Here is a 144,179-nt window from a genome sequence, read left to right on the forward strand (position 1 = left end):
AATTCTATACCAAGGAAGTAAATTATAATTATTGAAAGGTAGAAGGCAATTGACTAGTAATGTGCAGTACTGGATTATCCTAGAAATAGAAAGAAAATTTACATACTCATAATCATTGATGTAATTAGAAAAAAGCTACAGACAAATATAAAATAATAAAAGAGATCAATGATGCCTTTACATTTAGATTTTATCTAAACTTTAAAGAAGAATTATTCATCATTTAAAAGGTTGCAATGCCTCAAATTTGCTTTGTTCAGTTTATAAGTGTTTAGTACTAAAACCTAACTGTTTAGAGCACTCCAGTATCAGCTAGTAACATCAAAATAGTATCATACCAAGGTGAAACAAGAACTCTGACAGAAATAGGAAGTTTCTAAGATTATTTGAATATGTAAAATGCCAAAGTGTCCTGTAATTTGCATCTAAATTATGTGATGAAAATGATAAATATTTATATAAACTGCTAATACAAGTAATAATTAAAATTGTTTACTAAAAGTAAAATCATGCTGTAGGAGACAGAAAAACTTAAGATTATTCTTAATAGAAAATCTCGAAAAGTAAGATTCTAGTATCTCTTGCTATTTGAAATTTTTATCTAATAAAATTAAAACTTTTAATGATATGAAAACAAAATAAGTTAAAACAACCTCCATAGTTGTGTGTGTGTGTGTGTGTGTGTGTGTGTGTGTAACCATCTTTAACAAATTAATATCTACTTTATAGTTTTTCATCAAAGTTCTGTCATGGCAAGTAATTACATATTGGGTTTGCCATTCTTAGATTTCTTGGAAAAAGACCAACTGGTGCTTCACAATAAATACTCGCTAGCACAGTGCTCAGACAGTCTCACATTTAAGTAGATCCTCCAGCCTTAGTCTTCTTCCAAAGTTACAGACACATTAGACACACATTAGAGATGTGTTACAGACACAAGACCCAACAGCCAATTGTGAACAAGTATTTGAAAAAGTATTACTTAACCTATGCCAGTAACTTGAGTAATAGCACATCACTGAGACACTCATGTCTCTGCTTCTGTCCACATAGCCCCACAAGAGCTCTGTCTTGTGTATGATGTAAATTTTAGTTATATGGATAGCAAAGGGAAAATAGTAAACAATTTATAACTGTGCTTCCCATTATAATTTCATAAATGGTTAAAACAAAACTAAGATTTGACATAAAAGACATGGACACCATCAAAATGAATACAAGGTGTGTTCAGGCACTGTTTCTAACCAATCCCTTTCTGAAAAACAGGATCACATGTTATCAGTGACTCTGAAGAGTATGAGTTCAAAAAGATCAATTTCAGGGCCATCAAGACAGCTCAGTTCATAAAAGCACTTGCTACTAATATTGACAATTTGAGTTCAGTCCCTGGAACCCACATCCCAGAAGGGAAGAATTGACTTCCCCAGGTTGTGTCTGATGTCTATATGTGGGCTGTGGCATGTGTGACTGCCAAAACAATAAATAAAATTTAAAGAAGAGGTGGAGGAGGGGTTGGGGTTTAGCTCAATGGTTAGAGCGCTTGCCTAGGAAGCGCAAGGCCCTGGGTTCGGTCCCCAGCTCTGAAAAAAAGAACCAAAAAAAAAAAAAAAAAAAAAAAGAAGAGGTGGAGGAGAAGGAGGAGGAGGAAGAAAAAGAAAAACAATAAGAAGTTTAAGTATAAAAATCACAAAATGCAATATATAATTCTCGATTTTGGAACAAACAGTTGCATGATGTAGGGCTAAATTGCTAGTATTACTGATGCTAATTCTTTTAGCTTTTAAAAGGATTTATTTTTATGTACATGGGTGTTTTCCTGCATGCATGTCTCTGTGAGGGTGTCAGGTTTCCTAGAACTGGAGTTACAGACAATTGCAAGCTGCCATGTTGGTGCTAGAAATTGAATGTTTACCTTCTGGAAGCGCAGCCAGTGCTTTTAACTGCCAGATGTTAGTTTTAAGGCAGCAGTATTGAGATTTTAGGAGAGAGTTCATGAAGCAAGTTGTTCATCCACTGACATGCCTTTTCTCTGTATATTTCTGTTTCATGCTTTTTATACATTACACATATTCATTGCCATGTCTTCTACAGTCACGCTGATTGCCACCCTTACTGCTTCAGCCTTTTAAAGTATCAATCCTTGCTTTTTGGTTCCCTGTCTACAATGTATCAGTCCTACCTCCTTCTGATTTTCAAGGGTTTCCTTTTGGGGTCTGTGGGTGAGATGGGTGAAGCTGTGGGTAGACAGCTCTCTCCCTTATCTCTGTGAGAGCTGCCTATTATCAGCGAGATCTTGGGTGTGAATCAGTTTCCTGTTTGCCAGCTGAGATCTTCTACTATGTACCACAGCTGAGTCCAAGGTACAAGGGGGTTTCCTGCTTTCCTTCTAGAAGCAAATGTCCTTAACTGCTATCAGATTAGAGTTTTGGGAGCCCAGGATTCTGTGTTTTTTCCTAAGAGCAGCTGAGTTAAATTTCCCATGGATAGAAAAAATAGGGTAGCTTGGGTACAAGGCCCCAAAGTGGTGTTGAAGAATCATCACGTTTGAATGTTTTGCCATTGGCCTCTTGTCTTTACCTTGGTCCTAGAATTAGTACACTACATTGTTTTGTGTCTGTTCTCAAAGAGAAAGAAATCACTATCCTATACTCAGGAAAAAACATCAGGGGAAGAAGACCCTGGCCTTCTCAGGCACTAAGTGGCTAAATATATTCTCTTTCTGATGCTATCTATCTTGTTTCGTTTTCTTGGTTTTGATCTCTCTTGAGCTGCTGTTGGTTTTTTGTGAAAAAGAATCTCACTGCGTAGCCTTTGCTGGTCTTGAATCACTGTATGGATGAGGCTGGCCTCAAACTCATAGAAACCTGCTCCTTCCTGTCCCGACTGCTGGAATTAAAGGCATACGCCAAGCCTGGACTTTTATTTCCTACAATTACTTGTAGGAAACAGACTCTTAATATTGTTGAATATTTCAAGATGAGAGAGGGAGCTCAGCAACAGACATCTTCTTTGCTTTTGCCATAGCACCATATGGAGGATTCTGAGAGAGGTCCAAAGTAGTATCAATACAGACAAACAGACCAAGACGACCAGGACAGATAGCATAAAATACCCCCACCCCAACCCTTGCATTGTTTCTCTTTCCTACTCTTATAAGCACTTTGAAGAAAGATGTTAAATCATTAGACTTCTCTTTTTGCTGTTTTGATCACGCTTTAGTAAATCTCCCTTTTGCCTTCAACATTGCTGGTCCTCTGAGTGACTTTCTATGACCAGCAATGATCTCTGTGCATCAGGTCTGTTAGATCCAGGGCTTTTGCCTTCTACAGAATGAGAGGGTCCTCTCTAGAGTTACCCTGCATACTCACACCTTGGCAGGCCCTGTACTTCTATGATATACAGAGGGTAGATATGATCAGTGTCAACTCTTCCTTTCCAATCTTCCCTTGGAACCGCTGGTGGGAACTCAGGAGAACATGCTTGGCAAGTGAGTATTTGCTCTCTTGATCTGGGCCTATAAGAGGCCCTAACATCTCAGAATGGCTTGTTCACATAGTGTTGGAAATTGAGTAAAGCTTCAAACTGTTCTAATGGCAAGTGTCTTTATGCTTGTGAGCCACTTATCTGGAACTCTAAAATATTTAAACATAACCACTAATCGTTAAGTTGCCTTTCCCCTGGACACTGTGGAATCTGTTTACATTGCAAAACTAATTCCATTTCTTGACCAAGTATAACACTCTCTGCACTAACCTGATTACCACAGAAATATCACGTGGTTTCCTAAGCACACCATGCAATGTATCTAAATTAGGGACTTTTTTTCTCATGTTTTCTTTATTAGAAATGTTTTCAAAACCTTTGGTTCTGGTAAAGCGACTCACACTGCAATCAGAACAAGAATTTCCTTCCCTGTGACCTGTCGCATCAGCCTGCCTTACATTACTAGTCTGGATTTTATGTTTTACATTGAGGTCTATATTGAATTCTGGGAAGCAAGTGGGATTTTATTGATTTCCTTTTGCATTTTCAGAATGAATACAGGGTCTGGAACACAGGAATGCCCTACATATTTTCTTGTTCGTGTACGGCTAACTTTATTATTCAATGAAACAGAATATTACCCCTCACCCAGGTCCCCTGGATACTGAAACACTGACGTTAGCTAGCTAATAGGCCCTCTCAGTATCATCATTCTGCAATTTCTGTTTTAGAAATAAAGAGTGGGAACTCTTTTTTTTATTTTTATTAACTCGAGTATTTCTTATATACATTTCGAGTGTTATTCCCTTTCCCGGTTTCCGGGCAAACATCCCCCTCCCCCCTCCCCTTCTTTATGGGTGTTCCCCTCCCCATCCTCCCCCCTTGCCGCCCTCCCCCCAACAATCTAGTTCACTGGGGGTTCAGTCTTAGCAGGACCCAGGGCTTCCCCTTCCACTGGTGCTCTTACTAGGATATTCATTGCTACCTATAAGGTCAGAGTCCAGGGTCAGTCCATGTACAGTCTGTAGGTAGTGGCTTAGTCCCTGGAAGCTCTGGTTGCTTGGCATTGTTGTACATATGGGGTCTCGAGCCCCTTCAAGCTCTTCCAGTTCTTTCTCTGATTCCTTCAGCGGGGGTCCTATTCTCAATTCAGTGGTTTGCTGCTGGCATACGCCTCTGTGTTTGCTGTATTCTGGCTGTGTCTCTCGGGAGAGATCTACATCCGGCGAGTGAGAACTCTTTAAGGACTGAGTTGAAGTTCTTTTAAAACAAAACAAACAAAACAAAAAATCCAAAGCATTGTTGGGTGTTCCTCTTGCCCAAATGGATGTACTCTAGACCTATAAAATAAAGTGTTGCAGGTAGAGTGTTATTTACCATGGACTTCTTAAGATTTGGTTTCCTGCAAATAGTGCTAGCTGGACATTGGGTTGTAAGTTTAAGGGAAGCCCTTACATAGCTGAAGAGGCATCGTGGAGATTTCACCCCACCCCTCCCATCTCATTAAAGATAAAGATAGCAAGGATTCTTGTTGCTACTTACTAAAGTGTGGGTCTTATTTGTTATTCCTTGTATTAGTTTATAGCTTTTGGGGAAATTCCTCATTCAGATAATCTCAAAGCTAAGTCTCATGTTTCTACTGCTTCACAAAAAAATCTCAAAACAAAAATCTAAAGCTCCCCAGTTTTGCTATAACCCCTCAGATGAAAGCCAGTTTCTACGGTCGCTTTTCTGTTGTGATTCCCTGTTTTATTTATGTGTGATATTCTACAGGCTATTTAGCCTGCCTATTGGTTTATAATATCTTCTATGTCGTGAACTAGTATACAACAACATTATAAAACTTTCCTTTTAAAATTTATGCTTAGTTTGTGTGTAAGTGCGTCTTTTCTTGTATCACATGACGTGCACGCAGGTGACTGCAGAAGCCAGAAGAGGGGTTTCAGATCCTCTGGAACTGGGGTTGCAGGTGGTTGTGAGTTGTCATATAGGTGCTGTGACGTGAACCCAGGTCTTATCCCCTTAACCAGTGTTCCTAACCTCTGAGCCACCTTTCCAGTCCTCCCTTTAAAATTTTCCAGTAAGACCTAATATCTAGCTTTCTTCCCTTTGGTCTCACGTTATTTGGGGTTCTATTATAAAATACCACAGACCAAGCTGTAAACAACAGGAATCTATTTCTCACAGTTATGAAGCCTGGGAATTGATGAGCATGGTAACTACATCTGCTGGGTTTTGATGAGTGCAGGTTGCATATCAGAATTATCCTGTATTCTCTCATAGCAAAGAGAAGAGAAAGATGCCTCTATGATTGCTTTCTTAAGAGACAATTCCACTTAACAGCTTTACTCTTATAACTTAAAACATTATGTTTCAATGCCTGTCTCCTAATGTTAATACTGGGATTTAGGATTTTAAATATAAAATTTGGAGGTACAAAAACACTCTGTATAATATGTACCTGTGACTCCAGGAACCTGCCCTAACAACCACAGAGCTGGAAACTCCTTCCAGAACCATCTTTCAAACTTTAAGTCCGAGGTCTGATTAAAACATGATTGAAGTCAGATGTAGGTGAGAAAGTCAAAAAAAGTTTTTTTTCTGATTTGTAAAGTGAAACAAGCTATATACTTTCAAAAGAGGGTGATTTGCGTTCAAGAGACACTGTTACCTCAAGTGGAAAACATATGAAAGGGGGGGGGAGTCCTCCCCTCCACAAAGTGAGTTCCATGAGATCTTCAAGTTCTGAAAGCAGTCCTGCTTGACCTTACTCAGACAGTCCCTGTTGTCCCTCCCAGACAGAAGGCTGCTTTCTTGGATCACTAAGATGACAACCCTGCTGGCCACAGCTGACAATCTGTGGTTCCTACTGTGGTCCTACCCAGCCAACAGTTTCCATAGTGCTGGAGTTTAAACACCCAGTGCTATAGGGCTGTCTTCTCCTGTTCTCACAGTTCCTTTATGTGTTGGTTCCATCTTGAAATCGAGGCTCCTCCTTTTCTTTTTCCTCATATCCTAGAAGCAGCACAATCAGTCAGCCAGCCACCACAACAGCAGAATCTGAGAGAAGTGAGGCAAGAACTGCCAGGAGTGAAAAGAACTCAGAGGACAGTGAGTTCTAGAATAGATTCTAGACGCTCTTGAGGCATCTTGAATAAGATAGGTCATTTAATTGGGGGGAAAGGGGCTATTTAAACTTTTAGGGAGTGTGTAGGGGATATCTTGGAAGAATTCCAGGTGTTGATAGACTTGATCTTATAAGGGAGAGTCTACTGGGCAACAAGGCCTCCTCCAGTAGGGCAGGGCCAGATTTCCCGGGTTTGGATAGGCCTCAACCAAACTCTTAGTCCTCTTGCTCCCTCCATCCCCTGCCTCATAGTTCCTTGGCCCCACAGGCTCCCCTTGTTTTACCGGACACGATATGTCCAACTATTAGTTCTGTGGAGGGCGCAGTACTGTTCTTTTATGTTTGTCTTATGTTGAGTCTCATTAGTTCCAGTTTCTCCTGGGACAATTCTCTTGTCCTGGCTGTTTCTGTGAGACGGTTAATGAAATCTTTACACTGCCCTTTTCATACAGATGTATGTGTTTGGATTTGAACAGTCTTCTGTGTAGGCCTTAAAGCTTGAGCCATAGACAGCACAGGTTCCGCTTGGTGTTTTCACCAGTGTTAACCTGGAGTAGAGAGAGAGGCATGCGATGTCAGACTTGGTTAACCAAGGATATAAACATGGAATCTTATTTAGAGGATTTGAATGTGAGAATTTCAAATGTATTTCAAGTCATTTTAGCACCATTTTTATTCCTCCTAACACATATGCAAAACAGAGCCAACCCAGATGATAAAAGTAAAAATATTGTTCTTAATGTGCGCCTATCAAAAATTAATCACCTCGGAATTCTAAAACCTCTACATATGTACCCGAGTAAAAAAGCTTCAAAGTGTTTACTTAACATTAAGTATTTACATTTAAAATGGATGGATAATTAAACTTCAGGTTCAATTGCTGGAGTGTTTTGTGCAAAACTTAGTGACCTTCCATAGGTAAATAGATTATCATTGTCAGATACTACTGACTATAGATAACAAATAACCAAACAAAGCCCACATCCATAATGGACATGTACATTTTATCTTGTCCTGATTTCTAAATAACGCAGTGTGAGAATTGTTTATACAATATTTACCTTCCACTTGGCATTATGCTCAACATAAAAATGACTTAAATTATATAGAATTGTTCATATGCATGCAGGTTCTACACCATTCTGTATAAAGATGATAATCATTTATGGAATTCAGTATCTGTTGAGAGAATAAGTTTTGGAGCTAGTCTCCCATCGATGACTTCATACACAATTTTACATGGCAAAGAAACCAAAGTAATTGTAAGGTTCATGCATATGCATGAATAACTGTGAATGTACATGCATGCATGTGTGTGGTATATATGTGTTGTGCATGCACGTGTGGTGTATTTTATATGATGTGTGTGCACACACTGGTATGGCGTGGTATATGTGTGTGCATGTGTGTGCACGTGTGTGTATGCATGTGAATGTGTTTTACTTTTGTCTTAATGTTTGGAATTCCATGATTAATTTAATGAATAAAATTCCTCCTTCTAAGGAAAAAGTCAGAAATAGAAGACACAAGGAAGTGATCATGCCACTATAGTGTAAAATTTAAAACCTAAAAAGAGAAGGGTTTTACGTTAACCTTGTTTAAAAGGGCAAGGTACAGAATACCATTCGTACAGAAACAAACATCTGGTACTTACAGGGAAAGGTTTCAATGTAAATACACTGAAGCATCCTTTTTAATTTTTAAGTTGAAACTATGATTGTATATTATTTTGGGTGGTACGACCTCATAATGTGTTACATGTGAATGCTGTATATTGGTGAAGTAGAGACATTTAGCCTTTCTGTGGCCTCATGAATTTGTTATTTCTATTGTGCCACTGTAAAATAGAATGACCATAGCCTGCCATATGTTACTTCATATTTGAAAGTACCTGGAACATAAAAACAGACAAGAAGCTACTAGGGATGAAGGCTACAGATGATTTCGTGTCAGTGTTATCTCCATCGTTTGAGTCACAAATATACAAAAAAATGTGGTGCTTCAGCCCCCTATCTATAAAATTGATATAAGATTTGATAGATCTTAGTTCTTAAGAGGTGGCAACTAATTTATGTCATTTGTTAATGTTCATATTGGCTACTCTACCACTGTCTGTGTTCTTTAGATTTAGAATCTAGGAATTTTTCTAACTCTATTAGAATATGATCATGTGTCAGATTGTGAAAAAGAAACTGATAAGAGAGTGCTCATAGGGACAGCTGAACAATCCACTTGAGACCTGGTGGGCGGAGACTTACTCGTTGGGTGATAGAGAGGAGCCATCTTCCCACTGCCAGGAGCCATTTGCTGGGCTCTGGACTAGTCCCATCCAGTGATAGGACTTAACCAGCTTTAAGAAATCCTGTGAGAAACCACAGAGAAAGACAGATGAAACTCAGGCCTAGAACATTAGAAATGTATCGCCAACTTCCCACTCGAGCAAGGAGGCATTGTTCCATGGCCTCTGTAAATCTCATTTAACTGTAGGCACTCGAATATCTTTGCACTCTTAAGTTTTCTACCTTTGGAGGTGTTCAGTTGTGTGTATATTTGCATATGAGTATGCAGTTGCTCACCCTGCATACAGAAACTAGGACAAAACATAATGTATCTCCCTCTGTTGTTCCCTGTCTCATTGTCTTGAAACATGGTCCCTCACTGAAGCAAAAATTCACCTTTTCAGCTATGCTTCCTGTCTGGTCAGGAGCTTTTGGGTTCTACCCATCTCTGACCCTAGAGCTGGGGATACAAACATGTGCAGCAGTGCCTAATGGGAGCTGTGGAGTGCATGTTCAGGTCCTCAACTTTTAAGAAAAATGCTTTAGCTCACTGAGCCATCTCCCCAACTTCTACTTTCTTAATTTTTATCACTATTGTCTGGAATGGGTGTTAGGAAACCTTGGTGCCTGCTGTATGTTCCAGGTTTATGCCACAGTGACCTTCCTCAAGTATTAGAATGAAATGGAATTAAATACTGAACCTGTTCTTCTTTACTGTATATCTTCAGCAGGCTGGAATTTTGAGACAAACAGGAAGCTTGGCTCTGGTTCCAGGCTTTGTTCTCATTAAAAAATTGGTAACAGTTGTTTCTGTGACATATCCAGTCGTTAGGGCATGGGCCACAGTAGCCCTCTAGAAAGAGATTAGATAAATCCTGTGCACACTTGACTATTGAAGCAGATTTCATCTAGGCAATTAAAAAATACCTTTCCTGTTCCAACTCTAAAATTATAAATAATAGATTAATTACATATAAAGGAAGAAAGGTCCCCAAACTAAAGACTTCCTTCCTTCCTTCCTTCCTTCCTTCCTTCCTTCCTTCTTTCCTTCCTCCCTCCCTCCTTCCCTCATCTCCCTTCTTTCTCTCTCTCTTTCTATTTTTTATTGAAAATAGCTTTTTCCTTATGCAATATAGCCTGATCATAGTTTCCCTTCGTCTTACTCCTCCTAGTTTCTCCCCACCTTCCCTTCCCTCCAGATTTGCTTCCTCTGTTTTTCACTACAAAATAACAAGCTTCTAAGAGAGAACAACCAAATATGACAAAATAAAATGTAAGATGAAACAAAAACTATCCTTTATTTATTTACACTTTCGCAGCCTTCACAGTTAAAAACAATAAAATTTACAGAAAACTATGCACAAAATCCAACTATGCCATGCCTCTCTTTTGAATGCCTTTGAGTATATATTAAATCCTGATATACATAGCTATTTGCAATTTGTGTTTAATATTAAAAAGATTCACTTACCTCTTGAGGAAACTGAAACTTCCTTGTTGCATAACACTATCAAAATAATTATAATTGGTAAGAGTTAGTAACTTCTACTATAAACAAATGTGACTTGCATGTTTGTCAAACAGCAAAGCTACGGTTTAAAATACTTTCACTCTTACTACTCTGTGCATGCGTGCATGCGTGCATGAGTGCATGAGTGCATGTGTGTATGAGTGCATGAGTGTGTGTGTGCCCACATGCATGTGTATGCAGGCATGAGGGTGAGGATACCCATGTGCCAGTGAATGAATATGGAGGTCAGAGAACAATTTTGTGGAGTCAGTTCTTCCTTCCACTTTCCTGTGGTTTTGGGGGATGGAATTCAGGTTGTGGGCTTTATGTAGTAAGTATCTGAACCTGGCTGAACCATTGCTCTGATTGCCCACATGCTTCTGAAGGCTAATTAAGGTAACACATTACACCCAATTGATTAACTATCTGCCTCATCACTTACAAGTTATGAAAACAGCAAGCCATGTCAATGTGATAACGGTGAAGCGAATGGTCATGGCTGCAACAAGGACTCGAACAACGAACAGTGGAGATACTGTCAAAGAAAGACAGGAGAGGTCAGAGCGAAAGGAAAGCTAATGAACCACGGCAGCTTTCTATTTAGTATAAATGTGCATCTTTATGAGAAGGTAGAGAAAATGCATATCCTTAGACTGAGCAGCATAAACAGTCTACAAGTGACTCAAACATAAGAGTACAAAATGTGCTATCCATTCCCACCCATGAGCCTTTGCAAGTTTTCTAAACTTTTCCCCCTGGTTACACAAAATTTCACTATGCAGCCTCAGTCTGTACACAAATTTTCAGTCCTTGAGCCTCAGATCTTGACTTCCGGGATTACAGGTTATGCCTCTACTTTCTGCTCCCTGAATAAATCACACTTCTCAATTTTATTTTCTACGTAGATTCAAGAGCTATTATGTATGAAGGCTTTTATGATCAATGTTTTAAGAACACTCATTTCCGATATTAGTAAAACATTCTGTATCTTTTTGTTAGGACAACATCCTATTATTATGCCTCATTTTGACATATAATGAAGTCAAATTGCATAAATTCTTGTATTTACTTTCATCGATAGCTTTACAAACTCTATTAACAGATTTTTTTATTAACTTGAGTATTTCTTATTTACATTTCAAATGTTATTCCCTTTCCAGGTTTCCGGGCCAACACCCCCCAACCCCTCCCCTTCCCCTTCTATATGGGTGTTCCCCTCCCCTTCCTCCCCCCATTACCGCCCTCCCCCCAACAATCACATATTAACAGATTTTTAATTTTTCCAGTAGACATTTCAATTGCATACTAAGCTTTGGCATTAGAAATAGTAGTAGTTTTCATACTCACTTTTGAGTTCTTCTATAGAAGACCTTCGTCTTATGATACCTAGTGTGTAAAGAGCACAGGTGTCATGTTCTCTAGTGACAGAAACTTTCAGTGCATAGAAACTTTCAGTGCATATGGTTACACTAATTTAATAGAAGCACAAGTAAATAAAATCTCCTGGCTCACTGCATCTTCCTCAACAATTAATATTATCTACATGTTTTTATCTATTAGTATGAAATATTTTTCTGTTTTAATGATTTTATTTCCTTTCATGATAAGGTTAGAAATTTTCATTTACATTTAAATAATATATATTTTTTATGAGACTTTTCTTGTTTTTGTCAGAAAGTTGTTATGTACTTCTCAGTTGGTGACTAGGACATGCATATATTTTGCGTGCATATGTTCTAGGAGATATTCTTTCTGTTTTTTTCATGATACCCTCAGATGAAATGACTTATTTTTCCCATATTGATTTTATCAAGCTTCCCTTCATGGCTCATATTTTAGTTAAGGATAAAATAAAATGAATTTACAATAATCTCACATATTTATTTTTATTGATCCATTTAATTGTGTGTGTGTGATATTTGGAAGAAACAAAATTTACAGAAGATATACTTTGTTGAATGTACACTGAATTCTTATCTCACAACTTACAGAATAAACCTGCATCCTACCACTGTCCTGTCATTTGCATATAATGGCTCCACTCCATATGCATTAGCACTTTTCATACCTATGCTAATTAGCTTGCCCATTTCCTACCAGTATAACTTTTCCTACCTTCATAAAATGCTTGAATATTCAATGGTGCCTGCAATATTGCCACATATTTCATTTTTAAACTAGAATGGGTATTACAGCACTTTATTTCTTCCTCAAGACTTTAAAATAAGGCTCATGATAGTTTCCTCATCAGTTAGGAATGAGTAGGACTCTTTCAGAGGCCCTGAGTTCTATTTCCAGCTCACAATAACCTGAGCTTCCAGCTACTTGGGATTTGGCTCCCTCTTCTGGTTCCCATGAGCACCTGTACACACACACACACACACACACACACACACACACACACACACATACACACACACACTCAATCTCACACACACACACACACACACACACGGAGAAAGAGAGAGAGAGAGAGACAGAGAGGGAGACAGAGAGAGACAGAGAGAGAGACAGAGAGATGAAGTAAAAATAATTATTTTTAACAAAAACTTTAAAACGAGCTCTTCAAGAATAGAACATTCTAAACTATGGTGTATTGGCATCCTGAAAAAAATAACATTACGTGCACACACAAATATTTTATCAGCAAAGTACTGTATTTATAATTCAATAGTTTCTATTTTTATAATGTGTGTTTTATTCTTTATTCATTAGCAGTTCAAAGTAAGTAATAAAGTAATTTCTAGCTTACTTTTAATATAAATGTTTATTTTATCTTTTTAAAAAAATTTGGCCATAAAATTTTCTTCTATTGTAGTTTGTTGATAGTTTTAGTTTTGAAATAAATATATTTTAATTTATGTATTAATTTTGAATCAAGTCTACATTTAAATTATATTACTAATTTTAACATTATTAAGTATTTTTGCATGTTTTCAAATATTTTGATTTATATCATTTTGTTTTTAAACTCTGACTTGACAGATATCACATTTTTACCTTTTCTTGGGTAATCACTTAGCAATATCAAAAACTTAACTGTGGCAATAATATTTTTGCATTTTAATTGTTACACTGAAAAATCCTCATAGCATTTAATAATATAATTAGAAATTTGCATATATTCTATGTGTGTATACATTCATATATATTAAAGGCAGCATTTATGTTTATAAAAATTTGAAAATTAAATTTTACAAAATAAAAGGTTTTATTGAATTTTATTCAATCCCTCTTCAACATCATGTACACATTTACATAAGCATTCACCTTTGGTTACTACATATATCATGACTGAATTCCTAAAATTAACTTTTTAACATAGCTTTTGCTAATTTATTTCTTTGGTTTTAATAAAAATTTATGGATGAATTTATTGGCTTTCTTTTTAAAGTTACTTTATTTTGAGATAGTGTCTCATGTAACCAAGTTGACTTTAAACCCTTTACTGCTGAGGATAACCTCTACTCCTAAATTCTCCTGCTTCAACTTACCAAGTCATGTGATGGCAGACATGTGAGAAGACAGCAGGCTCAGGTTGCCTCCTTTGTATAAATTGTTGCAAATTTTAATATTGATAATACTCTGGTTTGAAATGGTTTGAGTACAGATTATCTCCACTACATTTAGAAAGGTTCCTAAAAATTCCCACAATTTATTGCTTCTATCATGTTTAAGAAGATAGTTGGATAATTTTTAAAATTTATTTTCTATAGTCTACCATATATTCTTCCTTAAAGGTAGATTCCCAAAATTCTTGGTTCTGTTGTCCTTATGATAAATTGTCTTATCACCTGTAACTTGATTACACATTCTAATGTGTAATTTTAGGGAAATACAGCTTACCTCCTTGGGGAGGTATAACGAACAAGGGTTGCCACTGACAATAGCAAGGTTTCCACATTTAAATCAGTCCATCATGAGGAGACAAACATAAACCAAGACCTACCATTCTCTCCAGGTCGGCTGGTAGGGAGTGCAGATCTTTGTTTCTGATGCTCTTGAGAAGTATCCCACTTTGCTGGCTTGAGGTCATAATTATGGCATTTGCTCATCTCTGGAGGAAGCAATTCAAGTTGACACAAGTCCATGGACTGCCTGCCATTTGAAGAATATGTTTCCGCCCTTGACCTTGTCTTTCCATGGATATACTTCCTATGAGCATTTTTCTAAGAGGAAGCACACGTTTCCTTTGCTTTCTGTTACCTGATGCTCACACCTCCTAACACACATAACCATGCTCATTCCTTGGAGGGTTAGAGTTAGCAAAAGAGTATTGACTTTTGGAATAAACCAGTTCATAGTGTAAAATGAAATCTAATATCAAAGCGAGCTTTATATAGTGGAAGGAAATAGTAGAGGAAGATGGACCTGTAATTACACTATACATCCAGAGGTAATATTGGTAAGCAGAAGTAACTTAAAATCTCTATTCAGACCTCTACAGTGTAGAAGAGAAAAAACATCAACAAAATAGTCTATGGACATGATAACAATGAAATGACATGTGATCACCTTGGGATGAAAATGGCAACTGCCTACAAATAGTATATACTTGTGTGCCAAATTCCTTGAGAGTCAGGGGCATACAAAGATCTGAATAGTAGATTCCCAAGTCTCAGAATAAATATGGCAGTCTTGTCTTTGAACAAAGCAAGTTGGAAAAAAAAACATTGTTCTTTTCTTAAAATTTCCATCATTAATTTGATTACTGTGTAAATGAAAAGATACTATCCATTTTATTTTAGCCTTAAATATTAACCTTAAACATTGTTTGCATATAATTCAATTACAGTACCTGAAGAGTACAGGTTACTATTTTTAGTGAAAATTTTAAATACCAGAGATATTCAGCATAGTATGTATGAGTAATTCATAACACTTTTAGAATAAGAAGCACTTTTAAATTCTTTACTCCATGAGTTGCATTAGTCTAGAATTCCACTTAGGTAAACACAGCATGATTTATTTTTCTATTGGTAAAAAAATAAAAATGCAGAGACCACAGACTGCCCCAATTTAAAGAAGGAGAGCTAGAAAAGTTGGATTAAATCTCAACTCTTCTGATTCCAAGTCCTCAGGTCCTTTCATTATTTCAGTTCATCGTATATTATAAATGATTTCACAGTGGAGTAGGTAGATGGCGATCGAAAAGGAAAAAAAAATCTTTTCACAATCTCAAAAACTAAAGTTTAGGTGCAATGTAAGCACAACAGGAAAGGAACATAATGAGAATAACAGTAAGTGGGTTTCCATGCCTTACGTTGCCTTGGATAGATGCTGGTTAGGTTATCATTACAGAGAAGTGGACATACATTCACATGGAAAAAACATACCTGGGTGATGAGACTTTCGATCACGAACCCATGCCATCATGTGATAATTATGAGATTTACTTTAGAAACTGCACCAGAGTCTAGTTTTCATCATTTATGAATTAACCTTTCTAAAGACAGTTTGTCTCTCTGAAGCCCTGGATATCTTAGAACTTCCTGTATAGACCAAGCTGTCCTCAGATTTGCAGAGATAGCCTGTCTCTGCTTCCTGAGTGATGAGATTAAAGATAGGTGACACTGCTTCTGGTTCAGGCTCAATTTCTGTAATGCACACAGGACTCTTAAAGAGATAAGTCAAATTCTAATGGAAATTTTCTGCTATCTCTGTGGTGAGAGGAAATATTTGCATGAGAGAAGTATAATCTAGAAAAATTTTCCTTACACATGAAATAATGGAAATACCAGCTTATCGAAAACAAGGGGAACATTTTTATGGTAAAATAAAGTCACTTTCAAAATACCAAAAACACCCCCACAATTAGGGATTTTTAATTTATTTACATTGTAATAGTTAATAAAAATTTTGGCCTCCTGACATCAAATTTCAGCACATAAAATTTTCTGTTTGCAGTTTTTAATGGGTGATGAATGTTTTTTGTATGATTAAAAACATGTCAGATACATAAGTTTCTGTTGTACATTTTCTCATCATCTTGTAGTAAAACTTCTGTCCATCACCATCAATAAAATGTTACCATTTTCATCATGTCTCATGGTTACATTGAATGATATAACATCAACTTTAAAATAATGTTATAGATGTACTTATTGTAACATTTGCATTGTCTAGCAGCATTTCCAAAGAGTAGCTGTTTAGTATATAGTACTCAGGTCTTTAAAATGGGCACAATTCATATGTGATTATGACAATTGAATGAAATACATACAACTTGTGTCTTCATGAATGTGCAATTGTGTTATCTCTGAAACAAAACGACCTTCCATAAGATTCTTTCATTTGTGTGTTCTCATTCAAATTTCAGCCTTCTAATACCAAAAATATATTTTGCTTAAGAGGTAGGGCTTATTATCCAGCAACACAACCTCTTACTCTTCAGCAGGACTGCCCTGATTATAGACACTGGATCCAGTGAAACAGAGTCTATTAAAACATCAGAAAAGCAAAGCACTATTTGCCATCAGTATTTCCACTCAAATATATGAGTTCGAATTATCTTACATGTAAATAGTTATAGAACTTTTCTAACTTGATATATAACTCCTATTTGCAGGAAAACAGTTGTTAGAAACAGATACATAAGTATATACACTCACAGACCTGAGCAGAGAAGGGAGGTCCTGTTTCTTGTGAATCAAAGCCTTCTACTCAACTAGAAAATGTGGACTTGTCCCCAGAAAAGAATTGGAACTGAAAGTAGAGATGTTTGAGTAATTTAATCTCGGAGGCGGATATGATAGGATTAGTTTCATTTTCCTGTAAAGAAATACCACACAGCCACAACTGCTATATTTCCTGTCACACACAATTTGACTTATTTCGTGAATGAGGTTTGATCACAGTTTGTGAGTAAGTGTCAAGTCCTAAGAGCATTTCAGGACCTGACAATGATGATTTTAATGGGAAAAAACTGCATGGAGTTTTTAAAAGTAAATGATGGCATTGTATAACATGGGAATCAAAAGGGTAAAATAAAAAATATTGTTTTCAATGTCTGTTTGAAATTAAATAGAAGAATTTGAATGCTTTTTTTTTTACTCTGTGATGGTTATTTTTTTTTTATTAACTTGAGTATTTCTTATATACATTTCGAGTGTTATTCCCTTTCCCGGTTTCTGGGCAAACATTCCCCTCCCCCCTCCCCTTCCTTATGGGTGTTCCCCTCCCAACCCTCCCTCCATTGCTGCCCTCCCCCCAACAGTCTAGTTCACTGGGGGTTCAGTCTTAGCAGGACCCAGGGCTCCCCTTCCACTGGTTCTCTTACTAGGATATTCATTGCTACCTATGAGGTCAGAGTCCAGGGTCAGTCCATGTATAGTCTTTAGGTAGTGGCTTAGTCCCTGGAAGCTCTGGTTGCTTGGCATTGTTGTACATATGTGGTCTCAAGCCCCTTCAAGCTCTTCCAGTAATTTGAATGCTTTTATTCACTCTCTGCATTAGGTTTGACTCATTTTACTGGAATCGAGCCTGCTGCACTGTGTAGGTGGGAACCATGGGAACTGTTTTTCTTGACATACACAAGCTTGCACACATATATGCCATATATGCTATAAATATGCTATATATATGGAAATGAAAATGAATAGTAATAATCCTATAAGGGTTGATGATATGTTTACGTGCATAGAAAATAAAAATAATTTAATAGTCATTTAATAGGATTTGTGTTAGCATAACAGTATAATATTACTTTGCGAGTGTTACTATATTGTTAAAGATGAAGGATTAATAGCAACATCTTGTTAAATGTACAGTTAAGTTAATAATGGAAGCATTGTGAAACATTTTTGAGGAAGCCCAAAGCTTATGAAATAAAGTTGTCATGTATTCCTAGCACACTTTAGATATTTGGTTCAATTTTAATTAACACTGGATTTCGTTGTAGAAAAATCGTAAATATGTATTATGTACATAGCCAAGATCTAGGAAGCCATAATTGAAGAAACCAAAGTTGGTGACATCACTTTTATTATTTCCTATTTTGTTATCCTGGAGAGATGGCTCAGCAATTGTGAGCACTTACTGCTCTTTCAGAGAGGACTTTGGCTTAACTCCCAGCACTCAAATGATGGAGCACATAATTACAGTTTGGGGTGGGGGGAAACTGTCACCCTGTTCTGGCCTCAATCACACATCAGGTACTCACATGGGGCACATACACACATAGCTTCAGGTAAAGTACTCAGATACATAGAATTTGAAAACATAATTTTAAAAGCCATTTTTTTAATTTAAATTAAAATATAATTAAATTATTTCTCCTTCCCCTCTTCTTTACTTGAACTTCTCCCATGACCCCATATACCCCTTTATTCCCTCTCAAATTCATGTATTTTCTGTATCCTTAAGCGCTTCTTTGACTGTTATTCTTGAACTGTTATCTATTTATCCATTTATTTATGTATCTATCTAATACATATATATACATATGTATCAATGTATAAATACAATTTGATCAGTTTATTTAGTGCTACATGTATGTATTTGATTTCAGGACCAACCACTTGGTATTTAATAATGAATTAGGTGACTCATTCCAAAGAAGACTATTTCCTCTAAATCCCAGCACTTCTTAGTTTTCTGTAGTTCTTTGTATATGGTGGAGTACCATGAGATTTCCCTCTTCTATGTCAGCAATGTCTATAGATGATGTTATACTTTGTCTGTGTCCTGTGTATGCAGCCATATTTGTAAGATATCATGACTGAAGATTTCTGTCACTTCTATAATCTCACAGCAGCTCTACTGGTCCTCTAGCTCTTCAGTCTTGACCTCTCTTTCTCAGTGTTCCCTGAAATATGAACCAGAACAACGACCAGGATAGCACCATATCCCTAAGGGTAAAACGGTGCCATTCATATATTGGCAGTAACTAACAGCTGTATAATTAGATGTAAGGTCTACTCAAGAGGAAGGATGTTGTGCCTAGACTGGAAATATATCCAGCTGGTTTTCCTAGGCTAGGGAGTTCATGGTTCTTAAAGGAGTACATAGTGTTGCTGCTTTCTATACCAGCACCATTCCTAACTTCAGCCTAAATGCATATTCTTACAGGTAAGTGGAGATCTCACCTCTCATGAAAGTACCTTTTCTTTATAACAGCAAAGCTATTTTAACTAAGAGAAACAGATAAGAGAGCAGAGATGGCAAGTTGAAACCCAGTAGCATAGAGACAAAGGCAGTTATACGAATAGATAAAAATAGGAAGTCATATTGCACACGATGTGAGAAATATGAGGAAGTGGCTCCAGCAAGGGGATTGCACCACACCGACAATTATTGGGTGCAAAGCCTTCAGGCTCAATGCTTGAAGCTTGCAGAAACTTCATAGGAGGCAAAACTTCAAATCATGTCCACCAACTTAACATACGTTTTTATAAAGAATTCTGTTCCTTCAGATTATCAGTAGGTCATACTAACCTCGTGCTTCCCCAGGACTTCTGACAAGAGCAGAGTCTATCTGTATCGGGGATTGCTCCTGAGCTGTAGACAGTGATGGCTTGAGTTTTATGAGTTTGAATAGATATGAAATGTTCAGTAAGGGCTCATATTCTGGGGCCACGTTTTGGGATTCTATATAGATCCATGGCAGTTCTGAATCTTGCTGCTTCATCAAGCCCTCTGCTCAGCACAGCTCACTGCACGTGGCACTCCTGATGGAAGTATTTATTAGGTCACACATCAGTTGGTGCTTTTTACTCAAGTATTATTGTGTGTCTAAGCTCAGGTAAAACTAGACATGCCCGGATGCTTTGCTTTAGCGATGCTGATGGCCGGACTGCTTCTGTTATAGTGCCTCCAAGTAGCCCAGAGTATGACTCTGAGGAGTGACAGCTGGATTTTACCTGCACTCCCGAGGCAGTTCCATGGCCTACCTTTCTTAGGGTTATGCATTTACTTCAAACAGTCAGTTAAATACACTGATAGGGAAAGTTTTTCAAAATAAATCCCTTGGTGAAGCTGAGGACAAGCTGAACACTGAGCCTGTGGTGTTGTAGTATAAGCATCCCAAACAAGACGGTGTGGGAAAGAAGTTTTCCAACATAGCTCTATAGATTTTATTTACATGTGCCAGTATGAGTACGCATATATGTTTGTGATTGTGTCCAGAGGGCTAAAGAAAACATCGAGGGTTTGGGGATTTAGCTCAGCGGTAGAGCGCTTGCCTAGCAAGCGCAAGGCCCTGAGTTCGGTCCCCAGCTCCGAAAAACAGAAAAAAGAAAAAAAAAAAAAAAAAAGAAAACATCGAATCTCTTAGAGTTAGGGTGCCTTTGCCAGGACTCCCAATTTGTAAATGTAGATGCTGGATGTGACCTCCAATCCTCAGATTACACAGCAAGAACTCTGCCTATTGCATCATCTCTCCAACTCCAGCAAGGAATCTTAAAGAGGAGCACAAGAAGATGAGTCCTGTGTGGTGGGTTAAAATATTAATTAAATAAAGAAACATCGTGTTCAAGAAAATTCCCCCATTTTTTTCAGTACTGAGCACAAGGTCACTCTACAACTATCATTCGTGAACCATCACAGAACATTTGGGCAGCATTATTCTTTGTGAAATTGCAAAAAGATGCAGTACAGCCATTGGAAGATATCCTTTCATATGAATTGAATAAACCAAAGAAGAATTTGTGGATAGTAATAACTTGACTATCTAAGCTCATGTATGATGGGTATTGTAAGGGCAATGTGGTATGCTTTGGGAAGTCCCTGGGATCCGGTCACTTGAAGAAAAACATCAACACAACAAACTATAAATCTCCCCTATTAGTTGAGATTAACCGCCAAGATGTAACTAATGGTTACCTTGGCCACTAACCTCCTGGCACACCAGTTCTTCCTGTGCACACCAGTGAAGCTAATGTGGCCTTTGAGGTGAGAAAGAAAGAGGCGGGTAGGATGCTTACCTCAAACCGTGAATCTAAAACTGGCTGTTATCAGAGGTAGTCACTGGACCCTTGCTCAGAAATGAAACTAACAGATATGTGGTTATGGCCAAGTGAAAAATTCTCAACCTTTCCAGAACTGTGTTTGAACTGATGAAAGACAAGAAAAAAGGGCAGACACTTGAGTATATATGAGCAAAACATAAGAAAGAAGAGGAAAGTCAGAGCTGGGTTGTTGAATATGTGTGGCATATTGCAGTAAAAGTAAAAAGGTGCATAACTTTTAAAAGAGAAAGACGATTTGAAGAAAGGTGTATTCATTTCTTCTCTCTGACTAAGACTCCAAACGCCAGGTTAAATAGCAGTTGAAAGGACAATCTTGTCTTCTAAATTAAATGAAATGCTTTCAGCTTTTCATCATCTAGTATAATGTTGACTATAGGCCTTTATTCTGCTGAGTATATTTCTTCTATGCTGTCTTTCTCTGTCTCTGTCTCTCTGCCTGTGTCTCTTTGCTTCTGTCTCTGTCTCCCCTCCCCCTGTCCATCCCCTCCCTCCCTCTTTCCTTTCCTTCATCCCTTCTTCCCTCCTATTCCCTCTTCTCTCTCTCTCTCTCTCTCTCTCTCTCTCTCTCTCTCTCTCTCTCTCTCCTCTTTTATTGTTAAGGAATGTTGACCTTTGTTAAAAAGCCTTTTGCTCATCAACTGAGACAGTCATGAGATTATTCTCTTATAGTCTGTTTGTGCACTCTGTCTTACTTTTGGCTTGTGTATACTTAATTATTCTTGCATCACTGAAATGGATCCAGCATGATCATGTTGTAGATCTTTTAAAATGTATCATTGAATTCAGTTTGCAAAAAAAATCGTTGAGATTTTTTCATGTAAAATCATGTAATAAACAATTAGAAAATTTTGTGTATACTTTTATTTTTTGTTGCATCTGTATCTACTTTTGGTATCAGGGTTCTGGTTTCATGTATGAGTTTGGTAGATTTTTTCTTCATTTTTAACATTTAAGTTTTTTGGGAATTTTGTACTCTCCTGATTCCCCTTTCTTCCTGCCCCCCTACTCTCTCCCAGTTCAAGACCTTTAATTGTTACTGTTACACACATATACATATGCACATATACATATGTATGTATAGATATATCCTAACGAATCCATTTAGAGTGGTATATATGTTAGGGCTGACCACATTAGATAATCTATTAGAGAATTCACAAGCAAAGAATGATTCTTTTTTTTTTTCTATTTTTTTTCTATTTTTTTTTTTTATTAACTTGAGTATTTCTTATATACATTTCGAGTGTTATTCCCTTTCCCGGTTTCCGGGCAAACATCCCCCTCCCCCCTCCCCTTCCTTATGGGTGTTCCCCTCCCAACCCTCCCCCCATTGCCGCCCTCCCCCCATAGTCTAGTTCAGACTTAGCAGGACCCAGGGCTTCCCCTTCCACTGGTTCTCTTACTAGGATATTCATTGCTACCTATGGGGTCAGAGTTCAGGGTCAGTCCATGTATAGTCTTTAGGTAGTGGCTTAGTCCCTGGAAGCTCTGGTTGCGTGGCATTGTTGTACTTTTGGGGTCTCGAGCCCCTTCAAGCTCTTCCAGTTCTTTCTCTGATTCCTTCAATAGGGGACCTATTCTCAGTTCAGTGGTTTGCTGCTGGCATTCGCCTCTGTATTTGCTGTATTCTGGCTGTGTCTCTCAGGAGAGATCTACATCCGGCTCCTGTCTGTCTGCACTTCTTTGCTTCATCCATCTTGTCTAATTGGGTGGCTGTATATGTATGGGCCACATGTGGGGCAGGCTCTGAATGGGTGTTCCTTCAGTCTCTGTTTTAATCTTTGCCTCTCCCTTCCCTGCTAAGGGTATTCTTTTTCCTCATTTAAAGAAGGAGTGAAGCATTCACATTTTGATCTTCCGTCTTGAGTTTCGTTTGTTCTAGGGATCTAGGGTAATTCAAGCATTTGGGCTAATAGCCACTTATCAATGAGTGCATACCATGTATGTCTTTCTGTGATTGGGTTAGCTCACTCAGGATGATATTTCCAGTTCCAACCATTTGCCTACGAATTTCATAAACTCGTTGTTTTTGATAGCTGAGTAATATTCCATTGTGTAGATGTACCACATTTTCTGTATCCATTCCTCTGTTGAAGGGCATCTGGGTTCTTTCCATTTTCTGGCTATTATAAATAAGGCTGCGATGAACATAGTGGAGCACGTGTCTCTTTTATATGTTGAGGCATCTTTTGGGTATATGCCCAAGAGAGGTATAGCTGGATCCTCAGGCAGTTCAATGTCCAATTTTCTGAGGAACCTCCAGACTGATTTCCAGAATGGTTTTACCAGTCTGCAATCCCACCAACAATGGAGGAGTGTTCCTCTTTCTCCACATCCTCGCCAGCATCTGCTGTCACCTGAGTTTTTGATCTCAGCCATTCTCACTGGTGTGAGGTGAAATCTCAGGGTTGTTTTGATTTGCATTTCCCTTATGACTAAAGATGTTGAACATTTCTTTAGGTGTTTCTCAGCCATTCGGCATTCCTCAGCTGTGAATTCTTTGTTTAGCTCTGAACCCCATTTTTAATAGGGTTATTTGTTTCCCTGCGGTCTAACTTCTTGAGTTCTTTGTATATTTTGGATATAAGGCCTCTATCTGTTGTAGGATTGGTAAAGATCTTTTCCCAATCTGTTGGTTGCCGTTTTGTCCTAACCACAGTGTCCTTTGCCTTACAGAAGCTTTGCAGTTTTATGAGATCCCATTTGTCGATTCTTGATCTTAGAGCATAAGCCATTGGTGTTTTGTTCAGGAAATTTTTTCCAGTGCCCATGTGTTCCAGATGCTTCCCTAGTTTTTCTTCTATTAGTTTGAGTGTGTCTGGTTTGATGTGGAGGTCCTTGATCCACTTGGACTTAAGCTTTGTACAGGGTGATAAGCATGGATCGATCTGCATTCTTCTACATGTTGCCCTCCAGTTGAACCAGCACCATTTGCTGAAAATGCTATCTTTTTTCCATTGGATGGTTTTGGCTCCTTTGTCAAAAATCAAGTGACCATAGGTGTGTGGGTTCATTTCTGGGTCTTCAATTCTATTCCATTGGTCTATCTGTCTGTCTCTGTACCAATACCATGCAGTTTTTATCACTATTGCTCTGTAATACTGCTTGAGTTCAGGGATAGTGATTCCCCCTGAAGTCCTTTTATTGTTGAGGATAGCTTTAGCTATCCTGGGTTTTTTGTTATTCCAGATGAATTTGCAAATTGTTCTGTCTAACTCTTTGAAAAATTGGATTGGTATTTTGATGGGGATTGCATTGAATCTGTAGATTGCTTTTGGTAAAATGGCCATTTTTACTATATTAATCCTGCCAATCCATTCTTTTATTAGCCATTAGTTGTCTGCACATCCTCACCTAAGGTTGGAGCTTTCTAAAATGTCCCACATCTGCTTTGGAGACCATATTGTTGAGAGTTTATGAATGAAATTCTTTGTCATATATAGATGACATTATCTCACAGTAGACATCCTGGTCCTCTGGCTCCTAGAATCCAGAAGACTCTATTTTGATATTATATTAATTTCTTTTCCTGTTATTGTGCTAAAATAACCTGACAAAAGAAATTTAAAAGGGTAAGAACTTATTGTAGCTTGTAGTTCAGAGAAAAGTCAAGATAGCAGGAGTTGGAAGTAACTGGTCACACTGTACCCACAGTTAGGAATCCAACATCAATGAAAGCATATTGCCATTCCGTTCACATTCTCCATACATACAATCCAGAATTCCAGTAAGCAAATGACCACTGAGAGTGGGTGGGTCATGCGATTTTAATTAATGCCATTAAAGTAAGAAACATGTCCAAAGGCTGATCTGTCAGGTTATTCTAGATTCTGTAAAGTTAACAATTAACACTCTCCATCACAACTCCACCCTTTTGCACCTTGAGACCCAAACACTTTAAGTTCCAATTTTCCATTAATTGTCCACATATTTTCATGACTGTGTTAAAACATAAAATGCACTTGATCTAACTTTAAAGTTCTCTTGGTCTTTAACAATTCCAACACATTAGAAGTCCAGCATCTCTTAACTGTGCGATCCTATGATTCAAGATGTCTCATGTGTGGATCATTTATGAGCACAACACAATTGTAATTTTCAAGTGTTCAAAATTCTAGAGCAGTTAGAGAATGCTTTTCCTGTCCTAAAATTTCAAATCTTCATCAGAGGTCTGGCTATAGGGTAACATTTAATACTTATGTTTCTGTTGTGAACCATGTGAAGAAGGCTGCATTCAGGGACCTAGCAGAGCAGAGCCACTGGTTGCCTGGACTGCCTACTGCCTTCTTGCAGAAACCACCAATACCAGTTTTTAACTGTACCCAAGAAAATTGATTCAACAAAATCATATGGAAGATAATACCTGTCACACTGGGGATCCTTGTCTGGCAATGACACACACGCTCTTATTGAGTATGGGAACATCTAACCTGACTCCTTGTCATCATTGAACAACAGAAATGGACAACCTTGAAAATATGTAGACAATTAATTTCACAGGTGAAATTTCACTCTTTAGGATTTTGAGTTAATATTGGGATAAAAGACTACTATCATCTACTGAGGTAGAATTTCAGTGTCTTGCCTTATGGGAAAAACCATTGGAAGGGCAGAGCAGGGCAGAAATGCAATGCTATGGTTTTATGTGTTTCTTCTTCAAAACTCACATTGAAATGTTATCTCTAATGCAGCCGTAAGAAGAAGAGAAGAGGCCTTTAGATGGCCTTTGCATCACTAGAGGGACTACTTGTTCAGGGAAAGCTTGAAATCAAAACTAATACTTTAAAGGATGTACTAGCATACATGCTTAGGAAGTTCTACAAAGCAGGACTTAGCTAAAGGAGTGGGCACTGTCCCCAATAAGATGAGACTTGTTAAAAAATAGTAAGAGAGAAAATTTTGACAGTATTGAAGTTTGGAGTTGCTGAGAAAACCACTTCTGTTAATATTTGTTCTGAAGATTAACCTCCTGTTAGGCTTTATTAATAATACAAAAGGAGATAACCATGACGTAGAACTGGCCATTATGTCAATGTTCATATCAAGGTACCTTCTATGGGCAGTTCAAGAGGGCAGCAAGGCTCACAGCCATCATTATGACCTAGTCTGCCCCTAAGCCCCTGATGCGTTTCTTGGGAGAAGCATAATTCTGGATGTGGACAATATGAATCTGGATAACAACTATTCAAAAGAACAGCACTACCTGACAGGTCTTTTGCTTATATATTATGGCTTGTGATTTTGTGTTTCTAGAGTTTTCTGTTTGGCCAATGTGAGTGTTTTATCTATCTATAATATTTCATGTGATTAATTTATTAGGTGAGAAGTTGGAGAAGATCTTGAAAGAATTGAGAGAGGGTGGACCACAGTAGGAATGTATGAAAAAATCCATTTTTGGTCAAATTTCTTAATTGTTGAGCTTTCAATTAGTTTTATAGGAAGAGGGAAATGGATTGTGTTTCTTTGTAATTGGTAAATAAATTGCATTTGCTCATTCATAAAAATTAGAATAATAAAAAGGAAAACATATGTGCTTTAAGCCTGGAACATTTAGACTGTATCTGTGTAGACTTTGCCAGTGTCATAATAGAATTTTGCTGCCAAAATAAAAGTGATTAAATGGTAGATGATGTAGAAATATAGAACAAAATATTGATCTCTAGCTAATAATTCAGAAAAGGAGGAGAATGAGGAGGAGGAGGAATAGCAGCTGCTGCAGCAGCAGGAAGGGGAGGAGGAAGAGGAGAAGGAGGAGGAGGAAGAGGAGGAGAAGGAGGAGGAGGAGGAGAGAAGATGGTGATGAAAAAGAAACATCAGAAGCAGAAGCAGTAACAGAAGCAGAAGCAGAAGCAGAAGGAAAAGGAGAAGCAGAAGCAGAAGCAGAAGCAGAAGCAGAAGCAGCAAACTGGTGTATTTAGAAATAATCTCATCTATTTATTTTATCTTGTGTAAATCTTCTACCTGCTTATGTGGCCAGAGTAGCAGTCTCCTGTCTCTGCATACATTTTTTAAAGTATAGCCTAAACTATACCAGAACCTAAAGAGATTTAAGGATGTCAGCATAAGAGAGGATGGGGAGGGGAAGCCCATAAAGAAGGGGAGGGGGAGGAGTTAGGGGGATGTTGGCCGGGAAACCGGGAAGGGGAATAACAATCGAAATGTAAATAAGAAATACTCAAGTTAATAAAGATAAATGAAGAGAGAGAGAAATATATTAACCTAACTTCTATAAAGGTAAAATTTTTGTTCAAAGCAGGTTCCCTTCTGTGCATGCTCTGCCATTAAAGAGCTTTTCCTTTACTGATCTCTATGTGTGCAGCATGATTTCTTACTGAAAAGACAATTTAAGTGAGCAACACTACTGCCTTTCTCACAGAAGTGGTTCCTAACTGCTTCTTTTGGGAGCACATGTTTTGTTTTCCTTTTTGTCTCAGCAGCATGACACCTCTGGGGTCCCATAATACAGAACATAAATGAGTATCAGCCTTTTTCCTTAGAGATTGACTAGTTTGAGGTATTGTGTGTGTGTGTGTGTGTGTGTGTGTGTGTGTGTGTGTGTGTGTGTGTATGTGTGTATGAGAGAGAGAAGAGACAGACAGAGACTGAGAGACAGAGACAGACACAAAGGACAAAAACAGAGACACAGGCAGACAAACAGAGAGACAGAGACAAACAAAGACAGAGACAGACAGAGACAGAAAGAAAATTTGGAAGGAAAGTCTTTTAGTCTCTTCATCTTTCATAAGAGTGGGCATTTTTTGATCTGGCACTAAATTAGAAGGGGCTAAATGCTATATTGCTAAAATGTGGGCTTTGCAATCCAATTGTCTTTAATTCCATATAAGATCGCTTTTATGTCTGAGTATGTGAAGAATACATGAGGGGAGGAGATTGAGAATTTTGAGCACTAAGAACAAAATTATAAATTTTTACAAAGAGAATTTAGTAGCTAAAACATTTACTATTTATATATGAAAAATACTAAAATTAAAATACTTCTTTAGAGGTCTTATATATTTGATATTGGATGAATTAGTTAAACTAGATTGATTTTTGATGTCTGAATTTTAGGAAGTAAGAAATATCTGATGGGTTAAAAGAAAACTGTTTTGTAGAACTTTAATTTTCTTAAAAATTAAATGTGTTGAATATTTGATGATTTAAGTACTTAAGACTTAGCGAATATTTTATGTGCTAGTTCATGTCTTTTAAAAGCTTTTGTAAGTGTACTTCAATCATCTCAAATAACTTTATGAATAAGATGTCTTTTCTGTCATTTTGTAGGTAAGAACAGGTGCTTGACTGGTTACATAAATAATACAACACTGCTTGGGTTAACAAAATGAAGTTAGATGAGTCAAGGAGAATGACTGTGGATTACAGAAAACTAAATACTGTGACACCTCTATCCATGCTGCTAAACTTAACACGAATCTTTTGATTTTAAATTACTGAGTGGTAGGCTCTTTTCATGTTGAGTTGGTATTTTATATAGTTTTGTCTTTGTAACTCCTTCCATTCTGAATCTACTGATAAAATATTTTATACTTCACTTCATCCTCTCTGTCTTATTTTCTTTTCTTAATTCTGTGACAATCCACCTTGACAAAGTCAACTTAGTAGAGAATAGGTACAGTTCATTTTGTGTGGAAGTGAAGGCAGCAGGAGCATGAGGTAGCTGGTCATATTACAACCACAATCAAGGAGCAGACAGTGATGATGAGTGATGAATGCAGGAGGTTATTCAATTCCATCAGTCTACCTACTCATTCCAAGATCCTGAACAGAAAATTGACACTACCCACACATTGGCTTTGTCTTCCCACATCAATTAGCCTTTATATTCTCCAAATATATATTATGAAACAACCCTGGTAAATATGAATGACTTTTGAAATACTTAATATGGGACATAATGAAATGGAGTGGTGTTTTAATCTCTGAGGGATAGTAGCCTCTGTGAAGATCATGTGCCAGGTTCTGAGGATAAGATATATAAAACAGAGTTCAGCTGAAACTGTAGGCTGAAGCCAAGTGCATTCAAGCTCATCTTAGGTCATCTGAAATCAAAGAGATCACAAAGGCTGAGTAAGAAATAAATCTCTATATTTAAACATCACTACAAGCTTGTGATTTTTATTCTCCAACTATTATAATTGGGTTTAGAAATAATTTATGTATTTTATGAAATTTACTTTGAATCCATAGTTTCTATTTGGTTGTCAAAACTTTGAGTACATTGATCCTATTTGGATATCAAAGTTAAAAGAGACAACAAAAGATGTATTTCATATAGAACCATAAATACATTAAATTATTCTTGTCAATAATCTTTTCCCTGTTTTAAACTACAGTTCTCTAATCACTAAGATACATGCTCATTTTTCTCAATAATAAAGAGTCTTGACTCAGGAAAACCATTTTATCTTTTTAATTTTTATTTCTTCATTATTTAATATGTACTTTTTCAGCCAAATTACTTTTCTAAGCATCCGAATTATGATAGAAAAGGGAGACATATAGATTTTAATTAAATCAACTCTCAAAGCATTCTAAATACACTGGTAGAAAGCTCATAAGTGTAAAATATGCATAAAAGGTTGATTATTTATGAAATTATCTAGGGCTGAAGTGCTTAAGGACACTTCATTATTCTTACAAATGACCTGGGTTCAGTTTGCAGCACCCATGTCAGGCAGCTAACAATAGCCTGAAAGTCCAGCTCCAGGGAATTCAACAGCCTCATCTGTCCCCTTTGAGAAGTTTCTTTGGTCTCTTCATATGAATTCTTGAATAAATAGGCATTTCTGTGTGTCTTCTGAGGAAAATTTATGCAACAAATTGATGCCCAAAAAGATTTAACAGAACCCAAATAGATGGAAGCATGCTCATTGTATAGTTAATAAAACACAGCTGAGGTTAAACTATCTTAGAATTGTGTGTCTATGAAGACAATTCCAAAAGGATAATACTTACCTTTGTGGGATGGAATATGATCCCTAGCTGTGGTGATGATTACAAAGACATGCAAGAGACACCCTCTGATTCATCATGGAAATTTGATATGAAGGTGGGGTGGCATAATGGGCAGGAGGGGAAAGGTTATTTTCAGATCATTTAAAAGCTGATGTGACAAGGTTTTAGTTGAGCTTGAGTTCCTAAGAATAATTTTGACAGAAAGTCAAATGTTATGCTTAAGGAACTGGTGGGCTTCAAAGACTGAACAACTATTTCTTAGTGGACATTGAGTGCATATGGTTCCCACTGCAATTATTGATCTAAAGCAATGTTTTCTGGGAAACATTCTTAGCCATTTCTATAATGGCAAGGCCAAAGTTGTCCACAGATGAGGATCATACAGGCTGCCTAGAGGCCCCAGGTTCAATTGTGGATTTATTGGTCTTCTACTAAGGATCAGATCACTGTTTCAGGGTGGAGGCTGGGTTCAGGTACTCCTTGGATTCTGATGTGTCCTAGTAGCTTTATAGGAAATGGGCAGCAGAGTATAGACATCTTGATAGAATAGTACAGTTAGAAAGGTACTTGGTTGCCCAAACACATATACTGTGTTTCTTTTTCTGAAGCAATAGAATATGGTAGGAGTGCATATGTGTCAAGAAGTACCCTCATAGCACTTTGGGTAACTCAAGGAGAAAGACTGTGGATTGCAGAGATCTGGATATTACAACAATGCCACCCATCTTGCTATACCTGACATTGTTCTTTTGATGTAAAATTGCTATAAGAGGTAGGATCTTTTCATGTTGAGTTGCAATTTTATAAAGTTTTGTTTTGTGCTTGTATGTCCTTCCATTCTGAATTCCAAGCTCATTTGTTAGTGCCTTGGAGTGTAGATCAGTGGTTGAATATTTTAAAGATTTAGAGAAACATGTCAATTAAACTGTTCATCTACACAGAGAATCCAAGACTGAAGAAAATCAATCTGCGCAGGGTACAGGACCCAGTCAGTAGAAATTCTTTGAAGTTTCATGGTTGGATCTTAATTTCGATGATACTTGACAAGATGGTTGAGAAAAATTCTTTAACATGTATCTGTGAAAATAAAAATAGCAATTAATACATGTAAACACAGAAGAGATGGTGTCCAGGGGGGCTTAGAAACATTCGGTTATGGAATGGTAGTTCCAGTGAAGTGGAATTACCTCACTTCACATTATTGGATAGAGAGGTCCCTGAGGACTGACACATTATTCAGGTTATTGCAATTGATATTGGGTACACACCTGAACTAGATGATAACTTCATATTTCTGAAGACCCCTAGAGGTAGGGCATATGGAAATCAAGCTGGGGTTCCTGTAAACTTCTTTTTTTTTTCTGGATAGCATGTAGTTCTGAAAGGCAATATGCAGGCCACTGGGTAAAACTCTCACTAGTTTATCTATGAGAACTCTGTGTTAATGATATCATCATGATAGGCAAGGTGTGCCCTTTCAGGCAACAGTAGCATGAGTGAGATAGATATAACCAACTGCCTTTTAACTTCTGTAAGGTGCCCTATGACCTCTGTGCATGCTCCATGATGGCATGAGCATGCACTCATGTTGGTGTGTGCAGACACAGAAACATGCACAAAACCAAAAAGACATACATAAACAACATGTGAGAGTTTAAAAAAATAAGAAACAAAAGACACATGAAGATGATTAAAGGTCCTTGAAAATGTATTAAGAAGCAGTAATATCTTATGCCTATATCAATTAAAACTTTATTAATTTTACATACCTTAGATATTGAAACTATATTAAGAAAGCATTTAAATATGTCTCTGAGACAAAAGGGTCTTAGAACACATTTGTATGTATATACAAATACACACACATATAAAAATGTAGGTGACAAGTGAGTAACCTAAATGTACTAAGAAGCTGAATTTGCAAAATACAACTGGCAATTCTACAAAACAGTTTTACAAACTCCTACGGCAGTTCATTGAAATGTAAGCTTGAAATATAAGTGATTCTGCACAAAATCTCTTGAGATGTATGTAATCTGTTAAAAATTAATATCATGAAGAATATCTTGAGCAAAAGACTCAGATACAAAAGTAATATTTGTTACTTTTATGTTCTTACTTGAGTGATTGTTTTTGAAAGAAATGTATCATTAGAACAAACAATATAATTCACTCTAACATGTAACCAATCACAAGTCTATTTTCAGGTTGTGAAATGTAACATTACCTGGCAGACTTCAAATGCAGGTGTTTCAGTTGGTGAATTTGCACTTACAAACATATGGATGTAAAGTTGTACAGTTTTCTGCCGTGAGACCAGAAGTTGACATCATGATACAGTTATATTCATCATGCAGCATCTCTGTTATCCTACAATAGTGGAAACACAAAATTCACTTATGAATGTATGTCTATATTCGGCTAATCTACCAAATGAGTGACTTCTATAAATCATTGCAAAAGAAGTCTCACAAAAGTCATGAAAGTCAGCAATGACGTCTTCACTAATAGTGGGGTAAGAGGTAATTGTTATGAAAGTCAAGCAGCCCATTCTTCAGAGTTACATGAGCAGCTCATTCTGCCAGTCTATAATTCAGCTTCATTTGTTGACAACATTCTTCTAATGCTTTCTTTGTATATTTTTCTGGTCTATTGCATCCTTCATGAAAACTTACTTTGGTTTGAAAGTTGAGCCATTTTCCCAAACCCAGGGCTGACTTCTGCTCTTTCGAAAGAATCCAGTCCATGAGACCAATGAAAAGGACTGCAGAAAAGCCTACAAGAGAAGCAAGGGATTTTCATCATTATGAAGGCTTTTACTGTTTTTAAAATGTGTTAGTGTATCCTGTCATAATATGGTTATTATGTAAACTTATTAAAGTTGACCACACATCTTATACTGCCAAAGCATTCACATGTGTGGATTTTTGACCTAGAATTAACATTTAAATGCTTATATTTAGAAGTTTTATTCTTCTATTAGTGGGAACTATTGTGACTGATTTTTGAAATTTAATATTCATGCTAACAATACACAGATAAGAAGGATTTAAATAAAATTTCAGATAGTATACATGAAATTCTCTGGATGCTGTGCTCAAATCAATCTATTTTTCTACTAATCCTTTGAATTTTGTTTTGGAAGAAAATTAATGGGATATTATTGAAGAAATGATTGACATAGCACATGAATCTTTGTTTTCTTGTCATTGCATTATTCTATAGTGAAGGCCCTGCTGCTGTCCGTGAGTGTTCTGATTGATTAATATACAGCGGTATTAATGTTTCTCTTGGCTACTGCGCTAAAACAAGGTTAAACTTAGAAAATAATCATGAAAAGAGCAAACAACAGATTGGGAAGTCCAGAAGTAAAAAGGTGGAAGTGTTTTGCATCTTAAAATGAGGAATGGTAGAGAGTCGGGCATCTCCTGTCCCTCACATGACAGAAGGAAGTGACCTTACCTACTGTCCTCGAGTGCTCATGTTACAGCAGGTGGGTCCTCTAAGTTAATGCCTCCTCTGTGTGGAATGTAGTCTTACCAGAAACCACGGATAAGCCTAATAGTGCTAGACTGTGGTATCTGTCATCCAACCTGAGTCATCGTGACATTTTACAAGAACTGGTAAGCATGGTTAACCAGAGGTTGTGGATTATTTTCTTACTAAAGGACACCAGGGTAGGGCTGTGGTGCATATAAATGTTATGTGTAGAAAAACTGTGCCCAAGAGCTCTACTCTCACTGCTGGCACACAGGAAAATGGGTTACAGAATGGAATGCTCATGTAATACAGAAATGATGGCAAGCTGCAGATATTGTGGCAATAATGTGGATGGACTACCCCAAAGATCATCAAAAAGGCAAACGGAGCAAGATAAAAATGTTGATTCTACTTACATATAGCTCAGCAGCAAAGACAATTTATGAAAGCAAATGTAAAGAAAATTGTCTTTGGCAGAAAGGCCTGATGAGGGCCATGGAGGAAATGGATACATCTGCCCTGTGATCTGACTATCATTACCTCCACCTATCACTCTTATATAGATTTTTATGAATATTTTATCTCATATAGATTTTATATAGTGATATATATTACATATCCTATACATTTTATGTCCTTTTATTATATATTCATATATTATTAAAATTATATATTATAATTACAGTATTATATACCTTGATTATTTAATATTTTTTATTATATATTTAGAAGGTATTAAATTATATAATATATATTGTATTATTATATTGCATATCTTATACATTTTACATCTGCTCATTATATATTTATGTTATTAAAATTATGTGTTATTATATTAGTAAATTATATATCTTATATAATACATCTTTTTATATTACTAAAATTATATCATTATATTATTATATTTTATATTATTAATATATAATTATGCATTGTATTATATATAATATATCATATATTATATCTCATATAGATTTTATATAGATATTTTCATATTTAGATTTTTTCCATTTACAGTAAAACTAAATGGCAAAGTTTATTTCAGACTAAAAGCACCTGTACAAGGATAGGTTTCATAAAATAAAAAACTGGAAATAAATATTTGCTACCAGCACGCAAATACAAATAAAACATTATAAAATAAAACTATAAAATACTATACAGTGTTGTAAATACATGAGACATGAATATAAATAGGAACGAGCAGGTTGGTGGTGCCACACGCTGTTAATCCCGTCACTCAGGAGGGCAAGGCAGCCAGATCTCTGTGACTTTGAGGACAACCTGGTCTAAAGAATGAGTTCTAGAACAGACAAGGCTACACAGAGAAACTGTTTCCTAAAAACAAAATGACATGAATGGGCTCTATGAACATCACATTGACAGGAAGAAAGGTTAAGTAATGATCGACACACGTCACCTCTTACCTGCTCCTCTTCACTATCTATGTGAAGCAGGCTACAGTTTTTGGAAACGCAGGACGTCAAACCATCATTCCAAGATTTTCTCTCCACACTAATGTAATAACAGTTGTGAGAATATGACATCCAATCATCTGGGCAACGAGTACAAGGTCGTGCTGAAAAGAGATTGTGGTTTATATCTAGAAGCAACATGAACCTTATAATGAAAATTAGTTTACATGTTTGTCTAATTTTAAACATCCATGTGTAGAGTACTCCTATGTGCCCTATATGCTTGTACCTAGAAAACAAAATGCACACTCAAATACACTCAGAGTCAACTGCTGGCCCATAGTTTATGTGTCCATCTAAAGCACATAAACTCAAACAAATTCTCTTTCTACAGATTTTTTTCTTTTAATAATCACTGATTTAACCTCTTTTCTTAAAAGACTGAGTTCATAGTTTCGTAGTAGAAATCTTAAGTCTATTATTAAGATTGTTGATAGCTATTTTATAATTATTTATTCTTATTGCTCAACACAAATCATTACAATCCTTTAATATTTTAAGAGAATATAGTGTTAGTGCTTCCAGATTATTCTCTTCCTAGGAATATAACTTTTGCCTGACTTAACTTAGGCACAAAATGTAATGTGCATAAACATCAGAACTTTGGAAGCAAAGGGTGTACCTTTCTGGGTTCTATTCAGGAGGGAGTGGATCTGCTTCTTCTGTTCAGTATCTGCAGAGTTAAAGGCATTCTTAAGAAAATTGAAATCTAAAATTATCATAACAAATTTTAGCTTCTTAATTTGAAATTAACGTACTATTTGAGTTAAAATAATACAGAATACATTCGCAGTTGCTAAAATATAAATAATATGTTCAAAACTTGGGAAAGCCTACATTTCAACATCTTCACCCTACAATCCATGGCAGGGATGACACTTTCAAATCTTTATTTGTATTTTTCAGTGAAGTATTCTAAAGTGTGTTGTTGAATTATAAAGCTGTAATTGGTATACTTAGCACACATATTATAATAATAACCCTGTCATTTATAAGTTTGACAGAATTAAAATAACCATTCCGTATTTAATTGAAATTTGTACTTGAAAATAAAAGCTTTGTTTCTTAATAGCAAGGAGCACTGAGAGACATGAGGTTATTAAAGTGGAGGGCTCTCTTAAAATCTCTCTCAAAAACATGCTTACATGAAGAAACAATTCTTGTTGAGAACACCAGAGTGATCAATAAGGCAAACCAGATGATGCCCAGAATCCCAGAAATGAGCTTCTCTGGAGGTGATGAAAAATCTACAGAAATAAATGGAAGTGTTAAGAGAAAATATCAGACACAGATGCTCATAGGCTTTACACAGAAGAGAGCCCAGAGAATCAGATTAATTCAGCCCCCAGACTTGCCTCTATGCTGCAGTCATGCTGTAGCAAATATCATTGCATTTTTAGTGAACAAAATGATTTATATAGTCTTGTAACAATGTCTGAATGCAACTGTGTTTACAACTTGCATTACAACTGCATGGGTCAAGTTACAGCTCTTTTCTTTCCCCTTTGGCCCTTTTCCCACCTTTGCACGCTGGCTGGCACTATAGAACTGTTAAGCTGAAAAATCAATGCCTTACTTTTGCAGTAGCCCTGCCTGCTGATCTTGAGATGCTTCTGGGAAGCATGTTGAAAGCTAAATTCCAGCAGGTGATCTCCTGCTCGATTACTGAAATGGAGCTGCGACTGGGTTTTCTTTGTGGATTTCCTGGGTTCTGAGGCACTTTCAGTTCTGAGCAGGTGACTCATGACTCCTGCCTGCAGGCCAGTGAGTGATATCAATTCTGGGCTCTGTGGTAATTCTACTTATGTTCTATGCTGGCGAGATCCTATTGAAGAAGCTATACATTGTGATGCAGTAAAAAGGGAGGGGCCCAAAGAACTGGCACTTTTGTATAGTTGAAGTATCTAAATTTTACCTTGGAGTTTGAGCTCACGTGCTATGCTTCAAAAGATATTCTTTGACAAATAATTTTTGGTAGGGAAAATGAAAAAATAAATTAGGGAGACGAAAAGGTTCACAAATAAAGGGCTAAATTTATATATTAGATCCTATTTTTATAGTAATAATACTGCGAAATATTTTAATGTCTTCATGAAAAGGACACATGCTCTAATAGAAAATAATTATGCATACATTTTATGATGTTTGATTTTTAATAAGCACTAGAAACTCAATGTTCTAAAATACTGAGTAGAAAGGTTGATATATTGAAATTATTGGCATTATCTTATTTTAGTCATATGAATTTAATAAAGAGAACTAGGTGCTATTAAATTAGTATCTATTGGATTAATGAAAATATTCAGAGAAATCACCAAAAATGAGGATACTGTAAATATTGGAAAATGTTTTGTGTCAAAATAAACATGTATAAATTAAACAATATTTGAAATATTTAAAAGATTTTTTCTCAAAGGTGATTTTTAGCTATTATTTTACTTGAGTTATTGATTTAATGGCTAAACTTTGAAATTATAAAGTGATAAACTGAGGTACTATATAATTTAATAGTGTTGGTTTACACTTGCCCATTGAATCTATGGTTGTTAAAATGTGCCATTCTAGTTGGGTGTTAACTCAATTATAATAGAAGACTTAGAATCAGTGGATCAGTGAGGTCTAGAACTAATTCCGGCTTTTAGACCTGTAACTGTTAAAAAGTTATTAATAGTTGGAATCTAATAATCCTGTTTGTTCTTCTAAAATATAAGCTCGAGAATATACAATGAATGCATAAGACATTTAACACCTGGCATAGCCTGTCAAGCTCTAGTTCTGTGTGGGCCCGCTTGGATAAACTGTTAATGGTTCTGTCCAAAGCGCCACATCGCACAAGTTGCAACACATAAAATTCATACTTCATCATCAGGTCGCCTGTAGCTGTAGGCTTAATTATATTGATAAAGAAACAGAAACACAAGAGGATGACTAACTCTCAATAGACAAGGACAACAGAGAAGGTCCCTAGTGTGTTCCATAGGATGACTATGTCTCCATAGACAACAAGGACAGAACTTTGAGATGTTCCCCAGTGTGTTCCAAGCACTTGGATTTATATGAGCTGTTTAGAGGCATCCATGTTCCAGTTTGTTTCCCTATATTTGAACGGTGCCTAAATTTCTCCATTTGCAATGTACCCTCAACTGACTGGGCAGGGGAGAGAAGGAGGCAGTGACAAGCTCCTTGGGTTACCAGAAAGCTGGGCCTCTTTCAGTGAAGTGAGGTGGTCACAGGCAGTTTGTGGGAACCGAGAACCTAAAGGCGAGTTTGTAGCAGAAAACTAGGGCAGCAGCAACTGTGAATTTGCAGGTTGCCCCATGAGCCTCAGAGTGGTCAAGAGTGGAGAAGGCGATGTCCCACTAACGTGTCACTGAAGGTTGAACAGGAAATTCTCATACTCGACCTGATTTTGAAATCAGTTTTTATTATCTCTCCTTCACATGGCAAGCCACTTTGGGTTCTTGTAGAAAGCAGATAGCGGTTCACTAAGAGTGCTTTTTAGTGTCCTTCTCCAATTATCTAACAAGAATTAGTACGTGTTATATAAAGGTGAGAAAGGACCAACCACAATCCCCAAGCTTCCCCTCACAAGAGATTCTCAGTTTTTCTCCCTCTTCTACTGAAAGAGAACTTTTTAAGTATAATATATTCTGATTACTGTTTCTCTTCCCCCAGCACCACACCATCCAGATCCTCCCCTTCTCGACTTCCATTTTAATCTATGTCCATTTTGTCTTCCATTAGAAAATAAGGTTCTAAAAAATAATAATATAATATAAATCAAAACCAAACAATTCATAATAAGACGAAATAACTGAACAAGAAAAAAAGTCAGAGAAAGTGTATGAGAGATACATAGAGACTCAGACACATGTTTGGGCCCACATAGGAATTCCATAAAAATCCCCAAACCAGAAGCCATAATATTTATGAGAAGAACTGGTAAATTAAACAAAAACAAAAACAGAAACAAAAATTGACAACACTTGAGACAAAGAATTCCCAATGTTTCCATTGAGTTAATTTTGTGCTGGCCATTGATAGCTCTACATAGAACCTATCTTTAATAGCGTTTTATCCCCTCAGTGTGACTTTGGAGATAACCTCTGGGTTAGAAATGGGGACATGCCTTTACTTCATCCTCTTGGTCTAGACTCCATCTGGTTCAGAACCATGTAGGCCCTGTGCATGTCACCACAGTCTGAATCCAAATGTACACCAGCTCCACTGTGTCTTCAAGGCCTTGATTCCTGGTATCCTCCATGCCACGTTGGCTCTTACACTCTTTCTGTCTCCTCTGATTCAGAGCTCCCTGAGCCCAGAGGGGAAGGATATGATGGAGACATCCATTTTCAGGCTGAAGGTTCTAAAGTCTCTCACACTCTGCATCCTGTCCAGTTGTCTCAGTTTTTGTTCCCATCTACTGCAGAGAGAAGAATCTCTGATGGTGGCTTGTCAAAACACTAATCTATGACCACGGCACAATGTTTTTTGTGAGCCATTTTATTGTTATGTTCCTTTGGCAGAACACTAGTGTTTGCTTTCCCCTCGCCTATCCAGCTTCATGTTCTTGGCCACCAAGCAGTGTTGTGTATGGGCTCCATCTCATGGAGTGAGCCTTATTTCCAATCAGATATTGACTGGTTCCCTGCACAAGCTTTGTGCTACTACTGCACCAGTATATCTTGCAAACAAGCCACTCTTGTAACCGTAGCCAGGTCAGTGCTTACCTTTGTCCTGTGGTAGAAAGCAGGGCACCTTCTGGGATGGACATTAATCAGGAGGGATGAAGTCTTGGGCAGCAGCTCAGCTTCTCCTCAGCATTAGGGCCTTACTTTTGGTTTGTAGAGAGCCACCTTGGCAATCGCCTGGGTGGTTTGGGTATTTTCCTGAGAGGATTCTTAGAATTTTAGTTTTAATTCTCTCAATCTCCGTTTCTTCCTGTTTCATTATGTCTCTGTCTGCTGGAGGTTGCCCACACCTAGTATAAGCAATATTATATACATTTTTCTTCTTACATCAATATTGTATCTTTTATACCGTGAAAAATCATGGGAACATTATAAAACTCACAGCATCATTATCAACTGATATTAAACTTGATGTTAATGCAATCAATTCATTTTCAACTTCCAATGGCTGGAACAAAAACCGCAGAATACTTGCACTGTATTTTCACTAAAATTCTTGACGTATTTACATTTTGTTTCACCTTTAAAAATTTTTTAAATTTATCTTTATTTATTTATTTTTTTATGTTCCAGGTTTTATTCCCCTCCAGGCCCACCCTCCAAATGTTCCACATCCCATACCTCTTCCCTGTCCCCTCTGTCTCTAGGAGGATTTCCCCACCCCACTCACCTCACCAGATCTTTCCCTGTGGCCTCCAATCTCTTGAGGGTTAGGTGAATCTTCTCTGACTAAATCCAAACCCAGCAATCCTCTGCTATATATGTGTTGGGGGCCTCATATCAGCTGGTGTATGCTGCCTGGTTGGTGATCCAGTGTCTGAGAGATCACAGGGGTCCAGGTTAATTGAGACGGCTGGTCCTCCTACAGGGTTGCCCTCCTCCTCAGCTTCTTCCAGTTTTTCCCTAATTCAACCACAGGGCTCAGCAGCTTCTGTTCATTGGTTGGGTGTAAATATCTGCATCTGACTCTTTCAGCTGCTTGTTGGGTCTTTTGGAGGGCAGTCATGATAGGTCCTTTTTTTGTGAGCACTCTATAGCCTCAGTAATGGTGTCAGGTCTTTAGGCCTCCCCTTGAGCTGTTTCCCACTTTAGCCTGTCACTGGACTTTCTTTTCCTCAGGCTCTTCTCCATTTCTATCCCTGCAGTTCTTTCAGAGAGGAGCTATTATGGGTCAGGGTATTTGACTGTGGGATGTCAACGCCATCTCTCACTTGATGCCTTTTCTTTTTGCTGGAGGTAGGCTGTACAAGTTCCCTTTCCCCACTGTAGGGCATTTCATCTAGGGTCTCCCCATTTGAGTCCTGAGAGTCTCTCAATTCCCAGGTCTCTGGTACATTCTGGAGGGTCCTCTCAACCTCCTACCTCCTGAGGTTACCTGTTTCCATTTCAAAGCTAAATTTTTACAATTACTTTAGTGAAAAATAAGTAAGTTCGGTGGGTGAAATAGTATTGAAATTATCAATATTTGCACTCTGTCAGTATGACGGAAATTAGAATATTAAATAAGTACTCATATTACTGAGTTACTTATCCTTAATTGTAATTATTTACATTTTAATGCAAATACTTAGTTTTAAATAACAAAAATTCAAATATAACTATGCAGTAAATAAGCTAAATTAAAATCTCTCTTCTATATGATACAGAAGAATCATTTCAATATTTTAAGTTTTGCTTTGTGGCCTTGTTATCCTATTTGGATGTTTTATTTGTTCGCGAGAAGAATGTATGTTCCCTATCTGCCAGTATTATATTACTAAAACTTTTCCATTATCTTGTACATGTTTATGAATCTGTGAAACATATATTTCCTTTTTCACTTCATCATGTTTCATTTATATTTTTATTTTACTGAGACATATTTGAATATTTGCAGTTCATGAATAAACAACCTCCCATGCCCACAACTTGTTTGTGTCACATAACGTGAGAAAATCTCAACATCTTCTACATCAAGGTAAGTTCTCTAGTTGATCCTAAACTCAATGATTTGGCTGCTCTAGCTGCCCTGCTTACTCTAGTGATCTCCAATCTCTGACTCCTATCGGTAGCATTACCTGCTTCTGACCAAACGTGTTAGCATTTCTTCTAGGCTCCATCCCACAGTTACTTGGCAACAGTAAGGTATGTCTGACTCATTATAAAAGGGGCTGCTTGTCCCCTCTCACTCTCTTATCCACTTATCTTCTTACTCTCTTATCTCTCTGCCCCTTCTCCCTCTCTCTCCATCCCCTCCCCATCTCTTTCCACATATTTCTGGCCAGCTTCTACCCCTGCCCCTCTCTTTCTCTTTCTTCCCCTTTCTGTGACTTAAATTCATTCCATATCCATGCTATGGATGGTACCTCACATGGAAGAAATGCCTAAGCATGGACCCGCAGAGGCACCCCCTCCCACCTCATATACCTTGCTCTATAAAACACAGCCCTGGCCTTTTTCTTTTTATAAAACACCGCAACACCGGCCTAGCATTTATATGGTTGTGGGACAGCCAAATGCTGGTCCTCAGCCTTGCACATCATGTATGTTAACCATTAAGCTCTTCATCAAACACATAAAAAAGAGTTCTTATTGAGATAGGAAACCAAGCTCTGCTCCCAAACCCCGTGGGAGAGAGACCTCACCGCCTGATCAGGTGGGTACTCCTGAGGCTGCAGAGCGGAGGAGACCACCAACACTGCCCACCCCTGCCCACATCCCTGGCCCAAGAGGCAACTGTATAAGGCCTCTGGGTTCCCGTAGGGGAGGGCCCAGGAGCGGCAGGACCCCTGCACCTGAGACACCGCCGGAACCTGAAGGAAACAGACCGGATAAACAGTTCTCTGCACCCAAATCCCGTGGGAGGGAGAGCTAAACCTTCAGAGAGGCGGACACGCCTGGGAAACCAGAAGAGACTGAACTCTGCACACACATCTCAGACGCCAGAGGAAAACACCAAACGCCATCTGGAAGCCTGGTGCACGGAGGCTCCCGGAAAGAGCGGCGCAGATCTTCCCGGTTGCTGCCACAGCGGAGAGGACTTAGGCAGTACCCCACGAGCAAACTTGAGCCTTGGAACCACAGGTAGGACCAACTTTTCCCCTGCAAGAAATCTGCCTGGTGAACTCAAGACACAGGCCCACAGGAACAGCTGAAGACCTGTAGAGAGGAAAAACTACATGCCCGAAAGCAGAACACTCTGTCCCCATAACTGGCTGAAAGAAAACAGGAAAACAGGTCTACAGCACTCCTGACACACAGGCCTATAGGACAGTCTAGCCACGGTCAGAAATAGCAGAGCAAAGTAACACTAGAGATAATCTGATGGCCAGAGGCAAGCGCAGGAACCCAAGCAACAGAAACCAAGACTACATGGCATCATCGGAGCCCAATTCTCCCACCAAAATAAACATGGAATATCCAAACACACAAGAAAAGCAAGATCTAGTTTCAAAATCGTATTTGATCATGATGCTGGAGGACTTCAAGAAAGACGTGGAGAACTCCCTTAGAGAACAAGTAGAAGCCTACAGAGAGGAATCGCAAAAATGCCTGAAAGAATTCCAGGAAAACATAAATAAACAAGTAGAAACCCATAGAGAGGAGACACAAAAATCCCTGAAAGAATTCCAGGAAAACACAATCAAACAGTTGAAGGAATTAAAAATGGAAATAGAAGCAATCAAGAAAGAACACATGGAAACAACCCTGGACATAGAAAATCAAAAGAAAAGACAAGGAGCTGTAGATACAAGCTTCACCAACAGAATACAAGAGATGGAAGAGAGAATCTCGGGAGCAGAAGATTCCATAGAAATCATTGACTCAACTGTCAAAGATAATGTAAAGCAGAAAAAGCTACTGGTCCAAAACATACAGGAAATCCAGGACTCAATGAGAAGATCAAACCTAAGGATAATAGGTATAGAAGAGAGTGAAGACTCCCAGCTCAAAGGACCAGTAAATATCTTCAACAAAATCATAGAAGAAAACTTCCCTAACCTAAAAAAAGAGATACCCATAGGCATACAAGAAGCCTACAGAACTCCAAATAGATTGGACCAGAAAAGAAACACCTCCCGTCACATAATTGTCAAAACACCAAACGCACAAAATAAAGAAAGAATATTAAAAGCAGTAAGGGAAAAAGGTCAAGTAACATATAAAGGCAGACCTATCAGAATCACACCAGACTTTTCGCCAGAAACTATGAAGGCCAGAAGATCCTGGACAGATGTCATACAGACCCTAAGAGAACACAAATGCCAGCCCAGGTTACTGTATCCTGCAAAACTCTCAATTAACATAGATGGAGAAGCCAAGATATTCCATGACAAAACCAAATTTACACAATATCTTTCTACAAATCCAGCACTACAAAGGATAATAAATGGTAAAGCCCAACATAAGGAGGCAAGCTATACCCTAGAAGAAGCAAGAAACTAATCATCTTGGCAACAAAACAAAGAGAAGAAAAGCACACAAACATAACCTCACATCCAAATATGAATATAACAGGAAGCAATAATCACTATTCCTTAATATCTCTCAACATCAATGGCCTCAACTCCCCAATAAAAAGACATAGATTAACAAACTGGATATGCAATGAGGACCCTGCATTCTGCTGCCTACAGGAAACACACCTCAGAGACAAAGACAGACACTACCTCAGAGTGAAAGGCTGGAAAACAACTTTCCAAGCAAATGGTCAGAAGAAGCAAGCTGGAGTAGCCATTCTAATACCAAATAAAATCAATTTTCAATTAAAAGTCATCAAAAAAGATAAGGAAGGACACTTCATATTCATCAAAGGAAAAATCCACCAAGATGAACTCTCAATCCTCATCTTCGGTTGGTTTATATACAAGTGTGCAATTTCTAGGCTTGAAATAAAATGATGTTATCTGGTGCTGGATAGAGGAGCCTTATTTTTTATTATGGCAGCTTGCTATTTTTGTAACATGGTGATTTGGTTGAACACAATAAAGTACAGTAGTAACTGATCTCCCCTTCTTCCTGGATGAGTGAGGAGATGATTAAATGTTGATGTCAGCATCCTTGAGCATATTCAGATGAGCTTCTGCTTCTGTTGAAAAGGATGCTGTGTTTGATTGTGGTCCGAAGCTTTGAAGCACTACTTGGCATCTCCTTCCTTGGAGGTCTTACTGTTTAAACATAACAGATTTGATAGCTTGTTGGTAAGGTGAGGTCCAGCTTGTCTCCACTAGGTCATCTTCATGTGAATCCGGTGGTTATACGGTTTTGTTCTAGGGATATTTCATTTTTTTAATAACGGTTTTAGCTGACATTCATGGAGAGAATAAATCCTTAGAACTGTGCCACTAGTGTAAGGAAATCCTGTCTAGAGTATGTTTCTTTACAAAGCTGTGTCACACCATCCTTTGGGCCCTCTGCTGGAAAAGTAGAATCAAGTCTCAAATAATGCCTTTTAAATTGTATCCTCTAGTATTATAGATGTAGGACAGTACTGTATCATACCTCTGTGGATGTAAAATAGCTTGTACCTGCTTTATGATACGTAGCAGTGACCGTGCTTTATCAGAGCTGTTTTTAATGATGTTGCTCAGAATGTTTTCTTTCCAGATGATGATTGAGAAGCTAATTTAAAAAAAAATGGTGCCAGGTACCACAAGAGTAACAGAACTGTGCTGTTTTCTCGGGTTTTGTTTTTTTACTTTTTTTTTTTAATGGAGTGTGCTGGATGTCTCTACAGTTTTGTTCAGATGACTGCAGAACCTGGAAAAGCTGTTGCTGCTGTTGATGCATTACACACTGCTATTATTGGTCTTTTTATATAAATATAAATATATATATACAGATATATAATTTGAATTTTTTGAAACTTTAGCTGTGCTGTCAACTTTGGAAAAAAGTATCCCCGTTTACTGTGTTGAGTTGGCACTGTACAGAAATTAACAGCCATATTGGTCTAGAAATGTTGAACTTAAGTTTTTTCCATTTGTACAGGGGTAACACACTGTATTAAATATGTAAGGTCTTATCTACGTGGGTTTGATTACAAAAACTAATAAAGTATTCTCTAAATTAAAAAAAAAAAGAATATCCTTGGCAGGGAATGGGAAGGCAAAGTTTAGAACAGAAGCAGAAGGAACACCCATTCAGAGCCTGCCCCACATGTGGCCCATACCTATACAGATATTAGATAAGATGGATGAAGCAAAGAAGTGCAAGCTGACAGGAACCAGATGTAGATCTCTCCTGAGAGACACAGCCAGAATACGGCAAATACGTAGCCAAATGCCATCATTAAACCACTGAACTGAGAACGGGGCCCCCGTTGAAGTAATCAGAGAAAGGACTGGAAGAGCTTGAAGGGGGTTAAGACCCCATATGAACAACAATTCCAACCAACCAGAGCTTCCAGGGACCAAGCCACTACCCAAAGACTATACATGGACTGACCCTGGACTCCAACTGCATATGTAGCAATGAATAGCCTAGTAAGAGCACCAGCGGAAGGGGAAACCCTTGGTCCTGCCAAGACTGAACCCCCAGTGAACATGACTGTTGGGGGGAGGGCGCTAATGGGGGAAGGATGGGGAGGGGAACACCCAAATAAAAGGGGAGGGGAAAGGGTTGAGGGACGTTGGCCTGGTAATCGGGAAAGGGAATAACAATCGAAATGTAAATAAGAAATACTCAAGTTAATAAAGATGAAAAAAAAAAAAGAGATAGGTAACCAAACTCTCCATTCAAGTTTCTCTTTCTACACAAACCTGGTAACAGCTATTGTAAGTTGTTAACTACTCCTTTTGTACAGCAATGACAACGATATAACAAACATCAGAACCTTTGTCTTAGTAATACCAATGATATGCAATAATGACTTTGTATCTTTGCAGAGGCATGATCAGGCACATGCAAATTACAGGCATCATTCTTGTAGGCTGCTGCAAATAAAATGCACACAGGCTAATACATACACACATAGGGAAAGTTAGGCATGCATCCCCAAATCTATCTGCATATGTAGAAAACAAGCAAAACCTCACCCTACATATGTCCCAAAAAGTCACTGCACAAAAATTACTCTTTTCAAACAGAACAAGTATTTGAGTCTTGTCTTATAGCCACAGTAGCAAAATTTGAGGTGATTGATACCAAAGGGCAGTCTGACTTTAAGCATGTCCTTTGAATATTGTACAAGAACACATGTTTCTGTAAAGTCTTTACTGGTGAAGATTCATTGACTAATTCTTTTGTTCATTTCTTTTGAAAGTCACTATCATTTCTGCAAAGGCTGTGTTCAAGATAAAGTTAAACCAGTGAAAACACTGGGACTTTGAAAATTATTGTCTACTTTTCTGGGGTTTATTAGGACATAATGTTTTGCTCCTTAATTATAATAGCAAAAAAAGGAGCTCTTAAACAATTAATATTTATGAAAACATGAATTTTAATTTCTTAGTTTAAAATTTATTTTATACTAATATATAAAAGTATATAATAAAATTATTTTATGTGGGAAATATTATAAATATGAACCTTTGGGAAGAAAATATTGCAAAAAACCTACATGTTCAAAACTGACCAAAATTTGAGCTGGAGAAATGGCTCAGCTGTTAAAGGCTAGGCTCACAACTTAAAATAACCAACTTCACAATAATTAATATAACCACTTATGAATACTAATTAGCATCTTAATCAAGTTTTCCAGAAGCATGACATTGGTTTACAAACTCACAATACATAGACTAAAAACGCTTTGCAATAATTCTGTTATTATACTTTTGACAAACTCAGGATAAGCTTTTGAAATATTTTTTTTACAAAATTACATAAATGAGAATATATTAAATGTGTCCTGTAATGACTATGAGCGGAGACTTCCAGTCATTCAAGAGCAGTCTTATAGGTAACAACAATTGTGATTGTTACCATCAAATGGGACAGTAAGGGAAAGCAGATGATCCTTTGGATTCTAGTCACAAGTTCATGTGAAGGGAGCCAGAGATCTGCAAGGAGAAAAGGAAGCAGTGAAAAAGGTGGAGGGAAACAGCTGCTTGGAGTGTGGGGGTGGGCTAACATGCATACAGATTAGGAAAGATAAACTCAGACAAAATGCCACATCCTCAAATCTAATTTTACCTTTAGAACGGACTTTTGTATATTCAGTAAATGTGTGCTTTGTAAAGACTTGGAGAATTTAGCAACACATCAAAAATCTGTACATATGTATGTATCTGTATATGAATGTATATATATATATGGTGTTATGTATATATGCATGTATGTATTTATGTACATATGTTTACCGTAGCCAATTTGGAGGTTGGATTATTACATGCAAAATGAATTATAACGAACTGGTTTCCAACTCCAGTGCAGCATTCCTCTGACAAAGAAAGGTGAATACATATTTTAAGAGTCATGGCAATTTTCTTCATTTCCTTCAAGGTGTTAGGACCACTTTGAGGGTATAATTTTAGACAGGTTACTTCTTGTGTAGTCACTTGACTGGAGTGCAGCAGAAGATGTCAGGAATTATTCTTTAGGTAAATGTCTTTAAGGCATTAACATAGTAAGTCTTCTGTAAGCTTGAATAGAATATGAAGCCTAAGACCATCCAACTGGGTGAAATGTAGGGTGAACGCTCTTTCTGTTGCAGCTTTATCCAAAAGTCTTGTTCAAATGTCCTCAAACCCTTGAGCTATATCTAACTTTAAAAATAAAAACATTTCAACAGGTGTCTGGGTTCAACATAAATTCATAGTTGGGACTAGGAAACACAATAGATTGGCAAAAATTAAAGAAAGGCATGGAAGTCTGGCATGGTGGTTGGCTTTTGTTGCTATGATAAAATATTTTGATCAAAAGCAACTCAGGGATTTATTTCAACATATACTTTTGGGTCACTTCCATAACTGAGGAGGGAAACCAGGGATGGGAGCAGAAAGCAGGAAGGAACACTGATTGATGCTTCCATTTCAGTCATTCTTTTATAGCACAGGGGTATGTGTCTAGAAATGGTGCCACAGACAAAGGTTAGGGCCATTCCGTCTCAGTCATTCCTAAGAATAGTTTGCCACAGTAGAGACTACAAAGCCAATCTGACAGAGGCAGTTTCTCAATTGATACTCCTTCTTCCCAGGTTGTGTCATGTTTACAATGAGGTAACCAGAACACCTGGCATGGTGGCTTAGGGCAGTAATCCAAGCTTCTTAGGAAGCTGAGGTAGTAGTGTCTAAAACTCAATGACAGCCAAATCTGTAGAAATCCATGCTGGTTCCAGGCATAAAACCATGTAAGTTTTGTTCCTAAAATAGAAATGTGAAAAAGTAGACTAGAATCAAGTCCTTGTGTGGCATATGATTTTGAGTGTAAAAAACCTCATGCATAAAAATATCAGTAACATGAAGCAAGACTTCACAGGAATATCTTTTAGAATGTCTATAATATTATTGAGCCTCATGACTAGAATGGGTGCATTAAATTTTTTATTTTATAAATAATGATTTAGATGATTATGACAATTTTGATATGTGATAATTTTCGAAGACCAGATGCCAAGTGGGGGTGTACTGATAGTATTTTTACCACGTGCATGATCATTATTTCGCTATAATGCTTTTATTTATTGATTACCAATAGTGTTTAAAACGAAATCTTATCCTTTATTTTGAATGTCTCAAAAGGTCAGAGATGTCTTTATATTTAAAGAAAAAGAACAAGTATTTTGTGTTTGAAACTGTTACATGACATTAGGCTACCTATAAAATAGACAATATCAACATCAAACAAAGGGGAGTCTGTTACCCATCATTTCAGGGATGTTCATGGCCATGAAACCTCTGGAAGGTTCAGCTCAAACTAACCTAAGTTTTTATTTCCTAAAGTCTACAGAAATAGAATTTAGAATCTTAGAGCCATCAGTATGACTTGTATAGTCATGGGCTACCTAAAGACATTCTGTGGCTAAGGGTGTGCCTCAGTGGCACATAGCACTTGCCTAGCATGTGGGAGCATTTTCAGCAACACAACAAACAGAAAAAAGATGATGAAAATATCTGATCAACAATGAATCATGTGTAACTATGGTCCTGAAATATTATGTATTTGAAGACACTTCAGCTGCTACAGTTGTCCTATTACAATCTCATTACATGGGACTGTGTAATGATGCATTTCTCAGAATGTGACTGTCATTAATTGAACCATGAATTGTGGGGTTCTCTGCAACCAACAGAGCCAGGAGGGTAATGATCAGAAGGAAACAGTGGAAATTAGGAGCCAGTGTTGATTCAAACATAGTCTGATCTCGATTGGTTATTTCAGGTATGTTTAAGCACATTGCAATTTGGGAAAAAAAGTTTCCCAATGAAAATTAACCCCATGTACACAACAAAGCTTAAGATACGACTATATAGAAATTCTTTGTAAAGTACAAGTGACGTCTTCCAATAAAAACAGATTTTACAGATTATCTAAGAAAATAAGCTCAAGATTAGGGTCTGGAGGAGGATATGATATGGCTTCAGCCACACAGTGCAAAAGTCACCAGTCTATTAGTCACTTCCACTCCCAGCTTTCTGAGTAGAAAACAGGTTACACGTCTTGCTCTTTGAAGAGACAACATTGTGTGCTTAACATTCCTGATTCTCCTACTGCTTATCTGTGGGTACATTAACTTACATGCCTTGTGCAATAAGTCAACCTATATTTCTATTCATTATATTTTATTTTTATAAACTAAATCTTATTTCAAGATTCATATATATTCCATATATATACTCTATGTGTGTTCAATTCATCACAACTAAATTTATTTTATTAAAAAACATCTTAGTGTACTTTGAGATTTAGTTCTCAAGTATTGTAGACCATGGTCTGTTCATTAATGTTTCTTTTTCTTATTTGATATAATTATATGTATTACCGGTATAGACATTGACCCACAGTTTGAAACTATACAATCCTTTATCTGTTATATAGAACATATTTTTATTACACACAACAATGTGGGTTTTTACTATTTGGGCATGTAACTCTACGAAATCTATGTTTAGATAATAATATAACAAAAATTTAAAAACAAAGTGAAGTGATTTAATATAACAAGAATATTTAGATTTATACTTTTAATTTTTTCAAATTAGTCATCTGTAAGGATAGTCCTGTGAATATAACTTTCTTTTGGCTCTTACTGAAGGAATTTTGACACTTAAAGATGAATAATTTGGAGGTAAAAAAGATGTAAATGGGCTTTACTTTTTTACAATGATAATAAAATTAATTCATTTTTTAGGAATTAACAAAAGTCGTGTGTAAAACTATAGGAAGGATTTGGCCATTTAATGATTAATGTAGATGAGAGACTTTGATGCAAAAAGAAGAGTAGAAGGAATTATTCAAATTTTCTTAAATAGTTAGTGAATGAATATTATATTGATGAAAATTATCCTACCGAAATGTTTATTAGTATCAGGGAATTACATCGTAGCATTTCAGAATGAAAGCAATTGAATAAACAGTAAAGGTTGAAGGTTGTTGGAACTTTTGATTGTTTGAAAAAGAGTGAAATGACTGATTCATTGAATTTTAAGAAGTAAAGAATTAAACTGTAAAATGCAAGACATGAATACTTAATGTTAAATTAACAAACTGAAGTTAAAATAACAAATTTATGTAATGGAATGTCGTCAGTGAAAATATTGTGAACAGGCAAGGAAAGAGAAAAACTAGAGTTTCTGGGATAGAAATCTTCAAAATTAAATGAATTAATTAATTCATTAATACATTGAATGTATTAATTATACATTCAAGCAAATTATAAGTAATATATTGCAATAATCTAATATACATTAATATAAGCTAAATAATATTTAACTTAATATGGTCTTGTCTTGTTAACATATGAATGAAAAACTCTCAACATAGGCATAAGGAATAATGAAAGTAACAAAATGATAATGAGCCAATACTGTACTATCATATGATGACAAAATTATTATTGGAGATGAAGAATATTGAATAATGACAAGATTGTCATTCAAACCACTAATAACATTTCAATTGTTCTTGTATACCTAAAAGTAAAGAAATGAATAATAAAGCATAGAATTGGAAGACAAGAGTTTAGTCCCAAATGGGACCTAGATACATCGCTCCACATTTCTGCCAGCAGATGACTCTGTGAGGTTATGGACAACCTTAAGCTGGAGAGTTAACACTGGCTCTCACTGACGTACCCACTTCTGTGAGCATAGAAGGCTCAGATTCTTAGATCCACAAGGAAAATTTATGCAGAAATATGTAAATATTTCTCAGCATATAATTAGAAAGTATTTAAAGATGAGCTATTCACACAATAGCCATGACCATGTTTACAGAAGACATTCAAATTGCACATGTTCAAGCTTAAACTTAAATTAAAAAAGTAAATAACATGTAAAATAAGTTTAAAGTAAGTTCTTTGGTCTTAGTAGCCATATTCACAGCCACATGTCAACATCATTAAAAATTTCCTTTGTCATATCAAGAAAAAAATCAATAAATGGTCAAAGGTTCGAAGCATTTGGTTTCCAAATCTGAAGCATATTTCTAAGTAAGAATAGGACAAATATATTATCACTAAATCTCCTCAGTTAAAAATTATAATGGATACATAGCAAAACTTCCCTCATGAATAATAGATTCCATCAAAGTCCTTACTTCAGAAAAGGAGATATTTCAGTATGAATATGTATTGGAAGAAATTGAAATCAGGAAAGCCAAATAAGGTGAAGTTCACAATCAATGAAGCCAAAAGCAGAAAACAATAAACGGTACCACATTACAATCAAGAACAAAATTCCAACAGAAAAGTCCAATAAGGACAAAAGTCCCTTTCATTGAAAAGATAGAAGAAAGCCGCTGTTGTTAACATATGCCCATAAGCCTCTCCTCCAACAGACACAATGGCTGCTGACACTTTGATTTCAGTCTGTGCTACACAGGGAGATCTCATCTCAACCAAACCAAAACCAAACAAAGCTAAACAAACAAAACCAAAGGGTTTGGGGATGGTCCAGAAGGTAACAGTGTTTGCCATTTAACATGCCAATCTCAGTTTGATCCCTGAATCCCACATAGTAGAAGGAGGAAGCCACCTTTTATAAGATGTCCTCTGACCTTTGTACAGGCTCAATGAAAGCATGTATGCACACATACATGCACACACACACACACACACACACACACACACACACAAAATCAAAAAGATATAAGTCAAAGACATATTGTGAGATCATGAAAATAACAGAAGAAATAATAGACCCATATAATTAACCAACGGCCCATGAAAAAGTATTAAGAAGGTATAAATATTTTATATCTATATTTTAATAAATGTTCTAAGTTTTACAGGCCTCAGATATTGAAAGTATATTAATAAAAATTTTCTGGGTATCCAGTGGACAAATGTCTTAGAACATATTTGCATATTTACACACATAACTACACAGATATGCTATACATATGCTTATGTATATATGTATATATATATATGTGAAAATGTAGATTAAAAGTGGATGACCTAAGTGTACTACAGAAGCCAAATTTGCAATTTACAACTGGCAATTCTACAAAGTCCTATGAAAGTGCATTGACTCGTAGATTTGAAATGTAACAACTCTTCTGTACAAAGCCTCCTTAGATGTATGCTAAAAGTTAATATTATGAGTAGCTTGATCAAAAAGACTCAGATACAAAAGTAATATTCATTACTTTTTGAGTGCTTACATATTCCAATAATTGTTTTGCAAGAAATGGTCATTGAAACAAATAATATAATCCAATTTAAGATATACACAATCACAAGTCTATTTTCAGGTTGTGAAATGTAACATTACCTGGCAGACTTCAAATGAAGGTGTTTTAGTTGGTGAATTTGCACTTACAAACATATGTATGTAAAGTTGTACAGTTTTCTGCCGTGAGATGAGAAGTTGACATCATGATACAGTTATATTCATCATGCAGCATCTCCGTTATCCTACAATAGTGCAAACACAAAATTCACTTATAAATGTATGTCTATATTCGGCTAATCTACCAAATGAGTGACTTCTATAAGTCATTGCAAAAGAAGTCTCACAAAAGTCATGAAAGTCAGCAATGACGTCTTCACTAATAGTGGGGTAAGAGGTAATTGTTATGAAAGCCAAGTAGCCCATTCTTCAGAGTCACATGAGCAGCTCATTCTGCCAGTCTATAATTCAGCTTCATTTGTTGACAACATTCTTCTGAGGCTTTCTTTGTATATTTTTCTGGTCTATTGCATCCTTCATGAGAACTTACCTTGGTTTGAAAGTTGAGCCATTTTCCCAAACCCAGGGCTGACTTCTGCTCTTTCGAAAGAATCCAGTCCATGAGACCAGTGAAAAGGACTCCAGAAAAGCCTATCAGAGAAGCAAGGAATTTTCATCATTATGAAGGCTTTTACTGTTTTCAAAATGTGTTAGTGTATCCTGTCATAATATGGTTATTATGTAAACTTATTAAAGTTGACCACACATCTTATATTTCCAAAGCATTCACATGTGTGGATTTTTGACCTAGAATTAACATTTAAATGCTTATATTTAGAAGTTTTATTCTTCTATTAGTGGGAACTATTGTGACTGATTTTTGAAATTTAATAGTCATTCATTCTAACAATACACAGATAAGAAGGATTTAAATAAAATTTCAGATACTATACATGAAATTCTCTGGATGCTGTGCTCAAATCAATCTATTTTTCTACTAATCCTTTGAATTTTGTTTTGGAAGAAAATTAATGGGATATTATTGAAGAAATGATTGACATAGCACATGAATCTTTGTTTTCTTGGCCTTGCATTATTCTATAGTGAAGGCCCTGCTGCTGTCTGTGAGTGTTCTGATTGAGTAATATACAACGGTATTAATATTTCTCTTGGCTACTGCGCTAAAACAAGGTTAAACTTAGAAAATAATCATGAAAAGTACAAACAACAGATTGGGAAGTCCAGAAGTAAAAAGGTGGAAGTGTTTTGCATCTTAAAATGAGGAATGGTAGAGAGTCGGGCATCTCCTGTCCCTCACATGACAGAAGGAAATGACCTTACCTACTGTCCTCGAGTGCTCATGTTACAGCAGGTGGGTCCTCTAAGTTAATCCCTCCTCTGTGTGGAATGTAGTCTTACCAGAAACCACGGATAAGCCTAATAGTGCTAGACTGTGGTATCTGTCATCCAACCCGAGTCATCGTGACATTTTACAAGAACCGGTAAGCATGGTTAACCAGAGGTTGTGGATTATTTTCTCACTAAAGGACACCAGGGTAGGGCTGTGGTGCATATAAATGTTATGTGTAGAAAAAATGTGCCCAAGAGCTCTACTCTCACTGCTGGCACACAGGAAAATGGGTTACAGAATGGAATGCTCACATAATACAGAAATGATGGCAATCTGCAGATATTGTGGCAATAATGTGGATGGACTACCCCAAAGATCATCAAAAAGGCAAACGGAGCAAGATAAAAATGTTGATTCTACTTACATATAGCTCAGCAGCAAAGACAATTTATGAAAGCAAATGTCAAGAAAATTGTCTTTGGCAGAAAGGCCTGATGAGGGCCATGGAGGAAATGGATACATCTGCCCTGTGATCTGATTATCATTACCTCCACCTATCACTCTTATATAGATTTTTATGAATATTTTATCTCATATAGATTTTATATAGTTATATATATTACATATCCTATACATTTTATGTCCTTTTATTATATATTCATATATTATTAAAATTATATATTATATTATAATTACAGTATTACATACCCTGATTATTTAATATTTTTTATTATATATTTAGAAGGTATTGAATTATATAATATATATTGTATTATTATATTGCATATCTTATATATTTTACATCTGCTCATTATATATTTATGTTATTAAAATTATGTGTTATTATATTAGTAAATTACATATCTTATATAATACATCTTTTTATATTACTAAAATTATATCATTATATTATTATATTTTATATTATTAATATATAATTATGCATTGTATTATATATAATATATCATATATTATATCTCATATAGATTTTATATAGATATTTTCATATTTAGATTTTTTCCATTTACAGTAAAACTAAATGGCAAAGTTTATTTCAGACTAAAAGCACCTGTACAGGGGCTGGAGAGATGGCTCAACGGTTAAGAGCACCCGACTGCTCTTCCAGAGGTCATGAGTTCAATTCCCAGCAACCACATGGTGGCTCACAACCATCTGTAAAGAGATCTGATGCCCTCTTCTGGTGTATCTGAAGACAGCTACAGTGTACTTATATATAATAAATGAATAAATCTTTAAAAAAAAAAAGCACCTGTACAAGGATAGGTTTCCTAAAATCAAAAACTGGAAATAAATATTTGCTACCAGCACGCAAATACAAATAAAACATTATAAAATAAAACTATAAAACATTATACAGTGTTGTAAATACATGAGACATGAATATAAATAGGAACGAGCAGGTTGGTGGTGCCACACGCTGTTAATCCCGTCACTCAGGAGGGCAAGGCAGCCAGATCTCTGTGACTTTGAGGACAACCTGGTCTAAAGAATGAGTTCCAGAACAGACAAGGCTACACAGAGAAACTGTTTCCTAAAAACAAAATGACATGAATGGGCTCTATGAACATCACATTGACAGGAAGAAAGGTTAAGTAATGATCGACACATGTCACCTCTTACCTGCTCCTCTTCACTATCTATGTGAAGCAGGCTACAGTTTTTGGAAACGCAGGACGTCAAAGCATCATTCCAAGATTTTCTCTCCACACTAATGTAATAACAGTTGTGGGAATATGACATCCAATCATCTGGACAACGAGTACAAGGTCGTGCTGAAAAGAGATTGTGGTTTATATCTAGAAGCAACATGAACTTATAATGAAAATTAGTTTACATGTTTGTCTAATTTTAAACATCCATGTGTAGAGTACTCCTATGTGCCCTATATGCTTGTACCTAGAAAACAAAATGCACACTCAAATACACTCAGAGTCAACTGCTGGCCCATAGTTTATGTGTCCATCTAAAGCACATAAACTCAAACAAATTCTCTTTCTACAGATTTTTTTCTTTTAATAATCACTGATTTAACCTCTTTTCTTAAAAGACTGAGTTCATAGTTTCGTAGTAGAAATCTTAAGTCTATTATTAAGATTGTTGATAGTTATTTTATAATTATTTATACTTATTGCTCAACACAAATCATTACAATCCTTTAATATTTTAAGAGAATATAGTGTTAGTGCTTCCAGATTGTTCTCTTCCTAGGAATATAACTTTTGCGTGACTTAACTTAGGCACAAAATGTAATGTGCATAAACATCAGAACTTTGGAAGCAAAGGGCGTGTACCTTTCTGGGTTCTATTCAGGAGGGAGTGGATCTGCTTCTTCTGTTCAGTATCTGCAGAGTTAAAGGCATTCTTAAGAAATTTGAAATCTAAAATTATCATAACAATTTTAGCTTCTTAGTTTGAAATTAACGTACTATTTGAGTTAAAATAATACAGAATACATTCGCAGTTGCTAAAATATAAATAATATGTTCAAAACTTGGAAAGCCTACATTTCAACATCTTCACCCTACAATCCATGGCAGGGATGACACTTTCAAATCTTTATTTGTATTTTTCAGTGAAGTATTCTAAAGTGTGTTGTTGAATTATAAAGCTGTAATTGGTATAGTTAGCGCACATATTATAATAATAACCCTGTCATTTATAAGTTTGACAGAATTAAAATAACCATTCCGTATTTAATTGAAATTTGTACTTGAAAATAAAAGCTTTGTTTCTTAACAGCAAGGAGCACTGAGAGACATGAGGTTATTAAAGTGGAGGGCTCTCTTAAAATCTCTCTCAAAAACATGCTTACATGAAGAAACAATTCTTGTTGAGAACACCAGAGTGATCAATAAGGCAAACCAGATGATGCCCAGGATCCCAGAAATGAGCTTCTCTGGAGGTGATGAAAAATCTACAGAAATAAATGGAAGTGTTAAGAGAAAATATCAGACACAGATGCTCATAGGCTTTACACAGAAGAGAGCCCAGAGAATCAGATTAATTCAGCCCCCAGACTTGCCTCTATGCTGCAATCATGCTGTAGCAAATATCATTGCATTTTTAGTGAACAAAATGATTTATATAGTCTTGTAACAATGTCTGAATGCAACTGTGTTTACAACTTGCATTACAACTGCATGGGTCAAGTTACAGCTCTTTTCTTTCCCCTTTGGCCCTTTTCCCACCTTTGCACGCTGGCTGGCACTATAGAACTGTTAAGCTGAAAAATCAATGCCTTACTTTTGCAGTAGCCCTGCCTGCTGATCTTGAGATGCTTCTGGGAAGCATGTTGAAAGCTAAATTCCAGCAGGTGATCTCCTGCTTGATTACTGAAATGGAGCTGCGACTGGGTTTTCTTTGTGGATTTCCTGGGTTCTGAGGCACTTTCAGTTCCGAGCAGGTGACTCATGACTCCTGCCTGCAGGCCAGTGAGTGATATCAATTCTGGGCTCTGTGGTAATTCTACTTATGTTCTATGCTGGGGAGATTCTATTGAAGAAGCTACACATCGTGATGCAATAAAAAGGGAGGGGCCCAAAGAACTGGCACTTTTGTATAGTTGAAGTATCTAAATTTTACCTTGGAGTTTGAGCTCACGTGCTATGCTTCAAAAGATATTCTTTGACAAATAATTTTTGGTAGGGAAAATGAAAAAATAAATTAGGGAGACGAAAAGGTTCACAAATAAAGGGCTAAATTTATATATTAGATCCTATTTTTATAGGAATAATACTGCGAAATATTTTAATGTCTTCATGAAAAGGACACATGCTCTAATAGAAAATAATTATGCATACATTTTATGATGTTTGATTTTAATAAGCACTAGAAACTCAATGTTCTAAAATACTGAGTAGAAAGGTTGATATATTGAAATTATTGGCATTATCTTATTTTAGTCATATGAATTTAATAAAGAGAACTAGGTGCTATTAAATTAGTATCTATTGGATTAATGAAAATATTCAGAGAAATCACCAAAAATGAGGATACTGTAAATATTGGAAAATGTTTTGTGTCAAAATAAACATGTATAAATTAAACAATATTTGAAATATTTAAAAGTTTTTTTCTCAAAGGTGATCTTTAGTTATTATTTTACTTGAGTTATTGATTTAATGGCTAAACTTTGAAATTATAAAGTGATAAACTGAGGTACTATATAATTTAATAGTGTTGGTTTACACTTACCCATTGAATCTATGGTTGTTAAAATGTGCCATTCTAGTTGGGTGTTAACTCAATTGTAATAGAAGACTTAGAATCAGTGGATCAGTGAGGTCTAGAACTAATTCCGGCTTTGAGACCTGTAACTGTTAAAAAGTTATTAATAGTTGGAATCTAATAATCCTGTTTGTTCTTCTAAAATATAAGCTCGAGAATATACAATGAATGCATAAGACATTTAACACCTGGCATAGCCTGTCAAGCTCTAGTTCTGTGTGGGCCCGCTTGGATAAACTGTTAATGGTTCTGTCCAAAGTGCCACATCGCACAAGTTGCAACACATAAAATTCATACTTCATCATCAAGTCGCCTGTAGCTGTAGGCTTAATTATATTGATAAAGAAACAGAAACACAAGAGGATGACTAACTCTCAATAGACAAGGACAACAGAGAAGGTCCCTAGTGTGTTCCATAGGATGACTATGTCTCCATAGACAACAAGGACAGAACTTTGAGATGGTCCCCAGTGTGTTCCAAGCACTTGGATTTATATGAGCTGTTTAGAGGCATCCATGTTCCAGTTTGTTTCCCTATATTTGAACGGTGCCTAAATTTCTCCATTTGCAATGTACCCTCAACTGACTGGGCAGGGGAGAGAAGGAGGCAGTGACAAGCTCCTTGGGTTACCAGAAAGCTGGGCCTCTTTCAGTGAAGTGAGGTGGTCACAGGCAGTTTGTGGGAACCGAGAACCTAAAGGCGAGTTTGTAGCAGAAAACTAGGGCAGCAGCAACTGTGAATTTGCAGGTTGCCCCATGAGCCTCAGAGTGGTCAAGAGTGGAGAAGGCGATGTCCCACTAACGTGTCACTGAAGGTTGAACAGGAAATTCTCATACTCGACCTGATTTTGAAATCAGTTTTTATTATCTCTCCTTCACATGGCAAGCCACTTTGGGTTCTTGTAGAAAGCAGATAGCGGTTCACTAAGAGTGCTTTTTAGTGTCCTTCTCCAATTATCTAACAAGAATTAGTACGTGTTATATAAAGGTGAGAAAGGACCAACCACAATCCCCAAGCTTCCCCTCACAAGAGATTCTCAGTTTTTCTCCCTCTTCTACTGAAAGATAATTTTTTAAGTATAATATATTCTGATTACTGTTTCTCTTCCCCCAGCACCACAACATCCAGATCCTCCCCTTCTCGACTTCCATTTTAATCTATGTCCATTTTGTCTTCCATTAGAAAATAAGGTTCTAAAAAATAATAATATAATATAAATCAAAACCAAACAATTCATAATAAGACGAAATAATTGAACAAGAAAAAAAGTCAGAGAAAATGTATGAGAGATACATAGAGACTCAGAGACACACATGTTTGGGCCCACATAGGAATTCCATAAAAATCCCCAAACCAGAAGCCATAATATTTATGAGAAGAACTGGTAAATTAAACAAAAACAAAAACAGAAACAAAAATTGACAACATTTGAGACAAAGAATTCCCAATGTTTCCATTGAGTTAATTTTGTGCTGGTCATTGATAGCTCTACATAGAACCTATCTTTAATAGTGTTTTATCCCCTCAGTGTGACTTTGGAGCTAACCTCTGGGTTAGAAATGGGGACATGCCTTTACTTCATCCTCTCGGTCTAGACTCCATCTGGTTCAGAACCATGCAAGCCCTGTGCATGTCACCACAGTCTGAGTCCAAATGTTCACCAGCACTGTTGTGTCTTCAAGGCCTTGATTCCTGGTATCCTCCATGCCTCGCTGACTCTTCCACTCTTTCTGTCTCCTCTGACTCAGAGCTCCCTGAGCCCAGAGGGGAAGGATATGATGGAGACATCCATTTTCAGGCTGAAGGTTCTAAAGTCTCTCACACTCTGCATCCTGTCCAGTTGACTCAGTTTTTGTTCCCATCTACTGGACAGAGAAGAATCTCTGATGGTGGCTTGTCAAAACACTAATCTATGACCACGGCATAATGTTATTTGTGAGCCATTTTATTGTTATGTTCCTTTGGCAGAACCCTAGTGTTTGCTTTCCCCTCGCCTATCCAGCTTCATGTTCTTGGCCACCAAGCAGTGTTGGGTATGGGCTCCATCTGATGGAGTGAGCCTTATTTCCAATCAGATATTGATTGGTTCCCTGCACAAGCTTTGTGTCACTACTGCACCAGCATATCTTGCAACCAAGCTACTCTTGTAACCATAGCCAGGTCAGTGCTTACCTTTGTCCTGTGGTAGAAAGCAGGGCACCTTCTGGGATGGACATTAATCAGGAGGGATGAAGCCTTGGGCATCAGCTCAGCTTCTCCTCAGCATTAGGGCCTTACTTTTGGTTTGTAGAGAGCCACCTTGGCAATCGCCTGGGTGGTTTGGGTATTTTCCTGAGAGGATTCTTAGAATTTTTTAATTCTCTCACTCTCCGTTTCTTTCTGTTTCATTATGTCTCTGTCTGCTGGAGGTTGCCCACACCTAGTATAAGCAATATTATATACATTTTTCTTCTTATATCAATATTGTATCTTTTATACCATGAAAAATCATGGGAACATTATAAAACTCACAGCATCATTATCAACTGATATTAAACTTGATGTTAATGCAATCAATTCATTTTCAACTTCCAATGACTGGAACAAAACCGCAGAATACTTGCACTGTATTTTCACTAAAATTCTTGACGTACTTACATTTTTTTCACCTTTAAAAAATTTTAAATTTATTTTTATTTATTTTTTTTTTATGTTCCAGATTTTATTCCCCTCCAGGCCCACCCTCCAAATGTTCCGCATCCCATACCTCTTCCCTGTCCCCTCTGTCTCTAGGAGGATTTCCCCACCCGACTCACCTCACCAGATCTCTCCCTGTGGCCTCCAATCTCTTGAGGGTTAGGTGAATCTTCTCTGACTAAATCCAAACCCAGCAATCCTCTGCTATATATGTGTTGGGGGCCTCATATCAGCTGGTGTATGCTGCCTGGTTGGTGATCCAGTGTCTGAGAGATCACAGGGGTCCAGGTTAATTGAGACGGCTGGTCCTCCTACAGGGTTGCCCTCCTCCTCAGCTTCTTCCAGCTTTTCCCTAATTCAACCACAGGGCTCAGCAGCTTCTGTTCATTGGTTGGGTGTAAATATCTGCATCTGACTCTTTCAGCTGCTTGTTGGGTCTTTTGGAGGGCAGTCATGATAGGTCCTTTTTTTGTGAGCACTCTATAGCCTCAGTAATGGAGTTCTTTAGGCCTCCCCTTGAGCTGTTTCCCACTTTAGCCTGTCACTGGACTTTCTTTTCCTCAGGCTCTTCTCCATTTCTATCCCTGCAGTTCTTTCAGACAGAAGCAATTATGGGTCAGGGTATTTGACTGTGGGATGTCAACCCCATCTCTCACTTGATGCCCTTTCTTTTTGCTGGAGGTAGGCTGTACAAGTTCCCTTTCCCCACTGTAGGGCATTTCATCTAGGGCCTCCCCCTTTGAGACCTGAGAGTCTCTCAATTCCCAGGTCTCTGGTACATTCTGGAGGGTCCTCTCAACCTCCTACCTCCTGAGGTTACCTGTTTCCATTTCAAAGCTAAATTTTTTTTTTTTTTTTTTTTTACAAATGGTAACCTGTTTTTAATTAAATTACTTGCAAATTGCTACCTATTGGTGCTGAAGCATTCGAGAAGATGAGAGTACACATTTATTTTCAGTTTGCATCTCTAACACACGATCTGTTCCGGATCCCACTGCAATATTGTCTGTTTTGCTTGTGCTTTCCCAGTTCAGTGTGTTACACACTCCTTTGCAGTAGCAAATCCATACACTAAGACAGTCTCGCCTTGTATTTTAGTGTACTTTGTGCATGCATTCTGTGACCCTCTTTTCATTTGCATACTATCAGATGAATAGATCTACACAGACTTGAAATAAAAGGGAAAGTGAAAGCTTATAATTTCTCTAATCAGGGACATAGTTCCCAGAACGCAAATCATACCAGATCTGCAGGAGCAGCTTTATTTTATGGTTTGCTCCCAAATCTGCTCTGTTCTTCATAACAAGGGAAATATAAAAACAGGTCTCTAGTTCCGTTGTACTTAAATGTGCCACATTTGAGTGAACATATTTTTTTTTTATTAACTTGAGTATTTCTTATATACATTTCAAGTGTTATTCCCTTTCCCGGTTTCCGGGCAAACATCCCCCTCCCCCCTCCCCTTCCTTATGGATGTTCCCCTCCCAACACTCCCCCCATTGCCGCCCTCCCCCCATAGTCTAGTTCACTGGGGGTTCAGACTTAGCAGGACCCAGGGCTTCCCCTTCCACTGGTGCTCTTACTAGGATATTCATTTCAAAGCTAAATTTTTACAATTACTTTAGTGAAAAATAAATAAGTTCGATGGGTGAAATAGTATTGAAATTATCAATATAAGTACTCATATTATTGAGTTACTTATCCTTAATTGTAATTGTTTACATTTTAATGCAAATACTTAGTTTTAAATAACAAAATTCAAATATAACTATGCAGTAAATAAGCTGAATTAAAATCTCTCTTCTATATGATACAGAAGAATTATTTCAATATATTAAGTTTTGCTTTGTGGCCTTGTTATCCTATTTGGATGTTTTATTTGTTCGCGAGAAGAATGTATGTTCCCTATCTGCCAGTATTATATTACTAAAACTTTTTCATTATCTTGTACATGTTTATGAATCTGTGAAACATATATTTCCTTTTTCACTTCATCATGTTTCATTTATATTTTTATTTTACTGAGACATATTTGAATATTTGCAGTTCATGAATAAACAACTTCTCATGCCCACAACTTGTTTGTGTCACATAACGTGAGAAAATCTCAACATCTTCTACATCAAGGTAAGTTCTCTAGTTGATCCTAAACTCAATGATTTGGCTGCTCTAGCTGCCCTGCTTACTCTATTGATCTCCAATCTCTGACTCCTCTAGGTAGCATTACCTGCTTCTGACCAAACCTGTTAGCATTTCTTCTAGGCTCCATCCCACAGTTACTTGGCAATAGTCAGGTATGTCTGACTCATAATAGGGCTGCTTGTCCCCTCTCAATCTCTTATCCACTTATCTTCTTACTCTCTTACCTCTCTGCCCCTTCTCCCTCTCTCTCCATCCCCTCCCCATCTCTTTCCACATATTTCTGGCCAGCTTCTAGCCCTGCCCCTCTCTTTCTCTTTCTTCCCCTTTCTGTGACCTAAATAAATTCATACCATATTCGCGCTATAGCTGGGAAGGAATGCCTCAGCATGGACCCTCACCTCATATACCTTGCTCTATAAAACATAGCCCTGGCCTTTTTCTTTTTATAAAACACAGCAACACTGGCCTAGCATTTATATGGTTGTGGGAGAGCCAAATGCTGGTCCTCAGCCTTGCACATCATGTATGTTAGCCATTAAGCTCTTCATCAAACACATAAAAAAGAGTTCTTATTGAGATAGGAAACCAAACTCTCCATTCAAGTTTCTCTTTCTATACAAACCTGGTAACAGCTATTGTAAGTTGTTAACCACTCCTTTTGTATAGCAATGACAACGATATAACAAACATTAGAACCTTTGTCTTAGTAGTAACAATGATATGAAATAATGACTTTGTATCTTTGCAGAGGCATGATCAGGCACATGCAAATTACAGGCATGCATTCTTGTAGGCTGCTGCAAATAAAATGCACACAGGCTAATACATACAAACATAGGGAAAGTTAGGCATGCATCCCCAAATCTATCTGCATATGTAGAAATCAAGCAAAACCTCACCCTACATATGTCCCAAAAAGTCACTGCACAAAAATTACTCTTTTCAAACAGAACAAGTATTTGAGTCTTGTTTTATAGCCACAGTAGCGAAATTTGAGGTGATTGATACCAAAGGGCAGTCTGACTTTAAGCATGTCCTTTGAATATTGTACAAGAACACATGTTTCTGTAAAGTCTTTATTGGTGAAGATTCATTGACTAATTCTTTTGTTCATTTCTTTTGGAAGTCACTATCATTTCTGCAAAGGCTGCGTTCAAGATAAAGTTAAACCAGTGAAAACACTGGGACTTTGAAAATTATTGTCTACTTTTCTGGGGTTTATTAGGACATAATGTTTTGCTCCTTAATTATAATAGCTAAAAAAAGGAGATCTTAAACAATTAATATTTATGAAAACATGAATTTTAATTTCTTAGTTTAAAATTTTAGTTTATACTAATATATAAAAGTATATAATAAAATTATTTTATGTGGAAAATATTATAAATATGAACCTTTGGGAAGAAAATATTGCAAAAAACCTACAAGTTCAAAACTGACCAAAATTTGAGCTGGAGAAATGGCTCAGCTGTTAAAGGCTGGGCTCACAACTTAAACTGACCAAACTTCACAATAATTAATATAACCACTTACGAATACTAATTAGCATCTTAATCAAGTTTTCCAGAAGCATGACATTGGTTTACAAACTCACAACACATAGACTAAAAACGCTTTGCAATAATTCTGTTATTTTACTTTTGACAAATTCAGGATAAGCTTTTGAAATATTTTTTTACAAAATTACATAAATGAGAATATATTAAATGTGTCCTGTAATGACTATGTGCGGAGACTTCCAGTCATTCAAGAGCAGTCTTATAGGTAACAACAACTGTGATTGTTACCATCGAATGAGACAGTTAGGGAAAGCAGATGACCCTTTGGATTCTAGTCACAAGTTCATGTGAAGGGAGCCAGAGATCTGCAAGGAGAAAAGGAAGCAGTGAAAAAGATGGAGGGAAACAGCTGCTTGGAGTGTGGTGGTGGGCTAACATGCATACAGATTAGGAAAGATAAACTCAGACAAAATGCCACATCCTCAAATCTAATTTTACCTTTAGAACGGACTTTTGTATATTCAGTAAATGTGTGCTTTGTAAAGACTTGGAGAATTTAGCAACACATGAAAAATCTGTACATATGTATGTATCTGTATGTGAATGTATATATATGGTCTTATGTGTATGCATATATGCATTTATGTATATATGTATTTAGTATATATGTTTACCATAGCCAATTTGGAGGTTGGATTATTACATGTAAAATGAATTATAACGGACTGGTTTCTAACTTCAGCGCAGCATTCCTCTGACAAAGAAAGGTGAATACATATTTTAAGAGTCTTGGTGATTCTCTTCATTTCCATCAAGGTGTTAGGAGTACTTTGAGGGTGTAATTTTATACAGGTTACTTCTTGTGTAGTCACTTGACTGGAGTGCAGCAGAAGATGTCAGGAATTATTCTTTAGGTAAATGTCTTTAAGATATTAACATAGTAAGTCTTCTGTAAGGTTGAATAGAATATGAAGCCTAAGACCATCCAACTGGGTGAAATGTAGGGTAAACGCTCCTTTTGTTGCAGCTTTATCCAAAAGTCTTGTTCAAATGTCCTCAAACCCTTGAGCTATATCTAACTTTAAAAATAAAAACATTTCAACAGGTGTCTGGGTTCAACATAAATTCATAGTTGGGACTAGGAAACACAATAGATTGGCAAAAATTAAAGAAAGGCATGGAAGTCTGGCATGGTGGTTGGCTTTTGTTGCTATGATAAAATATTTTGATCAAAAGCAACTCAGGGATTTATTTCAACATATACTTTTGGGTCACTTCCATAACTGAGGAGGGAAACCAGGGATGGGAGCAGAAAGCAGGAAGGAACACTGATTGATGCTTCCATTTCAGTCATTCTTTTATAGCACAGGGGTATGTGGCTAGGAATGGTGTCACAGACAAAGGGAAGGGCCATTCCATCTCAGTCATTCCTAAGAATAGTTTGCCACAGTAGAGACTACAAAGCCAATCTGACAGAGGCAGTTTGTCAATTGATACTCCTTCTTCCCAGGTTGTGTCATGTTTACAATGAGGTAACCAGAACACCTGGCATGGTGGCTTAGGGCAGTAATCCAAGCTTCTTAGGAAGCTGAGGTAGTAGTGTCTAAAACTCAATGACAGCCAAATCCGTAGAAATCCATGCTGGTTCCAGGAACAAAGCCATGTAAGATTTGTCCCTAAAATAGAAATGTGAAAAAGTAGACTAGAATCAAGTCCTTGTGTGGCATATGATTTTCAGTGTAAAAAAACTCATGCATAAAAATATCAGTAACATGAAGCAAGACTTCACAGGAATATCTTTTAGAATGTCTATAATATTATTGAGCCTCATGACTAGAATGGGTGCATTAAATTTTTTATTTTATAAATAATGATTTAGATGATTATGACAATTTTGATATGTGATAATTTTCGAAGACCAGATGCCAAGTGGGGGTGTACTGATAGTATTTTTACCACGTGCATGATCATTATTTCGCTATAATGCTTTTATTTATTGATTACCAATAGTGTTTAAAACGAAATCTTATCCTTTATTTTGAATGGCTCAAAAGGTCAGAGATGTCTTTATATTTAAAGAAAAAGAACAAGTATTTTGTGTTTGAAACTGTTACATGACATTAGGCTACCTATAAAATAGACAATATCAACATCAAACAAAGGGGAGTCTGTTACCCATCAGTTCAGGGATGTTCATGGCCATGAAACCTCTGGAAGGTTCAGCTCAAACTAACCTAAGTTTTTATTTCCTAAAGTCTACAGAAATAGAATTTAGAATCTTAGAGCCATCCGTATGACTTGTATAGTCATGGGCTACCTAACGACATTCTGTGGCTAAGGGTGTGCCTCAGTGGCACATAGCACTTGCCTAGCATGTGGGAGCATTTTCAGCAACACAACAAACAGAAAAAAGATGATGAAAATATCTGATCAATAATGAATCATGTGTAACTATGGTCCTGAAATATTATGTATTTGAAGACACTTCAGCTGCTACAGTTGTCCTATTACAATCTCATTACATGGGACTGTGTAATGATGCATTTCTCAGAATGTGACTGTCATTAATTGAACCATGAATTGTGGGGTTCTCTGCAACCAACAGAGCCAGGAGGGTAATGATCAGAAGGAAACAGTGGAAATTAGGAGCCAGTGTTGATTCAAACATAGTCTGATCTCGATTGGTTATTTCAGGTATGTTTAAGCACATTGCAATTTGGGAAAAAAAGTTTCCCAATGAAAATTAACCCCATGTACACAACAAAGCTTAAGACACGACTATATAGAAATTCTTTGTAAAGTACAAGTGACATCTTCCAATAAAAACAGATTCTACAGATTATCTAAGAAAATAAGCTCAAGATTAGGATCTGGAGGAGGATATGATATGGCTTCAGCCACACAGTGCAAAAGTCACCAGTCTATTAGTCACTTCCATTCCCAGCTTTCTGAGTAGAAAACAGGTTACACGTCTTGCTCTTTGAAGAGACAACACTGTGTGCTTAACATTCCTGATTCTCCTACTGCTTATCTGTGGGTACATGAACTTACATGCCTTGTGCAATAAGTCAACCTATATTTCTATTCATTATATTTTATTTTTATAAACTAAATCTTATTTCAAGTGCTCCATATATATACTCTATGTGAGTTCAATTTATCACAACTAAATTTATTTTATTAAAAAACATCTTAGTGTACTTTAAGATTTAGTTCTCAAGTATTGTAGACCATGGTCTATTCATTAATGTTTCTTTTTCTTATTCGATATAATTATATGTATTACCGGTATAGACATTGACCTACAGTTTTATACTATACAATCCTTTATCTGTTATATAGAACATATTTTTATTACACACAACAATGTGGGTTTTTACTCTTTGGGCATGTAACTCTATGAAATCTATGTTTAGACAATAATATAACAAAAATTTAAAAACAAAGTGAAGTGATTTAATATAACAAGAATATTTAGATTTATATTTTTAATTTTTCCAATTTAGTCATCTCTAAGGATAGTACTGTGAATATAACTTTCTTTTGGCTCTTACTGAAGGAATTTTGACACTTAAAGATGAATAATTTGGAGGTAAAAAGATGTAAATGGGCTTTACTTTTTTACAATGATAATAAAATTAATTCATTTTTTTAGGAATTAACAAAAGTCGTGAGTAAAACTATAGGAAGGATTTGGCCATTTAATGATTAATGGAGATGAGAGACTTTGATGCAAAAAGAAGAGTAGAAGGAATTATTCAAATTTTCTTAAATAGTTACTGAATGAATATTATATTGATGACAAATTATCCTACTGAAATGTTTATTGTATCAGGGAATTACATCGTAGCATTTCAGAATGAAAGCAATTGAATAAACAGTAAAGGTTGAAGGTTGTTTGAACTTGTGATTGTTTGAAAAAGAGTAAAATGACTGATTCATTGTATTTTAAGAAGTAAAGAATTAAACTGTAAAATGCAAGACATGAATACTTAATGTTAAATTAACAAATTGAAGTTAAAATAACAAATTTATGTAATGGAATGTCGTCAGTGAAATTATTGTGAACAGGGAAGAAAAGAGAAAAACTAGAGTTTCTGGGATAGAAATCTTCAAAATTAAATGAATTAATTAATTCATTAATACATTGAATGTATTAATTATACATTCAAGCAAATTATAAGTAATATATTACAATAATCTAATATACATTAAATATAAGCTAAATAATATTTAACTTAATATGGTCTTGTCTTGTTAGCATATGAATGAAAAACTCTCAACATAGGCATAAGGAATAATGAAAGTAACAAAATGATAATGAGTCAATACTGCACTATCATATGATGACAAAATCATTATTGGAGATGAAGAATATTGAATAATGACAAGATTGTCATTCAAACCACTAATAACATTTCATTAGTTCTTGTATACCTAAAAGTAAAGAAATGAATAATAAAGCATAGAATTGGAAGACAAGAATTTAGCCCCAAATGGGACCTAGATACATCGCTCCACATTTCTGCCAGCAGATGACTCTGTGAGGTTATGGAAAACCTTAAGCTGGAGAGTTAACATTGGCTCCCACTCACGTACCCACTTCTGTGATCATAGAAGGCTCAGATTCTTAGATCCACAAGGAAAATTTATGCAGAAATATGTAAATATTTCTCAGCATATAATTAGAAAGTATTTAAAGCTGAGCTATCCACACAATAGCCATGACCATGTTTACAGAAGACATTCAAATTGCACATATTCAAGCTTAAACTTAAATTAAAAAAGTAAATAACATGTAAAATAAGTCTAAAGTAAGTTCTTTGGTCTTAGTAGCCATATTCACAGCCACATGTCAACATCATTAAAAATTTCTTTTGTTGTATCAAAAAAAATCAATAAATGGTCAAAGGTTCGAAGCATTTGGTTTCCAAATCTGAAGCATATTTCTAAGTAATAATAGGACAAATATATTATCACTAAATCTCCTCAGTTAAAAATTATAATGGATACATAGCAAAACTTCCCTCATGAATAATAGATTCCATCAAAGTCCTTATTACAGAAAAGGAGATACTTCAGTATGAATATGTATTGTAAGAAATTGAAATCAAGAAAGCCAAATAAGATGAAGTTCACAATCAATGAAGCCAAAAGCAGAAAACAATAAACTGTACCACATTACAATCAAGAACAAAATTCCAACAGAAAAGTCCAATAAGGACTAAAGTCCCTTTCGTTGAAAAGAGAGAAGAAAGCCACTGTTGTTAACATATGCCCGTAAGCCTCTCCTCCAACAGACACTATGGCTGCTGACACTTTGATTTCAGTCTGTGCTATACAGGGAGATATCATCTCAACCAAACCAAAACCAAACAAAGCTAAACAAACAAAACCAAAGGGTTTGGGGATGGTCCAGAAGGTAACAGTGTTTGCCATTTAACATGCCAATCTCAGTTTGATCCCTGAATCCCACATAGTAGAAGGAGGAAGCCACCTTTTATAAGATGTCCTCTGACCTTTGTACAGGCTCCATGAAAGCATGTATGCACACATACATGCGCGCGCGCGCGCGCGCACACACACACACACACACACACACACACACACACACACACAAAACCAAAAAGATATAAGTCAAAGACATATTGTGAGAGCATGAAAATAACAGAAGAAACTTTAGGCCCATGTAATTAACCAAAGGTCCATGAAAAAGTATTAAGAAGGTGTAAATATTTTATATCTATATTTTAATAAATGTTCTAAGTTTTACAAGACTCAGATATTGAAACTATATTAATAAAAATTTTCTGGGTATCCAGTGGACAAAAGTCTTAAAATATATTTGCATATTTATACACATAACTACACAGATATGCTATACATATGCTTAAGTATATATGTATATATATGTGAAAATGTAGATTAAAAGTGGATGACCTAAGTGTACTACAGAAGCCGAATTTGCAATTTACAACTGGCAATTCTACAAAGTCCTATGAAAGTGCATTGACTTGTAGATTTGAAATGTAACAATTCTTCTGTACAAAGCCTCCTTAGATGTTTGCTAAAAGTTAATATTATGAGTAGCTTGATCAAAAAGACTCAGATACAAAAGTAATATTCATTACTTTTTGAGTGCTTATATATTCCAATAATTGTTTTGCAAGAAATGGTCATTGAAACAAATAATATAATCCAATTTAAGATATACACAATCACAAGTCTATTTTCAGGTTGTGAAATGTAACATTACCTGGCAGACTTCAAATGCAGGTGTTTCAGTTGGTTAATTTGCACTTACAAACATATGGATGTAAAATGGTACAGTTTTCTGCCGTGAGACCAGAAGTTGACATCATGATACAGTTATATTCATCATGCAGCATCTCTGTTATCCTTCAATAGTGCAAATACAAAATTCACTTAAAAATGTATGTTTATATTCGGCTAATCTACCAAATGAGTGACTTCTATAAGTCATTGCAAAAGAAGTCTCACAAAAGTCATGAAAGTCAGCAATGACGTCTTCACTAATAGTGGGGTAAGAGGTAATTGTTATGAAAGTCAAGCAGCCCATTCTTCAGAGTTACATGAGCAGCTCATTCTGCCAGTCTATAATTCAGCTTCATTTGTTGACAACATTCTTCTAATGCTTTCTTTGTATATTTTTCTGGTCTATTGCATCCTTCATGAAAACTTACTTTGGTTTGAAAGTTGAGCCATTTTCCCAAACCCAGGGCTGACTTCTGCTCTTTCGAAAGAATCCAGTCCATGAGACCAGTGAAAAGGACTGCAGAAAAGCCTACCAGATAAGCAAGGAATTTTCATCATTATGAAGGCTTTTACTGTTTTTAAAATGTGTTAGTGTATTTTGTCATAATATTGTTATTATCTAATAAAAATCAACTTATTAAAATGAGAACATTTCTTACATTACCATAACATTCACATATGTGTGTAATTTTGATCTAGAATTAACACAAGCATAAGTGTTTATGGTTAGAAATTGTATTTTTCTTATATTAGTAAGGAATTTGGTGATTGATTTATGTAATTTAATACTCATGCTAACAGCACAATACCTACCGGACTTCAAACAATTTTCCAGAAACAATGCATGGAATTTTTTCAAATAAACTCTTCTGCTATTTCTCAAAGTTCAATTTTAGAAGGAAATTCATGACTTGCTACTGAAGAAATGAGTGATATGGTAGATAAAGATTGCTCTCTGGGTACTACATTAGCTTATCTTGCTGAGCCCTGATGTCTATCACTGTAGGGGTGGATTACCAACCAGGTTGCATTAATGTTTCTCTTGGCTGCTGTGATGTCTATCACTGTAAGGATGGATTACCAACCAGGTAGCATTAATGTTTCTCTTGGCTTCTGTGATACATTCAAGGGAAAACTTGGAAAGTACCACAGAACTCAAAAAGGTCAACAAATCGAGGGGCCCAAGTGAGAACACCTCAGTCTCACTTGGGAGGGAGAAGAAAGCAACCACAAAGGGGGAGGGAAAGAGGGACGGGGAGGGAAAGGTGATGGGGGTCAAGAGAGAAGGGAACATGATCTCGTATTGGGTGGGTTAAAAGGACTGACCCTGAAGGCCAGCAGAAAGAATAGAAACAGGCAATCTCAGGAGGAAGGAGGTTGGGAGAACCCTCTAGATTATACCAGAGACCTGGGAAGTGAGAGACTTTGATTACTCAAAGGGGAGACCCTAGATGAAATGCCTTACAGTAGGAAGAAGGAATTTATTGAACCCATCTTTAGCAGAAAGAGAGGGCATCAAATGAGGGATGGGGTTGCTATCCCACAGTCAAAGGTCTGACCCATAGTTCTTCCTGTCCTGAAAGAAATGCAGGGATAGAAATGGAGAAGAATTGAGAAAAGAATATCCAATGACAGGCCCAAAGTTGGATCCAGTCGAAGGGGAGGCCCCAAAACCTGACACCATTATTGAGGCTATGGGGCATTCACAAAGAGGGATCTATCCTGACTGCCCTCCAAAAGACCCAACAAACAGCTCAAAGAGTCAGATGCAGATATTTATACCCAACCAATGAACAGAAGCTACTGATCCCTGTGGTTGAATTAGGGAAAAGCTGTAGCTAGCTGAGTAGGAGGGCAACCTTGTAGGGGGGCCAGCAGTGTCAATTAGCCTGGATCCCCGAGATTTCTTAGACACTGGATCAGCAACCAGGCAGCATACAAGCTGAGATGGGGCCTCCAATACATACACAGTAGAGGACTTCTAGGTCTGGATTTAGTCAGAGAAGATGCACCTAATCCTCAAGAGACTGGAGGCCTCAGGAAGTTTAGAGGTCCGGTTTGGTGGGTGGGGTGGGGACATGCTTTTGGAAACATGGGGTGGAGGTTGGGGAGGAGCAATGGGATGTGGATGTGTTGTGGAGCGAGTGGACCGGGGAGGAATAAAATCTGGGTTGTAAAAGTAAATTAATAAAAAATGTGAAAAAATAAAAAGAAAGTAATAATAAAAGACAAAACCAAGGAATTCTGAAGGCCTGAAACACAAAGCCTAAAGGGCTTTTCTCCGAAGATGAGGCAATGTAAATAGCAAGAAATCCTGTGTCCCTCATTCAATGGAAGGAAATGATCTTCCATGCTCTTTCCCAGGACCCAAGAACAGAACCATAAGACAGTAAGGGAGCTGTGAGACCTCTCTTGTTCTTGTGTAAGAAAGTCCTGGCAACAGCACAGGGCAAGACTGAAAATACCTAATGGTAGGGGTAATTGGCTACATGAAGTGCTTCTCCCACTTGCTAAAGGATACCAAGGTGGGAGCTGGAGGAGTGGATTCCATGAGCACAAAGGCCATGTAGGATGTGTCTGTCCTTGAGTGTGTGGACACTGTTCCCATCCAGAGTCATCAGATGGAATGGGTCTTACAATGCTTTGGTTATATAACGCAGCAGTGAAAATTAGCAACTGCAGATCAATGTGGTGAAGTGAATCAATGATTTGTTCTAGAACCATGAAAGAGTTATATCAGTGGTTCTATACCTTCTTAATGTTATGATCTTTCAATATAGTTCCTCATGTCGAAGTGATCCCCCAACCATAAAATTAATTTTTAAACTTTATAATTTTCTATGAGTATGAATCATAATGTAAATATTTGATATTTTATGCCTTTAGGTGGCCCCTGTGATAAGGGTCATTCTACTCCACAAAGAGTTCTAACCTAGAGTATGAGAACTGCTAAAGTACTGGATGAATATGTAATGGTGCTTACATCTTTCTGAACCCTGTCTTATAAAACTCAAAGGTATGTGCAGCTAACTATAGCAAAAGTCAGAAAAATAGCTTTGGGCAGGAAGACATGATACTAGTATGCCCAGGCAAGGGCCAAGGAAGAAATGGAAGGTCTGGCTAGTAATCTGACTCTAACTACTTCTACCTAGTCACTTTTTGATCAATATCAACTATGGTACATATATTGATTTTTACATGGTAAAATTAAATGGTAAAGTTAATTTCAAAATAAATGTACTTGTATAAGGATGGTTTTCATATAATAAAAAATACTTGCAAATAATTATTTATTACCAGCACAGAAATACAAATAAAATATTGTAAAATAAACAATGAAATATTATAAAATGTCATAATCAAATGAAACATGTATGAATATGAACTGGTTGCACAAATGTTGACAGGAAGAAAGGTTAAGCAATGATTGACACATGTCACTTCTTACCTGCTCCTCTTCACTATCTATGTGAAGCAGACTGCAATTTTTGGAAATGCAGGACGTCAAACCATCATTCCAAGATTTTCTCTCCACACTAATGTAATAACAGTTGTGGGAATATGATATCCAATCATCTGGACAACGAGTACAAGGTCGTGCTGAAAAGAGATTGTGGTTTATATCTAGAAGCAACATGAACTTTATAATGAAAATTAGTATGCATTCATAGGTTTGAATATTCATGTAAAATATATATCCATAGTCTAGAGGCAAGTAAATTTAAAACAAAATACATACTCAATCACACAAGCAAAGAAAAGAGTTGCCCTCTGACCCTGTGTTCATGAGTCTATCTAAAGCAAAAAGTAAGTATTCATTCTCCAGAGTTTTTCAAAGTCACGAATATTAAACTACTCTAGAAAAGTGAAATTCACTTCTGTCTTATCAGAATTCATCCGTAATCTTTACTTATAAACATGTAGTGTTCATAGTTCTAGATTGTTTTATTCCTAAAACCCTAACGCTAACTTTGAATGGCAAGACACAAAATAAAATGTGTAAAAATATCAGGACTTTGATAAGCAAGATGTACCTTGGTAGGTTCTCGTCATTGAGGAGTTGATCTGTGCCTTTGTTTCAGTATCTGAAGAGTTAAAATATTTTTATGAGATTAACATCCAAAATAACCGTAACAATTTTAGTTTCTTAGTCCGAGACTGATGTACTATTTTGAATTAGGGTACTAATTCAAATACAATTTAATTGTATTTATTGGAATACAATTTATATTGCCCCCAAAATAAATAACATGCGAAAAACTTTGGAGAAAATTAATTCAATGAAAACCCAAGTTTCAATATCTTTTACCACATAAACTACACAAGACCACTTTCAAAACAGTTTTCATGTCTCTGTAAAGAATCTCCAAGGTTCTACACTATGTGTTTAAGTAAGGAAATCATTGAAAAATCAAAAGTAAACATTGATACTATTTCTCTGATAGTCATAATATTGTCAATGTCATAGCAACTATTCCTCATTTAATACAAATACATACTTCAAACTAAAAACTACTGTTCTTGATATGAAGTTTTGAAAGGCACTTCTAGTCATTAAAGTAGAAAGTTCCTTTATAATCTTAAAAATATGCTTACATGGTGTGGCAACTGTAGTAATTACAACCACAGCAACAATTAAGACAAAACTGATGAAGCCCAGGGTCCCAGCAATGAGTTTTTCTGGAGGAGATGGAAAACCTTCAGGGAGAAATGCAAAGGTAAAGGCGGCTGTTCACAAGGTTTAGGTACACAAAAATTTATATACACATTGAAACAACATATAGATTCTGACCCCAGGCTCCTCTCCATGCTGTAATCTGTTTGTAAGCACTAGTGTTTCACTTTTGGTGAACAGAACGATCCAGAAAGTCTTACAGCAGAATGAAGTTTATGCTCCCAAATTACAAAAGCATGGCTTAAGTTAGGGCTCCAGTCCTCCCAAAGAGAACCCTTTTCACCTCTGCCCACATCTCTTCATGCTCCTGTCAGCCCAGTGCAGGGTCCATCCAGTACCTCACCTTTGCAGTGGCAATCCCTGCAGATCCGGGTCTGCTCTTGAGAAGGATTTTTAAAGCTGAAATCCGCATAAACGATTTCCTGCTCTATTACTGAAATGGAGCTGCGACTGCCCCTTGGTTTGTTGTGCTGGTACCTTGAGTTCTTGGCCACATTCAGTTCTGCATAGGTGACTCGATCATTACTCATGTCTGTAGCTAGTGCTGTGCTACGGAAAAGGTATACAATCTGATGAACCCAAAGTGGGTGGAGTTTGGAACAATGGGGCTCATTTTGCAGTTACAAATTTTAATCTTTTATTTTTCCCCTTGGACTATGAATATGTGTGCTGTGGTATAAACAACAACAACAACAAGTTTTACAAGATAATCCACTTTTGATAAAACATTTTTGATAAGGCAATAACTTAATGAGGAGCAAAGATGTTTAGAAACAAAAGAACTAATTTAAAAATTAAATTTAGTTTTCTCAGGACCAACACCATAAAATGGTTCATGCTTACACCAAAGAACCTAACATTAGAATAAAAGAATGTTGAATTAATTTCAATTTATTTATTTTTATTGTTTTTGAGAATTTCACATAATTTCTATCCCTCTCTCTTCCCTTCTAACCTGTTCCATTCCCTCCTCTCTCTCTGGAATTCATGACTTCTTCTTTAATTATCAAAGTTACATTTTCATGTGTGCATGCTCTCACAGAAATCTGCTAAACTTCACTAATAAATCGAAATCCAATAATGAGAAAAACTGACTGCTCTGAATGGGTAACCTAGGAAGGTTGATACATACATATGCATATAAAACTTGTATATTATTTTAATTGCTAATATATTTATTAAAAACATGTTCCCTGTTGTTAAATTTATTTTATTTGAAATAATCGAGAAGTTCAGAGAAATGAGTAAAAATGAATGAATTCTGCTTAAAACAAATGATATTGGAAATATTTCAAAGGTGATTTTACTTGCCATTTTATTTAAAAATTTGGTAACATGTGAAACCACAACCTGAAAAAAAATGGTTCAGAGTAGAACAATGATTCAAATATTTTCAAAGAGTCTAAGGCGGCACAAGTCAGTGTCATGAGAGTCACATAAAACACAATTGTAATAACGCAGCATAATTTAACAATTCAATCAATTAGCCCTGGAGTAAGTGAGATATAGAATTAATTCTGGCTTTGAAATTTACATGACCACTAAGAAATTAGTAATAGCCTAGTGCATTCCTCTAAAATGTGAAAAAAATCATGTAATGCAATTATTATTCACCTCTGGCCTACTGAGCTCTCAATAAACATTATCTATTTAAATTGATATTTTGGTCTCGACTTCCACAATTGTTCTTCACCACTCAGTGAGAAGATCCTTTTAAGAATCTGTGCCCTCTGGGATAAATTGATATGGTTTTATCCAAAGATCCACAGCGCATAGATTGCAACATGTATAACAGACACTTCATTATCAGGTCAGACTTAATTATATTGATAAAGAAACAGAAACAAAAGAGGATAACTAACTCTCAATAGACAACTAGGACAGAACTCTGAGAAGGTATCCACTGTATTCCATAGAATAAGCACATCTTAAGAGACAACAAGGACAAAACTTTGAGAGGGTCTCCAGTGCGATCCATGCACTTGGATTTATCTGAGCTGTCTAGAAGCATCTATGTTCCAGTTTGTTTCCCTGCATTTGAATGGTGCCTCAGTTGCTCCACATGTAGCATTTGCAGTGTACCCTCAACTGACTGCAAGTGGAGAAAAGTAAGTAGTGACAAGCTCCCTGTGTTGCCAGAAAGCAGGACCTCCTTCAGTGAGGTGTGAGGGTCACAGGTGGTCTGTGGGAACCAAGCATCAAAAGGTGGAGTATGTGGCAGAAATCTAGGGCAGCAGTGGCTGTGAACTTTGCAGGTTGTTCCATGAGCCTCAGAGTGAGTCAAGAGTGGAGAAGGAGATTTCTCACTAATGTGTCACTGAAAGTCGAACAGGAAATTCTGATATTCTGAGAAACTGATTTGAAATCAGTTATCTCATCACACACTTTTACAACATAGAATGCTGTGGGTTCCTGTGGAAGGGACAAAGTGTTTCTAAGTGCGTCGTGCACTGTGGTCTTTTCCAACTGCTTTTCTATAAATGTCTATGTATAAGATAAAGCCATTGGGCCAGGAAGACTGGCCATATATAGAATTAACTGTCTTTTACAGAAATCATAATAATGATCTGGATAGAAGAGAAACAAAACATTTATTTTATTTATTTATTTATTTTTTTATTAACTTGAGTATTTCTTATATACATTTCGAGTGTTATTCCCTTTCCCGGTATCCGGGCAAACATCCCCCTCCCTCCTCCCCTTCCTTATGGGTGTTCCCCTCCCAACCCTCCCCCCATTGCCGCCCTCCCCCCACCAGTCTAGTTCACTGGGGGTTCAGTCTTAGCAGGACCCTTCCACTGGTGCTCTTACTAGGATATTCATTGCTACCTATGAGGTCAGAGTCCAGGGTCAGTCCATGTATAGTCTTTAGGCAGTGGCTTAGTCCCTGGAAGCTCTGGTTGCTTAGCATTGTTGTACATATGGGGTCTCGAGCCCCTTCAAGCTCTTCCAGTTCTTTCTCTGATTCCTTCAACGGGGGTCCTATTCTCAGTTCAGTGGTTTGCTGCTGGCATTCGCCTCTGTATTTGCTGTATTCTGGCTGTGTCTCTCAGGAGCGATCTACATCCGGCTCCTGTCGGTCTGCACTTCTTTGCTTCATCCATCTTGTCTAATTGGGTGGCTGTATATGTATGGGCCACATGTGGGGCAGGCTCTGAATGGGTGTTCCTTCAGTCTCTGTTTTAATCTTTGCCTCTCTCTTCCCTGCCAAGGGTATTCTTGTTCCCCTTTTAAAGAAGGAGTGAAGCATTCACATTTTGATCATCCGTCTTGAGTTTCATTTGTTCTAGGCATCTAGGGTAATTCAAGCATTTGGGCTAATAGCCACTTATCAATGAGTGCATACCATGTATGTCTTTCTGTGATTGGGTTAGCTCACTCAGGATGATGTTTTCCAGTTCCAACCATTTGCCTACGAATTTCATAAAGTCGTTGTTTTTGATAGCTGAGTAATATTCCATTGTGTAGATGTACCACATTTTCTGTATCCATTCCTCTGTTGAAGGGCATCTGGGTTGTTTCCAGCTTCTGGCTATTATAAATAAGGCTGCAATGAACATAGTGGAGCACGTGTCTTTTTTATATGTTGGGGCATCTTTTGGGTATATGCCCAAGAGAGGTATAGCTGGATCCTCAGGCAGTTCAATGTCCAATTTTCTGAGGATCCTCCAGACTGATTTCCAGAATGGTTGTACCAGTTTGCAATCCCACCAACAATGGAGGAGTGTTCCTCTTTCTCCACATCCTCGCCAGCATCTGTTGTCCCCTGAGTTTTTGATCATAGCCATTCTCACTGGTGTGAGGTGAAATCTCAGGGTTGTTTTGATTTGCATTTCCCTTATGACTAAAGATGTTGAACATTTCTTTAGGTGTTTCTCAGCCATTTGGCATTCCTCAGCTGTGCATTCTTTGTTTAGCTCTGAACCCCATTTTTTAATAGGGTTATTTGTTTCCCTGCGGTCTAACTTCTTGAGTTCTTTGTATATTTTGGATATAAGGCCTCTATCTGTTGTAGGATTGGTAAAGATCTTTTCCCAATCTGTTGGTTGCCATTTTGTCCTAACCACAGTGTCCTTTGCCTTACAGAAGCTTTGCAGTTTTATGAGATCCCATTTGTCGATTCTTGATCTTAGAGCGTAAGCCATTGGTGTTTTGTTTAGGAAATTTTTTCCAGTGCCCATGTGTTCCAGATGCTTCCCTAGTTTTTCTTCTATTAGTTTGAGTGTGTCTGGTTTGATGTGGAGGTCCTTGATCCACTTGGACTTAAGCTTTGTACAGGGTGATAAGCATGGATCGATCTGCATTCTTCTACATGTTGACCTCCAGTTGAACCAGCACCATTTGCTGAAAATGCTATCTTTTTTCCATTGGATGGTTTTGGCTCCTTTGTCAAAAATCAAGTGACCATAGGTGTGTGGGTTCATTTCTGGGTCTTCAATTCTATTCCATTGGTCTATCTGTCTGTCTCTGTACCAATACCATGCAGTTTTTATCACTATTGCTCTGTAATACTGTTTGAGTTCAGGGATAGTGATTCCCCCTGAAGTCCTTTTATTGTTGAGGATAGCTTTAGCTATCCTGGGTTTTTTGTTATTCCAGATGAATTTGCAAATTGTTCTGTCTAACTCTTTGAAGAATTGGATTGGTATTTTGATGGGGATTGCATTGAATCTGTAGATTGCTACAAAACATTTATAAACCCTGATTTTATACTAGTATACTATTTTTCCCTTCCCTTCCTCACTCTCCTTTCTCTCTTATTTCCTAATTTTACTAGAGCTTCAGCTTTAGAATTCTTGTGGCAAGTGTATGCAATATTGTTTTTGTAATTTTTATTAATTTTTTTATTTTTATTAACTTGAGTATTTCTTATTTACATTTCAATTGTTATTCCCCTTCCCGGTTTCCCGGCCATCATCCCACTAACTCCTGGCCTTCCTCTTCTATATGGGTGTTCCCCTTCCCATCCTTCCCCCATTACCACCCTCCCCCCAACAATCACGTTCACTAGGGGTTCAGTCTTGGCAGGACCAAAGGCTTCTCCTTCCACTGGTGCACTTACTAGGCTATTCATTGCTACCTATGAGGTCAGAGCCCAGGGTCAGTCCATGTATAGTCTTTGGGTAGTGGCTTAGTCCCTGGAAGCTCTGGTTGGTTGGCGTTGTTGTTCATATGGGGTCTCAAACCCCTTCAAGCTCTTTCTGTCCTCTCTCTGATTCCTTCAACGGGGTTCCCGTTCTCAGTTCAGTGGTTTGCTGCTGGCATTTGCCTCTGTATTTGCTGTATTCTGGCTGTGTCTCTCAGGAGAGATCTACATCCGGCTCCTGTTGGCCTGCACTTCTTTGCTTCATTCATCTTATCTAATTGGGTGGCTGAATATGTATGGCCACATGTGGGGCAGGCTCTGAATGGGTGTTCCTTCTGCCTCTGTTCTAAACTTTGCCTCCCTATTCCCTCAGAAGGGTATTCTTGTTCCCCTTTTAAAGAAGGAGTGAAGCATTCACATTTTGGTCGTCCTTCTTGAGTTTCATGTGTTCTGTTCACCTAGGGTAATTCAAACATTTGGGCTAATAGCCACTTATCAGTGAGTGCATACCATATGTGTTTTTCTGTGATTGGGATAACTCATTCAGGGTGATATTTTCTAGTTCCATCCATTTGCCTATGAATTTCATAAAGTCATTGTTTTTGATAGCTGAGTAATATTCCATTGTGTAGATGTACCACATTTTCTGTATCCATTTCTCTGTTGAAGGGCATCTGGGTTGTTTCCAGATTCTGGTTATTATAAATAAGGCTGCTATGAACATAGTGGGGCATGTGTCTTTGTTATGTGTTGGGGCATCTTTTGGGTATATGCCCAAGAGAGATAGAGCTGGATCCTCAGGTAGTTCAATGTCCAATTTTCTGAGGAACCTCCAGAATGATTTCCAGAGTGGTTGTACCAGTCTGCAATCCCACCAACAATGGAGGAGTGTTCCTATTTCTCCACATCCTCGCCAGCATTTGTTGTCTCCTGAGTTTTTTTTATCTTAGCCATTCTCACTGGTGTGAGGTGAAATCTCAGGGTTGTTTTGATTTGCATTTCCCTTATGACTAAAGATGTTGAACATTTCTTTAGGTATTTCTCAGCCATACATAGGCAAATGCCAGCAGCAAACCACTGAACTGAGAACGGGAACCCCGTTGAAGGAATCAGAGAGAGGACAGAAAGAGCTGAAGGGGCTTAAGACCCCGTAAGAACAACAATGCCAAGCAACCAGAGCTTCCAGGGACTAAGCCACTACCCAAAGACTATACATGGAATGACCCTGGGCTCCAAATTTATAGATAGCACTGAATAGACTAGTAGGGGCACCAATGGTAGGGCAAGTCTTCTTCCTGCCATTTTGGACTCCCAGTGTATGAGATTGTTGGGGGGTGGTAATGGGGGGAGAATGGGGTGGGGAACTCCCAAATAGATGGGTAGGAGAGGTATTAGGGGAATGATGGTCTGGAAACCGGGAAAGGGAATAACATTTGAAACATAGATAAGAAATACCCATTTTAATAAAAATAGAAGAAAAATGATCTGTATCCAAGCAAAATATTTAACAATTCTGGATTTCTAATCTGATAACTATGGAGTTTTGGGAAGAGTAGCTACGGTTTTGCACCTGGCCCAAAAATGTGTTACCATCTCTAACCTAGTCACCTACACATTATACAATCTTAGTTGGACACAACTCTATTTAGCTTTATCAACCTCGTTGACTAGGGAATTGGTTTAGTTTACAAATGTTCATAGTTATAATTAATGATTTTCAACAAACATATGCAGAAAGTTACCCAGTTCTTCTGTGTGTGTGTTCAGACCTAAGTACTTAGGGGATATTATGAGGGCAAAGATCTATGTAACTCAGTATATGTTCAGTTCTGACTTTTTTTCCATAAAGGATGTTATGCATTAAAGTTACATAAGCTGGTAAAATACACAAATATGTTTCAGTTTCACAGTGAAGGTAATAGCCAGAAGATGATAAACAAGCCAAGCCAAATGAGCTAAGGAAGTAATACTGAAGAACATAATACTAAATATTAATTATTAATTAAATTAAATAATTATCAATTAAATATTAAATATTAAAGAACATACGTATATGGGCTTTCATGCAGCTCCTTACAGCAGAATGAAGGAGAACAGGTTTGTAATTCCACTGTTTTAAACAGGAAATGTAAAGGCAATAATATTTGTACTATAGCTTGAAACTTGTGACTCATGATCTATGTGAACTTTTGAATTGGAACAGAATCTAGAAGAAAACAAAACATGCAGTGTGAAATGCTGGTGTGAGAAGAAAGTGGTGGTTTGCATGGGAATGACTCCTTTGAACTCAGATGTTTGAATTCTTAGTCCCTGGTTAGTGGAGCTGTTTGGGATAGATTAGGAGGTATAACCTTGTCAGATGACATCTGTCATTGGGGGTTGGCTTTGGGATATCTAAAAGGCCAAGTTGTTCCTAGTTAGCTTTCTGGCTAATGCTAGTGGATCAGATGTAAACTTTCAGCTACTGTTCTAGCACTATGCTTGCCTGCCTTCTGCCAAGATGGTCATGGATTCTAACCTCTTGGAAACAAATTCTTTCCTTAAAAGTTATTTTGGTTATGGTGTTTTTTTGAAACAAAGAAAGCAAGACAAGGCATTAACATGATTGAAAGAATAGCCAAAATTGCTGTAGTCAAGTGAGTGATGCAGGTGGCAATGCAAAACCAGATAAGAGAGGATACTGAGAGTCACTGATTGCTTCTTTATTCGTGAATTATTGGGTGGATATTTGACATTAAAATATAGCTTCTTGTTTTAAGAAGTTGACATAAGAATGTTTAGGGATGGGGACCTTGGGAGTGTTTTAGGGAGTATGGGAATTCACTCAGGAGTTTCTTGAAGTCATCCAAGGAATCTACAATCATGGTTTCATCATGATTTGATGCATTGGTGTTAGTGACAAAGAGTTAGTATCTGGACACAGTTTGATAACAAGAAAGAGAAGTTACACAGTTAAAATTACTTTTATCCAGGTGCTGTAGAGATGTAATTACTATTGTCTCTGGTCAGGAATATCAAACCTTCCATCTTTGATAGGAGCTTGATGAGCTTATTGTGATCTATAGGGTCATTACACAGACAAATGGATAAATAATTAGGAAGATCCAATAAGGTCCAGCAAATTTAGCTTGCTGCAATGTTTTAGTGATACTGGTTGTACTATCAGGTAATACTACTATGAATGGTGTGACCATTGAGCTATGTTAAGATTGACTTTTTGGACACCCAAAATGAGTATGATATTGTAGTGGTGAGCATAACCTCAAACAATTTCTGAGAAAGATAAAGAGATGCGAGGTAATCACAAGAATGTAGTGTGCAGTGACAGGAAATATCAAATTTCAAAGGAGCAAAATAACAAATCAAAGGCTGGGAACCTCAGCAATAATAATTACTGTCAGTTGATTTTCCTGATAATATTCTTTACCTTATGTGCATTGGGAAGTGAATTAGAATTTTGGAACACTTCCTTCTGTCTATTCAATGATTTCTTATATGTTATATATTGTATACTTGGCCTATCATGCAATATTTGGTTTCTTTAATTTTACTGATCAGTCTTCCAAGACATTTACTATGTATTTCATATAAAAGATGATAGATTCAGATGGAAAAATTAATTCATAATAGCAACATCAGTAGCCTATGTTGAAAGTAAGACTAGCAGTACTGTCTCATGCTCTTTGCATATTTGTCTGAGTCATAGGAAATTGGAGATACTGTTATATCTTGGTGCAATGTATTATAACATAGATTAGGTACATTTAGCCATTTTCCAGAAATTTCATAACCGTTAGAAGTACTTTCATTGAAGTTTCCTTAAATCACACGATAGTGTCATCTGTCAGTTAACCTCTAAAAGTCATCATTCTCCAAACTACCCCTCAAAAAAATCTTTGAAAGCACAAATACAGACCCTATTTTATCAATATAAATGTAGATATAAGACATTTTGAATTCAAGTGAAATTTATGTAAAGAAGTATACTTTTAAACCATTTAAAGTAAAATGGTATAAAGTATACAATCCCAAAGAAATAAATAGCAAAAAAATTAAGAAAGGAAGAGACTAAAATAAAATCATAACTCAGTGGGGAAAATATATCCCATATTTCCACATTCAACATCTGGTCTTTTATCTTATGATGTAGCACCATCTGACATGACAACCCCATCCATTGATGGGCTACCCACTATTGGTCAGTATTTTCTTGCTACCTACCATTTCCTCAGCAAATGTTCCACATTCTTGGAATTTCTAACTTCTTGGAGTCTCCAGTGTATGTTCAGCTTCACCCTCACACCTTCATTCTTCAATCTCTTATGGGACATCTCTGTAAATCTTTACCTTTTGGTACCTTGTTGGCTGTATATTGAAACCTAGTTGAAAGCCTCCATGACCCTGTAACTGTTTCATTCTGTATGACTGTCAAACCAGCATTACTGTATGATGACAACTTCCAGTGGCAGTTCCAACAGTAGACCGTCTCATTAGGACTGCAGGTGCACGGGAGTCTAAGTGTATGAATTCCTGTACATAGACAATGGTTTTGCCAAAGAACCCATCACTGGGCAGATATGCTGAAACTTTTCTTGCAAAAGGGTCTTTCAAATGAGTCACAACCTTTATAGCTTTGAGCCATTGATGGGTAGGATTTAGCTAATTACTCAGATGCACTCAAGGACATTTCCTATTGCTTATATGCAAACTTCTTATTTTTTAATGGCATTACTCTATCTAGAAATATTGCTTGCTTGCTTAGACTATTATGATGTTTTTAATTAAAACAATATTCTTCTTTCATATAGTAAATCCTGACAGCAGTTTTGTTTCACCTTCCTTTCATCTTCTCAGCCTCTCCCTTCCAATGCCTTAACTCTCCTAGAATCACTCTTTTCTCCCCCAAGAGAAGAACAGGCCTCCTAGAGACACCAACCAAATATAACATAAGGAGATATAATAAAGACAAAGCACATAGCATTACATCAACCTGGGTAATGCAATCCATTGGGGGGGTGCAGACTCCCACACATAGACCAAAATGTAAGCCCCTGCTCCCACCGTTATGATTTCCACAAGAACCAACCTTTTCACCCATAATATGTATATATATATATATATATATATGTATATATATATATATATATATATACACAGAGGACCTATGTCAAACCCTTATAGGCTCCCTCATATGTTCAAGCTCCCATGCGTCCCAGTGGGCTGTGTTCTCCTGGAGTGATCTTGATCCCTCTGGTTCACCCATCCTTCCTTCCCCTCCTCTGAACTTCCTGAGCCCCTGTGGGACTCTGCATCTGTTCCTATGAGTTACTGGATAAAGTCTTTCTTTTCCCTTAATGATGATTCTGCTTAAGGCTCTGATCCCAGAACCCACTGCTGGCAGGACAATCTGCAGGTAGAAGGCCCTGTGGCTGGATTGGTGTCCTAATTCCTCTACCTGAGACATTTCTAGCCACAGAAGATGACAAGCATCCCCTACCACTATGAGCCCCCACCAGGGCCATCTTCACAGATTCCATAGAGTTCTGCATTGCATTGCATTTCAACCTTGACCCCCAAATCTCCCTAATTCCAGTAATTTCTCCCAGTATTTACTCCCTCCCTCCTCCATATGATCTCTCTTATTCCCAACCTGACTCTCTGCAGTCCACTTGAGAAATCTATTTTGCCAACCTCAGGAGAATCTCCTGTTCCCATTCTCCTAACTCCAAGTTCTCCTTGTTACTTAGCCAACCTGGATCTATGGATTGTAACATGGTTATTTTTATCATATCTAATATCCACATATAAGTGAGTACATACCAGGTTTGTCTTTCTGGATCTGGATTACCTTGCTCAGGGTGATGTTTTTCTAGTTCCATGTGTGGATGTGTATATACCCATATGCCTACAAATTTCAGGATGTCATTTTTTTCAATATTTGCTATTTCATTTATTTACCTTCCTGCCATTGCCTGCTTCTAATTTCCCCCTCCCATAGTTCTTTACTTTATTTCTCCTCTGCCTTTCTTCTTTGAAGGTACTCTCCCTTCCAGACCTCCCCATTCCCTGGGGCCTCAAGTCTTTTGAGGATTAAGCACATCTTCTGCCACTAAGCTCTGACAAGGAAGACCTCTGCTATATTTGCACCAGGGACGTTGGCCTGGCTTCTGTATGCTCCTGCTTGGTGACTCAGTCTCTGGGAGCTCCCTGGAGTGTGGATAAGTTGAGACTGCTAGTCTTCCTGTGGATGCCTTTATTTTTAATAGTTGAGTAATACTCCATTGTGTAAATATTCCATATTTTATTTATCCATTCTTCAGTTGAGGGACATCTAGGTTATTTCCAGTTTCCATCTATTATGAATAAAGCTGCTATTAACATAGTGGTACAAGTGTCCTTGTGATAGGATAAAGCATCTTTTGAGTATAAGTTTAGGAGTGCTTAGATGAGTTTCGAGGTTAATCAATTACCAATTTTCTGAGACACTAGCTGACTGATTTCCAAAGTGGATGGACAGGTTAGTATTCCCACCAGCATCGGAGGAACATTTCCCTTGCTCCACATCCTAGCCAGCAAGAGTCATGAGCTGTCACTTGTGTTTTTGCTCTTAGCCATTCTGACAGGTGTGGGTAAAGTCTTAGAACTGTTTTGATCTGTATTTATCTGACGGCTAAGGATGTTGAGTATTTCCTTAAGTATTTTTTGGTCATCTGAGATTCTTCTATTGAAAATTCTCTGCTCAGATGTGTACCCCATTTATTTAAGTTTGTTAATGTCTAATCCCTTGACTTTTTCATATATTTAGATATTAGCTCTCTTTCAGAGATTTAAAATGGGAAAGTCTATGATCAACAGAGACTTAGAAAATAGGGAAGCTATGTCTGACTTAAAAATGGCTCTGGGAAAAACTGTATCCAGAATTGATAGATACCTGTCAGGTAAGGTTGCTTGGTATAATGAGCATGTCTCTATTTGCAATTTAAAAAGTATTATGATACAGAGTGCTATTTGATGACTGGATTTATACCCACAAATATTTAACCTGTCTTTCACCTTGTATAACTATGTAACCATATTTTCTACCATCTGGGTACGTGCTCATGTCTAAAAGTCAAGTCTTGCTAAACATTTATTTTTGGTTTGCTGAAATCTTGCTTTGTAGGGGAAAATAAAGATAAGGGGTGATTGACTCAGGAGGAGAGGGTAGGAGGAAGGAAAACTCTTGGGTTTTTTGTAATGATGGGGCTTTTGTAATGCAGATGTTATGATCTTTTAATAAAATAACAATTAATGTCATACACAGTTGAACAGGACTGTGATTTTAACGATGAGCTATTCAGGGCCACTGGTTTGAAAGTCAACATGTAGTCAGTTTCTTCACTTTGCACAGATGCCCTTTCTCCATCTCAGGACATGAAACTTGCACCTGGATCTGGTCTTTGAAAGTTAAATATGTTTTCTGGGTTTCTGAGCTGAGTGAGATTCTTTTCCTTTGATTCCCATTATTCTTAGGTTAGACTTTTCATAGTGTCCCAGATTTTCGGGACGTTTTGTGTTAGAAAATTTTTTTTAAGATTCAGCAGTGTTTTGACAAATAAATTTATTTCTTCTAGTATATTTTCAACCCCTGAGATGCTTTCTTCCATCTCTTATATTCTGTTGGTGATGCTTGCATTCGCAGTTGCTGTTTGCTTATGTAGAATTTCCATTTCTAGATTTCTCTTTGTTTTCTATTTTAATCTTTTTGGAATGAAAGAGTTTCCTCCACCTGTTCATTTTCTTTTCTTGACTTTCTTTTGTTCTGTAAGAGATTTACTGATTTCATCTAATATTTGTTTGGCATTTTCTTGCTTTCTTCAAGGGATTTTTTATTTCATTTACTTACGGACCTCTATCATCTTCATGAACTTGTTCTTAAGTTCATTTCCTTGTGCTTCAGTGACATTTGAAATATTCTGACCTTGTTGTCACAGGTGAGTTGGTCTCTGGTGGTACTGTACTGCAGAGCTATTGTTGTGTTCTTACACTGACATTTAATTTTGTGGGTTTGGGATGATTATAGTGGTTATCGTTCTAAGTGCTGACTTCTGAGATTGTCTTTGTTGGATGGATATTTTGTTCCTTGATTTCTGTTTCTTCTTTAGTGTTCTTGGCTTTGTGGCCTATATTCTAGCATTATCTCTGATTTGCTAGGAAGTCTCTGACCAATTTGGGGGCTTGGCTTTTGATAACTAGGTTGGCCTCTGGTGAATCAGGGCTCTTTGTTCATCTGACTGGTGTGCCCTGCACCTGAGCAACTATGGTCTGCCAAAATTGAGGACAGGGGTCCTCCCAAAGGCAAGGTGGTTGTGTAAGAGGGAGGGTCTTGGGGAACCTAGTCTTAAGAGTAGCAGGGGCTCATACACCTTTCCTTTAGATTTGGTCTGCACCTAAGCAAATGGAATTTACCTGACTTTTGTGAATTTTTTAAAATATTTTTCTATTCCTTTCTGAATACAGAATGAGAGAGATGTGGCATCATGGGAGTTTCCATCTAAATTTTCTAAAGAAGGATTTTGAGGCCAGTCACTACGAGTTAAAGTAAGATCCTTGTAGACATCCTATTCAAAACAACCTCCAAGACATATTTCAGCTCATAGCGATGCAAGACACGTAGTCTTAAATGCAATGTCTAATTGTGGTGGGTTAAGAAACCACATGAAGCTTAAGAAGAAGGACGATCAAAGTGCGGATGCTTCATAAAAGGGGGAATAAAATATTCATAGGAGGGGGGTATGGAGGCAGTTTGGAGCAGAGACTGTAGGAAAGGCCATTCATAGCCTGCCCCACATAGGTATACAGCATATATATATATATATATATATATATATATATATATATATATATAAACTAGATAATACTGATGAAACTAAGAAGTGCACACTGATAGGAGGCTGATATAGCTGTATCCTGAAAGGCACAGCCAAATTGTGACAAATACAGAGTTGAATACTCGCAGTAAACCATTGAACTGATAACAGGATCCCCGTAGAAGGAATTAGAGAAAGGATTAAAGGAGCTGAAGTGTCTTGCAACATCATAAGAACAACAAAGGCAACCATCCAGAGGTCCCAGGGACTAAACCACTACCCAAAGACTATGCATGGACTGACCCATGGCTCCAGATGCTTATGTAGCAGAGGATATCCTTGTTGGGCACCAATGAAGGAGAAATGAAAGCATTTATCCTGCATGGGCTGGAACTGCCTAGTGTAGGGGAATGTGGGGGGCAGTATGAGGGTAAGTTGGGGAGGGAAACAGTCTTATAGAAGAGGGGAAGGGGATGGGAGAGTGGGCTTATGTCCAGGAAGCCAGGAAAGGGAATAACATTTGACATGTAAATAAAAAATATCCAATAAAAAAGAAAAACAAAAAATAAAACAAAACAAAACATAAAAGCAAGTTCAAGCGCCCCCCATACCCCTAAAAATGAAGGTATGACAAATTTATTGTTTTCTGGACTTGAATGTGTTAGAGATTTGTTTTCGTTCTGTGTTTACTTTGTCTACTTTGGGTGCAAAGAGAATATCTTATGTGTGTATAGATATGGCCCATGCCAATAAAAAAATTGATGGACTATAGTTTAGGAATGAAATAGGCAGTGGGACATCAGAGAGGCAGAGAGAGTCTGGGACAGTTTCATGTAGGTGATTTGCCTGGGAAGATGAGATGAGGTGGATGTACAATACCTGGGCAAATGTAGCCATACATGTGACACAGTGTAAATTAGGATAAATGGGTTTTTCTAAGTTTTGTTCTAGCCAGAGAAAAGCCTAGCTGTATTGCCCAGGTATTTTTAAGTATATGTTGAGTCAGAGTCTTATTTCTGGGAGCATAAGGTTGAGAAGAAGAAGAACCAGGCCTACTTTCTACAAATGAAGCCTAATACAAAGTGAGAAATTACTTAGAGCCTAAGTTTGGATTACAAGGCATGGGTAAAACACCAGGAAAATTTTGGCTAGCCATAGGCCTGGTGTCTTGAAAAAGGAGGAGAAAGGGAAGAAGGAGGAGGTGGAGGAAGAAGAGGAGGAGGAAGTAGAAGAGGAGGAGGAGAAGGAGGAGGAAGAAGAGGAGAAGAGGAAGAAGAAGAGTAGGAAGAGGAAGAGGAAAGGAGGAAGTGGAGGAGGAGGAAGAGGAAGAGCAGGAGGAAGGGGAGGAGGAAGGGGAGGAGGAAAGGGAGGAGGGAAGCAAACCAAAGGTTTTCAGAAGAAGACAGGTGAAGGAGATTTCCTAATCAACCAGCAGGAACCTGAAGAGAAATAGTTCAGTAAGTGGACTCTTGTAGACGCCCCTGCTCAATTTAAAAACAGACACAGAATTTCAGAGCACAGTGGAGGCCACTGGGGCATGAACCAGGTTCCTGGTTACCCGCAGGCTAAGTACAGCTGATTCACAGGCAGATGACAAAACCTGTGGAGACTTCTTGGAGACCACAGCTGAGGGATAAATCACTTTTGGTTGCTGCCCTCAGGGAGAGCTGAAAAGCAGCCCCCCAGGAGTGACTTCAGCCCCGGGACCAGAGGTAAGATCAATTTTTCTGCTCCAAGTGACCTGCCTGGTTGACTCAGGACACACACCCACAGGAACAGCTGAAGACCAGTTGACAGGAAAGACTACACGCCTGAAAGCAGAGCACTCTATTCCCGTAACTGGCTGAAATAAAACAGGAAAACAGCTCTACAGCACTAGTGACACACAGGCCGAATGGACAGTCTAGGCACTGTCAGAAATAGCAGAACAAGGTAACACCAGAGACAACCTGATGGTGAGAGGCAAGCTCAGGAACCCAAGCAACAGAAACCAAGACTACATGGCATCATAGGAGCCCAATTATACCGCCAATGCAAACACTGAATATCCTAACACACCAGAAAAGCAAGATCTTGATTTTAAATCACATTTGATCATGATGATGGAGGACTTCAAGAAAGATATAAAAAACTCCCTTAGAGAAACTCAGGAAAACATAAATAAACAAGTAGAAGCCTATAGAGAGGAATCACAAAAATCCCTGAATGAATTCCAGGAAAACACAATCAAACAGGAAACACACCTCAGAGACAAAGACAGACACTACCTCAGAGTGAAAGGCTGGAAAACAACTTTCCAAGAAAATGGTCTGAAGAAGCAAGCTGGAGTAGCCATTCTAATATTGAATAAAATTGATTTTCAACCAAAGTCATCAAAAAAGATAAGGAAAGACACTTCATATTCATCAAAGGAAAAATCCACCAAGATGAACTCTCAATCCTAAATATCTATGCCCCAAATACAAGGGCACCTACATACGTAAAAGAAACCTTACTAAAGCTCAAAGCACACATTGGGCCTCACACAATAATAGTAGGAGATTTCAACACCCCACTCTCATCAATGGACAGATAATGGAAACAGAAATTAAACAGAGATATAGACAGACTAAGAGAAGTCATGAAACAAATGGACTTAACAGATATTTATAGAACATTCTATCCTAAAACAAAAGGATATACCTCCTTCTCACCTCCTTATGGTACTTTCTCCAAAATTGACCATATAATTGGTCATAAGAGAGGCCTCAATAGAAACAGAAAGATAGAAATGATCCCATGCGTCCTATCAGACCACCAGGGGATAAAGCTTGTCTTCAATAAAAATAAGGGAAGAATGCTAACATATACATGGAGGTTGAACAATGGTCTACTCAATGATAACCTGGTCAAGGAAGAAATAAAGAAAGAAATTAAAGACATCTTAGAATTTAATGAAAATGAAGGTACAACATACCCAAACTTATGGGACACAATGAAAGCTGTGGTAAGAGGAAAACTCATAGCTCTGAATGCCTGCAGAAAGAAACAGGAGAGAGCATATATCAGCAGCTTGACAGCACACCTAAAAGCTCTAGAATAAAAGAAGCAAATACACCCAGGAGGAGTAGAAGGCAGAAAACAATCAAACTCAGAGCTGAAATCAACCAAGTACAAACAAAAAAGACCATAGAAAGAATCAACAGAACCAAAAGTTGGTTCTTTGAGAAAGTCAACTAGATAGATAAACCCTTAGCCAGACTAACGAGAGGACACAGAGCGTGTTTCCAAATTAACAAATCAGAAATGAAAAGGGAGACATAATTATAGAATCAGAGGAAATTCAAAAAATCATCAGATCCTACTACAAGAGCCTATATTCAACAAAACTTGAAAATCTGCAGGAAATGGAAAATTTCCTACACAGATATCAGGTATTGAAGTTAAATCAGGAACAGATAAACCATTTAAACAACCCCATAACTCCTAAAGAAATAGAAGCAGTCATTAAAGTTCTCCCAACCAAAAAGAGTCCACGTCCAGAGGGGTTCAGTACAGAATTCTTTCAGACCATCATAGAGGACCTCATACCAATACTATCCAAACTATTCCACAATATGGAAACAGATGGAGTGCTACCGAATTCCTTCTGTGAAGCCACAATTACTCTTATACCTAATCCACATAAAGACCCAACAAAGAAGGAAAACTTCAGACCAATTTCCCTTATGAATATCGACGCAAAAATACTCAATAAAATTCTGGCAAACCAAATCCAAGAGCACATCATAACAGTCTTGTATCATGATCAAGTAGACTTCATCCCAGGCATGCAGGGATGGTTTAATATAGGGAAAACCATCAATGTAATCCATTATATAAACACTGAAAGATAAAATCCACATGATCATTTCATTAGATGCTGCGAAAGCATTTGACAAAATTCAACACCCCTTCATGATAAAAGTCCTGGAAAGAATAGGAATTCAAGGCCCATACCTAAACATAGTAAAAGCCATATACAGCAAACCAGTAGCTAATATTAAACTAAATGGAAAGAAACTTGAAGCATTCCCACTAAAATCAGGGACTAGACGAGGCTGTCCACTCTCTCCCTACTTTTTCAATATAGTTCTTGGAGTTCTAGCCATAGCAATCGGACAACAAAAGAAATCAAGGGGATACAGATGGGAAAAGAAGAAGTCAAAATATCACTATTCGCAGATGATATGATAGTATATTTAAGCGATCCCAAAAGTTCCACCAGAGAACTACTAAACCTGATAAACACCTTTAGCACAGTAGCTGGGTATAAAATTAACTCAAATAAATAATTAGCCTTCCTCTACACAAAAGAGAAACAAGCTGAGAAAGAAATTAGGGAAATGACACACTTCATAATAGTCCCAAATAATATAAAATACCTCGGTGTAACTTTAACCAAGCAAGTAAAAAAAGATCTTTATGACAAGAACTTCAAGCCTCTGAAGAAAGAAATTGAAGAAGACCTCATAAGATGGAAAGATCTCCCATGATCATGGTTTGCAGGATTAACATAGTAAAAATGGCCACTTTACCAAAAGCGATCTACAGACTCAATGCAATCCCCATCAAAATACCAATCCAATTCTTCAGAGTTAGACAGAACAATTTGCAAATCGTTCTGGAATAAGAAAAACCCAAGATAACTAAAACTATCCTCTACAACAAAAGGACTTCTGGGGAAATCACTATCCCTGAAGTCAAGCAGTATTACAGAGAAATACTGATAATAACTGCATGGTATTGGTACAGAGACAGACAGATAGACCAGTGGAATATAATTGAAGACACAGAAATGAACCCACACACCTATGGTCACTTGTTTTTTGACAAAGGAGCCTATACCCTCCAATGGAAAAAAGATAGCATTTTCAGCAAATGGGGCTGGTTCAACTGAAAGTCAGCATGTAGAAGAATGCAGATCGATCCATGCTTATCACCCTGTACAAACCTTAAGTAGAAGTGGAACAAGGACTTCCACATCAAACCAGATACACTCAAACTAATAGAAGAAAAAGTGTGGAAGCATCTCGAATATATGGGCACTGGATAAAATTTCCTGAAGAAAACACCAATGGCCTATGCTCTAAGATCAAGAATCGACAAATGGGATCTCATAAAACTGCAAAGCTTCTGTAAGGAAAAGGACACTGTTGTTAGGACAAAACAGCAACCATCAGATTGGGAAAATATCTTTACCAATCCTACAACAGATAGAGGGGTTATATCCAAAATATACAAAGAACTCAAGAAGTTAGACCGCAGGGAGACAAATAACCCTATTAAAAATGGGGTTCAGAGCTAAACGAACAATTCACAGCTAAGGAATGCTGAGTGGCTGAGAAGCACCTAAAGAAATGTTCAACATCTTTAGTCCTAAGGGAAATGCAAATCAAAACAACCCTGAATTTCATCACACACCAGTGAGTATGGATAAGATCAAAAACTCAGGTGACAGCAGATGCTGATGAGGATATGGAATAAGAGGAACACTCCTCCATTCCTGGTGGGACTGCAAACTGGTACAACCATTCTGGAAATCAGTCTGAAGGTTCCTCAGAAAATTGGATATTGCACTACCTGAGGACCCAGCTATACCTGACTTGGGCATATACCCAAAAGATGCCCCAACATATAACAAAGACACATGCTCCACTAAGTTCATAGCAGCCTTATTTATAATATACAGAAGCTACATAGATCCCAGATACCCTTTGACAGAGAAATGGGTACAGAAAATGTGGTACATCTACACAATGGAATATTACTCAGCTATCAAAATCAATTACTTTATGCAATTCATAGGCAAATTGATGGAACTGGAAAATATCATCCTGAGTGAGGTAACCCAATCATAGAAAAACACACATGGTATGCACTCATTGATAAGTGGCTATTAGCCCAAATGCTTGAATTACCCTAGAGGCACAGAGCACATGAAACTCATGAAGGATGACCAAAATGGGAATGCTTCACTCCTTCTTTAAAAGGGGAACAAGAAAACTCTTGGTAGGGAATAGGGAGCCAAAGTTTAGAACAGAGGCAGAAGGAACACCCACTCTGAGCCTGCCACACATGTGGCCCATACATATACAGCCACCCAATTTGATAAGATGGATGAAAGAAAGAAGTGCTGACTGACAGGAACTGGATGTAGATCTCTCCTGAGAGATACACGCAGAATACAGCAAATATATTGGCGAATGCCAGCAGCAATCCACTGAACTGAGATCAGGACCCCCATTGATGGAATCAGAGAAAGGTCTGGAAGAGCTTGACGGGGCTTGAGACCTCATATGAACAACACGGTCAACCAACCAGAGCTACCAGGGACTAAGGCATTATCCAAAGACTATACATGGACTAACCCTGGGCTCCAACCTCATAGGTAGCAATGAATAGCCTAGTAGGAGCACCAGTGGAAGGGGAAGCCCTTGGTCCTGCCAAGACTGAACCCCCAGTAAATGTGAATGTTGGGGGGAGGGCGGTAATGGAGGGAGAAGGGGGAGGGGAACACCCCTATATTAGAGGAGGGGGAGGGGCTAGGGGTATGTTGGCCCAGAAACTGGGAAAGGGAAAAACAATTGAAATGTAAATAAGAAATACTCAAGGTAATAAAGATAAAAAGAAATACCTCGGTGTGACTCTAACCAAGCAAGTGAAAGATATGTATGATAAGAACTTCAAACCTCTGAAGAAAGAAATTGAAGATCTCAGAAGATGGATAGATCTCCCATGCTCATGGATTGGCAAGATTAATATAGTAAAAATTGCCATTTTACCAAATGTGATCTACAGATTCAATGCAATCCCCATCAAGATACCAATAAAATTCTTCATAGAGTTAGACAGAACAATTTGCAAATTCATCTGGAATAACAAAAAACCTAGGATAACTAAAACTATTCTCAACAATAAGGGAACTTCCAGGGGAATCACTATCCCTGAACTCAAGCAGTATTACAGAGAAATAGTGATTAAAAACTGCATGATATTGGTACAGAGACAGACACATAGTCCAGTGGAATAGAATTGAAGACCCACAAATGAACCCACACACTTATGGTCGCTTGATTTTTGACAAAGGGGCCAACACTATCCAATGGAAAAAAGACAGCATTTTCAGCAAGTGGTGCTCGTTTAACTGGAGGTCAGCATGTAGAAGAATGCAGATTGATCCATGCTTATCACCCTGTACAAACCTTAAGTCCAAGTGGACAAGGACCTATACATCAAAGCAGATACACTCAAACTAAGAGAAGAAAAAGTGGGGACAAGTCTTGAGCACATTGGGCACTGGAGAATATTTCCTGTAAGTTCAAGAATCAACAGATGGAGGGGTTGGGGATTTAGCTCAGTGGTAGAGCGCTTGCCTAGGAAGTGCAAGGCCCTGGGTTCGGTCCCCAGCTCCGAAAAAAAAGAGAACAACAACAACAAAAAAAAGAATCAACAGATGGGATCTCATAAAACTGCAAAGCTTCTGTAAGGCAAAGGACAATGTTGTTAGGACAAAATGGTAACGAACCTATTGGGAATGGATCTTTCCAAATCCTACAACTGATAGAGGGCTTATATCCAAAATATACAAAGAACTGAAGAAGGTAGACTGCAGGGAGACAAATAACTCTATTAAAAATGGGGTTCAGAGCTAAGCAAAAAATTTTCAGCTGAGGAATCACGAATGGCTGAGAAACACCTAAAGAAATCTTCAAGATCTTTAGCCATAAGGGAAATGCAAATCAAAACAACCCTGAGATTTCACCTCACACCAGTGAGAATGGCTAACATCAAAAACTCAGGTGACAGCAGATGCTGGTGAGGATGAGGAGAAAGAGGAACATTCCTCCTTTGTTGGTGGGATTGCAGACTGGTAGAACCATTCCGGAAATCAGTCTGGAGGTTCCTCAGAAAATTGGACATTGCACTACCCGAGGACCCAGCTATACCTCTCTTGGGCATATAAATGCCCCAACGTATAACAAAGACACGTGCTCCACTATGTTCTTAGCAGCATTATTTATAATAACCAGAAGCTGGAAAGAACCCAGATGCCCTTCAACAGAGAAATGGATACAGAAAATGTGGTACATCTACACAATGGAATATTACTCAGCTCTCAAAAACAATGTCTTTATGAAATTCATTGGCAAATAGATGGAACTGGAAAATATAATCCTGAGGGAAGTAATCCAATCACATAAAAACAGACATGGTATGCACTCACTGATAAGTGGATATTAACCCAAATGCTCGAATTACCCTACATGCACAGAACATATGAAACTCAAGAAGGATGACCAAAATGTGAATGCTTCACTCCTTCTTTAAAAGGGGAACAAGAATACCCTTGTGAGGGAATAGGGAGGCAAAGTTTAGAACAGAGAGAGAAGGAACACCCATTCAGAGCCTGCCCCACATGTGGTCCATACATATACAGCCACCCAACTAGATAAGATGGATGAAGCAAAGAAGTCCAGGCTGACAGGAACTGGATGTAGATCTTTCCTGAGAGACACAGCCAGAATACAGCAAATACATAGGTGAATTCCATCATTAATCCAGTTAATTGAGAACGGGACCGCCATTGAAGGAATTAGAGAAAGGATTGAAAGATGTTCATACATACATACATACATACATACATACATACATACATACATACATACGCACCAGTCATTTTCAAAGTTGTTTTTTTTTTTTTTTCTGGCCAATACCCGTGACTGTTTCGTTCTTTTTTTTTTCATCTTTATTAACTTTGGTATTTCTTATTTACATTTTGATTGTTTTTCCCTTTCCCGGTTTCCGGGACAACATGCCCCTAACCCCTGCCACTCCCCTTCTCTATGGGTGTTCTCCTCCCCATTCTCTCCCCATTACTGCCCTCCCCTCAACAATCTTGCTCGCTGGCCTTTAAGTCTTGGCAGGACCAAGGGCTTCCCCTTCTTACTAAGCTATTAATTGCTACCTATGAGGTCGGAGCCCAGGTTCACTCCATGTAAAGTCTTTGGGTAAAGGTTTAGTCCCTTGAAGCTCTGGTTGGTTGGCATTGTTGTTCATATCGGTTCTCAGGCCCCTCTGTTACAATCCTAACTTATAAAGAAAGATAGTTGCTTTTACCTACTTAAACAAAGAGCAAAAAAAAAAAAAAAAAAAAAACAAGGGAAAAAAAGGCTTCATCAACTATTCTGTGCTCATTGCAGTCCATACATTATTTTAATATAGAAATATATATTACCTCTGAAAGCTTTATGTTTTAAGAAAAAACTCAACCAAAGCAAAGAGGAAACAACAACAAACACAAATAAGAAATTAAGAGTATAACTCTGACAAGTTTCACCCTTGGGTATGCTGAAAAGGGTGACTAACTGTCTCAGCTTCTTGCATGATCCTACCTCAGACTAATGCTGGTTTCTCTAAAGATTTGCTTCCAGGATAATATCAAAACAGCTAGTTCACTTGGAACAGTATCACAAACTGTTCTAGTCTTAACTTCAGTGAAGCTCTGAACTTTCTTAGCACATAAAGGCTGCACAACAAATGCTACAGTTAGCTTTCATAACAGTAATAATTTTTCTTATTTTTGGGGGCCCCCCAAAAGCAATTCTAGATCCAAAATCAACAGGAAACAATTTTAAGAAAATTATTCCATGTTCCAAGAGGTGGAGTGGTTAATTTTTGGCAATTCAGTGGGTGTTGGATATTTGTCACCTTTTAATAGGGACTGGGTACAAATAGTTATGGGTTTTGACAAGGAAGAGACAAAATAGGGAGTTTAGATTTAGAGACTTTTTTTTGTCTTTTCTTTCCTTTTCTTTCTTTCTTAGGTAAGAGGAAGGAGAATAAGAGGAAAGAGGGGGAATATAGGAATATGATAGGTATAATAAGAAAAAAAGGAGTGGATTATTGAATTTACTCTTAAATAAAAAATCTTATTGCCATAATCTTACATTAGAATAGATCTTTGTATTTTGATGCAAAATCAGGGTTATATTTTCGAAATATCGGTACAGAATTTTAGTATTTTGATGCAAAATCAGGGTTATACTTTAGAAATATTGGTACAGAATTTTGTATATTGATACAGAACTAAAATTATTTTGATACACTGGTATATATTATTAAATATTGACACAAATTTAAGGTTAATTTTGATACATACATTGTATATATATTTTAATTTTTAAATGATAAATTGTGCCCATAAAATTCTTGATGATATTATGTAAAGTTCTAGTCTTTTAGAAGTTACTATTACAAATACCTATTATACTAAGGTGTTTTCAGGATTATTCAGGTAGTAAATAGCTAAGAACAAACAATGTTTGACAGTTTAGATATACAATAGATAGATATTTGGTCTTCAAAAAAACCTTAGAAATCCAAAGGATATGACATTTAGAATAGTTTCATTATTAAAGGATCTTTTTGATTATGAGACAGTTCTGCTTCTGGCAGTACCCTCAATTTACTTCAAAGAAGTTGATGGTTATCAAAGAAACTGCTGTTGCTCAAATTGGCCTTTAGGTGGCAAACATTTCTTACTTCTCACCTAATGCTGTGGGTTCACAAATGAAACACACACACACATACACACACACACACACACACACACACACACACACACACACACACACAAGCACGCACACACAAGCACACACACACACACACACACACACACACACACACACAGCCTTACATATTATATGCCTTAATCAGTTCAATGGCTGGGCCACTTCCAAACCTCCTTATAGCTAACTCTCCCTCCCGATATTCCTATATTATTACTTACTAAAGCCTATATTTCATCCTGGCTGCTCTGGACACAGGCCTCCAACCCTCCTGGGCCATGATTCCTGACTCTTACATGTTGGTTTTTCCTCTGTCCTATACTTCTCTGGCTGGCTATCATCTTTCCTGGCATACTGCTTTTAACTCCTCCCTCCACTGTTGGTTCCCCTATCCACTAACACCAAAGCCCCACTTCTGTCTCTGTGTCCAGCCATTGGCCACCAGCAAATTTATTTACCAGCCAGAAACAACTGGGTGCAGGAACTCTCAGGATCTTACATGCAGATTCTTGTGCAATTTTGAGATCCAATTAACATAATACAAACATTAGTCCAAATCCACAGTAAACTTCATTTGAAGATGGCTTCAAAGGTAGTAAGTTACTTCCAGGCTAAAGTGCCCCAGCTTCAAACTGCAGACAAAATGCTGTACAGAATGAGTAAACTTAAACACAAGAAAAGTTGAATGCTGAGCTCTGCCAAGACAGGGTAAGCAAGTCCTTCTTAATTCCTGTTTCACAAATGTGTCAATCAGATGCTCTGGGCCAAAATAGTGAATGTAGATGTTTCAGCTGTACATAAACTACTGGGTTGCTGTCCAATCAACCAGCCATCTATCAATTCTTAGTCTTAGAAGCTACTTACCTGCACTTCCTACTTACTCAGGTGACATTTATTCCTGCTCAACTCATATTGGGGTTGAAGACTAGGTAGTTATAGTCTCACAATTAAGCTTAAGTGTTTAGGATTTAATACTATGTTTTAGATCTAAGATGGTAGATTGGTAATGCAAGTTAGGATAGAAAATGATTTAGATACAGAACTCCAACTCACCAAGATACAAGATAGAGTAAGTAACGGATTAATGTCTCCAAATTGCCAAATACTGTGGACTAGCCATTAAAATATAAGCCATCTCTGATAGTCTTCATAATTGTTATTATTTTATATAAAGAAAATAGAGTCTTTTATTGTATGAGAAAAGGGAATTACAGAGAGAAAAATCTTATGTCTATATGGACATGGCACCTGACTTTAAAAAACTGATGGCCTATAGATTAAGCAAGTAACAGGAGGCAGAACATCCAAGAGAGAGAAAGGATTCTGGGATAGTTCTGGGCAGTTACCTAGGAAGATGTGACAATACAGATGCATGGTATTTGAGCACAGGTAACCAGCCACATAGCAGAATGTAGATTAAAAAAGAGTTAATTTAAATTATGATCTAGTCAGAGAAGAACCTCATTATACAGCTAAGATATTTGTAAATATATTTTGAGTTTGAGTTTTTTCTGGAAGCATGGGGCTTAGAGGAAGAACCAGGCCCAACTTATCTATATCTAGAGTTTAGATATCCATAAAGAACATTATGACAGGCTCACATAAGCCAAAAAACTGAACCACACTGCAGGGTCTGAAGGAAGTTCAACAGCTTGGAAAAGTGCTTTTTCCAGTTGACTCATTCGGTCTGAGAATGATTGTCAGCACTCCTTACTGCTTATATACTATTGCAGGGAAGATTGAATTTTAGTGAATCTGGTCAGTTTCAGTGACTTCCTGAAGTTATTTTGATTTGTTTCCTTTCTGAATTGATGAGCTTTCTTACAGAATGGATATTTAAATCTTAGAATACATTGTTACATAGCAACAGAAAGATGTTAGAGATAGATGGAAATAGAGATGGTAGATGTTGGAAAAAAGAGAGAAGAAACAAAAAGGAATGTAGAGGAGAGGAGAAGAGGATGAAGAAAGAGAAAAGAGGGAGATAATGGGAGGAGAGATTATCAAGTTAGCAAGCCTTCCATTCTAGAAGGACTATGGAATTTATTTTCCAGATTTTGCTGCCGAACCTTTGAAAATGAGGCAGCCATTGAGACCAAGCATGGTTAAGATTTCACTCTCATTCTTGTTGGTATCAGCTGTGTATGAAGCTTCAGTTATTGTTTGCTTTATCATTGGACTGTTTGAATTTGTTTGGTATAATAGAACATCATGGTCTGGATGATTTGTAAAGACAAATAAAAAAACATTTAATTATCGTGGTCCAAAATACTGTATATAAGTGTAGCTGGCATCTCTGGTTGGCTCTGGTAAGAGACTTCCTTACATCTGTCATCATGAATGGGCAAGGCACTCATGAGGCCTCACTTTCTCTGAAGGAAAAAATTAATAATTTTATAGATAATTAATGTGTGGCAGGGTCAGATGTATCAGTTTCTTCAGTGTTGTGGCAATGGGAAAGTTGCCAATATTCAAATAAATAACTCCATGCTTGCTCATGTAAGCAGGCAAAATCAACATCATTGTGTCTCACATATATACAAAACACATACAAGGAATGAGCTTTAATAACCACAGCTTCAGTGAGTCATGAATTCCACAGCCATGCAATGTCCAGAAGTCACTGTTTAAGAACAGTCCTACAGTGTTATATCTAACAGGGTAGAGTAAGCTGGTGGTCTTGTGTTGCCTGTGGGCTCCAGAGTTTCAATGTTTCTAGTGCACCTATGGGAATGAGCTTCTGTGCTGTTCTCTCAGGTTTTTCAGGCCTTTTTGGCTTTCCTGGACCTTGGATCCACCGATATCCTTTTTTTGTTTGTTTGTTTGTTTTTGAGGGACGACCAGAGATGATGCTGATGAGGGAGGAGGGGGGCAGGAGGAGAAGGGGCAGGAGGAGGATGGGGAGGGGGAGGAGGAGGAGAGAAGAAGGAGGAGGAGGAGAAGGGAAGGAGAAAGAAGAAGAAGAAGGAAGAGGAGGAAGAGGAGGAGGAAGAGGAGGAGGAGGAAGAGGAGGAGGAGGAGGAGTAGGAGGAAGAAGAGGAGGAGGAGGAGGAGGGGGGGAGGGGGAGGAGGAGGAGGAGGAGGAGGAGGAGGAGGAGGAGGAGGAGGAGGAGGGATAAGAATGGGAAGACAGAGGTGTGTGAGGTTGAGAGAGCTATGTCTTTGATGGTTCTCAGCCTACAGAGGAATTTGGTTTCAGCTTCAACCCCAGAGGAGGAATGTGATTCTATAGCAACTTTGGCTTTGACGATCTAGTACAAGATTTTAATAGCATCTTCAGCGAGATGGGGGCCCCGGATCTTGCCTTCCTACTCTCCTGGACTTCCAGGTACTGAGTCAGAAATACCTGGTGAAAGACAGAGGGAGGGGCAGACACTATGAAACTCAATGCTTAAGTACACAGACAGTCACCAACCTAGGATCTTTGAGGGGATCTTGGAGAGTTATGCAAAACCTGAATCCCCCAAACCAGCTGCATATTGAGGGTCCCTGGGACCTTTTCATAGGTTGGATGATACACGGCCTGAGAGTCCCCATTCTAGAGCCAGACAGGACAACTATCTTGACTCCCAGGATTCCCTGCAAGGTCTCAGTCCACTTCAACTCCACCCCAAATTGTGTTTCAAAAGTGTTTCTGTGACCAAGATCACTAAGCCAGATGGGAGAGTGGAGAAACACTGCAATGTGGTAGACAGAAGGCCAGAGACTAACCACAGTGACCCATCAAGAATTCCATGACAGTTCCAGAACCGATCCAGATTCTCAGCGATCTTCAGTTTTGGATGATCCCTTTTCCATTCTGGACTTGCTCCTAGGCAGTTGGTTTCGGTCCCAATAGCTTTCTTAAACCTCAGAAGTCTTCCCACTCCCTTCCTGTTGCTCATTGCCAAGAAGCATAGCTTTGTCTGTCATCCTGGGGTTTTAAATGTGTGAAACAATTAATTGAGCTTACGGAAGTCTGTCATTTTTCTGAATTGAACAATAAAGACTTTATTTATGCTAAAAACAGAACCGTCCTCCATTCGAGCTCTTTTGATTGTTGGCCATAGTCCCTTACTTCAAAGCACCAAATGGTTTTTGTTGTTGTTGTTGTTTTTCTTTTTTTTGGCTCAAATGAAAAGTCTGAAGAAGTTTTTAAATTTAATAATTCTGATAAAACATCTATATAATTGTTCTATTGACCATGATGCTATCTTTGGGTGCATACCATATAGAGTCATCACCTTTATTATTTTCTATATACAGTCATCACCATCATCATCATTATTATCTTATGTGTATGGATCTTTGTCTGTGTCTGTAGAAGAGGAGACAGTTCCCTCAACCACTCAGCCATCACTTCAACCCTAAAGCCATCATATCTAAATGTCAGCAGTGGGACACTGGTGCTTACAGCTGTGGTTTTCCTCACTGTAATTCCTCTTCCTGGTATTGTAGCTTACTATATTTTAATGCAACTGCTCTTCAGAAAAGTGGCTGTACTGAGTTCCTTTTTTAAAATTTGATTTTTATTATAGTTTTTATTATAATACACCATACAAGAAAGATACAAAAAACATTCCCGAAAAAGCCAAGTAGAAAGATATGAGTCTTTCATTAGCTGCTGACCAAGATCAGTTCCTGCCTCATCATCTTTGAGGCTGAGAAAAAGGGTCTTAGTATTTTTAAAGGCATAGTACTTTTGTGGGGTCACAAAGACCATAATTTATATCAATGTTAGATAAGGGTCAGTGTAACCTTGAAGCACTGATTTCTGGCAGAGCTTACTAATAATTTTAGAACAGCATGACAATTTTTGACTCATACTTCCTTTAGTTATTTTGCTTATGCTAAATTGGTATTATGGTTTGTATATGCTCACTCTAGGGAGTGGCACTATTAGAAGGTGTGGCGCTGTTGGAGTAGGCATGGTTTTGTTGGAGTAGGTATATCACTGTGTCTTTAAGACCTTCATCCTAGCTGCCTGAAAGGCAGTATTCTGCTAGCAGCCTTCAGATGAAGATGTGGAACTCTCAGCTTCTCCTACACCATGCCTGCCTGGATGCTGCCATATTCTTGCCTTGATGATAATGGATTGAACCTCTGAACCTGTAAGCCAGCCCCAGTAAATGCTGTCCTTATAAGAACTGCCTTAATCATGGTGTCTGTCCATGGCAGTAAAAACCTAACTGAGACAATTGGTATTAACATTAATAATTTGGTTAAAACACTGGGACCAGGAAATTCAACTGTGTTTCTAGGGTAGATAGTCCAGGTGAGTAGAAAGGTAAGCAAGCACAAAATGGAGTCAGGAGAAGATGACATGATGGTAGTCCATATGGGTACTGTGTGCATGCAGGAGCCCAGGAAGATGAGAAGAGCATGTCAGATTGGCTGGAAGTAGATTTACAGGCTGCTTTTTTTTTTTTATTAACTTGAGTATTTCTTATCTACATTTCGAGTGTTATTCCCTTTCCCAGTTTCCGGGCAAACATCCCCCTAATCCCTCCCCGTCCCCTTCTTTATGGGTGTTCCCCTCTCCATCCTCCCCCCATTGCCGCCCTCCCCACAACAATCTAGTTCACTGGGGGTTCAGTCTTAGCAGGACCCAGGGCTTCCCCTTCCACTGGTGCTCTTACTAGGATATTCATTGCTACCTATGAGGTCAGAGTCCAGAGTCAGTCCATGTATAGTCTTTAGGTAGTGGCTTAGTCCCTGGAAGCTCTGGTCGCTTGGCATTGCTGTTCATAAGGGGTCTCGAGCCCCTTCAAGCTCTTCCAGTTCTTTCTCTGATTCCTTCAACGGGGGTCCTATTCTCAGTTCAGTGCTTTGCTGCTGGCATTCGCCTCTGTATTTGCTGTATTCTGGCTGTGTCTCTCAAGAGTGATCTACATCTGGCTCCTGTCAACCTGCACTTCTTTGCTTCATCCATCTTGTCTAATTGGATGGCTGTATATGTATGGGCCACATGTGGGGCATGCTCTGAATGGTGTTCCTTCTGTGACTGTTTTAATCTTTGCCTCTCTATTCCCTGCCAAGGGTATTCTTGTTCCCCTTTTAAAGAAGGAGTGAAGCATTCACATTTTGATCATCTGTCTTGAGGTTCATTTGTTCTAGGCATCTAGAGTAATTCAAGCATTTGGGCTAATAGCCACTTATCAATGAGTGCATACCATGTGTGTTTTTCTGTGATTGGGTTACCTCACTCAGGATGATATTTTCCAGTTCCAACCATTTGCCTACGAATTTCATAAAGTCATTGTTTTTGATAGAGTAATATTCCATTGTGTAGATGTACCACATTTTCTGTCCATTTTCCATTCCTCTGTTGAAGGGCTTCTGGGTTCTTTCCAGCTTCTGGCTATTATAAATAAGGCTGCGATGAACATAGTGGAGCACGTTGTCTTTTTTATATGTTGGGGCATCTTTTGGGTATATGCCCAAGAGAGGTATAGCTGGATCCTCAGGCAGGTCAATGTCCAATTTTCTGAGGAACCTCCAGACTGATTTCCAGAATGGTTGTACCAGTCTGCAATCCGACCAACAATGGAGGAGTGTTCCTCTTTCTCCGCATCCTTGCCAGCATTTTTACAGGCTGCTTTGATATGGCAAGTAGGTGCTGGGAATTGAACCTGTATCCTCTGCAGGAGCAGTATGTACACTTAACCTCAGAGGCTTTACTGGGGCTGAGTCCCAAACTCTAGCTTTTAACTGTTTCAACTGAAGTTGCATTTGTTACTTGTTTTCCATTAAATCTGTTCTTGTTTTATTAAGGGGAATCATCAATGTCTTTTGAACAATCTTGAAAGGTATCTTTCCTTTAGAAATATTACACTATGTGGGCTGCATCTCTGGTCTACCTACTAGGTATGCTGATTCTGAAAATTAATTTGAGCTCTGGGAATACAGACCAGGCTGAGCAACATAGTGTATGCACAATCCAAAAACAAAAATCAGGCTAGTAGCATGGTACAGTAGGGTAGCAAAATTTATGCAAGCTTGGGCATCACTTGAATTGACATAAAAGTGGAAGGAGAAAATTCCACCAACTTGTCCTGTGACCTTGCCATGCTCTGTGGAGTCCTGATTCTTCAGACATGAAAAATACACAAATAACTTAAAAAACCAACTCAATTGACATAGTATCCTTTTATCACTTTAAGTCTATTGCTATGTTACCAAATAATGAATTAGATAGATAATTTATTAATAACAACATAAATCTTGGTAGAGTTGTGATCACTATTAAAAAGAATATTACCTACTCTCAATACAATATAGATAGTAAAATTTTAATCAGCATCTCAGTTCAGTAAAACATCTTCAAAATTTAAAAATTATCATCATTGGCATTTTGACAAAGATCAAGTGTAAAAAATAATATATTCAACAAACAACAGACATCTTGATGTTCATAATTAAACAAAATTATGCTAGTGAAATAGGCATCACATTTTATTAAATTCACAGGCGTATGGTTTCTTAGATGAGCAGTCATCAGCAATGAATTGGCTTCCACGCAGGTAACGACAGCTATGATTCTTCTTTTCATCAATTCTGAGCAAAAACAATTTTAAAAATATCAGAAATCATAAGGTAGTCATTAGAGGTCACATTTTTTTTTATTTTAGAGTTAGAATTGGCTAAAACTAGCACAGGCCAAAAAGATGAAAACATATTGTTACAGGAAGAAATAAAGAGCCTCGAGTGGGTGATGACCTTTAATCACAAAACAGTAAGCTTATTGGAAAACAACAGACACCAACTAATCCTACACTCTCTGAGAAAGTAAGATTCGGATTCAAGTAAACAGCAAATGGTACAAGGCTTTAGCACTGGTTCTCCATCTGCCTAATGCTGGGACCTTTTAATATAGTTCCTAAGGATGTAGTGACCCCTTAAAATTATTTTGTTGCTACTTAATAATTGTTAATTTACTATTGTTGTGAATTATAAAGTAAATATCTGATATATAGTATGTCTTTTGTGGAACTCCTGTGAAAGTGTCATTCAGCCCTTAATGCTGTCACAACTGGCAGATGGGAGCCATTGCTTTAGAGATACAAAGTTCCTAAAATGATGCATAAATGTCTCCAGAATGTCCAGGAGAACAAAACCACAAATGCTCTAAAGGTGAGATTCCTTAGGGCTAACATTTTCTCTGTTGTGGCTCAGAGACTGCTCCTACTATATCCTTTCTTCTGAATGTTCCTTCTGTGCTACACAGAGACAGGGTGCACATGCACAGCAATCCTACTACCCTCAGCAAAGCCCGTTTTGTCTAAACATTTTACTTACAGGGTATGCTGTAGTTTAGTTTCATTTTCAGACGAGGACCAGTTAGTTTGATTCTTTTTGACAAGAATCCACCCATTAATTTCAAACAGTAACAAATTTTCCTGTTGAGTACAGAAAATCATAACCCAAAATGAGTGTACAATCCTAATTATTTTTTACTAAAAATTAAAAATTTTTTGGATCTTTATGTATCTTTAACATTCGAGACAGAACTTTACCCTATAGCCCAAACTGGTCTGAAGACTCACTATATAAATCAAACTTGCCTCAAGCTCATGGTGGTCCTCCTGCTCAGCTTCTCAAGTACTAGGATTACAAGAAGGAGTTACCATGCGGAGAAAATGTCCCTTCCTTACTGAATATCAGTTTGCATCTTGCTAAGTAGAACATGCCAGCTCAAACTCAATCCCATTTTCATTTTCTTGTAGCATTAAGCCTTGGAATGCTGGCTTCCAAGCGTTCCCTGTATTCTCACTAAGGATCATAGTAAATCACCATGAGCAGGTGTCACATGACCTTTAGAACCTTCTGACTGATATTAATAGCTAGTATTCTCAGTGCTACTATTACAAAGAGACAGAAAGCAGGAGTGTGTGACTTACCAGCTCTGCTTTGGAGTCTATGTCCAGAAGATGAGAATTCAGTTCCTCACAGGCAGACTTGCTCTCTGCCCAGGATTTGGTCCCACGAAAAAAGAGATAGAAATTGTTTCCAAAAGCAATCCAGTCATGGGAACAAGGATCACAGGAGGAGTCTAGGAAATATATTTGTGTGAAATGGGTGCTCAGCAATAGAATGAGCCTTTATTAATATGACTACTAGGCTTTTCTGAGACTCATAACTACTACATAGAGAGCAAAGATTCATAAGTGCCATTGCTCAGGCTAATGCACAGTTCAAGGATACTTAGCCTGTCTCCTGCCCATGACCTACTCTTCAGTCCCAAGAAGGTATTAAACTGATGAGTAATTTTTACACAATTTTTATTTGACATCAATTTATGATTTCAGGTTATTGGTTTAAAATTTACTATGTAAAAACCAATATAGATTGCTTCTTGTGAAAAAAGCAAGATTAAATATTTTACCTGTCATCAAGTCTGCATATGTAGTTGCTAAATGATATACAATTGGATGAATAGAAAAATACATACTGAAATGATTTTAAATCTGGAGTTACTTTTTTAAATAATGGTTTTCAGTACACAAAATTAAAATACATACATAGATTTAAGTGTTATTTTAACTATTTAATGAATATAGTCAGAAATTTTCATTTGTGTATCATTTATAATCATCCAAAGTTAAGTTAGTTACATGTGTTCTCATAAACGTGAAGGCATTTACTCATCTGTTTCACATTTCACAGATTATGGTGATAGTAGCCTATGTGTATTTATAAAGTATAAATTATGTTTATTAATTTTGAGATATCATTCTTACCATTCAAAAATATTTTACAACTAGTATGTCTAGGAATGTGTATAAATTTTAATAAAGCTAATGCTAAGATAGTACAGATAAAATATAAGTCTCTCATTTTAACTTTATGCCTACTATAAAGATACATTTTGACCATTTTAATTAGTACTATGCACATACATTTAGGCTAAGGTAATTTTTCTATGAGAATTGTTGCAAGTATATTTTGAAGTATGAAAAGGAACATTTTAATAGAATAATTAAGTGTGTGCATCCCAACTAGACCAAGAATATGTTCACTTTTTATCTATTTTTTTCAATTAAAATTTTTTTCTACTTTAGACACAGTGTCAGTTTTCGAGGTTTAAAATGATACATCATTAAAACAAATTCATGTGTAATTTACTAGCGGGCTTAAACATTGTAGGTAAAACACAATTCTTATTGCAAAGGGAAAAAGAAATACACTATTATACTCAAGGTTTGAGTGATGTTGTCTCTGGGACTTGGATTTGAGTGGTACCAAATACTAAATGTCAGTGCAGAAGAAGTTTTCTGAACCCTCTGAAGGTTCACAAGGTAGCTGAGTAGATTCTAAGTCATAGAGAAGAAAAATGAAGACTATAAAATCGACCAAAGAAAGCCCTACATAATTTGGTTCTGGATTTGTAACATTCTGTCTCTGCTGAACCATAGTACTTCAAACACTTGATTCCACTTCTTGGAATTTTCATGTAACATATTTTAAAGGGGAATCTTAGTTTACCAGATGTTTCTATGTGAATTTGCAGTTTGACTTTCTCTTTAATGACTGATTTATATCCCTGGCCTGGATTTTCATTTTACATACATTTTTCCCAATTTTCTTCCTTTTTACCCTGAACTACTCATACACATTCATTTCCTATGCAGCCTTTGACTATTCTCAATATTTACTGCCCTTTGTGAGTAACCAGCCTAACATTTTTATTTCTGTGTCCCACTAGCATTATATTGCCTTTCATTACTGTGATAAACAACATGAACAAACACGACTTTGGTAGGAAGAGGTTTATTTGGTATTCAGGTTAAAGGTAATTGTCAAAGAAGCCAGAGCACAAGCTCAAGATAGGAACCTGGAGACAGGAACTGAAGTAGAAACCATAGAGGAAAGTTGCTTACTGGATTGCTTCCAGGGATAGGGACAGTTAGTTTTCTTATGCCACTAGGCTATCTACTTAAGAATGATACTACAGGACCCTGTGACAGCTCTCTGGACCCAGATCCCACTAGCAGAAAACATGTCTCCTGGAGCACTTACACACCTGAGAGCAGAGGTAAGACCACCACTTCTGTTCCAAAGGACCCACCTGGAGCCCTCAGGACACAGGAACCAAAGAGCAATCTGTGATAGGATCCTTATGGTTTCTGCCTGCACCCAGAGATGACCCTGTGCCACAACTCTACCCAGATCCAGTGGGGAGAGTGTTGAATTCTCAGAAGTGTGGACAATCCTGAAAGTACAGGTGAGACCACGACTTCTGCTCACATTCTGGGCCCAAAATGAAATAGCCTTGAGTCTTCTGTACACAGGTACCTAGGAGCCGTCTGGGACAGGATCTTTCCAGTGTCTGTCTGAGACTGGAACAAACCCTGTGACACAGCTCTTTGTACCAAGATCCCTCTGGGAGAGCTCTCTGTACCAAGATCCTTCTGGGAAAAAGCTGGTCTCCAGGACTGCTGACACAAGCTTACAAGAGGGTTAAGCCACTATCAGAGACAGCAAGCCTAGCTAACACCTGAGATAAGCAGATGGTGAGAGACAAGGACAAGACCCAAGCAACAGAAACAAAAGCTACTTGGCATCATCATAACCCAGTTTCCTCACCACAGCAAGCCCTGGATTACAGCAACATACTGAAAAAGCAAGATTTTGATTTAAAATTACAATTCATAATGATATTACAGGTCTTTAAGAAGGACATAAATAACTCTCTTAAAAAAATCCCGGACAATGCAGGCAAACACGTAGTAGCCATGAAAGAGGAAACACAAAAAATCCCTTAAAGGATAACAGGAAAACACAAACAGGTGAAAGAATGGAACAAGACCATCCAAAATCTAAAAGCAAAAATAAAAACAATAAAGAAAACACAAAGGGAGACAACACTGGAGATAGAAAACTTAGGAAAGAGATCAGGAGTCATGTATGTATGCATCACCAAGAGAATACTAGAGATAGAAGAGAGCATCTCAGGGGCAGAAGATACCATAGAAAACATTGATGCAACCTCAAAGAAAATGTAAAACACAAAAATCTCCTAAACCAAAATGTACTGGAAGTCCAGATCAAATCTAAAGATAATAGGTATAGAAGAAAGTGAATACTCCCAACTTAAAGAGCCAGTAGATAACCTCAACAAAATTATAAAACTTAAGAAACTACCCTAACCTAAATAAAGAGATGACCATCAACATACAAGAATCCTACAGATCTTCAAATAGATTGAACCAGAAAACAAATTCTTCCCATCACATAATAGTCAAAACTACAAATTCACAAAACAAAGGAAGAATATTAAAAGCAGTAAGGGAAAAAGGTGAAGTAACATATAAATGCAGACCTATCAGATTTACATCAGTCTTCTCACCAGGGAATATGAAAGCCCAAAGATACTGGGCTGATGTCAAACAGACTCTAAGAGAACAGAAGTGCCAGCCCAGGCTACCATATCCAGCAAAACTCTCAATAAACTTAGATGAAGAAACCAAGACATTCCATGACAAAACCAAATTTACACAATATCTTTCTGTAAATTCAGCACTACAAAGTATAGGAGATGGAAAATTCCAACACAAGGAAGGAAAGTACATGATAGAGAAACCAAAAAAGGAATCTTCTTGCAATAACCCCAAAAGAAGAGAACCATAGAAACATAATTCTACCTCTAACAACAAAAATAATAGGAAAAAACAATCACTATTACATAATATCTCTTAACCTCAATGGACTTAATTCCCTAACAAAAAGACATAGATTAGCCAACTTGATATGTAAAGAGGACCCAGCATTTTGATTCATATAGGAAACACACCTCACTGACAAAGACAGCCACTAGCTCAGAGTGAAAGGCTGGAAAATTTTTCCAAGCATATGGTCTGAAGAAAGAGGCTGGAGTACCCATTCTAATATAAAATAAAATTGACTTTCAACCAAAAGTTACGAAAAAAGATAAGGAAGGACTTAATCATCAAAGAAAAAATCCATTAAGATCTATGCTCCAAATGCAAGGGCCTCTACATTCATAAATGAAACCTTACTAAAGCTCAAAGCACACATTGCACCTCAGATGATAATAATGGGAGATTTCAACACCCCAATCTCAGCAATGGACAGATCATGGAAACAGAAACTAAAGAGATACAGATTAACTAACAGAATTTATGAACCAAATGGATATAGCAGATATTTATACAACATTTCATCCTAAAACAAAAAAATATACATTCTTCTCAGCACCTCATAGTACCTTTTCCAAAATGACCACATAATTGATCACAAAACAGGTCTCAACAGTTAAACGAAGATTGAAATACTCACATGCAACCTAACAGATCACCATAGACTGAGGCTGGCCTTTTTTTTCTCCACCTTTAGTAACTTGAGTATTTCTTAATTATATTTCAATTGTTATTCCCTTTCCAGGTTTCCAGGTAAACATAACCCCTAACCCCTCCCCTTCCCCTTCTATATGGGTGTTCCCTTCCCCATCCTCCCAACATTACTGCCCTCCCCCAAACAATCCCGTTCACTGGGGGTTCAGTCTTGGCAGGACCAAGGGCTTCCCCTTCCACTCGTACTCTTACTAGGCTATTCATTGCTATCTATGCAGTGGGAGCCCAGGGTCAGTCCATGTATAGTCTCTGGGTAGGGGCTTAGTCCCTGGAAGCTCCGGTTGGTTGGCATTGTTGTTCATATGGGGTCTCAAGCCCCTTCAAACTCTTTCAGTCCTTTCTCTTAATCCTTCAACAGGGGTCCTGTTCTCAGTTCAGTGGTTTGCTGCCGGCATTCACCTATGCATTTGCCTTATTCTGGCTGTGTCTCTCAGGGGAGAGTTACATCCTGTTCCTGTCAGCCTGCACTTCTTTGCTTCATCCATCTTATCTATATATGTATGGGCCACATGTAGGGCAGGCTCTGAATGGGCGTTCCTTCTGCCTCTGTTCTAAACTTTGCCTCCCTATTCCCTCCCAAGGGTATTCTGGTTCCCATTTTAAAGGAGGAATGAGGCATTCACATTTTGGTCATCCTTCTTGAGTTTCATGTATTCTGTGCATCTAGGGTAATTCAAGCATTTGGGCTAATATCCACTTATCAATGAGTGCATACCATGTATGTTTTTCTGTGATTGGGTTACTTCACTCAGGATGATATTTTCCAGTTCCATCCATTTGCCTATGAATTTCATAAAGTCATTGTATTTGATAGCTGAGTAATATTCCATTGTGTAGATGTACCACATTTTCTGTATCCATTCCTCTGTTGAAGGGCATCTGGGTTCTTTCCAGCTTCTGGTTATTATAAATAAGGCTGCTATGAACATAGTGGAGCGTGTGTCTTTGTTATATGTTGGAGCATCTTTTGGGTATGTGCCCAAGAGAGGTATAGCTGGGTCCTCAGGTAGTTCAATGTCTAATTTTCTGAGGAACCTCCAGACTGATTTCCAGAATGGTTGTACCAGTCTGCAATCCCACCAACAATGGAGGAGTGTTCTTCTTTCCCCACATCCTCACTAGCATCTGCTGTCACCAAGTTTTTGATATTAGCCATTCTGACTGGTTTGAGGTGGAATCTCAGGGTTGTTTTGATTTGCATTTCTCTTATGACTAAAGATGTTGAACATTTCTTTAGGAGCTTCTCATCCATTCAGCATTTCTTAGCTGTGAACTCTTTGTTTAGCTCTGAACCCCACTTTTAATGGTGATATTTGTCTCTCTGCAGTCTAACTTCGTGAGTTCTTTGTATATTTTGGATATAAGCCCTTTATTAGTTGTAGGATTGGTAAAACCTTTTCCCAATCTGTTCGTTGCCATTTTGTCCTAACAACAGTGTCTTTTGCCTTACAGAAGCTTTGCAGTTTTATGAGATCCCATTTGTCGATTCTTGATCTTAGAGCACAAGCCATTGGTGTTTTGCTAAGGAAATTTTCTCCAGCGCCCATGTGTTTGAGATTCTTCCCCACTTTTTCATCTATTAGTTTGAGTGTATCTGGTTTGATGTGGAGGTCCTTGATCCACTTGGACTTAAGCTTTGTTCAAGGTGATAAGAATGGTTCGATCTGCATTTTTCTACATGCTGACCTCCAGTTGAAGCAGCACCATTTGCTGAAAATGCTATCTTTTTTCTGTCAGATGGTTTTGGCTCCTTTGTCAAAAATCAAGTGCCCATAGGTGTGTGGGTTCATTTCTGGGTCTTCAGTTCTGTTCCACTGGTCTATCTGCCTGTCTCTGTACCAATATCATATAGTTTTTATCACTACTTCTCTGTAATACTGCTGGAGTTCAGGGATAGTGATTCCGCTGGAAGTCCTTTTATTGTTGAGGAGAGTTTTAGCTCTTCTGGGTTTTTTGTTACTCCAGATGAATTTGCAAATTGTTCTGTCTAACTCTATGAAGAATTGTGTTACAATTTTAATGGGGATTGCATTGAATCTGTAGATTGCTTTTGGTAAAATATCCATTTTTACTGCATCAATCTTGCCAATCCATGAGCATGGGAGATCTTTCCATCTTCTGAGATCTTCTTCAATTTCTTTGTTCAGAGGTTTGAAGTTCTTATCATACATATCTTTCACTTACTTGGTTAAAGTCACACCAAGGTACTTTATATTATTTGGGAGTATTATGAACGGCGTCGTTTCTCTAATTCCTTTCTCTGCTTGTTTCTCTTTTGTGTAGAGAAAGGCTATTGATTTATTTGAATTAGTTTTATACCCAGCCACTTTGCAGTAGGTGTTTATCAGGTTTAGTAGTTCTCTGGTGGAACTTTTGGTATCACTTAAATATACTACCATATCATCTGCAAATAGTGATATTTTGACTTCTTCCTTTCAAATCTGTATCCCTTTGGTCTCCTTTTGTTTTCTGATTGCTCTGGCTAGGACTTAGAACTATATTGAACAAGTAGGGAGAGAGTGGGCAGCCTTGTCTAGTCCCTAATTTTAGTGGGATTGCCTGAACTTTCTCTCCATTCAGTTTAATATTAGGTACTGGTTTGCTGTATATGGCTTTTTACCATGTTTAGGTATGGGCCTTGAATTCCTGTTCTTTCCAGGACTTTTATCATGAAGGGGTGTTGAATTTTGTCAATGCTTTCTCAGCATCTAATGAAATGATTATATGGATTTTATCTTTCAGTTTGTTTATATAGTGGATTTCGTTGATGGTTTTCTGTATATTAAATCATCCCTGCATCCCTGGAATGAAGCCTACTTGATCATGCTGGATGATTATTTTGATGTGCTCTTGGATTCGGTTAGCAAGTATTTTATTGAGTATCTTTGTGTCGATATTCATAAGGAAAGTTTGTCTGAACTTCTCTTTCTTTTCTGGGTCTTGTGTGGTTTAGGAATAAGAGTAAATGTGGCTTAATAGAAGGAATTCAGTAGCGCCCTATCTGTTTCAATTTTGTGGGATAGTTTTGATAGTATTCGTATGAGGTCTTCTATGAAGGTCTGATAGAATTCTGCAGTGAACCCATCTGGACCTGGGCTCTTTTTGGTTGGGAGACTTTTAATGACTGCTTCTATTTCTTTAGGAGTTATGTGGTTTAAGTATTTTATTTGTTCCTGATTTAACTTCAGTACCTGGTATTTGTCTAGGAAAATGTCCATTTCCTGAAGATTTTCAAGTTTTGTTGAATATAGGCTTTTGTAGTAGGATCTGATGATTTTTTTAATTTCCTCTGATTCTCTTATGTCTCCCTTTTCATTTCTGATTTTGTTAATTTGGACACATTCTTTGTGTCCCCTGCTTAGTCTGGCTAAGGGTTTATCTATCTTTTGATTTTCTCAAAGAATCAGCTCTTGGTTCTGTTGATTCTTTGTATAGTCCTTTTTTCTACTTGGTTGATTTCAGCTCTGAGTTAGATTATTTTCTGCCTTCTACTCCTCCTGGGTGTGTTTGCTTCTTTCTCTTCTAGAGCTTTTAAGTGTGCTGTTAAGCTGCTGATATATGCTCTCTCCTGTTTCTTTCTTCAGGCCCTCAGAGTTATGAGTTTTCTTCTTAACACAACTTTCATTGTGTCCCATAATTTTGGGTATGTTGTACCTTCATTTCCATTAAATTCTAAGAAGTCTTTAATTTCTTTCTTAATTTCTTTCTTGCCCAGGTTATCATTGAGTAAAGCATTGTTCAACTTCCATGTATATATGGACATTCTTTACTCATTGTTATTGAAGACTAGCTGTAGCCCTTGATGGTCTGATAGGACGCATTGGATTATTTCTATATTTCTGTATCTGTTGAGGCCGGTTTTATGACCGATTATATGGTCAGTTTTGGAGAAAGTATCATGAGGTGGTCAGAAGAAGGTATATCCTTTAGTTTTAGGATAGAATGTTCTATAAATATCTGTTAAATACATTTGGTTCATGGCTTCTCTTAGTCTGTCTATGTTTCTGTTTAATTTCTCTTTTCATGATCTGTCCATTGATGAGAGTGGAATGTTGAAATGAGGCTGGTCTTCAGTAACAACAGAAGTGATAGAAAACCCACATAAAAATGGAAGTTGAACAACACTCTATTCAATGATAACTTGGGCAAGGGAGAAATGAAGTAAGGAATTAAAGACTTTTTAGAATTTAATGAAAATGAAGCACAACATACCCAAACGTATGGGACACAATGAAAGAAGTGCTAAGAAAACTCATAACTCTGAGTGCTTTCAAAAAGAAACTAGAGAGAACATACAGTAGCAGCTTGACAGCACACCTAATAGTTCTAGAAGAAAAAGATGCAACTATTCCCAAGAGGAGTAGAAGGCAGGAAATAATCAAACTCATGGCTGAAATCAACCAAGTAGAAATAAAAAAGTACTAAAGAAAGAATCAACAAAACTGTTCTGTTTTTGAGCCTGTTCTTTGAGAAAATCAACAAGATAGATAAACCCTTAGTCAGAATAATCAGAGGACCTAGAGTGTGTATCCAAATTAACAAAATCAGAAATGAAAAGGGAGACATAACCAGAGAATCTGAGGAAATTAAAAAAAATCATATCCTACTACAAAACCCTCTATTCAACAAAACTGGAAAATTTGGATGAAATGGAGAGTTTTCTAGACAGATATTGGGACCACATAAAATATCTAAATGGTCCCATAACTCCTAAAGAAATAGAAGCAGTTATTAAAATTCTCCCAAAGAAACTAGCCCAGTAAAAAATGTGTTTAGTGGACAATTTTATCAGACCTTCAAAAAAGACCTTATATTGTTCAAACAGTTCCACAACATAGTAACAGAAGTAATACTATTTAATTTATTTTATGAATCCACAATTATGCTTATACTTAAACCAAACAAAGAACCAACAATGAAAGAGAACTTCAGACCAGTTTTTTATGAATATTCATGCAAAGATCCTCAAGAAAAAATTTTCAGAATGAATTTAAGTACATATCAACATGATTATCTGTTATGATCAAGGAGGCTTCATTCCAGGGATGCAGGGATGGTTCAATATACAGAAATCCATCAAGGTAATCCACTATGTAAACAACTCATAGGAAAAAACCAAATGATCCTCTCATTAGATGCTGAGAAAGCATTTGACAAAATTCAACACCCCTTCTTGTTAAAATTCTAGGAAAGATCAGGAATTGAATGCCCATACCTAAATACCATAAAAGCAACATTCAGCAAACCAGTAGCCAACATCAAACTAAGTGGAGGGAAACATGAAGCAATCCCACTAAAACCTGTAACTAGACAAGGCTGCCCACTCTCCCTTACCTATTCCATCTAGTACTCAAAGTCCTAGCCAGAGCAATGAGATCACAAAAGGAGGTCACAAGGATAAACATTGGAAAGGAAGCATTCAAAATATCACAATTCACAGATGATAACATATTTAAGCGACCGCAAAAGTTCAATCAGAAAACTCCTAAGCCTGAAAAACAAGTTCAGCAAAGTGGCTGGGTATATAATTAACTCAAACAAATCAGTAGCCTTCCTCTACTCAAAGGATAAACAGGCTGAAAAAGAAATTAGTGAAATAACACACTTCATCATATTCACCAATAATATAAAATACTTCACTGTAACTAACCAAGCAAGTGAAAGATCTGTATGACAAGCACTTCAAGTAGCTGAAGAAAGAAATTGAAAAAGGTCTCAGCAGATGGAAAGACCTACCATGCTCATGGATTGGGAGAATTAATATAGTAAAGATGGCCATTTTCCCAAAAGCAATCTACAGATTCAATGCAATCCCCATCGAAATGCTAGCTCAATTCTTTATAGAGTTAGAAAGAGCAATTTTCAAATTCATTTGGAATAAAAGAAAAACCAGGATAGCAAAAACTATCCTCAACAATAAAAGAACTTGTTGGGGAATCAGCATCCCTGTATTACAAAGCAATAGTTATATAAAGTGTATGGTATTGGTACAGGGACAGTCAGGTAGATCAATGGAATAGAATTGAAGGCTTGGAAATGAACCTATAGACCTATGATCACTTGATCTTTGACAAGGGAGCTAAAACCATCCAGTAGATAAAAGACAGCATAAATGGTTCTGGTTCAATGAAAGGTCATCATGTAGAAGAAATCAAATCAACACAGTCTCATAACCCTGTACAAAGCTAACATCCAAGTGAATCAAGTACCATCACATAAAACTATATACATTCAAACTAATAGATGAAAAAGTAGGGAAGAGCCTCAAACACATGGGCACTGGGAAAAGTTTCCTGAACAAAACACCAAGGGTTTATGGTCTCAGATCAGGAATTGGCAAATGGGACTTCATAAAACTGTAAAGCTTCTGAAAGGCAAGGGACACTGTCATTAGAACAATACAGCAGGGTTGGGGATTTAGCTTAGTGGTAGAGTGCTTGCCTAGCAAGTGCAAGGCCCTGGGTTCGGCCCCCAGCTACAAAAAAAAAAAAAAAAAAAAAAAAAAAGAAAAGAAAAGAAAAGAAAAAAATAAGAACAATACAGCAACTAGCAGTTTGCATAAGATATTTACCAATCCTACATCTGATAAGATCGAAAACTCAGGTGACAACAGTTGTTGGCCAGAATGTAGAGAAAGAGGAACACTCCTCTATTGTTGGTCAGATCGCAAACTGGTATAAGCAGTCTGGAGGTTCCTCAGATATTTGGACATAGTACTACCTGAGGACTCAACTATACCACTCCTGGGCATATACCCAAAAGATGCTCCACCCTATCACATGGGCAAGTGTTCTACTATGTTCCTTATTTATAATAGCCAGGATCTGGAAAGAACACAGATGCCCTTCAAAAGAGAAATGGACACAGAAAATGTGGTTCATTTACACAATGAAGTACTACTAAACTATTAAAAACAATGACTTCATGAAATTCATAGGTAAATGGATGGAACTGGAAAATATCATCCTGAGTGAGATAACCTAATCATACACAGACACACACAAAAACACACAGGGCACACTCACTGATAAGTGGATATTAACCCCAAATCTCTGATTACCCAAGATACAATCTTCAGATCACATGAAGTTTTAAATGATGGGTGAGCAATGTGCTGATGCTTTAGTCATTAGAAGGAGGAACAAAAATATTCATAAGAGGAGATATGGAGACTAAGCATGGAGTAGCGACTGAATGAATAGCTTGCCGTTCCTGGAGTTTCAGCCCATATACATACAGTTACCAAACCCAGACAATATTGCTGATACCAAGAAGTGCATGCTGACAGGAACCTGATATAACAGTCTCCTGAGAGGCTCTGTCATAACATGGAAAATACAGAGGTGAATGCTTGCAGCCAACCATTGACCTGAGAACATGATGCCCATTGGAGGATTTAGAGAAAGGATTGAAGGAGCTGAGTGGTTTGCAACCCCATAAGATCAACAATACCAACCAACCAGAGTGCCCAAGGACTAAACAACCTTCCAAAGAGTACACATGGACAGACCCATGTGTACTATATAGGAAGTGCATATATAGCAGAGGATGGCCTTGTTAGGGACTGATAGGAGGAAGAGCCCTTGGTCCTGCCAAGGCTTCGTCCCCTAATGTAAGGGAATGTCAGGTCAGGAATGCGGGAAGGAGTGGATGGGTGGGAGAATACCCTCATAGCAGAAGGGAGAGGCAAGATGGTAGAGGGGTTTATGAACAGAAAACTGGGAAATGGGATAACATTTGAAACTTAAATAAAAAAATATCCAATGCACCCCCCCGAAAAAAAAAAAAGGAATGACACTACATTAGAGGAGCTGGGCACACTTAAACCCTTTACACTTTAAGAAGATTCCTCACAGACAGGTCAGCAAGTCAATGTAATGGAGACTGATTCTCAGTTTTGATTCCTTTCTTACTGTTATGTCTAGGTTTTTTTCAATTTGACTGAACTAATCCAGTTGTTTCATGTATTCTTGAGTCCTCTCATTGACTTGGATGCTAGTCTCATTAAACTGAAGTTTTCCATAATTTTCATTGCCTCTAGCTCAGTTACTTTAAGAATTGAGTCAAAGAGCAGGTTTATGCTTTTTTTTTTCAATTTCAAAACATCTCAGACAAAGTGAAACTGAGCTCTATTCACAAATACAGAGATAGCTGACATTGGCTTGGTCAGCAGCAGGTCTGGTTCTCAGATCCTCCCATCATCTTCTGTTCTCCTACCGGAAGGTCAGCTTGGCTTGCATCTCTGATGTCAAGGTTCCCTATGCAACTGTCATAGTAAAGGAATAAGAGTAAAAGATAAAACAAAAGGAAGAGAATAAAGGAGGAAGAATGAAGAAAAATTATTGTGGAAAGCAGCAAGGCACATTTCTAGAGAACATTTATTGAACTTGAAGTTAACTCAGTAGGATAGAAATTATTATTTTTTTAACATTCTTTTTTTTTTATTAACTTGAGTGTTTCTTATTTACATTTCGAGTGTTATTCCCTTTCCCGGTTTCCAGGCAAACATCCCCCTAATCCCTCCCCCTCCCCTTCTTTATGGGTGTTCCCCTCCCCCCTCCCCCCATTACTGCCCTCCCCCCAACAATCACGTTCACTGGGGGTTCAGTCTTAGCAGGACCAAGGGCTTCCCCTTCCACTGGTGATCTTACTAGAATATTCATTGCTACCTATGAGGTCAGAGTCCAGGGTCAGTCCATGTATAGTCTTTAGGTAGTGGCTTAATCCCTGGAAGCTCTGGTTGATTGGCATTGTTGTTCATAAGGGGTATCGAGCTCCTTCAAGCTCTTCGAGTTCTTTCTCTGATTCCTTCAACAGGGGTCCCGTTCTCAGTTCAGTGGTTTGCTGCTGGCATTCGCCTCTGTATTTGCTGTATTCTGGCTGTGTCTCTCAGGAGCGATATACATCCGGCTCCTGTCGGCCTGCACTTCTTTGCTGCATTCATCTTGTCTAATTGGGTGGCTGTATATATATGGGCCACATGTGGGGCAGGCTCTGAATGGTGTTCCTTCTGTGTCTGTTTTAATCTTTGCCTCTCTATTCCCTGCCAAGGGTATTCTTGTTCCCCTTTTAAAGAAGGAGTGAAGCATTCACATTTTGATCATCTGTCTTGAGTTTCATTTGTTCTAGGCATCTAGGGTAATTCAAGCATTTGGGCTAATAGCCACTTATCAATGAGTGCATACCATGTATATCTTTCTGTGATTGGGTTAGCTCACTCAGGATGATGTTTTCCAGTTCCAACCATTTGCCTACGAATTTCATAAAGTCGTTGTTTTTGATAGCTGAGTAATATTCCATTGTGTAGATGTACCACATTTTCTGTATCCATTCCTCTGTTGAAGGGCATCTGGATTCTTTCCAGCTTCTGGCTATTATAAATAAGGCTGCAATGAACATAGTGGAGTACGTGTCTTTTTTATATGTTGGGGCATCTTTTGGGTATATGCCCAAGAGAGGTATAGCTGGATCCTCAGGCAGTTCAATGTCCAATTTTCTGAGGATCCTCCAGAATGATTTCCAGAATGGTTGTACCAGTTTGCAATCCCACCAACAATGGAGGAGTGTTCCTCTTTCTCCACATCCTCGCCAGCATCTGTTGTCCCCTGAGTTTTTGATCTTAGCCATTCTCACTGGTGTGAGGTGAAATCTCAGGGTTGTTTTGATTTGCATTTCCCTTATGACTAAAGATGTTGAACATTTCTTTAGGTGTTTCTCAGCCATTCGGCATTCCTCAGCTGTGAATTCTTTGTTTAGCTCTGAACCCCATTTTTTAATAGGGTTATTTGTTTCCCTGCGGTCTAACTTCTTGAGTTCTTTGTATATTTTGGATATAAGGCCTCTATCTGTTGTAGGATTGGTAAAGATCTTTTCCCAATCTGTTGGTTGCCGTTTTGTCCTAACCACAGTGTCCTTTGCCTTACAGAAGCTTTGCAGTTTTATGAGATCCCATTTGTTGATTCTTGATCTTAGAGCATAAGCCATTGGTGTTTTGTTCAGGAAATTTTTTCCAGTGCCCATGTGTTCCAGATGCTTCCCTAGTTTTTCTTCTATTAGTTTGAGTGTGTCTGCTTTGATGTGGAGGTCCTTGATCCACTTGGACTTAAGCTTTGTACAGGGTGATAAGCATGGATCGATCTGCATTCTTCTACATGTTGACCTCCAGTTGAACCAGCACCATTTGCTGAAAATGCTATCTTTTTTCCATTGGATGGTTTTGGCTCCTTTGTCAAAAATCAAGTGACCATAGGTGTGTGGGTTCATTTCTGGGTCTTCAATTCTATTCCATTGGTCTATCTCTCTGTCTCTGTAACAATACCATGCAGTTTTTATCACTATTGCTCTGTAATACTGCTTGAGTTCAGGGATAGTGATTCCCCCTGAAGTCCTTTTATTGTTGAGGATAGCTTTAGCTATCCTGGGTTTTTTGTTATTCCAGATGAATTTGAAAATTGTTCTCTCTAACTCTTTGAAAAATTGGATTGGTATTTTGATGGGGATTGCATTGAATCTGTAGATTGCTTTTGGTAAAATGGCCATTTTTACTATATTAATCCTGCCAATCCATGAGCATGGGAGATCTTTCCATCTTCTGAGGTCTTCTTCAATTTCCTTCTTCAGTGTCTTGAAGTTCTTATTGTACAGATCTTTTACTTGCTTTGTTAAAGTCACACCGAGGTACTTTATATTATTTGGGTCTATTATGAAGGGTGTCATTTCCCTAATTTCTTTCTCGGCTTGTTTCTCTTTTGTATAGAGGAAGGCAACTGATTTATTTGAGTTAATTTTATACCCAGCCACTTTGCTGAAGTTGTTTATCAGCTTTAGTAGTTCTCTGGTGGAACTTTTGGGATCACTTAAATATACTATCATATCATCTGCAAATAGTGATATTTTGACTTCTTCTTTTCCGATCTGTATCCCCTTGACCTCCTTTTGTTGTCTGATTGCTCTGGCTAGAACTTCAAGAACTATATTGAATAAATAGGGAGAGAGTGGGCAGCCTTGTCTAGTCCCTGATTTAAGTGGGATTGCTTCAAGTTTCTCTCCATTTAGTTTAATGTTAGCAACTGGTTTGCTGTATATGGCTTTTACTATGTTCAGGTATGGGCCTTGAATTCCTATTCTTTCCAGGACTTTTATCATGAAGGGGTGTTGAATTTTGTCAAATGCTTTCTCAGCGTCTAATGAAATGATCATGTGGTTTTGTTCTTTCAGTTTGTTTATATAATGGATCACGTTGATGGTTTTCCGTATATTAAACCATCCCTGCATGCCTGGGATGAAGCCTACTTGGTCATGGTGGATGATTGTTTTGATGTGCTCTTGGATTCGGTTTGCCAGAATTTTGTTGAGTATTTTTGCGTCGATATTCATAAGGGAAATTGGTCTGAAGTTCTCTTTCTTTGTTGTGTCTTTGTGTGGTTTAGGTATAAGAGTAATTGTGGCTTCATAGAAGGTATTCGGTAGTGCTCCATCTGTTTCAATTTTGTGGAATAGTTTGGATAATATTGGTATGAGGTCTTCTATGAAGGTTTGATAGAATTCTGCACTAAACCCGTCTGGACCTGGGCTCTTTTTGGTTGGGAGACCTTTAATGACTGCTTCTATTTCCTTAGGAGTTATGGGGTTGTTTAACTGGTTTATCTGTTCCTGATTTAACTTCGGTACCTGGTATCTGTCTAGGAAATTGTCCATTTCCTGAAGGTTTTCAAGTTTTGTTGAATATAGGTTTTTATAGTAAGATCTGATGATTTTTTGAATTTCCTCTGAATCTGTTGTTATGTCTCCCTTTTCATTTCTGATTTTGTTAATTTGGACGTACTCTCTGTGTCCTCTTGTTAGTCTGGCTAAGGGTTTATCTATCTTGTTGATTTTCTCAAAGAACCAACTTTTGGTTCTGTTGATTCTTTCTATGGTCCTTTTTGTTTCTACTTGGTTGATTTCAGCTCTGATTTTGATTATTTCCTGCCTTCTACTCCTCCTGGGTGTATTTGCTTCTTTTTGTTCTAGAGCTTTTAGGTGTGATGTCAAGCTGCTGACATATGCTCTTTCCTGTTTCTTTCTGCAGGCACTCAGCGCTATGAGTTTTCCTCTTAGCACAGCTTTCATTGTGTCCCATAAGTTTGGGTATGTTGTACCTTCATTTTCATTAAATTCTAAAAAGTTTTTAATTTCTTTCTTTATTTCTTCCTTGACCAGGTTATTATTGAGTAGAGCATTGTTCAATTTCCAAGTATATGTGGGCATTCTTCCTTGATTGTTATTGAAGACCAGTTTTAGGCCGTGGTGGTCCGATAGCACGCATGGGATTATTTCTATCTTTCTGTACCTGTTGAGGCCCGTTTTTTGACCAATTATATGGTCAATTTTGGAGAAAGTACCATGAGGAGCTGAGAAGAAGTTATATCCTTTTGCTTTAGGATAGAATGTTCTATAAATAGGATAGAAATTATTAATTCATGCCAGTAGGCTAGCCAACTATCTGTAGTTGGAGAAGTCAAGAACCTTAAAGCAGAGGCTACTACTGCCATGTTCTTAACCCCATATAATTTCAAGCTGTGTTCTAAATGTTTATCCTTATACCCACATTATTACATCAGATAGACTGTTAAAGTTTCACAACTGATGAAACTGTAGAGCTCAAGTAAATGATTGCATGGTGTCCCACAAAATCAGATATATCTATAATGTTTTTCTTATTCCTAGGACCCAGGGAAATTTGCAGAAAGGCCATAAAGATTGTAAGAGGTTTGGAAACAGGATACCTGGTGTAATATACTATCTTCTAGTCATAACAAACAAGCTTCTAGTCATAACAAACAATTTGATTGCCCAAACAAGACCCACAACATCAAATGACATGTCAACATGGATGGGTGGAACCTCAAAATGTGCTACTCTTGTATGAAGAGTTAGAGGAAATCAATGACTGGAGAGAGGGAGGGAGGGATGGATGGATGGATAAAGGGATGGAAGGGGGGAAAGGGGAAGGAGGAGGAGGAGGAGGGGGAGAGAGAGAGACAGAGACAGAGACAGAGAGATGAGAAGAGAATCAATCTTCACTAAGACTGAACCCCTGAAGCTTATTCAAACTTGAATGATCATATGCATGAACAAAGATGTAGCTTGAAATAACAATAGCAGTTGAAGAAGAGATGTGAATTTAGGGGGAATCATGGGACACTGAAAATTTGGAAGAGGGAAATGGAGGAATGATGCAAATCAGTACTCCTGTATAAAATTCTCAAAAAAGTGTAATAGAAGAGACTTTCATCTAAAAACACATGCACAGGGGTAGAATGTGATGAACAAGACTACTTTGGACTTCATCAAAACATAAATACCTGATGGCTTTAAGGCTACCACAAGAAGTCATAGCCAGATTAAAGGTAGATAATTCCACCTCAAAATATCTAGATTAAAGTTGTGTCCTCCTACTTCAAAACCCCTCAGATGTATAACTAGCTGCTTGGTTTCTGTTAATTCTAGATGAAGTCAAATTAACATAGCCATCACACTTGCCAATCATCAGCCCTGTGAAAGCTGTTATGATTAAATGTTTAGAAATAGCTGCATACAATTGTTTGTGTCCATGGTTTTCTTTCCCCTTGTTCACGGGTCCAGTTGTAGAATTCATGAGAATGTATACCAGGACTGCTTTCTATATACAGGTTCATCATTCTTGTACTGGGAATAAGCATGCATATGTATATACTTCCTAGGATTACTTTTTATTTCACTGATTTTTTTTATCTTCAAACAATAGTAACATGAGCAATTCACATTTGCTAGTCTACATATTTAGATCACATTTTTCTTCTAATAAGCACAAAACAATAAGATAAACACATATAATTGTAATCTTTGGGTGATTTTGCTTCTCAGATTCTCTTTTCTTAGATTTAAGCCATGTGATATCTTTTCCCATATAGGACTGAATTAACAACACCGTTTCTTGCTATCATGATCACTGGAAAGTTTATGGAAATGGGAAGTTCTTTTGCCATAGTAATGAAAAATCTTGGAATTGAACTCTACAGAGTAAACAATCACATACATCCTGAGAGTAAATAATCCCCTACATCCTGAGAGTTAATAGTTACCAACATCCTCAGAGTTAATACTCACTTAATCCTGAGAGTTAACACACACTAATATCCTCATAGTTAACACTCACTTACAGCCTGAGAGTTAATGCTCACCAACATCCTCAGAGTTAATACTCATTTCATCCCGAGTGTTAACACTCACCACCATGCTCAGAGTTACCACTGACTTACATCCTGAATGTTAACACACACTAGCATTCTCAGAGTTAACAACCAACATCCTGAGAGTTAACACTCACAAACATCCTTAGGATTAATACTCACCATTCTTCAGAAGATGATGAAGTGAGGTTTCTCTGTATTGCTCTTCTTGACCAGAAAATACTAGGGCATAATTCATGGCAGGAATTAGTAGTGTTTGACCTCTGATCATGTGGATGCTATGAATGCAGCCAATTCATCACATTACTGAAAGCACAACAGTTACCACAATGAAGTAGTTGCATAATTGCTTACATTTTGGAACTAAGATCCCCATGGTTATCATCAGCACCACACACAAGACCCCAAGCACGCAAGTAACCACTCTCCATACTGCTGATTTGGGTCCTGAAAAAAGAAAGAAACAGTAATGATGACTGAGTTTCTAACCTCCAGGTAGGTACTAGGAAGGTCCAGGCTGTCTCCAAATAAGGTATAAAAGCCATACTATAGTAAAGAAAAACTAGATTCATTCCTATTTATGATTAAACCTCTGTTTTCTAAGGACTTGGTTATACACCACCTGTAGCCATAACTATAAATGGCTCTGTACTGCCTTTTCCAGGAATGGCAATTCTGTCTTTATTTTAAGAAGTTGTTTGTAATCATCTTACAACTCTAACATTGTTTCAAGAGATGATATGATCACCAATGACTACCTTGTTATGTCTACCTATTGTTATGATATCCTTGTTTCGTCCACCTTGCAACCATATCTTTGTTTCAGGAGACCTTTAGGACTAATGTGTATGCTTATCTTTTTTTTTTTTTTTTTTTTATTAACTTGAGTATTTCTTATATACATTTCGAGTGTTATTCCCTTTCCCGGTTTCCGGGCAAACATCCCCCTCCCCCCTCCCCTTCCTTATGGGTGTTCCCCTCCCAACCCTCCCCCCATTGCCGCCCTCCCCCCATAGACTAGTTCACTGTGGGTTCAGTCTTAGCAGGACCCAGGGCTTCCCCTTCCACTGGTGCTCTTACTAGGATATTCATTGCTACCTATGGGGTCAGAGTCCAGGGCTTATCTTATGTTCCTGTAACTCTATCTATTTGCCTGCCAAATCCCCCATTGGAAGGCCCCCACCTCTAAGCTATAAAAATTTTATTTTTCTCACATCTGATGCTGATCTCTCAAACCCTTACTTAGGGGGTGGTAACTTGCTTGCAGGTATTAATAAGCTTACTTTAATTAATTGTTTGCTTTAATTAATTTGGCCATGCTGATTTGGGTTGGAGGGGTCTTTCTCTCCCGTCTTTAGAATTAGCATTAGCAGTTCCCAGGGTCATGACTCCAATCCATATTCAGAAGCCAGAGAGTTCTCTCTTTTCGTCCAGTATTGAAAAATTTCTCCAAAAGGGTTATTCACCTTGGAGATATTCTAAACCCAGAAGTACACCTTCAGTAACTCAGCAAAAGGTTGCCAGAAAGGAGAGAAAAATAAGCACCTTTCTTTTCTTTTTATTACAGAGACCTCCTTTGGCAAATTATGGAAACTTTTACTTTTTAAAAAATATTTTATTTATTTATATTCCAGTCATTGATCTCCCTCCCCACGCTTTTAATTTGTTTCTGGGACATTTGGTTTCTGGTCCTATTATGGTTCAATGAGATCCCAATCTTAGGTCATTGGTAGTCTGATGAGGCTCAACATTCTCACATCCAGGACAAAGGGAGATGTCCAAAGTCCACTGGTTATTATTAGTTGGGAATTCAGCCAGAGTCACCTGTTCCTTTATTGACCAACTTTGAGACCCTAACAACTTTCTGGTGATATTTGAGTCCCAGAAAATTGGAGGTGCCATGCACCTGAGTGTCCATTGGTAGAGTTTCAATACATAGGCTGTATCTCAGAGCCAAGGAACCATAAGGATGTCTTATAAAACTGGGGCCTAGCACAAAATTTGGGGAGGCCCAATCCAGGAGGATGCTAGGCATACCTGGAACGGAGATAGAACTCAATAAGGCCCAGCCTAGCTGAATTAGAGAAACCTGTCACTTAAGAAGCCTCCAGTGGGTTACTGGCAAGTAGGTTGTGGAGGGAGGCACCTGAAAAACTCCTCCAATTGTTAAAAAATTATTGTAGTCAAACAAGTTAACTTCTGAATGGCCCCAATTGTTGCCATTTTCTCTGTTATTATTTTGCTCTATGTTTGCTTTGTGTTTTGCTTGTCTGCAAGCATCCCACCTGGGGCAAGTTCTAAGTATTGGTTTTATTTTTGCTCTCTCAATTTTTTTGTGTGTGTTTCTATACCAGGTACAGGTGGAAATAGGAGCCAGACAAAGCTCTAGCTGCCTCCACTCCACAGTGTCTTGCTGGGACAATGTGGACATCACCTCCAGCATGCTATCCTGTGTGTAACCTTTGTGTACTCGCTTGTCCTTGAGCAAAATCCACTACTGCCTTGCCATTGCTTCCTTCACAGCCAACATTTAGAATTCCTTATTTCTGTGCTTTCTGGCCACTGGATTCAGCAGGGATTCAAAGGTCTTTTCCTGATGGGTGATGTTGAAATAAGGTTTTATGTTATTCTGTTATATTGAGAAGCTGGCTCTGCAGTTGGAAATTGTCTGTCATATGTCAGGAGAGCCTCCTGACTTTGTGGCAGAAAATAAAGAGCAAGGCAGAGCATTTAACAAAATTAGAACATTGGTGTCATTTAACTGCCTAAAATTTATGCTAAGATAGAAATCTTTCTCAAGATTTATAAGACTAATAAATAAACTTTCTGTACCTTAGGTTTTATAAGTTTATTGGATATGATTAAAAATCTGTAGCATTTATAAGAAGAGTTGACTTGACACTTATAACACAGGGTTGATAAGCAATCTTATAACACAAGGCTATGTAAGCCATCTTAAAACACAGACCTAATTCATTGATGTGTATAGTTCTGGGTAAAAATTCAAAAGTGTTAAACTTGCTTTTTAACTCCCGTAGTTCTGCTTCTGACTGTTCTGTTGCATGAAATATGTCAACCTCAAACATGGATTTTATGCTTAAAGGCTCAGGCTGAAGGTTACATTGAAATCCCAACCACCCAGGCAACTAAGTTAGGGCCACAACTACTAAATATCAGAAACTGGAATGCACCTATCTTGTGATACAGCAAGACAATGACCTAAGCAGATTGACAAAGACCCTATAGAATACCTCTCCCTAACTATTCAGAAAAGTCTATTCAGAATAACAGAGACTGGTTTAAGAATGTATATCTAGCTTCCTTGTCTTTGCTAATTTTGTTAAGCTTTAGTTATTTTGATAAACTTAGTCATGCAGGAAACTATGATAGTATTACAGTACAATAGTGATAAAACTACATGGTATTGGTACAGAAACAGACATGTTGATCAATGGAATTGAATCAAAGATCCAGAAATAAACCCACAAACTTATGCACATATGTTTTTTGATAATGAAGTCTAAGCCATACAGTGGAAAAAAGAAAGTATCTTTAACAAAGTCGCTGGATTAACTGGATATCTATATGCAGAAGAACGGAAACAGATGCATATTAAAAATTTAAGTTAAAATGAATTAAGGCCCTCAGCATAAAACCAGCTATACTAAATCTAATAAATTAGGAAATGGGAAAATAACCTTGAACACATTGGTATGGGAGACTATTTCCTAAAAAGAACACAAATGGCTCAGGCTCTAAGATAAAAAATTGATAAATGAGACCTCATTAAACTGCAAAGCTTCTATATGGCAAAGGGCACTGTTAATAAGACACAATGGCAACCTACAGATTGGGAAAGGATCAATCTATATCTGACAGAGGGCTAATATCCAAAATTTATAAAGAACTCAAGAAGTTAAATTTCAACATCCCAGAGAACCCTGTTAAAAAATGGGGCACAGAGCTAAGAAGAGAATTCTCAACAGAGGAATCTGTATTATCTGAGAAGGACTTAAATAAGTGTTCAAAGTTCTTATTCATTAGAAAAATTCAAATTAAAACAACTCAGAAGTTTCTTCTCACATCTGTCAGAATTTCTAAGATCAAAAACTCAAGTGATAGCACATGCTAGAGAGGATTTGAAGCAAAAGGAGCACTGCTCTGCTTCTGGTGGGAGTGAAAACTTGTACAACCACTTTTGAAATCAATAGGGCAATTTTTCAGAAAACTAGGACTAGTTCTACCTCAAGACCCAACTATACCACTTATGTGCATATACCCAAAATGCTCCACCATCCCACAAAGACTCAACTATGTTCACAGTAGCTGTATTTGTATTAGCCAGAAACTGGAAATAACCTAGATGTCCCTCAGTTGAAAAATGGATAAAAATGTGGTACATTTACACAATGGAATTCTATTCAGATATTATAAACAAAGATATATTGAATTTTGCAGGCAAATGGATGCAACTTGAGAATATTATCCTGAGTAAGGTAACTGAGTCCCAAAAGGCCATGCACAATATATATATATATATATATGTATATATATATATATATATATATATATATATACTTATAAGTGGATATTAACCATAAAGTAGAGAATGCCCTTGCTAAATTCCAAAGACCCAAGGAATCTGGACAGGAAGGAGTCTCACTTGGAAGGGGGAGTGGAATGGTCATGGAAATCAGATGGAGAGAGGAAACTGGGTGAGAGAGGGGATTCAGAGGAGAGTGGTGGGTTCATGTTGGGTATGGGGAGGGGCAGGAGGCATTCATGTGAATGAATGTAAATCTGATACTGATAATGGGGTAGAGGTAGGAAGCATCTACATAAAAAGACAGAGATATGGGATAAGGGAGCCATTCACGAATCAATGGGGATAACAGCTGTGACTCACAGCCTTGGAGAAATGGAAACTTGCATGACTAGGTAGGAACCCTCGGGGAAGCAATGAGGTTACTAACCTACCCACAAAACTTTCGACCTCCAATTTTTCCTGTCTACAAGAAATACAGGGATATGAGATGGAACAAAGACTGAGTGAACAACCAACCAATAACCAAGCCAACTTAAAACCCACCTATGGAAAACCACCAATCCCTGACACTATTAATGAAACTCTGCTATGTCTGCAGGCAAGAGTATATCATGGCTGACCTCTCAGAGTCTCCACTCACCAGATGACCCAGACAAATTCAGACCCCCACAGCTAAAGAGTGGATGGAGCTTGGGGATTTTTGTGGAAGAACACAAGGAAGGATTGCAGCCTCTAAGGGGATAGGAACTCCATAGGAACACCAACAGAATCAACTATCAGAGCCTCTTGGGGCTCTCAGAGGGTGAACCATCAACCAAAGAACATACCCAGGATGGACCTAACTCTCCACAGACATATGTAGCAGCTTGCTCCTCATGTGGTTCCTGAACAACATCCTGTCCCCAAAGCCTTTGTGTGGGATATATTCTTCTAGTTTGCCTGACTTGTCTCATCTCAGATGAAGAAGAAGCACCTAGCCTTGTGCAAACTTGAAATGCCTTGGTGGGGAGATATCCAGGGTGCTCAAAGGAGAAGGGGAGGTGTGGTAGGGAAAGTATTGTGGGTGCGGCTGACCAGGAGTGGGGCAGTAAGCAGAATGTAAAATGAATAAGTAAAAAATAAAATAAAGAAGTGTTTAATACAAAACAACGAACAGACTGTGGTATTCTGTAATGGTGCACTATGAAAGGAATAGGAAAAGAAAGTTGTTGGTTTCCATATGCACCTTGTTTATGATTTAAGGTTTTATTTTGATACTAAAAAGCTTCAATTCAAGAACTATAATTTTTAAAGCTAAGCTTAATAAAAATAAAACTATAGATTATGAATCTTGTAAAAGCTACTAACTGTAGGCTGATGTCAAGGCAATACACGATTGGACAGTAGAGAGTGGGGTGGGGGCAAAGTTTTTGTAAGGCAGTAGAAAGGAGGATTTAGGTGAACTAGATTGATTTTATATTATCTACGTGGGTGGTTTATATTTTTCTCAATTGGCAGTGAATTTATTGTGTGGATGAATTGTGGATTGAGAATTTAGCCTGTAAATCTAATTGCTAAATTACTAGTTTCTGGAACTTTGATTTTACCGGCTAAAGAGGATAGTGTGTGAAAGAAATGGTTGAAAGGCAGTTGGAGCATGCAGATATGGTTCTGTTGCCCACAGGGTGTGAGAATGTGAAGGGCCCCAGAATGAGATATGAGTGTGTGTGCCAGGCATAGTAACTACTGTCTAGGGTACTGTGAGGAGAGGGCAGCTAAATGGGAGATGACCAGGAGTGGGCAGCTTGCAGACCAATTTGCAGAATAGCAGCCGGAGTGAGAAGATCTAGCTCATTGGAACCTGTTACCAGCGATTCATTTTTTTTTTTACTGCAATAGTCAATTTGTAAACTCATGAAGATAATTAGGGCATACAGATTAATAGTCATAAATTATCATATTCCTTACAAGTGATATATTTTCTTTGCAAGGACTAGCTTTTTAACCTTCTGTATGTTTCAAGAACTTAATATGAGTAACAAAAAGCCAGGAAATTTTATTTGAAGCCAAGTATACTTGATAGACAGTCCTCAAAACCTTTCTGAGATCTGATAAATATGGCATTTAAAATGTTTAATGGAAAATCTTACTATAACACACAGGGATCACCACTCCTAGAGTCAACCGTAAGATTTTCAAAGAATGCAGATGAAACTGAATGATTCCACCAAGATTCTGATAATACTACCTACCGGACTAGACTGATCATGCCTTTCCTGATGCCAGGGCTCTCTGCAGATGGTGGACACTGTCAGGTTGACTGTTCTTTTTTGCTCCATGAAAATAAGATCTGTAACTTCATCAGTTTAGTATCAGCATTTGGTTCAATGCATTACACATATAAAAACCAGGCCTTATTTTTTAGAGATAGTATGTTACCTGATGAAAAAAGTAAACTTACAGATAGGTTTGCCTTACTGGCAAGGGTAAGGAACTTGCTTTGCAAGGATTGTTCTTAGTAATCATATATATGTATATATATATATTTATTTATAAGCATATGAATATAAAAATGTCTAATTAATTTTTTAGGATCTAAGAAAACAACTTAAGGTCTATAAATACAAATTTTACTATGCTATTGTTATTCTAAGATTTCAAAACTCAAAGTTTTAACACTAATCAATGAAGTTCAGATAAATTGCTAATTCCCTGAATACAATTATTAGTAACAGGTTTAAGATTTTAGATTGTCTCTGCTTGTCTTTTAATATAAATTTAAAGATGCTTCTGACCATGTTAAAAATATCGCTGTCCCATCTATATGTCCAGACAGGCCTTTGAAGAGAGAAAACAATTTTCACACTTTGAACAAAAAGCCATACCTTTTGCTGTGACCCCAGCTGTTTTACATATACCTGGAGGGCAGCTTTTTCTGCAACATACATTTTAAAACAATGGTAATGCAAGCTTCAGGGAGTCAAAATTATCATAAGACTTTGATCAACCTCTCCCAGGTCAAGTGAGCTACAGATTAGTACTCCTTTCAATCAACAGATTAAGCTTCCCTGTCTACTGCTTTTTCTGAAAGAGGAAGTTCTAAATATGACAGTTTCATTTAAGTTCTTTAACTTCTGTGGTGGTGACAAAGCCCATTCTGGGAAAAGTGCGTAAGTGTAATGTAGATTGCTTTCCTTATGTCAAGGCCCGAGGCACTGCATCTATAGATGGAAAGAACCTGTAGGGTTGTTCATGCAGAATCCCCTGGCTTTTCTTGAGGGAATGCTTGGCTTGCTTTTGCCTTGCATTTGCATTCTTGATTTTGCTATTTGAAATTTTTACCTTCAGTTTTTCTGTGACATACAGTTCCCCAGAATCAGAAAGCTCAGACTTTGATCCATACTTGTTTGTCTCTGGGGATCATGGGAATGGAATAAACCACTCCTCCTCCATTTTTAATAATGGTGATACAGTTGAGTAAACACAAGGCCCTGGTCTGAGTGCATCAGCTAACATTTGCTACTCACTTCAGATGGGAACTTAATTCTAACAACAATTTATTCACTAAACTGTTCTAAACAGCTGTTAGTTAGTTATCAAAAGTTAGAAAGTTCTTGCTGAATCATTGGATCCAAGACTTAATGGGAACATTCAGAGGTGAGTCAAGCAAGGATGAAGAGCTGATTCAGGTTACAAATTTGCTGAGAGTTCTGGCCATTAAAGGAATTACCTCTCCTGATTAAGATAAGAATTAAGATAAGAATGCTAATTAAGATGCTAGGTACCAATGGTTAAATCAGAATTCCCTTGGTATGTAGTTTATCATGTCTGTACTGTAACTGCAATTGCTACCAACCATGGTCACTTGGTTATATATCAATGTGCTGGGTTAGATATTAACTGATTTCTTAAGCTGTGTTTCCTCATTTTTGCTACACTTTGTGGGTTAGCAGAAAACCACAAGGACTGAGCAGAAGAAGGAAGGAAAAAGTACAGTGTGCACATTATTAGTAAATTTAGGAAGTTCTTAAAAGGGATAGTAAATGAGAAAATGAATGTAAAACCATTTCAGCTGTGAAAAAACCGATGTATGAATAAAAGTGTCCCAATTTGTCTCAGTGACAGAATGTGTGAGAGCTGCACCTCTTGGTTCAAGTCTTCCTTCACCTACTCAACACATCCTCCTTCAGGTCCTGAACCCTACCCATGCTGGACTTTAGCACTTCTGACCCTAGTCTGTACTTGTCTTGGCAGAATTCCATTCAGCTGGTTGACACTATCCAGAAATCAGCTACAGAATATAAAGTGTCCCAAAGTTGATATACACAATGCCAGCCCCAGTAATCCTCCAGAACCAGAAACCCCTGGCCTTGCTTAAAGCTGATGTCACTGCTCGCTGTCTCTTCAGCTGGGATAGCAAACAAAATGCTTCTTATAAATAGCCCATTATTGTAATCTCCTCCTGGCCATTGGCTAAGATTCAAGTCTTTCTCTGTCCTCACAAAGGAATCCTAATTTGAGCAAGAAAGTACTTGCAGAAGAAAATATGTCACCCCTTGTTCCCAACAGAGGGCTGGAATATTGGGTCCAAGGAAATCTTACTGGAAATACTTTTGCATACCAAGATTATATTGACTTAAAATATTTGTTCTATGTATCCTAGTCAAACAGGCATAATTTATAAATGAGTAATACATCATTTTCAGTATAAAATTTACTTTCTCCCAGATAAAGATCGCTAAGATCTTATCCCATATTTCACAGGGACACTAGAATCAGCCTGCCTCCAACTTAGGCTTAAAAACTAGTGTACAGGAAATACAAACTAGGTTTATTTCTGTTTATGATTAAACTTGTTTCTCAAGAATTTCACTATGCTCCACCTGTAGCCTTAACTACAAATGGTTCTGTGCTGTCTGTTCCAGGAATGGAAATAATGTATTTGTTGTAAAGATTTGTTCATAAACATCTTGTAATTGTAGTTTTATTTCTCATCAAAAGCTTATATGGCCACATATGATGACTTTGTTTTGAGTACCTGTTGTTATGATTAGCTTGTTAGGTCTACATTACATTGATGTTTTTTCTTTCAGGCGTATATTAGGATTGACTTACAGACTTAGGTGCTGCTCTTGTAACCTTGACAATTTTGAATGCCAAATCCTCCATTTGGACACTGTCCTCACCTCTGAGCTAATAAAACCTGTTTTTTTTTTTTCATATCCAATGGTAACATCTCTAATCCCACCTTAGAGTGAGGCAGCCTCTGTAAATTAACAAACAGAAAATTGCTTTAATTAATTTGGCCATGATGATTTGGGTTGGTGTTCTTTCTCTTCTCGTCTTTGGAATATTCGGTTTTTTAACTCCAGTTTCTTTGAGGGCATTTCTCCTTGTTTACTACTAAGAGACATTCAAATCCTACGTGTCATCTGTCTTTCAATGGGTAAATCATCTGAGGTGAATGTCTTTCTAAGGTTTGAGTGCTTAACAATGACTAATCAGTTGGAGGAACATTGAAATATTTTAATGGACCCAAGGGGGTATCTTCAGTGCAAGCCTGGTTACCTGAGTTCTTTTCTCAGCACCCATGGATAAAGCCTATGGTATGCCTATGTATAGACAACTGCAGCTATACCTGCTATCCCAGTGGTTTTCATAAGCATCTGTATCTGCTACCTCAGCAAGTGGACACAGGATTGGCAACTGGAAGCTCACAGGCCGGCTGGGTGTACCTCTTAGATATTATGAAAATTATTTCTCTAAAAGCTGCCATTCCTGTGATGATATTTCTTTCAGTGACTATTTTTCCTTTATCTTTTTGGTCCACTGCATGGAGTAGTTCCACTGTGACCGAAATAGATTAAACTGAGTAAAGTTGACATCAATAGTTATTTTCAAAATATCTCCAATTCAACCATTTTAGAAGCTAAAGCAAGAGACTAAAGAATGATTTGTGTTCAAGTCTGGGCTGTATTATAAAACAATGTTTCATAGAAATGGGGACCAAGGGAAAAAAGGAAATAAAATGGAATTTTTAAGAACATCATTCAAATGTGTATTCTTAAAGACAATACAATTCTGATAGAAATTGTGAAACTTGACAGGAATGTGTTAAAAGATAATTTATTCTGCTACTTTGTTGTAGACCAGCTAAGGGGGTAGGGTATCTTAAAAGACATGTAATTAACATATTATGACCAATTTAAAATAGCTATGTTTCCCTTTTTTTCATTGTTTTTCTGTTGCTGTGATAAAATACCCTGAAAAGACACCTGAGGCCTCCAAGGAGCCTCTTCAGTTTACAGCTCCCATTGGCGGTCTATCAACAGCAGAAGTTAGAAGAAGCTGGTCACAGGCACAGTGGAGAACAGAGGGGAATGAACACCCTCATGCTTAGTGCTTACCTAGGTTTTGTTGTTCTTACACAGTCTAGAGCCCTGAATCCTAGAGAGGTGCCTCTCACTTGCAGTCTTTGCACAACAGATAGAGCATGGAGATACCCAATACAGACATGTTCACAGGCCAAACTGATTTAGATACTCTCTTAGCAAGACTCTTCCCAGGGGACTCTGTGTTGTGTCATATTGACAAGTAAAACAATTGTGACAGGCATGGAGAGCCATATTCTAAACCCTAGTGTCAAAACCTATCAGTTGCAGAAAGGACACAATACTGTACCTTGTCTTTTCCTTCTGACAGTTTGTTTTCTGGGCTGGAGCTGGGGTGTTCTGTGGAATGTCAACTCTGCATATTTTAGCTGCTCTTCACTTAGCACTACAGGGCTCTGCTTGACTGCAGGTGTTCTGTGCTTCCATGGAGACTTACATGCCTTTAGCTCTGTGTATGGAATATCCTGCTTGTCCGCTGTATAATCACGGTGTTTACTGTGGGGCATTTTGTTCTGCTTCCCGTCAGTCCTGGTAGCTTGCTGCTCTTGTTCTGGAGTATCTCTGCCACATAGAATCACATGCACATTGCATTGCTGAGCTTAGCAATTGTGTAGAAATATTGTTTATGAAATTGGTGGGTAAAGTGAAAGTACAATTCCCTCTCTGAATGTGATACTTGAACTGATTATATCAGTAAAAGAATGGTTCTATTATCCCTTAAAATTCTCAAACCCACTTTTCCTCTCTGAGTCCATTTTTAAAGGTTTGGACCTGGCATTTCATGCAAGATTCCTTCTCGGTATTCTATGTATAATGTTTAGTCCATAAAAACAATAATAGCGGCATTATCACTGTATTAAAGAACAATTTGAAATTGAACCTGAAGCCAGTTTAAAATCAGATGTCTATAAAATAAATTACTATTTGGTAGGAGTGAAATATTCAGACAGCAAAAATAGACTTAGCTCAGAAACAACAAGTTCTGCATTAGGGTAGAAGCATGCCAGTCTTCTTATATAAGATTAGTTTCTGTCTAAGCAGTTCAAAGTTATTTCAATTATTAACACACATACACACACACACACACACACACACACACACACACACACACAGAGAGAGAGAGAGAGAGAGAGAGAGAGAGAGAGAGAGAGAGAGAGAGAGAGAGATTGAGAGAGATTGAGAGAGAGAGAGAGGTCATCGAATTAATGAAACAGGACCTATGAAACACAACAAAGAAGGGAAATAAACAGGCATCCACAACAGGCATGCACAAAACCCGATAGAAACTCAGAATCATGAATTAGAATTAAATGTATGCAAATTAGGGGAATAGTGGCTAGACCTGAAAAGAAGAAATACTTTAATCAAATGATATCTTCCTTTTTAGATAGACATTCTCTACTTAGCCCTGACAATTCTGCTACTTATTATGTGAAGCAGCAGCTGAGGTCTCTGCATTGGCTATCTATCCTAGTACTTATAGTATAAACCACTGGATAGGAGCTCTTCATCCTAGTTCTTTCGACAGAAACCAGCAGTCAGGCTCTCTCGAATGAGCCCTGCCTGCCATCCTGGTACTTAGAGTATGTTAACCAGCAAATGTGGTCTTGCACTCAGTTTTGGCTATGTGTCCTCGTATTGTCTATGTAAACTGCAGACAGGGGAATCTTCATTTAGCCCTGGCTATTGCAGTTGTCACTAAGCAATCAAGGCTGAACTCTTAACTCATAACAACCTCGGTACCTTGGCTCAAATTCTGAAATTAAGACAGTTTGCCACCATATCTAGCTCTATTGATGATTTTTAAACTAGTAAGTGATAACATTTGTATAAAGTTGCTTATCTATATATTATTTAAACAAACTGCCGAGTCTTGGATTTCGATTTGACTGTTTTAGACTATGTAAGTGTTAAATGTGAGTTTAAGTTATATAAGCAAGGTTTTGTCATAATTGTATTTTACCGAATAAATATGGAGGGAAGCTGGATGAGAATATAGTGATGACACACACACACACACACACACACACACACACACACACACACACACACACGAAGAACATTGAGAGCTTGTTTAGAGGTTCTAGCAGGGAGGCACAGCTACTTGTCTATCTGAACCCTTGGGGGCTCTCAGAGACTGAGCCACCAACCAACAAGCATACATGGGCTGGATCAAGGCCCTGGGCACATCTGTGGCAGATGTACTGCTCAAATTTCATATGGATCTCCTCAAAATGGGAGCCGGTGGTGTCCCTCCAGCTGTTGCCTGTCTGTGGGTTTGCTCCTCTAACTGGCCTGCCTTCTCTGGCCTCAGTGGGAAGAGGATGTGCCTATCCCTGCAGAGGCATAATGTGCCAGGTTATCCAGGGCGCCAATTCTCTCAGAGGAAAAGGGGAGGAGGGATGGGAGGATCGATAATAGGCTGGGAAGGACTGGGAGGCAACAGCAATTGTGATGTAAAATGAATAAATATACTAATAAATAAAAAAGCAACAAAAGATCCCGAGTAAGGAGGTGAGCAAGCCACAGTGTCTCAGACACTAGAGTACCAGGTGAAGCACTGATGTTAACAGATGTTCTTGACAAGCATGCAAAACCATGGGGTTACAGAATGCTGTTTTTGCAAGGTTGTTTGGGAATTTGGAAAGGTTTCTACCTCATTGGAAATTAAAGAACATCTTTAAAAAGTTGCTCAATGATGGATTGTGAATATGTTAGAATAATGGAAAACATTTTGATATGTAAAAATTTTTTATATTGATGGTTTTTTTCTAGAAATAATTTTGTGAAAAGACAAAACTGAAGTAGACGTTTTTAAGATGGAGAATTTTTACATTTTTAATTTTGTTTTTCTTAAAAGTGATTATGTTCATGTATCCACCAACACAGATATCAGTCAATTCAAATATCTGATAAAGAATTACAAATGCTGCTTCACAGCCGATCACAATGCACAGTCCCATTAGATACATTGACGAGATACTCCCATAGCTATGGCTCAGGAACAGTGAAGAAACCTGTTTGCTTTCTCCTGAGAAACAGAAAGAGGTGCATCCAGATGGGAGCAGAGGTGGTTAGGAGAGTGGGAAAGTGTACTTTGTATATATTATGTTAGAAAAAAAGTACTTTCAATAAAAGGAAAAAAATTATCATCCAGATCGATGATTGAATGTCTCAGAACTGTATAAGTAACTCAGTAAATGAATACAATAAGAAAAGTAAGAAGGCTAAACTAATTCCAGCAAAAAAATGATTATTTTAGACACATATAAGTGAGGAAATATTAGATAAGTAGATGGAGATATAACAACAGACTGACATGGAAAGACGTTCACCATTAATTACAGATATACAAACAGTTAATTACATGTTATTTTCCCTTATCAAATCAGTAAATACTTACAAACTAGATGCAAAGGCATAAATCAGACAAAAGGGCACAAGGGCACATAATTATCACACACACACACACACACACACACACACGATAAACTATTTTATTTACTTGTCAGGAAAGGAATTTATCACAAAGTATAAAAAACAAAACAACATGCCCACCTGCTCAGCATACACCTGAAGATAGCGAGAAAGCAATAATAATTCACTATGAGAGAGGCTAGGCAGTTGGCAAAATAAAAAAATTACAAGCAGAAAATATAGCAAGATTCACTTTACACTATTGCTTATAAAATGGAGACCTACTACATTTTGACTGAGCTAATATTTCCGTAGTTTTGTTGAAATGTAAATGACCATTCAAGAGTGACACATGCTCACAACTTGAGAGAAATGCAATGTACTTACCCAAAGTATTTATCCTAGAGGAGTATGTCTGAAAGTTTTATCAAAGAATCCAAGAATTAAACAATGCCCCAGTGTTTCACTAGATGAATAAAATTGGACAACCGATAATATGTTTCCAATCGTCCGGGAGAGTTCTAAGTTGCAACACCTTTGAAATGCTCAATATTTGTGAATTAGCCTGTGGGAAGGAAGAAAGGAAGTGTTCTTCGCTGCTGGTTTATTATGCACTGCCCCCACCAGATAACCTTTCAGGAAGAGAATACACGAGTTTAGCATGCTACTGAGTTTACTTAGAAAAACATTTCTTGCATCATATTTCACTTCTTTTTAAAATATGTGAGGAAATTTCACATGTAAAAACTCTTGAGTAGGAATATATCAAAGAGAAAATAATCTGGGATTACATGGTCATTGAATGCCACAGCATAAATAATGCATAGTTATTACAGTGAAAATTACTTTTGTACCCTTTCAAATAAGTAATGCCGTGTACTTTTCAGTGGAAAATTATGTAGTGATTCTTGTGTTTATTTTAAAATGTAATGATAGTACGATTTGGCATAATATAAACATTTTATAATTTAAAATAAGAATTTGAGTAAATCCAGGGTCAGTCTCACAAGCCTTGAAAACCCACACATCTGGCAAGCTGTGTTCCTATGATTGGCAAGTTCAAAACTTTCCTGGGTTACTGAGTGAACACAAAACCAGACTGAGCAACTGAGTGAACCCATGTCAACATTTTTAAAAAGTAAAGAGAGC

General features: G+C 37.5%; 5 protein-coding genes and 1 pseudogene across 41 annotated transcripts; 1 reads left to right on the top strand and 5 right to left on the bottom strand.

Annotated features, from left to right (window-relative positions):
* Positions 1 to 4,662: 4,662 nt before the first annotated feature.
* On the bottom strand, positions 4,663 to 17,068 carry Klrk1 (killer cell lectin like receptor K1). 26 transcript variants are annotated; one of them, XR_015685304.1, is made up of 9 exons: positions 17,015 to 17,068; positions 14,349 to 14,456; positions 11,747 to 11,785; positions 10,842 to 10,934; positions 10,361 to 10,396; positions 9,591 to 9,742; positions 8,869 to 8,972; positions 6,155 to 7,158; positions 4,663 to 4,823 (listed from the first exon to the last, which is right to left on the bottom strand). XR_015685304.1 is itself a non-coding variant. In XM_087656030.1 (9 exons), exons 2-9 carry the CDS (start codon positions 15,773 to 15,775, stop codon positions 7,041 to 7,043), a joined length of 690 nt encoding a protein of 229 aa, XP_087512156.1. In that variant the 5' UTR covers positions 15,776 to 15,943; positions 17,015 to 17,068; the 3' UTR covers positions 4,663 to 7,040. The 26 variants fall into 26 exon arrangements, 12 of the variants coding, with proteins under 12 accessions (XP_087512156.1, XP_087512158.1, XP_087512161.1 ...); XR_015685303.1 differs by having other exon boundaries at positions 5,945 to 7,158; XR_015685302.1 differs by having other exon boundaries at positions 14,349 to 14,497.
* A 12,718-nt stretch (positions 17,069 to 29,786) lies between these two features.
* On the bottom strand, positions 29,787 to 37,443 carry Klrc3 (killer cell lectin like receptor C3). 2 transcript variants are annotated; one of them, XR_015685787.1, is made up of 8 exons: positions 36,874 to 37,136; positions 36,443 to 36,544; positions 35,920 to 35,970; positions 35,250 to 35,401; positions 33,018 to 33,118; positions 32,570 to 32,712; positions 31,611 to 31,720; positions 29,787 to 31,419 (listed from the first exon to the last, which is right to left on the bottom strand). XR_015685787.1 is itself a non-coding variant. In NM_001029908.2 (7 exons), exons 1-6 carry the CDS (start codon positions 37,040 to 37,042, stop codon positions 32,595 to 32,597), a joined length of 693 nt encoding a protein of 230 aa, NP_001025079.1. In that variant the 5' UTR covers positions 37,043 to 37,443; the 3' UTR covers positions 29,787 to 31,419; positions 32,570 to 32,594. The 2 variants fall into 2 exon arrangements, 1 of the variants encoding a protein (NP_001025079.1); NM_001029908.2 differs by lacking the exon at positions 31,611 to 31,720 and having other exon boundaries at positions 36,874 to 37,443.
* Positions 37,444 to 40,027: 2,584 nt separating this feature from the next.
* Positions 40,028 to 58,588, bottom strand: Klrc2 (killer cell lectin like receptor C2). Of its 4 annotated transcripts, XR_015685359.1 has the most exons (8): positions 58,355 to 58,581; positions 57,924 to 58,025; positions 57,403 to 57,453; positions 56,732 to 56,883; positions 54,290 to 54,390; positions 53,842 to 53,984; positions 40,659 to 40,805; positions 40,028 to 40,278 (listed from the first exon to the last, which is right to left on the bottom strand). XR_015685359.1 is itself a non-coding variant. In XM_087656458.1 (7 exons), the coding sequence occupies exons 1-6, from the start codon at positions 58,521 to 58,523 to the stop codon at positions 53,867 to 53,869; spliced, it is 693 nt and encodes a 230-aa protein (XP_087512584.1). In that variant the 5' UTR covers positions 58,524 to 58,588; the 3' UTR covers positions 44,880 to 45,135; positions 53,842 to 53,866. The 4 variants fall into 4 exon arrangements, 3 of the variants coding, with proteins under 3 accessions (XP_087512584.1, NP_062134.1, XP_087512583.1); XM_087656458.1 differs by lacking the exons at positions 40,028 to 40,278; positions 40,659 to 40,805 and adding an exon at positions 44,880 to 45,135 and having other exon boundaries at positions 58,355 to 58,588; NM_019261.2 differs by lacking the exons at positions 40,028 to 40,278; positions 40,659 to 40,805 and adding an exon at positions 47,407 to 47,967 and having other exon boundaries at positions 58,355 to 58,550.
* A 717-nt stretch (positions 58,589 to 59,305) lies between these two features.
* Klrc1 (killer cell lectin like receptor C1) lies at positions 59,306 to 77,163 on the bottom strand. Of its 5 annotated transcripts, none has more exons than XR_015685357.1 (9): positions 76,951 to 77,152; positions 76,529 to 76,630; positions 75,967 to 76,017; positions 75,381 to 75,532; positions 72,361 to 72,461; positions 71,913 to 72,055; positions 62,135 to 62,281; positions 61,512 to 61,758; positions 59,306 to 59,427 (listed from the first exon to the last, which is right to left on the bottom strand). XR_015685357.1 is itself a non-coding variant. In XM_087656455.1 (7 exons), the coding sequence occupies exons 1-6, from the start codon at positions 77,135 to 77,137 to the stop codon at positions 71,938 to 71,940; spliced, it is 711 nt and encodes a 236-aa protein (XP_087512581.1). In that variant the 5' UTR covers positions 77,138 to 77,152; the 3' UTR covers positions 64,036 to 66,021; positions 71,913 to 71,937. The 5 variants fall into 5 exon arrangements, 3 of the variants coding, with proteins under 3 accessions (XP_087512581.1, NP_001032518.1, XP_087512582.1); XR_015685358.1 differs by lacking the exon at positions 59,306 to 59,427 and adding an exon at positions 60,181 to 61,201; XM_087656455.1 differs by lacking the exons at positions 59,306 to 59,427; positions 61,512 to 61,758; positions 62,135 to 62,281 and adding an exon at positions 64,036 to 66,021.
* Positions 77,164 to 103,555: 26,392 nt separating this feature from the next.
* Hax1-ps6 (HCLS1 associated protein X-1, pseudogene 6) lies at positions 103,556 to 104,969 on the top strand (annotated as a pseudogene).
* Positions 104,970 to 108,381: 3,412 nt separating this feature from the next.
* Klri1 (killer cell lectin-like receptor family I member 1) lies at positions 108,382 to 143,587 on the bottom strand. 4 transcript variants are annotated; one of them, NM_001012649.2, is made up of 7 exons: positions 143,418 to 143,562; positions 139,903 to 140,174; positions 129,051 to 129,143; positions 128,859 to 128,918; positions 110,011 to 110,162; positions 109,409 to 109,509; positions 108,389 to 108,667 (listed from the first exon to the last, which is right to left on the bottom strand). In NM_001012649.2, exons 2-7 carry the CDS (start codon positions 140,117 to 140,119, stop codon positions 108,559 to 108,561), a joined length of 732 nt encoding a protein of 243 aa, NP_001012667.1. In that variant the 5' UTR covers positions 140,120 to 140,174; positions 143,418 to 143,562; the 3' UTR covers positions 108,389 to 108,558. The 4 variants fall into 4 exon arrangements, with proteins under 4 accessions (XP_087515178.1, XP_087515179.1, NP_001012667.1 ...); XM_087659052.1 differs by lacking the exon at positions 129,051 to 129,143 and having other exon boundaries at positions 108,382 to 108,667; positions 128,859 to 129,002; positions 143,418 to 143,587; XM_087659053.1 differs by lacking the exons at positions 139,903 to 140,174; positions 143,418 to 143,562 and adding an exon at positions 135,474 to 135,571 and having other exon boundaries at positions 108,382 to 108,667.
* Positions 143,588 to 144,179: the final 592 nt, after the last annotated feature.

The sequence above is a fragment of the Rattus norvegicus genome, chromosome 4 (genome assembly GCF_021556685.1).
Source record: "Rattus norvegicus strain SHRSP/BbbUtx chromosome 4, alternate assembly SHRSP_T2T, whole genome shotgun sequence".
NCBI lineage: Eukaryota > Metazoa > Chordata > Mammalia > Rodentia > Muridae > Rattus > Rattus norvegicus.

Excerpts from the sequence above, each read along its gene's own strand:
- Klrk1 (XM_087656030.1), bottom strand. The coding sequence starts at position 15,775 with ATGATGGCATGGGTTCGTGATCGAAAGTCTCATCACCCAG. Across the intron at positions 14,457-15,735 it reads TCGAAAGTCTCATCACCCAG|AGATGAGCAAATGCCATAAT; the intron begins GTATGTTTTTTC and ends TGCTTCCTCCAG. Across the intron at positions 8,973-9,590 it reads TATACAGTAAAGAAGAACAG|GATTTCTTAAAGCTGGTTAA; the intron begins GTTCAGTATTTA and ends GGTTTCTCACAG.
- Klrc3 (NM_001029908.2), bottom strand. The coding sequence starts at position 37,042 with ATGAGTCACCTGCTCAGAACTGAAAGTGCCTCAGAACCCAGGAAATCC. Across the intron at positions 35,971-36,442 it reads AACAAGAATTGTTTCTTCAT|ATACTGAACAGAAGAAGCAG; the intron begins GTAAGCATGTTT and ends TTAACTCTGCAG. Across the intron at positions 35,402-35,919 it reads CCTGAATAGAACCCAGAAAG|CACGACCTTGTACTCGTTGC; the intron begins GTACACCCTTTG and ends ATCTCTTTTCAG.
- Klrc2 (XM_087656458.1), bottom strand. The coding sequence starts at position 58,523 with ATGAGTCACCTGCTCGGAACTGAAAGTGCCTCAGAACCCAGGAAATCC. Across the intron at positions 56,884-57,402 it reads CCTGAATAGAACCCAGAAAG|CACGACCTTGTACTCGTTGT; the intron begins GTACACGCCCTT and ends ATCTCTTTTCAG. Across the intron at positions 53,985-54,289 it reads GGCTCAACTTTCAAACCAAG|GATAACGGAGATGCTGCATG; the intron begins GTAAGTTCTCAT and ends GCACTATTGTAG.
- Klrc1 (XM_087656455.1), bottom strand. The coding sequence starts at position 77,137 with ATGAGTAATGATCGAGTCACCTATGCAGAACTGAATGTGGCCAAGAAC. Across the intron at positions 76,631-76,950 it reads CAGGGATTGCCACTGCAAAG|GTTTTCCATCTCCTCCAGAA; the intron begins GTGAGGTACTGG and ends TTCTCCCTGAAG. Across the intron at positions 75,533-75,966 it reads AATGACGAGAACCTACCAAG|CACGACCTTGTACTCGTTGT; the intron begins GTACATCTTGCT and ends ATCTCTTTTCAG.
- Klri1 (NM_001012649.2), bottom strand. The coding sequence starts at position 140,119 with ATGCCCCACAGTAAACACCGTGATTATACAGCGGACAAGCAGGATATT. Across the intron at positions 129,144-139,902 it reads TGTCAGAAGGAAAAGACAAG|GACCCAAATCAGCAGTATGG; the intron begins GTACAGTATTGT and ends TTCTTTTTTCAG. Across the intron at positions 109,510-110,010 it reads TAGACTCCAAAGCAGAGCTG|GAAAATTTGTTACTGTTTGA; the intron begins GTAAGTCACACA and ends TGTACTCAACAG.